The sequence below is a fragment of the Cnephaeus nilssonii genome (assembly GCF_951640355.1).
Source record: "Cnephaeus nilssonii genome assembly, chromosome: 1".
Taxonomy (NCBI): domain Eukaryota; kingdom Metazoa; phylum Chordata; class Mammalia; order Chiroptera; family Vespertilionidae; genus Cnephaeus; species Cnephaeus nilssonii.
In genome coordinates, this window is record NC_137072.1 from 69,127,292 (window position 1) to 69,263,221 (window position 135,930).

Genomic DNA, 135,930 nt, shown 5'->3' on the forward strand with positions numbered 1-135,930 from the left:
ACCTGCCTTTTTTCTCCCACTGAACAAAATAGCTAGGCCATACGTTTCTAAGCCAAGTCATAATGCTCTACCTCATTCTTAAGTGCTGCTTGGGTTTACACTGTATAGATATGTCTTTACCTATTTAGCCAAACTCTTTTGAAGAACATTTACGTTGTTTCCAGTTTTTTGCTGTTATAAATTATACAGCACTAAAACATCTTTATAAAAGTTCTTTATGCACTTACCTAATTATCTCCCTAGGATAAACTTTATAGGTGAAATTGCTGGGTGAGAAGCAGGCATATTTTTCATTTTCATACAATCATTTAATCTTTGCAAATTCAAAAGGTAAAATAGCATTTTGCTTAATACCACTTTGCTTAATACCACTTTGTTACCTCAGACATATTAACCTCCCTGAACCTCCCATTCCCTGTCTATGAAATAGACATTGTAATAGTGCCGACCTTACAGGACTTTTTCTTTTTTTTTTTTTTTGCATTAAATAAGATAAAAGCACCATACCTGACACAAGTTAGCCACTTCACAGATGTTAGACAAGTGAAATACAGGTATTTTTTAAATTTGCATTTCTTTGCTCTTTAGTAAGGTAAAACTTTTTCTTATACTTACTGTATTTCTTTGTGTGTGTGTAAATAGGGTTTTTTTTACTTTATGTAGAATTATAAGGTTTTTTTATATATATTCAGGATACTAATCCTTTTTTATGAATGTGGACATTGTTTTGCAGAAAGGGATTGGTCACTGACCATTTATTTTTGTGGAAAATGATAGATCCCCCAGTAGTGTTCCTGGAAGGACATGTAAGACCAAAACCAAGAGAGAGGGGGAAAAAAAAGGCTTTTTATATAAAACTTTTTTCCTGGGATAAAATAAACAAAAACCCCATTTGGAACAGCCACCCAATCCTTACACACTGGTTCAGTCTTTTCCACTGGTCAATACCCTCGCTTCATCAGTGGTTAATAATTTTAATATAACCCCTTGCCTACCACAACAACATAGCAGAAAGCCAAACATCAGAGACCACTAAAAATGACAAATGGTCACAGCAGCCAATAAAGGAAAGTTGCTAGGTCATCTCAGCACATTTAATCAATTTTTTTTTCTGCACAGATTACACTGGCTTTGTTTTACAAATAAAAGTCCTATAGTTCTGGGCCTGATTCATCCTGCACTTCACCATTGCATACTAACTTCTAAATTTTTTTAAAAAAACTTTGTTGTTCTCTGTATCACCAATTATCTTCTAGTTACACCTCAACCACCTTGAATAACCTAACTAGCTAATCAACGCCGGTAATAAATACAACATAGCCATGGCAATTAGAAAAAAATACTGAGCCCAGCTGGTGTGGATCAGTGGCTGAGTGTTGATCTATGAACCAGGAGGTCACAGTTCAATTCCCGGTCAGGGCACATGCCCAGGTTGTGGGCTCCATCCCCAGTGTGAGGAGTGTGGGGAGGCAGACGATCAGTGATTCTCTCTCATCATTGATGTTTCTATCTCTCTCTCTCTCTCTCCCTTCCTCTCTGAAATCAATAAAATATATATTTTTTAAAAAACTGACAAGGATGTAGAACAACTGGAACTCTCATATGTTTTGCTGGTATTAATGCAAAAGGGTGCAGACACATTAGAAAAGTTTGGCAGTTTCTTATGAAGTTACCATATGGCATAGCCAACCCACACCTAAATATTTACCCAAGGGAAATGAAGATTCATGTTTCCACAAAACATGAGTGTTTACTTTGGCTTTATTAGTCACCAAAACGAGGAACAATCCAAACGCCCCTCATCTGGGAAATGAATAAACAAATGGTGGTATACTTATACAATGGAATACTAGTCAGCAACGAAAAAGAACAAACTACTGATACACACCACAGCACAGATGAATCTCAAATACATTAGGATAAATGAAAGAAGCCAGACTCAAAAAACTATAAACTCTGATTCCATTTATGTGACATCCTTGAATGGTAAAACCATAGGGTCAGAAAACAGATCAGAGGTTCCCAGAGGCAGAGGGTAAGTGGGGGGGTTGACTATAAAGGGCACAGGGTAATTTTGGAGAGAGATGGAACTGTTCAAAAACTTGCTTGAAATGGTAATTACGTGACTGTAATGTTTGTTGAAACCCACAGAACTGTACACTAAAGAGGGTAAACTTTACTGTCTATAAATTATGCCCTAATTTAAAGCATGGAAAACAAACAAATCTTAGCAAACAAGCATTACTCCCAAATTTGATAAAAAGAACAACAATAATAGAGTTAGTCGAAATACTTGCACATATGGATCACATTTTATTTTTATTAGAGAGCACTGTTTTATGTAATGGGCTATGGCATTTTGAGGCCAAAACGATTACAGCAAAGCTCCCTTCCCCTGCCTCAGTGAAGTCCAAAGCTTATGATTGCAGCATTGTAAGATGGTGAACCCTCAATAAGCCCAAGTCCCTGAGTGACTTATTTGAAAAAAAGCCCCTGCCAACATTCATTGGACAGATAATGTGAGAAATAAACTTTATTTTGGTAAGTAACAAAGATTTGGGGGTTGTTTGTTACTTCCGCATGCCCTAGTCCATCCTGAAGAATGCTGCCTTTCACTGTGTCAGCTCCACTTTCCACTGGGATCCCCCTTAGGCCTGGGGAGGAGGGTGGGGAGGAGTAAGGTGGAGGTGGGTCAATGTGGGGAAAAGGGGCACATCTGTAATACTTTCAACAATAAAGATAAATTTTAAAAAATAAATTTTAAAAATAAAAATAACTGCCAGCAATTCTCAGAGCAGCATGCATTTATTTGGCCAGTCTATAGAGGTTGATGCCAAGTTATCTAAGAAAAGCAAGGAACCTATTTTCTTGTGCACCCGCAGCAAACATTTCTTTGTTTCATTGGCCCACGTTCTTTCCCATGCTCATCCCTGATTCAACACGTTGGACAGAGTATGAAATTTCATGAACTAGCTAAGACCTGGGTCATCAAATATGCCCTACCCCTACAGTCAGAAGTAAAGTTAACTTCCCCCACATTAAGGTGCTTAGTTAGCCAAACCAAGATGCTTTAGAAAGTAATAGATAATCCTATATAATAAAAGGGTAATATGCAAATTACCGGGAACAACCAGTCCCTATGATGCATACTGACCACCAGGGGGCAGATGCTCAGTGCAGGAGCTGCCCCCTGGGGGTCAGTGCGCTCCCACAGGGGGAGCTCCGCTCAGCCACAAGCCAGGCTGATGGCTGAGAGCGCACCGGCAGTGGCAGAAGCCACTCCCACCTCTGCAGCAGCGCTAAGGATGTCGGTGGAGAGCGGGCCTAAGCCATCAGTTGGACATCCCCCAAGGGCTCCTGGGCTGCCAGAGAGATATCTGACTGACATCTTAGGCCTGATCTCCAGGGGAGCGGGCCTAAGCTGGCAGGTGGACATCCCCCGAGGGCTCCTGGACTGCGAGAGGGTGCAGACCAGGCTGATGGACCCCCCCCGAGTGCACGGATTAATACACTAGAGGGCTTGTGCACAGGGCCTCTAGTGTATTAATAATCACACTAGCAAACCAGGGCTACCAAAGTGTATGGCTTCCTAAGGAAGATGTGGATACCTGAATGAAAAGTTGGTAGCTAGTAAGAGAAAGTGGATTGGATATTGGGGAGATAATCACAATGGCCATTTAAAAAATTATTTTAAACCATATCCATACCTACCTGTCTTACTCCATTCGGGCTGCTATACTGAAATACTGTAGACTGGGTGGCTTATAAACAACAGAAATTATTCTCAATTCTGGAGGCTGAGAAGTCAGAGATGAAGACATAGGCAGATTCAGTATCTGGTGAGAACATGCTCCCTGATCACAGATGGCTGCCTTTTTGCTAAGTCTTCACAAGGCAAAAGGGGTGAGGGAGGGCTCTGGGGTCTCTTTTATAAGGGCACTAATCCCATTCATGAGGGCTTCAACCTCATGATTTAATTACCTCACAAAGGCTTCACCTCCAAATGCCATCACATTGGGGATTAGGTTTAAACATAGGAATTTTTTTGGGGGTGGGGAGGATATAAGCATTCAGTCCATACCACCTACAAAGAAAAAAAAAAGAGTCCCTGAGGTCATAATTACCATATACTCTCTATGAGGGAAAACTCAGTAAACTGAAAAGCTTGCTTCTGAATCCAGCCTGTTTTCCAGAAATTCTTTCCAAGGTAACATAAGGAAATCCGCATTAGTGAGCTCAAGTCTGCTGATGTGTCCTGGGCTCCCCGTCCACAGCCCACGCCCCCCAAGACGTTTTAAGGACCTCAGTGTAGAAGCGACAAAGAACAACACCTTCTCAGAAGTAAAAATCATGGCTTTGAGATTATTTTCACTGCAACCCAAAGATATTGGCCTCCACAAATCAAGGAACGGGAGACTGGATCGTCTCACTGAGCCCAGGAAGTGACACCTATGATGCAGTCTAAGTTCTAAGACTAACTAGTTGACTGACTTTAGACAAGCCCTTAATAGATAAGATGTCCTTCTAAGTCCTCATCTGTAGAAGGGAGATAATAATACTTGGAATCCACTTATTCAACTGGGTTGTTTTTGAGGCTCGAATTAAGAAAATGGATATGTAAATCTTTTGAAATATTAAGAGCACTACACAGTGTAAAGAATTATTATTAAGAACTTTCAGCTAGGTCAGGCATTTTTATGTGCAAGGCAGTTTTAAGGCTGTGAATAATCATTCTGTGGTAATTGGATATGTAAATGCTCTCGGAGGTCTATTTCAGCAGGCTATTCAGATAAATCAAAACTGATGATGATGATGTTGATGATGACATGATGATATTTCTCTAATCATGAATGAGAGGCAGAGAGCAAAGATAATGATCTCACACCTTGATCCATGGAAAAAGACTAAGTACCTTTTAGCATCTTTACTTTTTAATAGATTTTCAGTAATGATATAATCAGAGCTGCAACTTTTACTAGCAATGGGAGTCTAATATGTTTGCTCATACTAATCCATTAGCTTTTAATTGTGCTGTTTTTCTCCTTTATCCTGTGAGTACCTAGTAGCAGCTGAGCTGCTATATGTCTGGCTTTGATGCCTCTGGAGTGATTCAATCTTAAAATGATGGTGGATTTTGAAAAGACCGGGAAGAACTGGCCTTAGGTTCTCAGGGGAGTCCCCTGGCGGACAGGCAGTCCTGGACCTGCTGTCATTTTTAGGAGGTTACAGAGTTGAGAAATATTTCCCTTGTGGGTACAGGACAAAAAGAAGGTGGGAAAGCAAATAGCGAAGAGCCATGTCCCTGTGTCCCTTCACACCTTGCTTAGAACCAAAAGGTATACAGGATTCGAAAGTGCCTTGGAGATGGGAGAAATTTTTGTATCTCCCGTAGATGGCCCCTTCTTATCAACTCCATCATGATCCTCAGAACCACCATTATGCTTCTTCTCACCAAATCGTATCAACATGGATCTGAATCAATGATGCATCAAATGTAGTGTCGGCATAGAAAATCTAACTTGCAATGAATATGGCCAAAGCTTTTTATTAAAATGTAAAGATATATACTGTCTTACTTTACATAAGATGCCATAAAGAGATGCCACTCTAATAAGTAAAGGGGAAGAATTGCAAACAATGCAATCAATTTCCTAGATATCTGAGAACAGAACAAAGTTTATACCTATATGTACTTAGGTGATCTAGCATGGCCAGAATATCATGATATTTTTGTGTGCTCTTCCCTTCATAGAAAAAAAAATTACAAATAAAAGCTTTCTTCTCTGATTTTCTCAAATTTATTTGAAAAGTAGGACAATTGTTTTCATCCACCATTGTCCTTATAAATCCTCTTTTAATCTGAATATATTAAAAAGCTTACAATAAGCTTTGAATTGAACTGGAAAGTTGTTAACATGATGGTATTTTACATACATCATCAAAAATAACCTCAGTCATTTTAATTTTCATTATAAATGTGGGGATTCCATAAGTGTCTACCTACATCAATTAGAAATAAAACGACGCTCCGATGAATAGACAAATCAATTAGTATTATTCATGGCATAGAGTCCACCCAGAATAATTCCTCTCAACGGGAGCAGTTATAGAGGTTCCCAGCTAGCCTGCCTGCTAGGGGCTATGTGATTGGAAGGAATCTTACCTGTGGGCAATTATCCACAGAGCTCCTTAGCTAACCTACCTTCTGGCATCCCCAAACATGCATGCTTATTCAGGAAGGAAGCAACTAAAGTTTGCTGAAAAAATACATATCAGCTACCTGTGCTAGTCAACCTAGTCCTGCCGTAAATAGAAAGAAACGACCAAAATCAAAACACCTCTGAGAAAGGAGCTACAGCTTGAAGTAGGAATATAAAAATGAACCAAAAATAATAAGAAGAAACATCATGCAAGAAACACAAGAAAACTTTCAAAAAAATGAATTTATATCTACAGAGTTATTGGAAAGGACAGTATTTCTGAAAAACAAGCACTAGCCACTATGCAAAATAACACAAAAGAGTTTTTGGAAAACAAAGATATAATTTCCAAAATAAGAACAACTTAATAGAAGTTCTGTATAATAAAACATACATTGCTGCAAACTTTAATCAACCTGAAGGATTAAAACAGGATATTTTCAAAACTTAGAGCAATAAAACATAATATAGCTCCAGGAGACACTGTATATATCTAATAAGAGTTCTCAGTGGAGGAAACAGAGAAAACATAAGGAAAATAGTAGTAAAAGGAACAATAGTTATTCATGCAGAGACAATGGAAGGCTGAACACATATCCCCCTCTCTCCTGACCAATAGTGAGGTAAACAGCTGATGTGGAGAGGGCGTTGGGCCTTGGGAGATAGTGTGGCCCTCTCAGGATTGAATGTCTCCATCAGAATCCAGTGGTTCAGCTGGAGTTGTTTTTCAAAAAACACCAGTACCTTCCACGAGGGCATAGTCTAGCTATCGAATGCTGAGGGCCTACAGTAGTTTGTCATGAACATCATGCAGCATCATTCCCACCATTTATACTTCAATATAATGGTCTGCTGGGTCCTTTGGGCCACGCAGCTGGGCTGCTTACATTACCACAGGTCTTGCTGTAGAACTCTCTCTTGCTCCGCACCCTACTTTATGATGGCAGTCTTCTGTGTTGCTCAGGATAGAGGTTGGAGCAGTATTCCCAGGTGCAGAATATGCTGCCTCCCAACTCCAAAGAGGCCTACCAGGCATTGTATTTCCGTCCTCATGGTGGAGTTGCAAGATGCAATAATTTGTCTTTCATTTTAAAGGGATATGTTGGCACACCTATGACTCTTGAATCTTTGTAGGGTTTATCTTCCACCATCAGGCACAGAGGTGACTTTCCAAGGCCTCTAGTGTGCTAACCACTTTTTGCACCTCTGATCCTATTAGAATAATATCTTTGATGTAGCAGATCCGTTTCTGGGGGGGTGTCCACATGGTCTGGATCTCTTCAGACTATCTTATATAATAAAGAGGTAATATGCAAATTAACCCTCATGCCCTCACAAGATGGCTGCCTATGACCAGGCCGGCAGGGGGGTTAGTGAGGGATGACCAAATGACTGAACAAGCAAGCAGGCTGCATGGGGCGACCAGGCCGGCAGAGGGTTAGTGAGGGATAACCAAACGACTGAACAGCAGGCTGCGTGGGGTGACCAGGCTGGTAGGGGGGGCAGTTGGAGGCAACCAGGCCGGCAGAGGGGGCAGTTGGGGGCGATTAGGCTGGCGGGGGGGGCAGTGAGTGGCGACTAGGCTGGAGGGAGGGCAATTGGGGTGACCAGGCCGGCGGGGGGGGGGGGGGCAGTTAGGGGTGACCAGGCTGGCAGGGGGGCAGTAAGGGGTGACCAGGCTGGCGGTGGAGGGCAGTTAGGGGCAATCAGACCAGCATGCAGAGGCAGTGAGGGGCGATCAGGCTGGTAAGGGGGGCAGTTAGGGGTGACCAGGCAGGCAGGCAGGTGAGCGATTAGGAGCCAGCAGTCCAGGATTGTGAGACGGATATCCGACTGCCTGGACATTTAGGGACTAAACTGGCAATCGGACATCTGCTGAGGAGTCCCGTATTGGAGAGGGTGCAGGCTGGGCTGAGAAGAACCCCCCCCCCCTGCCCGCCCCATGCACAAATTTTGTGCACCGAGCCTCTAGTATTATGATAAAAGATAGATTTAACATAGCCCTGGGGAAAACTGCAAATATGTCTTATTGCCCATTCCATGTGAATGTTTTTTCTGATTGGAATAGAAAAGAATGTGTTTGCCAACTCAGGGACTACATTCCATGTACCTGAGGCCATGTTAATCTGCTAGCAAATTTACATTTGAGACAGCAGCTGCTTGGTTAAGTTTTTGGTCTGCGGGGATTTTATATGATTCATCGGGCTCCTTTTGTGGCCAGACTTGTAAATAAAATGGATGAGTATTAGTGTGTATTCTATTGCTTGTATGTTTCCTATTGCTTCTGTAACAAATTACTACAAACTTGGTGGCTTAAATAACTGATTATCATACATTTCTGGAAGTTGAAATCTAAAATGAATCTCACTGGACTAAAATCAAGGTTAGCATTTCTCCTGAAATCCATTTCCTTGTCTTTTCCAGCTTTGCTCATACTCTCCTGGCTCATGGTCTCCCTCCATCTTCAAAGCTAGCAACAGCAGATTCAGTCATTCTCACATTGCATCACCCACCCCAACGCCCTGTCTCTTCTCACTCTTCCACATTTGAAGTGAACTGATTAGCAACCTTAATTCCATCTGCAACCTTAATTCTCCCTGGCATATTACATAACACAGTCACAGGTTCCAGGGATCAGGACCTGGACATTCTTGGGGAGACTGTTATTATGACCACAAGAACTCTTTCCTGAGAGTGCAGTTACTTGAATACGTGGCCACATCCTTTGGAGAAGAACTGAGAGAATTATTATAAGTAATAACTGTCAATGGTGTTGCCAGGTTCTTCTTCCTGTGGATCCAGCCTCCTCTTTAGTCAATATGCTCCAGATTTAAAAACTGGTTCAGATCTGGATTCAGGCAAAATATCATGGCTTTTTATTGTGCCAATTGTTCTCAGCCTACTGGTCTTTTGTCCTCAATTTTTTATGATGATGCACACTGAGTAGTATCTATGTTGGCTCTAATCTATTTTGCCCCTAGGGTCACTTGTTTGATTAATCATCTATTAGTCTACAACCCTCTTCTGGTCGTATCCCTTTGGCTATATCATTCCTGAGGATTATTACAATAATTGCATCCACCTGACTTCTATTGTTTGGGGTTCCTATCAGCCTAGTTCTATAATAGTCTCCACCCATAAGTCCTGGGAGACAGCACTGAACATTTTTAGTGAAACTGGTACTCTGTCTCCAGAACATTCTCTATGACCTTGATGGGTGGTATATCCCCTGAGTGCGCCTGTGGAATATGATACTCCAGTGGGTCTTCACATGTTACACCTACTTCAGCATGCCCACTTCCTTGGGTCTTTTGCACCTTTCCTCTATTGTCGCCCACACAAATTCTGGCACTTCAAATTCATATGTATTAGCCATCATTTTTTTCCATGCTTCTAGAAGCATCCTAGTGGCAAGTCCATACCATCTCCTGGGGACTGTGCCAGGGCATTAAATTCTGTATCTCAGGTGCATGCTCTCAATACAATAAACTCTCTACCGTTTAATCTTATGTCCCTGCCCACTAATCAAGCACCCGCAATTCAGACTAGCAGTCTCAGACTAGCAGCTTCTGGCTAGATTTACAGCTCCTCTGGGATATATTCTCTTTCCTCCCTTATCAGGCCCAACTGTGGATGATGTATGTCACTCAGGATACAGACCTCGTGTCTAAGGAAGGATGTGGAAGTAGATTCTGAGGGAACCGCGTGTTGTCTTGCCTGGAAGAGGCATCTGAATTTTCTTCAGGCAAGGAGAAAATGCTAACTTTTAATATGGTGGGGTAATCTGCTGCAAAATCAGATAATTCTAGGGGCTCAAAATCTGTTCAGATGTCCCTATCCCAAGGCCCTGACCTTGGCATAATAGACATGCCTTAGTTGGGAGTTAAACATTCTCTGGAGCTCAGCCTCTTATCTCTCCCTGGGTCTGGTCCACAGCTTACTCTGCAAGAGATAGGAGCCTCTTTGTAAGCTGAGAGAGAGAGAGACCCTCTGGCTTTCACACTTGGCTTCCAATTGCCTGCTAATGCCAGCAGCTTTTCCTTATCTTTTTTTATGAGAGTGGTTATAAAACTTTAACATGGTAGGCTTGTTAAAATTCAGATTGTTGGATCCAATCTCCACAGTTTCTGATTCCGTAGGTCTGTGATGGGACCCAACAATTTGTATTTTACACAAGTTCCCAGTAGATACTTTGAGAATCATTAATCTAAGGTTAATCAAGAACTTTTAGCATCCAATCCCATTGCCTTTAGAGTTACTATTTCTCGTATGCTACTGAAATACCTGATAAATTATACCATCTAGTATATCCCATTTCACCAATATACCATTGCAATTCACCATCAGTGAGAGTTTTAGAATTGTACCTTGTGCCAAGGGCTGTGCTCCACCTCCCACCAATAATGGGGTCTTTACTGCCAGGTGACCAACAAATTACCCATTTCTAAAATGCTGGCATATCACCTGCTTTTTCACAAAACTTCTGCCACCAACTCTTCTAAGTTAGGTTCTCTTCCAGCAGATGCTAAGCCCGAGTTTGATAGACATGATATGCTTTAGGCATCACCTCAGAGAGAGAAAACTGGACTGGGCAGAAGTTAAACTATGATGAGGGCTGGACAAAGCCTTGGCCAATGCCATTGGAACTTCTGCAGAATATAGACTTCCAGACATGACAAATCACACTGGGCAGACATTGCTGGGCCCTTATACCCCCGACTTAGCAACTCATTGAATGTAAGTCCTCTTAGGAAGCCATGCTCTCTGCCACTGAGCCAAACCTCGAAGCAAGAGGCTGCTTGTTGACTACTTGGACAAGAAGCTCCTCCTGAAGGTGGATAAGGGTGGCACGTGTCCAGATGACCGCAGGGAAAGTAAAGGGATTATGAAGGACTCAAAGCTTTTACTCTGTGTACTACTATAATTGAACACATTAAGTCTGCATTCATATGTAATTTGAATTATTTTAAAACACTTTCTAAAATAATATTAAAAGAAATTTTCTTTGAGTCAGGGAGAAACAGAATGTTTAGATTTAGTCCCAAGCAGGAATACTGAAAAAGGAAACACTTAAGATCATTCAAGTAAGACTTCTCAGCTTTAGGAATAAACTTATTTTTTGAAAAATAGTCCTACATGATTAAGACTCAGATGGATTTATACTTTCATCTTCTACATGGAGTGCAAAAAGACAATGGAATAATTTCTGTGAAGTTGTAAAAGAAAGGGACTTTGAACCTAAAATTTTATACAAAGGCAAATAAGTCATTATTGATATATGAAAACAAATGAGAAATTTTTACTCAACTACTAAATAGTTCTGGCTCACTCAATCTTTCTGAAAAACTTCAAGACATATTTCTACAAATAAATTATCTAAAGAGGTAAGAAAACATAAAAAAAGAAATAGCATTGAGCAAAGAAACTAATAAACTTATAGATAGGTACAAAGAAGTGTTATTATGGATATAAATCTTGATAAAGAATTGTTTAAATATCATGAAAATGAAATAGCTATAATATAAAAACCTCAAAAATATATTAAAATTGAAAATGATTTCAACAAAACAGGTCACTTTAGTGAAAGAGGAAGGAGGTTATAGTCATTTTTATTTCAGGGTAGATTTTTATCAGGGATGAGTTCATTCTTGATTCAATTTTTATGGCTAGGCAAGTGAGTTGCTCTGACTAGCCAGCTAGAGTCACCTGCTTTTTTCTGTAATGGTAGAGAGGTGGACACATGGATTTCACTATGGCAATATAGACTCCTCTAATAGTTGATAGGGGCAGAAATAGAATATTAGAGTCCAACTATAATTGTAAGAAATATTAATCATGCTCTGTTAACCATGGTTGCTCTATTCTGATGAAAGAAGGCACATTTTAACCTGGCTGGCAATTGCACCAGGACCTGGGAGCTCACATGGAAATGCAGCCCATCCTCGCCATCAGGGAACTGCCCATTATCACGGAAAGATTAGCAATCTTGTTGCAGAAACCAGAGCCAGAAATCAGAGCCCCCAGCCCTTTGAAGATCCGGCCTTTGCACATTGCTAGCCCTTTGAAGATCTCCAGCCTTTGCATACCCGCAGGCCCATTGCAAATCTCCAGTCCCCATTACCTGTAAATGCCCATTTGGCATACCCTTCCCCATGTAGCCTATGTCCTTCTACCCAAGATAAGTATCTGGCTTATGATGGGAGGAGGGAGGGGCACTGGAGGGAGCAGAGCAGACTTTTGTGGATGATCTGCTCCTCTCCCATGCTGCTGGCAGTATTGGAATAAATATTCATATATGATTCAACCCTATCTCTGCTTAATTGGCTTAAGTAGTGACAGGCAGCATGGACTCAATAGTGACATATCTAGAAGCTATTTTAAAACCATGAAACACATTAGCAGAATGGTATAAAAATATATTCTGTATTTCAAGTAGTATTGACATCATGAGTATTATGAATTTACAGACCAAATAACAAAGAATTGAATTATGCCTTGCTATTTTTTTATGGCAGTCTGATCAAGGGTACCTTAACAAAGACCTCAACAGTTTACTCTTCCATCATAGCAGTGGACTTGCAATCTAAACTTCTCCCATATCAGTGACCCCTTTCACAGACTGTTCAAAGTCAGCATCCTGCTGCTCAGCAGCAAAACACAAAATGATACAGAAGCAGGAGTTCCTCTTCAGAAAGTTGCCTTACAAACATAACACCAAGCTTTGCTCCTATTTCACAGATGAGGAGTTTGATACAATGAGGGATAAGTGATTTGCCCTGACCAGACTAGGCAGTGGATAGGTAAAAACGAGATTTTGTCAGAAGCAATTCACAGCACAGAAACCAAGCGTGGAAGGAAGGTGGGAACTAGACAATATCTCAAGTAGATGAGAATGTAATGATGGAACTATGCATGGAAATTCTAGTGATGCCCATTGCACACATACTAAAATGTATTTGAATGAACATTTAGGAAACCTTTTCCTCAAAATATAATTTTTCTTTATTTACAGTTATCTACACTAATAAAAGAAAACCATGCAAATTGACCGTACCTCTGCTACGCCCACAAGCCACGCCCACAAGCCAATCAGGAGCGAGTATGCAAATTAACCCAACCAAGATGGCTGCGGCCACAGAGAAAGCAGGAGGCTTGAGTTTCCCCGGCAATGGAGGAAGCCAAGCTTCCCACCCTGGCCTGCCCTGGCCTCTGCTCAAGTCTACAAAGTTTCAATTATAGAAGATAAATAAATCCCAGATACCAGGGCCTCCGCTTGGGTCGCCGGGGGCGTGGCCGGCCTGCAAACCACCAGAGGCCCCTCGCCCAGGCCACCCTACACCCCAAGGGAACCCCCACCCTGATCCAGGACACCCTTCAGGGCAAACGAGCTGGCCCTACCCATGCACCAGGGCTCTATCCTATCTAATAAAAGAGTAATATGCAAATTGACCATCACTCCAACACACAAGATGGCTGCCCCCATGTGGTCAAAGATGGCTGCCCCCATGTGGACATAAGATGGCCGCCACAAGATGGCCAGCAGGGGAGGGCATTTGGGAGGGACCAGTCCTGCAAGGGAGGGCAGTTGGGGGTGACCAGGCCTGCAGGGGAGGGCAGTTAGGGGCAATCAGGCTGGCAGGGGAGCAGTTAGGCATCAATCAGGCTGGCAGGGGAGTGGTTAGGGGGTGATCAGGCTGGCAGGCAGAAGTGGTTAGGGGCAATCAGGAAGGCAGGCAGGCGAGCAGTTGGGAGCCAGCAGGCCTGGATTGTGAGAGGGATGTCCCAGATTGGAGAGGGTGCAGGCTGGGTTGAGGGACACACCATCCCATGCACAAATTTCGTGCACTGGGCCTCTAGTTGGTTATAATATTCTATAAATGTTAATCAGATTAAATTAGTTGTCAAATTTTTCTATATTCTTATTGATTTTTTTTTGTTAAGTCCTATCAATTACTAAAAGTTAGGTGTTAAAATCTCCAAATATTGTGGATTAAACGAGATTGTTGATTTGTCTATTTCTCCTTTTATTTCTTTTTTCCTCCCTTTTATTTCTTATAGTCTTTGCATCATATATTTAGAATGATGGCTGCATATATATTTAAATTTTTATTATTTCCTAATGAATTGACCCTTTTATGATTACACAATGCCCGCTTTGTCTCCAGTTATAATCTTTGTTTGTTTTAAAATCTAGTTTTCTGATGTTAATATAGTTACACAAATTTTCTAATATGAGGGCTTACATAATAGGCTTTTCCATCCTTTTTCTTTCAACCAATCTTTGTCCTTGTATTTAAAGTGTGTTTCTTGTACATATCAAATAATTGTCAATATCTGTCTCTTAATTGTTGTGTTTAATTCATTTACATTTACAGTAATTACTGATATAGCTGCATTTAGGTCTACCATCTTTTTTTTAAGTTTTTTTTTTAATATTTCTTTTTTATTTCAGAGAGAAAGGGAGAGGGAGAGAGAGAGAGAAACATCAATGATGAGAATCATTGATCGGCTGCCTCAAGGACATCCCCTACTGGGGATCGAGCCCGCAATCCAGGCATGTGCCCTTGACCAGGAATCAAACCTGGGACCCTTCAGCCCACAGGCCAACACTCTATCCACTGAGCCAAACCAGCTAGGGCTAGGTTTACCATCTTATTTGTTTTTTATTTTCCCCATTTTTTGTTTCTATATTCTTTCTTTCCTACCCACTTTTGGATTAAAAATATTTTTATTCTACAATTAATTATATTTATACTTGCTTTGTACAGTTAATAGTCTTTTAAAGATACTTTTAAAAATAGTTTTTAAGTATATACTTACATACATCTCTTCTGTCTAGTGCTCTTCATTTCTTCCTGTATATCTGAGTTTCCCTCTTAGGATCATTTCCTCTCAACTAAAGAATCTCCTAGTGTTATTCTGATGTTAAATCCTTAATTCTATTTGTTTGGAAATGTCTCATCTTTTTCTTTCCTCTCAAGAATACTTTCACTGAGCATAGAATTCTAGGTTGGCAGTTTTTCTTTTAACACTTTAAAGATTTCTAATTGTCTTCGGATTTCCCTCATTTTGATGGGAAGTCTGAAGTCATTCTATGTTACTCTGCATATAATAATGTAATATGTTTTCCCCTCTGACTGCTAAGATTTTCTCTTTACCATTGGTTTCTAGCAGTTAGACTTGTGTCTCTTTTCTTTTTATGTACATTTCTTGTTTGGGTGTCACTGAGTTTCTTGAATCTTTGAGTTGATGTCATTTAGCAATTTTTGAAAATTCTTGGCTTGCATTATCTCTGATGAGAGCTCTATATGGCTATCTTACTTTTCCCCTTGTATGTAATGTGCTTTTTTTGCTATAGCTGCTTTTAAGATTTTATCCTATCTTTGGTTATTCAGCAATCCTATATAATAAAAACCTAATATGCAAATCAACCAAACAGTGGAACGACCGGTGGAACAACCAGTCACTATGATGTGCACTGACCACCAGGGGGCAGACGCTCAACACAGGAGCTGCCCCCAGCCCGCAGGCCCCAGGCCAGTCAAGGTGGGTGCCAGTGGGGGCCCCAATCGCCCCACCAGGCACCCCACAGATCGGCCCTGATCACCAGCCAGGCATAGGGACCCTACTTGTGCAAGAATTTTGTGCACCAAGCCTCTAGTTTGATTATAACATCCCTTGGTGTTATCAACTTTTTCATCTTTTAGGGGGGCTCCTTGTGTTTACTGTACATGCAGATTTTTAGATTACTTCAAAGGTGGGAAAATTTTGGACATTATTTCTTGAAATAATTTTTTTTCCTCCTACTCCTAGGACTCAAATTAGATATTTGTTAGACTTCTTGTTTCAGCCTTCTTTCAATGAGGCTTTGTTAATTTTTTACCTTCCAGATTTCCATTCAATCTTTATATATATATTCAACTTCCTTCCTCATTATATTTATGCTTTCCTTTAAATCCTTGAATGTATTGTTAATGCTTGTGTTAAAGCTCTTATCTGCAAACTCCATTATCTCTATCACTTTTTCTCCTATTACCATTGATTGATTTTTCTTCTGGTTATAGGTTACATTTCATTGTTTCCTTGTATATGTAACTACTTTTATTGGATTTGGGACTCTGAATATTATATTAATTGTCTCAACTTTTTCATCTAGTGTTGAAATTTGTTATGTCATTTCATTAAATTACTTACATTACTGCAAATTAAGTTACTTGAAGATCAACTAGATCATTTTAAGGCTTCTCTTTAAACTTTGTTAGGATAGGTCTAGAGTAACCTTTATTCTAGAGGTGGCTTAGCCATACTACTAATGCATGATCCTCTGGATTCTCTATGAATGTCTCAGGAATTCAAAGTCTCTTCATTCTGGCTGATGAGAATTTAAATTTCTTCTCCCAATGTTAATTCTGGAAATGGTTGCATTTATAGCACCCTTCTTGTTCTTTACTTGAATTAATGAGGGTTTACCAAAATGCATAGTCTAGTATTCAGCAACCAATTCACTGGGGGTCCTATTCATATTTGTTTGAGGTTTTTTTGTTGTTGTTGTTAGGTAACTTTCTTTCTTCTACTATTCTCCCCACAAGTCCCAGCCACCTCAGTGTTCCCCAAACTCCAAACACTATCCCTTCAATTCAGTGGGAGCCTCATGCATGCTCTACATGGGTTCTCCCTCCCTACAGCATGGTCTAGAAAATGCTTCCAAGTGAAACTCGGGGTGATTTGGGGGCTCATTTTCTTTGTCCCTTCTCTCAGGGATCATATTCTTGCACTGCCTGTTGCCCAATATATAACAGCTATTCCATTTGTTTTGTTGAGATTTTTAGCTCTTCTTTGTAGGAAGAAAAGTCTGGTACCAGTTCCTCCACCAAGTCCAGAAATGGAAGTCTATATTAGTTTTTATAAAGGAACACTTCCAGTGTTTAAAAGTAATATAAATAAATTTTTCTATTTTTTTATAAATGTTATTTTATTGTTTAAAGTATTACAAATAGTAGTACATATGTCTCCTTTTTTTCCCATTGACCTCCCCTACCTGTCCCCCTGGCACATGCCCTCAACCCCCCGCCCCCACCACCACCACCACCGTCAGTGTCTTTCGTACATTGGTTATGCTTATATGCATGCCTACAAGTCCTTCGATTGATCTCTTACTCCTCCCCTCCCCCCAACCCTCCCAAGCCTTCCCACTGTAGTTTGACAGTCTGTTCTATGTAAAATTTTGTTAATAATTCTTTGGGATCTGAAATTTTAATTTAATTTTATTTTTTGCTTGCTTTTCTTGCTAAGTTACTTTGTTTAGTTATCGAGATTTTTATAATCACTGAGAATCCACTGTTTCTTATCTCTTGTCTGAAATATCTCTATTTATTTCACTTCTATTTATCTTAAAATCCTCTGGGTAGAATTAGGCCATTTTAAAAAAAACTATAACATTGATTTACAGTGATAGGTTCATGATCATCTCTTGGAAAATTGTCCACTAGAGATGATGGCTTTGTTTATCTTAGAACACCAAATGATAGGGTTATAAGAGGTCTTTCAGAACATCTGTCCCAATATTCTAGTTTTACTCACAAGGAAATTATGTTCTAGGAAAGCTCAGTAACTAACCCAAAATTCTCTAGCCTGTGGTTGGCCAGATGAGGGCCAGAACTCCTATTTCCCTGTCTTGATTCAGTTTTTGTTTTGTGTGTGTTTATGTGTATGTTTCTTTTACTTCATCACACTGCCTTCCTCACCAGAAGTGGAATTTGTATAATAAAGTTTCCCATTCAATTCATTTGCTTAATAAGATTATGTCAATAAAAGCAAAATTGCTTTTTCCAATGTTTAATCATTTACAACTTCTGACATCATTTTATTGTTGTTAAAGTCCCTTTTGTGTTTAATAAGTCAAAGAAGGAAGCCTGATACCAGCATAATCATCATACTCCTCCTGCTGGAAAGAATAACTAACTACAGGCAGTAAGAAGGCATTCAGTCAAGACATAGACAGGAAAGGTTGTGCTAGACACTCAGGTGGCAGAAAGGTAGATACTAAAGAGATTGGAAAGATAAGGCTACATATAGAAGCTCTACTCTTCGTCTCTGAAGCCAGAAATCTTTGCTGCTGTCCTGTAGTATGTGTAAGGTATGTGATTCTGAGACAAAAAATATTAGTAGAATATTATTGAAGATGAGAAATCTGTGTGGCACTTGTTGAAGACAGAGCTTACCTAGATATGCGAGCAATGTTTTCATACTACAGATCAAGAAAATGAGAGCAATTGTGCTGACTGCCACATTACAGCAAGTGATATTTGACAACACCTTTGCGGAAGTTCCCCTCTGAATGATGCTTCCTACTGTGCATATTGTTAACAGACTACCCAGTTCCTTCTACTGGTTATTACACCAAGTCCATCTGCAACTATGTGGATTTTTTTCTTAGTTTTCTGTGCAGATTGCGCTAGCTATTTTCAAGTCACTTATAAAGAGGAAAAAAAATTCCTTAAGAATTCAAAGTGCACTAATTTCCATTATGTTGATAATTAGGTTTTTTTAATCAATAACTTTCAAGAAATGATTAAAGGCCTCCCCACACACAAATTTATCATCTTCAGTGCAACGTAGCTATTAACAAGACTTAAAAATTGGGTTTTTTCCCCACTAGTTTACAAGGTTGGGAGGCAAAGAGTAAATATTTTATTAAACTTTCCAATTACTTATTGACTACATTTCCTCCCTCCCCTCACAATGCATGGCATTTCTTATAAAATAAATAAAATAATATATATTTATTTCTAGTAATATGTCCCAGACTTTCTTAGCTCAACACAAAGGCAAAAATATAGCCCCTTATTTTGTGTGGTTATGATGTAACTAGACTTTAAGAGGCAGGGGAAAAGGAACCCTTTTAGAATAGCAGATAATATGTGCTGATATTATTGAGCATTTACTGTAAGTCAGACACTGTGCTAAACACTTCTATTTACATTATTTTCTTTAATCCTCACAACAACCCCATGACTTAGGTACTACTATTACCCCCATTTCTTTAATGAGGAAACTGAGGCTTGGAGAGGGTAAATAGTGGCCTACTGTCACAGAGGTGGTAAGTGCTGGAAGGCTGGCATCAGCCCTGCAATCCGTGCTTTTAACCACCCAGTTCCTTACTCGATGCTTTCAGCAAGAACTTACTGCACTTGCTACATGTAAGGAAGGACTTGTGTCAAGCCCTTTAGGTGGACAGTCTTCATACAGCTTTCGAAGAACCAAGACAGGAAATAGATAAAGCAGCACAATGGATACCAGACAGGGTTATGTTTAGTTTCCTGAATATTGCTGCAATTACACATATTTCTCTAATACAAAAGAAAATATATTTGAATGCAAACAGTAGCAGATGATGGTATTCAAGGGAAATCCTTGAATGTTCTCTAGTTTACAAAGAGAAAGGTCAACTATTTGCAAATTTTAGTATTTTATCTATTTTGATTATAAATTACTCAGAATGTTTGAAAATTACAATACATTAGAGTGTCAAGATACTTGAAAACACTAAAGAATTACCAAATTATGAACAATTCTACTCTCTGTTCTACCAATAAGTTGTGAATGACCTTAACCTTATTTGTAATATGATGATGATACTGACAATAGTACTAAACTCGTAGATGTGTTGATTGATAAGATAATCTATGCAAAATGCCTCAGACCTGGAAAGGACTCAGAGTTGGAGATTGTTAAATTCTTCAGCCCACTATGTAAAAAAACTCAAATGGAAGTGTGCATGTAACTAATCCCACCAGAGTTCCAAGTACTAGGGTTAAAAGTAATATGTGTGCTTGATTTGACTTTGATGATAATGAAGATGCTTTGGAGTTCTCCAACCTGATTTGTCTCTTTTACTCCCACCAGTTAGATGGCATGGCACTAAAGAACTTGTGAATATTCAGTAGATTCAGTCTGCTGCAAAGAAAGAACATTCGCTTCCAAGTGACACTCCAACCATTAATTCTGAATGAAAAGCAGCATAAAAATTGGAGAGAGAGTGATTGTGATGGAATTTGTTTTTTGGAGCCCAAGAAGCTCCTACTGGAATCTTGAAATCCACCATGTATCCATTTGTAATCCTTGGGCAAATGACTTAAACTCTATATCCTCAGGTATTAAATGAAACTAACAATACTTATTTACTTTGCAGGATTATTGTAAGAAATAGAGATTTTTTAAATAGGCCCAAAACAGTGCCTCAGACATAACAGTAACTAAATAAAATAGGCAGGAACTCTATATAATAGATAAATAACTCTATTATGCCATTGATTTTGCCAATATTAATGAAAACAATAGTTATAATGATCTGATTCACAATTTCTGAAACAGAAAGTTTCCATAACTATAAAATAATCCTGATAAGCGCTTATGAAACATTTTTATTAGACTTACACAGTATGAAAATTTCACTGACAGAGGGAATATAATCCACCTGATAGTAAAATAAGCTATCCTCTATATTCTTGGTTATAAGCCTTAAGAATATATATCCATGACTGGGAGAATTGGCTGCTAACAAGAAAAGCTTTTAGTTAAATCTACCCATCCCAACTGTTATTCAAACCCAAGTTATAGTCGTTCTGCCTTATTTGGTTTTTCTTAGAACACAGGAGTCTCATCTTTGCCATCTGACTTCCTGTTGCATCATTGTTCTTTCTTTAGCTAAGTGAGATGGTCTGTCTCCAAGTTTAATATAACGGAATGGACTTGTGGCTATCAAGTAAGCACATTAAAAATATAGCTAAGGCCTTTTGGGAATATCTGAGGCTGGTCATTAAATAACCATCCTGCAGCTCACAGTGCCCAGAAATAGCACTTTGTATCCTATTACCTGAAGGGATTAAAAGAAAATCATATATCAGAACACAGTTCTGAGTTACAAAGACAGAAGGTTTCTGCAGGCTTAAATGACCCAAAACTCCCTCAAACCAAACTGAAGGAGATCAAAGTTTTAGCCCAGCAACTTTGAATATCAGATGAAATGCCCCACTTGGGTTAGTCTGATTATTCTTCTTTAGCCTAATTGTTTCTCTCTATCACCTTGTGCCATTAATGGAGAAAATTAATCTTTGAAGTTTTAATGGATCAGCATTTTCAATTATTCATTCCAGCCAAGGAATTTTTTTTAAGAAAAGCTCAGTGTTCTCAGTTACGATAAGCCTACCAGCAGACACTGATATCCAGTTTGAACTCCTACCCCCCAAAAAGGCGTCTCTTCCATAGACATTTTTCTGAGGATTTAAAAAAAAATCCATCCTGCTGTTTTCCTTTTTAAAAGTCCAAACTCATAATCAGCTTAAAGCATAAAAATTGTTTAATAAGCATTTTAACAATTTTTTCCTAACGAGTATTTTCAGAAAGGAGTAGGAGTAGCAACAGGGGAGGAATGTGGAAGAACAAATACTACAGTCTTTTTAGGATGGATTCTCTTACGAGCACTGTCATCTAAAATAGACTGTTGACACTCTGGTCCTAATTTATTACCAGGCTAGACCTTAGGAACAGATCAACCTCTTCTAATCTAAAAACAAAACAAAAAACCCTCTTGTTCCCAGCATCTCCTTCCCCGCTCCAGTGTGGCCCTTCTGTGTTTCCTATTGAATAATTTATTTTGCTAATTGTCACCCACCTTGAGGAGAAGGCAGGGAGGTGCTGTAACCCCTTGTCACTGTTTACGTAACAGGCTCTCAAGGTTTAAGAGGCGTTTTGGTGAAGACATTACTTCTGATGACCCCAGAGAAGCTCTGCTGACTTTGGCAAGATGGGCGTGTTTTGTTTTTTCCCCCCTGGAAACTGCACGCTCAGTCTTCACTGTAAGGGAGGTACGTTTGCTAAGTGAAGAAAGGGAGACTGCAGCTTCCTTTATGCTCTTCTTCAGTCATTCAAGATTTGTAATGCTTCTAAGCAGTCTCATGCTAAAATGAGACCACTCAAACACATGAAAATTTTTTCAAAAACCCTTATTTTGGTGAATAATTATACATGCAAGGTGTTTTATTACTGCTTCACAAATTTAGGAAAAAGTCTCTGAAAACTGACGTTTCATCAATTTTCCCCTTAAAAAAAATCTCCATTTTTGCAAACTTGCCCAGTTTCTTCCAGACTCCAAAAATGTGAACATACTCTAGGTTATCATTCATGTGAGTTGGGAGCATGATGCCAAGGAATTCCAGAAATGGAGTGTCTTAATCTCAGGTCTGGGAAGAAATAAATTGCCAGAAATTTTTTTCTTTCCCCCACGGTTTCGTTTTACACTTGAATTAATAATGTTTATAATGGCACTTTTCTTTCAGTCCCAAATCAAATGTCACCAATCTACAGAGGCCTTCCCTAACCCTCCTCTCTAGAGTATCGCCATCCCATTGCTCTCTATTACATCACCCTGGTTCTTTTTTTCCTAGAATTCATCACAATGTGTAAGTATTGTCATTGCTCACTGAATGCCTGAGCCTACTAGAGCGTAAATTCCTGAGAGCAAGTGACTTGTCACCATCTCCATTCCTGTCTCCCCAGGGCCTAGTATTGGATCGAATGAATGAGAAAATGAACTAATAGCTCCTGCTACTTGTTTTCAATCCTTCTGATCTGGGTCGTTTTATTGGATGCTTCTCCTCTATTCCCGATCTCTTCTCAACCAAAATACAGCCAACATGCTTCCTCTTCTTCTCCCAAGAATTTCTTTATTTTTCCTAATTACCCAGTTAATAGATGTTCATTTTAGAAAATTTGGGTGGAAAACCTAAGTCATATAAAAAGATAATTAATATCACTAAGATCGACCAATCATTCTAGTTTGTCCAAGAGGAGAAGAAATTCCCAGGACATAGGAAAAAACAGAAAAGCCAGGATGAGTTGATTACCCCATACCTCACCTCTCACTCAGTAGTCACTATTAATAATGTATGCTATTTTCACCCAGTACTCTATGCACATTATAATTAATTGAGATTTCATTAGGTAGCTAATTTAGAATTTCACTCGTTGCAATTAATTTTATATCATATGCATTTTCCCACATGACTAAAATTTTTTTCTTAACATCATTTTTAAAACTATTTAATATTGCATGCTATACTTAAGAGGCAGTGCAATATAAAACCAAGACCAAAGACTCTGGAGCCAGATTACCTGGATTCAAGTTCCAACTCTGCCCTGGGCATTTTATTTATCCTCTCTGTGCATTAGCTTCTTCATTCTAATATACTGGTCGGGATCCAAAAAAGGTGTGCCTTATAGAGTACATTCAAGTGAATATTGAATGGGTTTGTATTTGAGTGTTATTAGCACTAATTGCCTCTATTTTTCTTGATAGGTCATCATGTAGTGTGATGGAATATTTATACTCTATGAATGTCAGACCCTGCTTCCTCCCATTTTTGTCTTCAGAGAACTGACTCACAAACCTTTGTATTCCTAACCCCACCTTGCATCTGCTTGCCAGAGGACCCAACCATATAGAAACTTTGCTAATTGATAAGAGCATAAACGACATTTCATTCGTTTAGTTGCATTTCTTTGATTACAGATTTGAATGAATATTTATTTATCTTTATTAGGCTCTGACATCGCCTCTTTTGTGAACTTACTATTCATGTTCTTTGTCCATTTTTCCTCTTGGGGTCTAAGCGTTTTTCTTGAGAAAAGATATTAGCCCTTTGTGTCATAATTGGTTTTTGCTCTACAGAAGTTCTACATTGTCATCTAGTCAAATGTACAAATTACTTTATAATTTTTATCTTTGCTCTAATGCCAAGAGAACACACTCCCTTCCAGACATCAGTCACTTATAGTTTCTCCCTACTTATTAATAATTTATATTTAGTCCACCTGGAATAAATTTTCACACACAGTGTAAAATGAAATTGATCTTTTTTTTCTGACTATCAAACCTTGTCTTTTAAGATCATTTAATGGACAACTTTACCCTTTTTGATTGATTTGTCATGCCTTCCAATATCATTTATTAAGATTTTATACATGCTGGTTCTTTTCCTACTACCTACATTTATTTGTCTCTTTTTAAATACATTACACTTGCTAAATTACTGCAGTTTTATATTTTGATATCTGCTACGTTGAATATGAATGAACAAACCTTCTAGGCTTCTGTACTTGCTCCAGAGTGGAGTTATGGCACTCTTTCTGGACAGGGTCACTTTCTCTTTCTCCTACTGGCCCAACGTTGGAAAATGTGTCTTTGCTGAGGCCAGTGGAAATGATGGCAATAATACTGAAAATTCTCAGAAAGCCTCTGCATAAAGGAGGAAAAAACTAACTTGTGAAGCAGAGTTGTTTAAAAAGAATACGAAAAAGAATCCCCTCTTTAGCTTGTGTAGGAGCCTGTCAGCTTCATCCTGTTTCCCAGTGCAGAGCAACCTCAGAGCCTGAAGTCCAGAATGTGACGGTGGCATCACAGGACCTATCCAACAGAAGTGTGTACTTTATGGTGACATGAAGCAAAGTTAAGAGAAACATGTTTGCCCAGCTGCTGTGTGACCAGCAGTGCCACCTATCCTTGGATGCAGGAGGTGGCCAGTAACTATAAACAGAAAGCAAATGGAAAGGGGGATCATAAACAAGACCCATGAGTCGCTTGTTGCCTCTACCACCATCTTTTCAACAATCCTGTCCAACTGAGTTCAGAGGAGGGAGAGGAAATCACAGGGAAGCAGTGGGCAGTGGCAGACCAGCCAGCAGCAGCTAGAGGATTCCTATGTGGTCACCCCAGGATAAATACTACTAAGTGGGGGAAAACAGCCCTAGCTGCTTTGGCTCAGTGGATAGAGTGTTGGCCTACAGACTGAAGGGTCCCCGGTTTGATTCCGATCAAGGGCACATGCCTAGGTTGTGGGCTCGATCCCTAGTGGGGAGCAAGCAGGAGGCTGCTGATCAATGATTCTCTCTCATCATTGATGTTTCTATCTCTCTCTCCCTCTCCCTTCCTCTCTGAAATCAATAAAAATATAAATATTTTAAAAATGGATGTAACTTGAAAGGACTACAGAATTCCTTTGTAACAACAATCACCTGACGGCTAACTGCAATGGTGTGAATATGTTTTAATTGTCATGATTTCACCTAGGGTATAATTATGCTTTTGTGTTACTGTAGGGATCTGCTGCAACCAGATATCTCTTTACCTCCATGCAAGAGAGAAAAGACATTTTATCTTTCATTCTCTTCCTTTCCCTTTCCTTCCCTCCCCTTCCCTTTCCTTTCCTTCCTTCCTTCCTTCCTTCCTTCCTTCCTTCCTTCCTTCCTTCCTTCCTTCCTTCCTTCCTTCCTTCATCTTCCTAATGTTCTTGTGTCTTTCAAGTGGTTTTAAATAAGTGTGTTACCTTTCAATTCACTCAGATATATACATAGGAAAAGGACAAACAACTCTAATGAACAATAAAGCCAAAAAGAGCAAGAATAAACATACAACTGAGGCTGGTAGAGTACAATAGAATCCATCTGAAGAGTCTGTGGGATGAAGGTTTTTCTTTAACCAGCAATCTTTTACCCTACATGAGGCAGCCACACTGGAAAAGACGAATGGGAAGAGTGTCCTCACCAGGAAGAAATGCTCACCTGCTCTGGTTGGCAATCTGCCAGCACTCCCTGGCCTGTTAAGGGTTGGCAGGCTGCCCTGGGGATGGGACTGCCCTGGGGATGGGGCTGCCCTGGGGGTGAGGCTGCCCTGGGGGTGGGGCTGCCCTGGGGTGGGGCAGGAAGCCATTTCCTGAACCAGTCCATTCAGGGCAGCGGCTAAGCTCCACACTGGAGGAGGGATTTTGCTAATCTTCTGTGTAGATAGGGAAAAGTAATCTGATGTGAAAGACAGCTTGCAGGTGGCACGTTTTTATAAGACTGGAAAACTAGTTCAAGTCCCAGAAATAAGGAGGCATCATTGCACTCTGACAGGATGGTAAAATGCAGAACAAAGAACAAATCCCCTAAAAGCAACTACAATTACAAATCTCACTCAGAACAGTGAAGGCGTAGTGGGTGGTCCTCAGGAAAGGCATTGTTTTGAAAATGGAAATCATGGTATCCCAGAAGAGAGGAATTAGTGTGGCGATTCAAAGCAAGGATCTTGTGGTGGAACAGACCCAGATCCGAATCTGTGTTACTTTAAGGATCTGGGACAATGACTTCTTCATTTGTGAAGTGGAAATGTTACTATTTCCCACCTCGCAGGCTTATTGTAGAAATTAAATGAGATTGGCATGTGAAGTTCTTAGCCCAGAAGTTGGCATACTGTAAGCACTCAATACATGATAGCTATCATCATTTTTGTTGTTATTTCTCAGCATCATCCTAGCAGGAGAAGGAGCTAGATTAGTCTTCTAGTCCATCGCTCTGTTTCTAATTTGGATCACATTTAAATACTTACAGAAAACAAAATGAGTCCCTCTCCTATTTTTAAGGGTAGTTAAGAAAAAGAAAGTATATGATTTCCCTACGGGAACTCTGGTTCACTCAGAAATGTTTTCTAGGGTTCCTAAAAACCTCTCATGTTGCAACTAAAGCCTGTTTCTCCTTGCTATCTTTACTGTGGATGGAGAACACTTTATCACTCTATTTAGTGATTTTGTAGATGCTGTGCTTGAAGAAAATTATGACCCGGTCTTCCTCGTCCCTTCTCACACCCCTGGGCCCCACCCAAAACACACAGCTATTTACTCCAACACTTTCACTTCTCTGAAAGAAAATAAAGGAGATAATAATCTTTCTACACTTGGGTTATAATTCACAGTATGAAAATCAGTAGTCTTCAACATTAGACAGTGATTCTCAGACCTGTTTTGTAATATATCAAGGAAATTCTCTGTACCAAGAAGAATAATGAGCAATTAAGTCAAGACAATGGATCATGTAGAGCCAAATTATGTGATCTGAAGGAAGAAGAAGTAATTAATGATAAGGATCTGGGCAGAGCAATTGCAGACAGTGTCAGATTAAGAGCTTGATTTGTTAGATGGTCAATATGGGGAAACAATCACATACATTTATCTCCTCTTCCTCTTGAGGTGCTATTAAAATGACAGAAACAGACTAAAAAAAAGAATAATTTTTAATGCCCCCCTCGCCCCCCAAAAAAACAAAAAAAAACAGAGGAAGGGCTCCATTGGTGAACAATAGTTGAGACCAATTTCTGGAAGAACGAGTGCTGACAGAGAAGTGTTCACTGGTGAAGCAAGAAGGAAGAAGCCTCAATCTAAAGAGAGAGGAGAGGGTGTGTACATGCAGGTATTGGGGATGGGGCAGGGAACACAAATAAAGAGAAAAGTAATCTGAAGAATACAAGAGTGGCATAGGACACAGATGTACCAGGTACAACAAATGGTGGCATTGACTTATAGGGGTAAAAACAGAGGGATTAATTAAAGTGTGTTTTTAGAAAAGTTCACCTCTCCAACTCTCAAATTCTTTTGTAGTGTCTATCTTAGAGAAAATATAGAGTGTTCTTTTCTAAAGAAATTGAACATGATCAATACAAGAGATTCAACATCAATTAATAGGAGTCCTAGAACAGAAAAATACAGAAATAAGGGCATTTTCAAATAAATAAGAAAATTTGCTAGAGAAAAAGAATGTAAGTCTGCATATTAAAGAAGCCCTCACCTGCCCAGCACAATGAATGAAAAAAGAACCATATCCATATAGATAATTGTGAATACAAAGAATAAAGACAAGATCATAAAATTTTCCCTGAAATAAAATTGCTTATCTAAAAAAGAGTGTTACTCAGAATAGTGTTCAGCGTCTCAATGACAATGAGGGTTGCATGAAAATAGTAGAATAATATTTTTATAATTCTAGTAGGAAAGAATTTTGAAACTGGAATTCTATACCCACCCAAACTGTCAATCAAGTGAGATGTAGATTAACCCTTTGCACTCGCTTGCTTTTTTCTCGATTCCTTTATTCTACTCGGGATTTAATTTTTTAAATACCCTAGATTTTATAAAGTGTGGCAGTAGAATAAAAAACTGGAGTTTCTTTTCATACAAACTTATTTATTTGGATTTTTTTATATTTCAAATTATTGATACATTCAACGAGTAATTTTAATCTCGACATCCGAGTGCAAAAGGTTAAACCCATTTTCAAATGTGCAGCAGCTGAGAAAATTTATATTCCACACCATTTCTTAGAAAATTTCATGAGAGTGTGTTCCATTAAAACATGAGAATAAATCAATAAAGTGAAAGGAAGTCCCTTCTGTAATGACTTGAGAGGAGTTCAAATCCTATATAATAAAAGGTTAATATGCAAATTGTCCCTTCAATGGGTAGTTTGACTGGGAGTTTGACCAGGAGTTCCACCAGGGGACAGGGCCAGGCCGCCAACTGCACGAAGCCCCTCCTGCTGGCCGGCCCAGCCCAATCCGCCCCGATTAAGGCACACCAGCCGGACCCTACCCATGGACGAATTCATGCACCAGGCCTCTAGTTGAATATAATGATGAAACATCTTAGTTGGGGAGAGGTGGGAAGGAGGCTCCAGGGAAAGGGTGCACTCAATAGCATATCTGATGTTATGTAGAATATGGAGATAATAAGACTATTATAAAGAAAAAGTGCAAAAAAAAGGGGGACTTTTAGAAACTTCACAGTGAGAAAAGTTATACAAGAAAAATGTATTAATCATAGTATAATGTAGCAATTTAGATTTTTACAAAGTCAAAATAATAACATTTTGTTGCTTTTTAACTTTTGGATCAACTTACAGGTAACATATGAAAGACTAAATTTTGGTTACAGAATAGACTATAAATGTTACAATTTTAACAATGCAAATGAAAAAGTATAGCTGTTAGAAGTTAGGAAGGGGAAGGAATGGAGAAACACTAAATGGAAGGATGGAGGCCCTAGTGTTTTCATCTGATAAGATGGGCGATCAACAACACCTATAGTTGATAAAATAAAAAAACTAAGGAACTAAGGTATGGTAATATCTCTTAATGTTACTACTGGATATAGAGTTCAAAATCACGGTTATAAGGTTACTCAATAATCTTTTAGAAACATCCAAAAAATGGAAAAGGACCAGTCAGAAATTAAGTACACACTGACTGAAATAAAGAATAATATACAGGGAAGCAGAAACACCCAGACTGAAGAACAAAAAGGAAAAAGAATCCAAAAATATGAAGATAGTGTAAGGAGTTTCTGGGACAACTTCAAGCGTACCAAAATTACCATCGTGGGGGTGCCAGAAGAAGAGAGAGAGCAAGATATTGAAAACCTATTTGAAGAAATGACAGAAAACTTCCCCTACCTGGTAAAAGAAAAAACTTACAAATTTAGGAAGCATAGAGGGACCCAAACAAGAGGAATCCAAAGAGGACCACACCAAGACACATCATAATTAAAATGCCATGGGCTAACGACAAAGAGAAAATCTTAAAAGCAGCAAGAGAAAAGGGAATGCCCATACGAGTGTCAACTGATTTCTCAACCTAAACTATGCAGGCCAGAGGGAATGGCAAGAAATATTCAAAGTGATGAATACCAAGGACATATAACCAAGAATACTCTACCCAGCAAAGCTATCGTTTAGAATTGAAGGTCAGATAAAGAGCTTCACAGACAAGAAAAAGCTAAAGGAGTTCATCACTGCCAAACCAATATTATATGAAATGTTGAAGTGTATTCTTTAAGAAGAGGAAGAAGAAGAAAAAGGTAAAAAATATGAACAACAAATTACCGCAAATACATTTTCTATCAACAATTGAATATAAAAATCAAAATAAATGAATAAGAAATCTAATGATCAGAATAAACTGGTGAATAAAATAGAATCAGAGGCATGGAAATGGAACAGACTGATGATTCTCAGAGGTAAGAGGGGGTGGGGGGATGGGAAGAGATTAAACAAACATCATATACGTATATATGTATTACCTATGGACACAGAAAATAGGGTGGTGAAGGCCTAGGGTGGGACAGGAACCGGGTGGAGAAGGGCAATGGAGGGGGGAAAGAGGGACATCTGTAATAATCTCAACAATAAAGATTTTTCAAAAGAATAAAAATATTAGCTAAATAATATAGTATGTATGTAATGTGTGATTTTTTTAAAGTATAGAATAATGAAGGAAATAAGGAGGAAGAAATAATTTCAAAATTAACCATGATTGGTTATAGCCACTCCAAATGGCTTAGAAACTATTATTCTAATCTGGCCACTAGGAGAAAATAGGATAATATCCAAAAAAAGTGGCATGGAAAGGAAAAGAACAAAACCAAACCTGAAGAAATGTTCTTTTAAGCTAGTTTTCCTTTCATTAAAAAAGTAAGTTCTGAGCAATAGAATGGAGCCAGAAAAACCCTGCCTTTCTTTAATATAAAGAGGCTACTTTTAAAATGCTGAGTTTGGGACCTGGAATGCAAAACATCTCAACGTGGCATTTGGATGCCTTCTCCTCCCAAGCCCCTCACATTATTTTCTCTATCTTCATGTTCAGGCTGGGTGCAAGGTTCAGCAATGCCTGGATACGATCCAGAGAAAACTATGATCTTAGTGGGACTTGGCTTATATCTAGTTCTCAGGACTTCATGCTTATCATTATAACAATATGACAACAAAACCCTGGCAGTTTTAAGGTGTCATTTATTCCTTCGTATTACAGATGTTAGAATGTTATTCCCTTTTCAGAAAAGTTTTTTGAGGGCAAAGTTTACATAAATCAAAGATATTATTGTTATAACTTGAAATAGAGTAAATATCCATCTACCCACAATGATTTAAGTCTGTAGAGATAGGATGTAAAGGCCACCTAAGACTCCAGCTCTTTCCAGGAAGGTCAAATTACCATGTTGTTTTAGATACTCTTTTGCTTGTTCTCTGTTTTCTTCAAAAACTGAAGCTCAGAGAGGTTAGGTAAACTGGTCAAGGTAACACAGTAATGAGTGGACAAAGTTAAAACTTCAATTTTTCACTCTGAATTCATTGTGTTGTCTTGACATCTCCCAATTGCTTATATTATTTCAGCTTCTTCTCTGGGACTCCTTGAATTCACTCTAAGAAACATCTCCCTTGACAAAAAAAAATATTAACAAAATATGCTCTCTTAACAGGCAAAAGAGGGATATCATTTTTGCACATAACTTTAAAAGGGGGGTTCATACAGTTATGTGAAAAGAACAAATGCAACTATGTTAGCTTTAATGGAAAATAAATGATTAAATGATGTAATTGGACCGCTTGATAGGAACAGATATGGGAGTTTCTCTTGGGTGATTTATTTTGGTCTTTTATTTAAAGCAGTCCTTATTTTTAGATTATTTTATTAAATAGCCAAATTAAAAGCTTAGCAAATTTCTCAGGGGCAATTTTAACTTTCCAGATTTGGAAATGCCCTTGCATGTCCACTACCCTATTTAAAAATGAAAACAACCCCTCTTCGGGACACTGATTCGAAGCAGATCCTCCAGCAGCAGCCTCAGACCTCCAAATTTCTCAGAACCTATTTAACCATATTGGGGAGCGGGGGAGAGGGGGGAACACAAACCTATGCATCATGTTGGATAGCTCCAATGTACTCTCCCTGATCTCTGAGGTTAATTATTTTCTATTAATTAAAATTAGCCAGCTGCCTCAGAACCTATCAGGCAGAATATTCCTTCTCTACCTAGCCACTATTGGTACTCATCAATCACACTGTGAGGCTAACACAAATAGCTTTAAAGGAAAGGGCAAAGAGCCAATGGATTTAACAGTTCCTTTATAACCATGAACTTGGTGTGATGAAGTAAGAATTGACCTCACCCAGAAATCAGTGCTCAGACGGGACCCAAATTGGGCCAGAAGGAAAGGCAAAGAAGTGCCACCAAAAGGCCACATGGTTACTTTCTGGGAACCTGATGTGAAAAGCCTTAGTAAGTGTTCAAGGCCTCAGCTAGACCTCCGTAAGTTCCCTGCAGGCCAAAGGCAAGAGTGGGATATGCCTTACTTTGTGATGGTTCATCGTCATTTCACGTCCCACCCCCTTTTGAGATAAGAACATACAATATATACATAGTTAGGATTGTCCTCACTTTCAGTAGGTGTGGATATGGCTCAAGTGAACTTCCTCTTCCACTGAATGCAGAGGTTGAGACTATGCACTATTCTAAGCCAATCCATGAGTTCTATCTCTTGGTCACTTACTATAATTGGTTCAGGCCAATCAATACCTACAACTTAAATTCTGGGGCCTCTCTAAGTTTTGTGGGGAGAATATTGTCACTTCTGTTGGGCTAAGAGATCTGAGGGAACTGGAGCTGCCAGAGGACACGGAGTAGAGCCTCAGGACAGAGCCAATGCAGCTGAGAGTAGAGCTCGGACAGAGATGGAGACAGAGAAGAGCTGAGTTCTGAGAGCACCGTTTGAACCACAAATCCTTCCCTCCCGAAAGCCCCCCGGGCCCACCAATCCCCCTTCTTATTAAACCAACTAAAGTTGGGTCCTTCATTGCTGGCAACAGAAAGAGTCCAAGCGGATAGACATTACATTTACACAAACGTCTTTGCGTGAACTATAACATAAAAATGCATTCATATTTTCAGCCATTTCTATTGGGAGACAATTTGCAGAATCTGTTGAAATAAACATTGTTAGCTGTATAAGTAGGACAAATGGAAGCAATTATGTACTTTGTAAAATATGAAACTATGCAGCATTACTTGGTTGCACCAGAGCATTATTACAATCGGAAGTCCTACACATGCACATCATCGATCACCATGGGAACCAATCTGAGGTCAGCAATGCCTAGGCTGTCACATGCAAAGAGTTGCTTATTTATGTCAGCAATCAGAACTCAATAATTAAACTGAGTAGCAGACGGTGTTTCACTTTATAAGCAACGCAAACCAATTTAGAAGTGAATTGCCAGTGATTAGGGACTGATAATAAAATAATAAGGTTATACCAAAAAAAAAAAAGTTTGAGTGAAAAAATACCAGTACATTTGATTTGGGTCATGAAAAAAACACACAGTCTTCTACAGGCTTCAAGTATAACTTTCTGGTTTGAAGTCCTGATTGCTTTGAAGACACCGCTGGTGGAAGGGAGGGGATGGGACATTTATTTCTAAGTGTCTGCTATCAGTTCGGAAGCTTTCTGTAGCACAAATGCCACTTAAACTGGCTGAGAATAAGGGCATCTACTGACTCAGAACCAGAGAGACTAGAGAGCAAACTTCAGGGTCAGTTTGAGCCAAGGGTTTGTAACATCATCAGGGCCAGTGCTTCTCATTTTTTGCAATTCCCTTGGCTGTGCCCACCTTCTTGTATTAGCTTCTTAGACTGGCGTTCCTTATGGTAGCAAGGTGATTGCCAGCAGCTCCCAGGACTAAATGCTTTCTCATCATTTACATGCGGGGGTGGAGGGGGGTGGGGAGGGGGAAGGGGGAAGGAGTGGTTACGAGGGGCTATCCTTCCTTCCAATCATAAACCCAAATTCTTGGGCTTTACACCGCCTTGACTTTCCCACCTCTGAAAAAATCACTGTGGCCAGGGAAGTCATGCACCACACTAATTTCAGGCCTGAGCCAATAACATAGCCAGAGCTAGACTAATGACAACCCACCTCTAGAGCTACTGAAGGAGTTGGTCCTGCCCAGCACCTTGGTTTCTAACCCAGGCAAGAGGGTGAAATGGATATTATAGAGGAAACCAAGATTTTTTATCACCAGGATTTACTACCAGACTGAAGCTGACCAGTAGGGTGAGCTAGCTGGGCAGTTGCCAAGGGTGTCAGTCTATAGGGAGCCTTCACTGGAAATGTGTCTGGACGGAGAACGTTGTTCAGGGCTACCCCATGTGAGGGTCACCATGTTCCTTAAGCCTCCCGTTCATAATTCAGATTAATATTTCCAAAGGGAAAAAACGGAAACTAGGAAGAGATGAAATCCCACAGCATATGCATCTATCATCATTGTTGCCTATTTTTGCCTTAAGTTTTCTCAAGATTACCCTAATATATCATTATGTGCTTTCTCCACAAGTAATAGCCTAGTGCATTAGGGTGTTTCATCTTATTTTAGCAACATCTAACTTCCATTCCAAAGACATTGATTTTCAGGCCGAGTTTTTCAGCACTATCATTTGGACCACATTTACTGGAGCGCCTTGATGGCATTTCTATTGGGTACTAAAAACATTTTAAGTTATATCCGCAAATGTTAAAATAAAGGCAAAATGTTACAGCTACAAAGTGTCTATAGCAGGTACTTTTGATGTCTATGGTCACATCCCCTCAGCCCCCTCCTGATCGCCAGGGACCATTGACCGTCTCACCTCAAACACCACCACCAGTCTTCCCATTTCCTATTCGAGCTCCATCATTGAAGTCTGAATCCAGGCGGCCCAGAGGCAAGCAAAGCCAGAAAAAGTAACAGGTGCTCAATAAACATTTTTTGAATGAGTGAATGTTCGAGTAGAACAGAATGCCACTAAACTGCTTTGTCAGTAGACAAACGGTAGGGCTCTTGCTATGCTGTGAGGAGCACACACATCTGGAACCTAAATAACTTGGACATAACAATGGTGCCCAGAGCACTTTCCTTCGTGCAGTGATGCGAAGATTCTGTATCAGTGCCATCCCGTACAATAGCCACTACCCACAGAGGGCTACTGAGCCCTTGAAACATGCCTAGCGTGAATAAATAACTAAAATTTTAATTTAGTTTAATTAATTTGAATTTAAAATTAAAGAGCCACATGTGTCTAATAGCTACCATATTGGCCAGCACGGGATAGATAACGTCAGGTGTGGCCACAAAGTTCTCTTCCTCCTTGCTACACTCAGTTGAAGACGTATTTATTCAGTAACGGTTGGTAGATGCACAGAATTATTAGCCACATGGCTTAGGTCTGCCCCATGCCGGGCTCTGTTACAAGGCTTTTCTCTTATTTGGCTCCAAGTAAAGGCCCAACAAAAACAGGTAGAGCCAGAAGCCTTGTGTGGTCACCTTGACGTGGTGAGCTTTTTAAATTGGTTTGTGATGCGCTTGGAGCGCAGGCTTTCACTGCCGGTTTTCTCTGTGTAGGCTCGGGTGGAAAACAATGTGATTTAGAAACGCATTTGTCCGTTAAATCCAGCCCTTTCATTTGCATTTCAATTTGTTAACGTGCTGCTTTAAGACAACCGTTCATGTCTAGGAAAACATCTTCGAGTCTTTTAACTTATTATTCGAAACAGCCCTTTTTCCTAAGAAGAAAAAGGTATATATGTTTGGGGTAGGTATATGTCAGTATTCAGGTTGTCAAGACTGAACCTCTGGTTTCAAAGAAGTCTCTAAACTTGGCAAGGCCTGTTTCCCACCACTAATAATAAAAAATGCTTTGTGTGCACACACCTTGCTCCGTGTGGTTTAACAGATAGGTCACCGGCAGGCATTGCTCAGGGGTTCTATTCTTAGCTCTCTCACTGACTCAGTCTGTGACCTCAGAAAAGTTGGGGTAGATTTAGACCCAGGGCTCCTGGGTGTACAGTCAGAATGTTCACTCAAAACTCTTAACAGCAGCGCTTTTCACTCTGCTTTGATGGAGCAGGTCTGGGTACAGCCACTTACCATCTTACCCAGTCCCTTTTCCCTTTCATTCTCGTCCTCATCCCTCCCTCTCCCCCGCTCTACATTTCCACAATGGTTGCTTAAAATTCCACTTGAACAACCAGTAATGGCAAGAATGACTATGGCATAATTTCAGATCTTGGAGATACAAATTAATAAAATATAGGCAACTAAGTCTTTTTAAATACACAGTCTCATGACTTAAAACTGCTTGAAGCCGATGAGCACTTTGGTGACATTGTTCGAACTAGAGAATTCCACCTCTGCACAAAAGCAATTACCCCGAGGGGGACACTGATACTCCAGACCCAAATCATCAGTTTCGCTGAGCACCCCGCCCCAGGCCCAGCCCCAGAATCCAACTTGCACCTATTACTCAAGGTTTCCCTCTGGGCTGTCTTCTGGATTAGATGTGCTCTAGGCTCTGAGGTCCCGGGTTTAGTAGTTGTGGCTCTTTGAGGGTTCGGGAGTCTGCCATCCTCACCCAGACCAAGAACCTCGGGGAGGAAGGCAATGTGATGCCTCAAGCCGATTTCAAGGACACCTTTTAAAATGTAGCTGCTCTGACTATGGCTTTTCCTCAGAGTGAACCGAGTTGCTACTGAAGGGCTCCGAGCAGAGGAATGACCAAGGACCCTGAACTTCCCAAGGCTCCTCCTGCTGCATCTGGGCCTCCAGATATTCCTCAGTCCCGTGTTTCTCATTGCTGGGTTGTGCCAATCTGGTGAGGAATCTTACTCCTGCTCTGCCTGCTGGCTCCCTTCTCCCTGTCCACTTATAACAACCTCTGTCCCTTCATCTCTACTTCCAGACTCTTCCTTGGCCAGGCGGGCTGCTGCATGCTAAGTTTCTTCCTTCTTGCACCCCCAGCTGCAGTCAGCAGAGCCAGACTTGGCTGTCTCCCTACAAACATCAATGGTATGTTAATGGTTCATCTGAAAGCGGTGGTCATCTCTGTATGTATTTGACTTGACATGGGATTTTCCCCTTTTCCTCAGAGATTCCCAGGCCAGAGTGACCCCAACCTGTGAGCGGTCCCTCTCTCACACTGGTACCTTGACCCTACTGAGCTTGCCACCCCTGTTTCTCACCTCGGCAGTCTCTGCTTTATAGACAGTTCCCATACTTTCTGTATGCGAATCACTGCCTTTGGGTTATCACTCAGGAAAAAAAAAAGTAGCTGAAATAATTTATTGTTAATAAATTAACTCATTTTGATAAAATTATAGAAAATTGGGAAAATACAGATAGACTTAAATAGGAATAATATTCCCAGACGTCTATAATCTCACCAAATATACATTTTTTTAAAAATTATATACATGCACAACTTGTTTTACACAATTATGTCTATATCTAACTACATTTGTAGTCTGCTCTTTTCACTTCATATTATATAATAAGCATTTTCCCATCTTGTTAAATAAATAATTATTAGTAGCTACATAGGAGTCTACTGTGTGATTATATATCATTTAATCAATCTTCTACTTAAGCATTTTGATTGTTTCCAGGTTTTTTATATTATAAACATGTTAAAACAAATGAACTATACATGGATCTCTGACTATTTTGTTCTATTAAATTCCAAGAAGGGGAATTACTGGGTCAAAGGGTAAAAGCATATTTAAGGCAGGCTGAGACTTTAAATAATGACTCCAAATCCCAACTGGAGTGGAAAGAGTCACAAAGGATGGTTCAGTCCCCTCAGGATCCCCTGACCATGGGCAGAAAGTGAAGTTGGGATGTACATTCTAGGAACCCCCTGGTGAATAAAGTGTTTAATCATTTAAACTCATTTCCAAAGACCTGCACCTGCCAGAGCATATTAATCAATGTTGATGAAGTAGCTTCAGCTATCAGGGACAGCAGATGGGAACACACCTGGCCTCACACTGTTGCTGGCTTAACTTTTCTTTAAAATGAGCATGGGCACCAGGCAAAAATGTAATCACCTTCAACCACCCCTCAGCCCAAACAGTGAGACTCCAATTGACCTTTGCTCTGATTCTTAATTAAATTCTCAGATTATACTAAATCTGAAGAGCTGCTATTCAATGGAAATGAGAACCCTGTAAAGCATGAATACTATATGGATCCAGGGATAGGTGGGAACAGCAAATTGCTCAGGTACTTGCAACATCAGCAGAACAAGGAGAGGAGGATTTCATATAGACATATCAAGCAGAGACCCAGAGGAAAATTTTTTCCCCTTGTATTTTGTATGACAACCATCTTCTGAGCAATTACTCTCTTACCACTATATATTGATCCTTAAAATACATATACCTATGATGTAAATCAAGCTAATTGCCTCTTTTTTCAGATAAAGCAATGAAGTCAAACAGATTAATTCATTTGTCTGAAATCATCCATTTGGGCTAGATTCATTTTCTTAAACTTTATGTAAACTAGAGGCCTGGTGCACAAATTCGTGCACCAGTGTGGTCCCTCAGCCTGGCCTGCGGGATCAGGCCGAAAACGGCTCTCTGGCATCCCCCAAGGGATCTTGGATTTCAAGAGGGTGCAGGCCAGACTGAGGGATCCCACTCGTGCACGATTGGGTGGGGGAGAGATGTGGGAGGTTGGCCAGCCAGGGAGAGACCGCGGGAGGGCTCCAGGGCATGTCCTAATCGACCAGACCCCAGCAGCAAGCTCACCTACTGGTGATCAGTGCACGTCATAGCGAGCAGTTGAGCAGCTTTAGTATATCATTAGCATATTATGCTTTGATTGGTTGAACGGATGACTGGATGACTGGACACTTAGCATATTAGGCTTTTATTATATAGGATGCCTCCTATGAGCCAGACATTGTGTTTCGTAGGGAGATTCGCAAAGCTGGTTAAGATGGGATCTCTGACCTTGATGAAGGCAACATCTAGTCATGGAAGTTAAAGTTCTGATGTGTCCAAGCATACTTAGGGAGCAATATATTGAAAAGGAAGTAACCTAAACAAAGCCTTGATATCAACACGTATGAATAGGTAAAAACTACAAATGCACCAGGAATCTGATAACTAAAAAAAAAAAAGATATGTAAATGTGGATGTAACGAACAAATTCATCTTTACTATTAAACTTAGAGATCAGACACGTTTACAGCCAAATCAGAGACTGTAAAGATGAATGACTACTCTCTGGATCCTTTTCCAATGCAATAATTACTCTTCATAAAAGCTCATAGTAAACATCAATTTCCATGTGATTAAAATCAGTGCCTTTATTCACATAACAGGATAAAACCACATCATACAAGATGCTGGTTCAAGAAAGACAGATTGAAATGGGTAGATTGGTTTACAATCACAGATTCCTTAAGGAAAGTCAGTGCTAGTTAATTCAGCGGTAGACTCCAGATTATGGGTGATCTAGAAACCTTTTTTTCCTCCTCCCTTTTCTCTTCCTCGTGCTACTTGTGCCTTCCCTATTTGCCATTTCCTCCTTTTACCCAGGGCTGGTAGAGAGGCAGAAAGGTGAGGTCAAACATCAGTGTTGTTACTCCACAACAGTTCTAATGAAAGGGTTTGCTAGAAGATAATGCTGAGGTATACCCAATAGTATAAATAATGTTTTGAAAATTTCAGGGACCTTTCATTGTTTTTGATATCTCCAGGTCTTACAAATGGAAAATTAACTATTGCTATTACTGAATATGAATAAACTTGAGTTTTCCAAATTTTAAAAGTGTCCAATGACTATTCAAATGTAAGCTGCTTGTGTTATAGTTTTAGAGGGACCCAGAGTCCATGCTTAGCTTTAGAAAATTTAATGAATGTCACTGTCATGGAACATTTTCATGCAATAATGGTCTCCCTGCTGCTGGATAACTGCTGGCGCAAATCCACTGATGAGAAATAAAAGGGGAAGGAAAACAGGGTGTGTTGCCAGAGCTAGAAACACTGACCCTTTCTAGTCACTCGATTATTCTGGCTTTGTTTCTATTTATCAGGAAGTGAGTGATGAAGAATGAACCGTGTTAGAGCAGTCGATGCTGCTGGGATCCATAGACACTTTTGCATCATACACTTACTGGATGGCTGCTGTCAAGCAGGCTGCCTTTTACAGCAGAACCACAGCAGAGCAGGAGCGCTGCCAGTGAGAAGGCGGTCTGCTCTGGCTGGATCGTCTGTCCTACATTATAGATCAATTTTTATTCATCTTCATTTCTGATGCTCTCTCTGGTTGAAGAAACAAGGCTCAGCAATTTGGGATCACATCGCCTCTCTGAATCAACTGTCACAATACTGGTATGAGAGTGTCATCTATCATCTGACACTTTACTTCTTCAAGGGAATGGTTCTTATTGTTACAGATCAAAGAGTGAGTTAGTGTTTCTCACGCATTGATTGCTAGGACTTGACGCTTTATGACTCACGTGTTCATCTCCATCCCCTGGAGCCATTCACTTCATGCTAGTTGGAGGTCCCTCTAAGAAAATGAAATGCCTGCCTCAGCGTTATCCAGTAAAGTAAAACCTGGAGTGTGTGCTTCCAGTTTCCACTTTCACACTGTAATCTTAGCAAAAAGGAAGGGAATACATTTCCTTTCCCCTACATGGTTGACCTCTGACTTCATAATAAACTTACAAAATTGTCATATAATTCAGGTATCTCAAGCACACAAAGTAAAAAACACTCTCCAAATCTTTGGGGTTGAGGAGAAATAAAACTTCAAAAGAAGTACTTACAGCAAACTGTTATGTTTAACTCACTCACCGGCTGTTCCCATCATCTTTGTCCCTTTGCTCATTTTAATATGGAAATCTGACCATTGCAGTCCCTTGCTTGAGACTCTTCATGAATTCCCATTGTACACAAGATGAAATTGAAATCCCTGGTCCTGGTATACAAAGCCCTCACAATCTGGCTCCTGCTTGCCTACTTGGTCTTATCAACAATTATTCTTTCTGCCCCATCTCTCCCAACAAACACATACAAGAACACAGAACATTCTTGAAATTCTGAATTATATGTAGTTCTTAAACATACATGTCTCTCTTCTGTTTTGGTATCTGCTCATCTGCCATTCCCTCTGTTGGTATTCTAGAACTTTCCCCCATCATGTCCAATGGGTAAATTAATGTTTATCCTAGCCCAATCTCTTCTATGAAGCTTACTCCAATTTCTCCATATTACCCATCCATGACTATTTTCATACAAGACTAAGTTCTTTGAAGAGGGGGACTACATTTAATTCATCTTTACAACCCAGTTGCTTAGCAGTATCTGGCATGATAGGTCCTCTATGTTCAAATAAATGAATGAATGCAAATCATAAATTAATGTATCAGATATAAAGATTGAAATATTTTTTACAATATGTTTTTATTGATTTCAGAGAGAAGAAGGGAGAGGAAAAGATAGAAACATCAACGATGATAGAGAATGATGAGGATAATCAGGTCATGTTGACAGTTGGATGAAAAGAAAAAATGAGTGGCAAGATAACTGAGTGGATACTCTTAATCTTTAATGAGCTAGGAACAAAAGAAGCAGATTTAAGAGGAAAATTTTGAGTTCCATCTTGGATACATGAATTTGAGGGCCTCAATATCCAGTTGGAAAAGGCAGGTGTACATATGGATGTGGAGCTCAGGAGACAGAGGTGGTGGCTTTACATATTTGAGCATCATCAGCCTACAAATCACTTTGAATGGCTTGGGTACAATTAAGAGTGCCCAGAGAGCAGAGGTCTGAGGAGCAAACTGTAACACACAGACTTCTTAGGCTATTATGCAAATGTATACTCTAAGGTAGTGATCTCCAAATTACGTTTTGTAGAACATTAGTCCTACAAGATACTCCTAAAAAATTGTTCTGTGGCAAAATGTTGAGAAAAATAATGACCACTAGAGATTATAATAGTACACAATAACATATCAACATAAAGGCTCTGAGAAGTCTGAGAATGAAGAAACCTCTAGCATTTTCATTATATTTGGCTACAGACACCTTTCTTCTCCCTCAATAATCATTGTTACTATCTTAAGAAACACACCCAAGGAACACATTTTGAAAAGTGTTTTTCTATGGTAATCCAATCCTTCAAAAGAATAAAAGGTCAAATAGAATTATATCAAAGGTAAGGTTTTTAGAGTAGATTTATGAAGAAATTACTTTGTCATTTCTGTCAAATAGATATATTTTCTATATCTAGGTTCTTCTATGTAAGTTTATGCATATGTTGGGGCATTTTAATGCTTTTAGAATTTGAAGTGCTCAAGTCAAAATAACTACCAAATTTTCCATGAGTATCTTTCTCTCAAACCTAAAGAATGGTTGTAAGTTCATAACAAAGAAGAATTCTTGTTTAAATTTGAATATGGGATCTCTGATGGCTAATAAAAGTTATCTTATGAAAACAAAGTTTGAAGGACAAAAGTAATTTTTCAAGGCATCCATTAAAATTGAGAAGAGGCACAAAATTGGTGGGGGGTTTTCTTATAAACTGCTTATTTAGTTGAGAAGTGTGCAAGCTACTATAATTTACTTCACTTATGGTGCTTTCAGTATGTTGATTCAGAAAATGAGTTGGGTAATAACACACCTTATAAGAGGCAGCAGATGGCATAATAATTTCCCTTGCTTAGCAACTAATACCTTATCCACTATAAGCACTGTCTAGATTTCCATACTAATGTGCAGTGTTAGAACATTTAACAATAGGAAGCCCCAACTCCTGTAGTCACGGGTCTAGGTATGAGTCAGATGTTACATAACAGCCGGCTGCATCTAAACAAAGGAGTTCAGATTTAAATTCTAAATTTTCTTTGGTTTTAAGGTTGAAATGCCATAGTTTTAAAAACCTGAATTATGATTGGAAGTTAACTAGACTTGTGGTGCTCATTTCACAACATATACAAATATAGAATCATTATGTTGTACACCTGTATGTCAATTATGCCTCAATCAAAAAAACAATAACAACCTGAATCATGCCATCACTTTGTATTTATGTCATATATTTCAGAGAAGATGTTGAGTAAATTGGATCTTACTTTTCCCCAAGAAACTCCTACATGATAGATGAGGAGTTAGGGGAGGAAGGAAAAACAATGGCTAAAGGAGCTGTACTAGCTGATTGATCTTGAGTAAATACTTAACTGCACCAAGTCTCTATTTCCACATTAGTAAATTATTAATAACATCAGTCTTACCACTTCACAGGGTTGTTGTGAAGACCAAAACCAAACAACAGCCTTCACTAGAATGTAAGCTTCATAAAGGCACACATTTTTCTCTATTTGGCTCACTTTTTGGCTTAATGCCTAGAATTGTATCTGGCATATACAATCATTCAGTGAGTGCTATGAAATGTTTTCAATGTTAAAGACATGTAATGTATTATATATAAGGTTTCATTATTATTCACTAAACTACAGAAGGCAGAAAAGGCAAAAAGAGGGGAAGTGACCAGCTTAAATTATTTCTTAAATCAGAAAGAGTTAAGACTAGATTTTGAGGTCTAGACATTTTATCTATTTGATTATTCACCAAATTTTTTAGTGTACATACTATACACCAGTCATGGTACTAGAAACTAGATATATAATGGTAAAAATGTATATGATACATAATAGTAAGATATGGGAGATAGCTGTATGTTAAACCAATGAATACACAAAGTTTATTAAGTGCTATAAATGAAGAACAGCATCTGATGAGAGGAAAACAGGAAGTGAAGGTGCCATAAGGTACATCTAGGCTAAGTGTCTAAAATTTATCAACAAAAACAGCTCACTCTTTTGACAAGACATGTATTTTTAGAGAATGCTCATTCATTTTTATACATATCACTGTTTCTAGCTATCACCCAATCAGGAGAAACTTACCAATATCATTTAGAACGAACCATCCAAGACAAATTTATTAATATAGAAATTTGGAAAAACAATGACAACATTATTCACTCACCCCTGCATTTTTGTTCTGACAACTATAAGCTCAATGATGTTTGTTGACCTTGATATTAAAAACTTGGCTATAAATCTTAAAACTTGTTTTCAAAATTACATCCGGTCATTAAACCAAACTCACACCATGCCCTACTTTAAGTAGGCACTCAAAGGATTTTGTTGTGTTGAATTTTATTCTTTTAGAATGGTGAGAGTTATCATGGGGATAGCCAAACTTCAGTTTCCCATGGGAACACATATTTGTTAAATGATTAGCTTTCTCATTAAAAAAATATTTTTTTCCAAACTAAAGACATGTAATGAAGGCTCTGACTTATTATTCCTTTGAATTCTCAATGAAGCCATTGAGATCACTTGACAAGTCCTCCTGCTTTTAATGGTTAATTTAGGCTTTTAATCTATGTGAAATTACTATCTAACTTGCAGGCAATGCTGGGAGAAGAGCAATAGTTGAAATCAACCCTTTCTTTTTAAATGGACATAAAGAAAGAGAACATTGTATCCTGTATTAAAGAGCAACTGTTGGTAGGTATACTCTCTTAGCCTGACATGGTTGACAGCTAAAATTTTAAGGTCAGATATTTCTAATTACCAGTAGTTTTTTGAAACTTTAAAAAAATAATAATAAAAGCAGAAGTATTTCACTAAATAATTTAAGAGGAAAAAATAATCAAGCCTTTGTGAAAAAAATATGGATTTTTATGACAAGATTAGTGGAAGTAGAAAAATGGATTTAAATATCCATTAGGAAAGGTGTGATCGATTTTTAAAAATCTTTTTTAAGGGGTAAGTTTTCAAAAATCTTTCTGTTCAATACAATAACTTGTTACTCTAAAAAACTGCAATTTATAGTTTTAAATAATTCTTCCCCAGAATTAGTTTATTTTAAAAATCAACTATATTGAGGTATAATGTATATAAAATAAAATACACCATTTTAAGCATATGGTCACTTCTTCTATAACTCAGCATAAGTATTCCTAAAAAATTTAGTGCTATACAAATTCCCACAATAAGAAAACAAAGGGGCCAGGGGGGAAATGGGATTAGGAGAACAATAGTCAAAGACTATGTCATTGATACACTAAACAAACAAACAAATAAAAACAACCTAATAAAAAGATAACACACTTGAACAACTTTAAAACAACAGACATTTATAAAACACTTTACCCAACACGAGTAGAACATATAGTCTTCTCCAGTGCACACAGAACATTCTATAGGATAGACTATATCCCAGGCCATAAAACAAAACTTAATAAATTTAAAAGGCTTGAAATCATGCAAAGTATGTTCTCCAACTATCAGATTGAGTAAAATGATAAATTAATAACAAGTAAATTTGAAAAATTAACGAACATATAGAAATTAACACAATACTAAATAACCAATGGATCAAAGAAGAAATCGCAAGGAAAACTGGAAAATAATTTGAGATGATGAAATATAACATATCAAAACTCATGGGATTTAACTAAATCAGCACTTACAGGAACATTGATAGCTTTAAATGCCTACATTAAAAGAGAAAATGATATCAAATCAATAACCTAAACTTCCACCCGAAGACATTAGAAAAAGCAAGGGGAAGGATGAACATAATAGAATAGGGTGGTAATAAATCAAATAAGAAATAGAAAAATAATAGAAACAACTACTAAAACCAAAACTTAATTCTTTGAAAGGATCAATAAAATTCAAACTTTAGACTATTCAAGCAAAGAAAAGAGTCAAGTAACTAAAACCAGGAAAGAAAAAGAAAACATTCCTATCAACCATGCAGAAAAGCATAGTAAGAACAGATTAGTGATTGCCAGAGGTGGGGGTGGGGAGTGAGGAGCAGGGAAAATGTGTGAAGGTGGTCAAAGGATAAAAACTTCCAGTTATGAAATGAGTATGTCCAGGGCATGTAATGTACAACATGGTGACTATAGTTAAGAATACTGTATTGTACATTTGAAAGTTGCTAAGTGAGTAGATCTTAAAAGTTCTCATCATAAGAAAAAAATTGTAACTATGTGTGGTGATGGATGTTCACTAAACTTAGTGTTATTACATTTTCTTTTAAAAGGTAATTTTTTAATAGAAATGATAAAATGAGAAAAACATCTTTTGTATTTTCCACATATTTCTAGCATTCTTCATCATTTGTACAGAACTGATTTTATATCTGGCATCATTTTCTTTCCCTACAACTTCCTTTAATATTTCTAATAATTCATGTCTGCTGGAAAAAAAAATGTTTGTGCTTTTGTAAAAGAAAGTGTTTATGATGCTTTTATTATTGAAGGATATTTTCACTTAGAATCCTAAGTTAACTTAAAAAAACACAAAACATGCTAAAATTATCATTCCATTCCTTTTGGCTTGCATGATTGCTGACAAGAAATCTGTAGTAATTCTTATCTTGGTACCCCTGGTGTGTTTTTTCTCTGACTGCTCTTAGAGTTTCATTTTATCACTGGTTCTCACCAATTTCAATATGATATGCCTATCAATAGGGACTGTAACACATATCTGCTAATATACTATATACCATGGTATGTTCATATTATGGAGTACTATAAAGCATTCTTTAAAATGCAGTAGTCATGGAATACTCCTCTATATAATGTTGAGTAAAAAAATTAATTGCATCCGCATCAGCAGTGTTCTAGGGTTCCTTTTTCTCAACAGCCTCGCCAGAGGCAGCCATTCTGGTACAGCCACTATGGAAATCAGTGTGGAGTTTCCTCAAAAAAATTAAAAATGGAGCTGCCATTTGAACCAGTGATTCCACTTCTAGGAATATATCCTAAGAAGCCTGAAACACCAATCAGAAAGAACATATGCACCCCTATGTTCATAGCAGCGCTATTTACAATAGCTAAGATCTGGAAACAGCCCAAGTGCCCATCAGTAGATGAATGGATAAAAAAGCTGTGGTACATTTACATCATGGAATACTATGCAGCAATAAAAATGAAGGATCTCTTACCCTTTGAGACAGCATGGAGGGACCTGGAGAGTATTATGCTAAGCAAAATAAGCCAGTCAGAGAAAGACAAGTATCACATGATATCACTCACATGTGGAATTAAATGAACAAAATAAACTGATGAACAACATAGATCCAGAAACATAGAAGCATGGAACAGTCTGTCAAATCTCAAAGGGGAGGCCTGGGTGGGTGGGTGGTTGGGAAGAGATCAACCAAATAACTTGTATCCATATTTGCGTAACCCATGAACACAGATAATAGTGTGGTGAAGGCCGTGGGCGGGGGCCGGGGGGCATGAGCAGGGGGGCGGGGGTAAGGGGGCGGGGGTGGGCTAGAAAGGATCAATGGCGGGGGAGGAACATATGTAATATTTTCAACAATAAAGATTTTTTTAAAAATTAAATTTTAAATTGCAAAAGGATGTATATGGTATAATACTATCTAATTATAAATATGGAAACCCTCCATATGCCAAAAGGCAATAAACTGTATAGATCAAGGGACATAATTTGTACAAGTATAGAAGATCCACATGAAGCCACAGGGAGGCTGGGTAGGGAAATCACACAAATGTTGCTCTGATTGATCATTTACCATGGAATCTGTTCATGTGTGTATGTTTAATAAAATGAAATTGGCATTTCTCTCCTCCAAAAAAGGCAACATTTCTTTTACATTCAAATATTTTCTATTGTTTGAATGTAAAAACACCTTTAGAGTAACAAAGTTAATATAGTTATTGATTTCATAGACATCCTAGGAGACATTGAATAAATATTCAATGAATGAATGGGCCTTAGAGATTTGTGGAGCCTCCTGTCATCGTCACTAATGCTTCCTAAATATTCATCAGAGATAGTGGCCTGGTATAGTGGGCATTTATTGGTTTTGCCAGCCCAGCATCCAATAGCCCTTTCTTTTGGTAAAGGTACTTCAATACCCCCCTAGCATTTCTTCTACCCTACTGCATGTACTTTTGGTGAGATTATCAATTCTGCCTTCTCCTGAACAAAGAGTGGACATGTAAACTAAACCAGGCCAAGCAGACTCTCTCCCCTTAGAATCCTGAGTGGAGGGACAGGAGGTCAGAAAACAGAGCTGATTTGCCTTGACAGCATCTCTCTGGGGACACTGCCAATTGATTCCTATTTAGATTCCTTGAGCTGAGCTGCTTCCGATTCTGTGAATTACCCCAGGTCCTTACAATACAGTCCTCTCTGGTTTAGTCAGTCAGTCATTGATGTTGATTGTAACTGAAGAACACTGACAGAGCTGCATGTAAATACATAAAATAAAAAGGTCACCACTAGCTTGCAAGAGTCCACAGCATTTTGTTTAACTTTGCACCAGAATTTGCTTCTCTATTGTCTACATTAGTCCCAGCTCTACTTCTGGAAGCTCATAGCATAAATGTACTCTACCTTCCAAATGGCACACATTTAAAAACTACTCTCATTTATCCCTAAATACTTTCTCAGCAAAATAACTTATTTTCTTATTAAAACATGTATGACCACCACACACTCACTAGAATGCCTACAATATAAAGGACAGACCATTCCAAGTGTTGACAAGGATGTGGAGAAAGTGGAACTCTTATGCATTGCTGGAGAGAATGTAAAATGATGCAGCCACTTCTGAAAAACAGTTTATATAATTTACACATAGATATAATTTACTTAATATTTTTAAATGGACTACAAAGAATCGCCTACTGTAATGTTATCCTAAGCAGTAATACGCATGAAATCATGATCCTATACACATTAACTATTAATTTAAAATAGTGGATCACTTACTATTAAAATTACTTAACTATTAATTTAAAATGTGGATCACTTACTATTAAAATTAATTTCTTGTGCCACTAATGGCATACATAGTGCCCTTTGGGAAATATTAGGTTATTCTATTTAACTTAAATATTTATATAAATTAATTTTCATTAAAGCAGTTACCAACTTAGAAAAGAATAATATAAAGTTTATGTAGCACATACTGAAATACAAAAAGAATTAGATCTTTCAATTAGTAGTTACTTGGAAAGGACTTGGGTTGGCTTTTCTCAATTGAAAGTGACTAAAGAGCTGGAGATATGACCGATCTCCAGAGCCAAGACGTCTTCTTTCCTACAGGGCACCCAACATGATCTCAGCCTGTAATGTGGGAAAGACCTCCACATAGGAAGAGAGAAAAAGGAAGTATTAAAAAAATGTTATTACATAAAGAATTGTAAGGTCATTCTTTTCTTTAGATTATTCAGTGTTCTTCCTTTCTCTACTTGCCAAATTTATTTAATGTACATCAATTTTTTAAAATAAAATACAGTAAAAATTTCATTCTTTTGGATACCTTCAGATGAAAATTTAATATTTTTAATTATAATCATAGTTAAATTTCTAATCTTATTTCCAATCTTGTATTTTGATTCAAAAATAAAAATTTAAGTGGAAATATAAATTTCTTTTTTTTAAGTACTGACACTCATACCACCTTTTGTGGCTAATTGTATTACTATGTTCTTTAAGTTCTCAGAACACTAAAAACCTATTTTTTCATTATTACACAAAAAATATAAACCAAAAGAACGAAATGCTCTCAAAGGCCAGAATAGAATACAAACACAATAGGTTCTGTAAAATGGACCTAAAATCTTCTTGTAATTATGGTTTGATTATTCTTAAAACTCTATAGGTTAAGGGATATGATATACAGAATTTCCTTTAATTACTCCAGCAGGACTGAGGACAAGCTAGGGATGGTGGGTAGATGAAATGGATAGATGTAACCAGAACAACATAATATTGATAATTGTGAAAGCTTGGTAGTGACTAAATAGGTATTATTTTATTTTTTTAATTTTCTGAATATTTGATTCTACAATAAAAGTTAAAACAAAAACAGATAAAACCCTTAATATGCAGTTACAGAGACAACTAAAGCAACCACTGTAGTGCCCAAAATAGAAAATAAACAAAAAAATTATTCCAAAACAAAACACCAAAAGGTCTATAAGTATTTTTGCTATTTAATTTGTATAGTAAAATGAAAAAACAATCCTTTACCATTAAGTCCACTATTTTCAAGTTGCATGAAAGGTTATTATCGCCACCTACTGGACATTGTGATTAACTACTTCTATTTTAAAAATCACTATTGAATAGATCCTCCTATCCTATCCCAAGCCTTTGGTCTTTAAGATAATGCCAATACTATTGAATTTATGTTGATGTGTGTGTTTTTACACTCATAATGTTAATTAATAATGTTATATTACACAACTTCTAACAGCATGAAATGCCACCTACAAAAGGTGTATCAAAATTTTTGTTAGAAAGTACACTGGTGATCATCGAATGATGTCCTTCTTTAATAGAAAATCCCTTATTTTAAATAGTTTTCCAGAGGGTTGGAACACAGAATTTAAATTATTTACACATAGAAATAAACCATAAAGCTATAAACTAGTCCTGGCTCTTAAATATAGTACTGCTTTATTTTTATCTCAGTCTTTTAAAATCTTGATTTTTATCACAACTTTACATTCTTTGTAAGTTGGCTAATTGCATATATCAGTGATTCTCAGCCCTGGTGTATAGAATTACCTGTGGAACTTTTTTTAAAAAAAATATATTTTATTGATATTTTACAGAGAGGAAGGGAGAGGGACAGAAAGCTAGAAACATCAATGAGAGAGAAACATCGACCAGCTGCCCCCTGCACATCCCCCACCAGGACATGCCCACAACCAATGTACATGCCCTTGACCGGAATCGAACCTGGGACCCTTCAGTCCGCAGACCGACGCTCTATCCACTGAGCCAAACCGGTTTCAGCCCTGTGGAACTTTTTAATAAACTGATGCTTGTACCAAAGCCAGAGATCTTTTTATCCAGCCACAGTTAGAAGAGCCATTATTAGATACCAGTGGTTCTCAAAGAGTGGTCCCTGGACCAGCATAATCATCACCTGGGAACTCGTCAGAAATGTCAGTTTTCAGGGTCCACCCAATTGTTGAGTGTAGTCCAGCAATTTGTACTCACAAACCCTCCAAGTGATTTGGATGCAGGCTTAAGTTTGAGAATCTTTAGCATTTACAATTAAAATGGAAAGTTTTTACTCCTTTTAAATATAAGATTTAATTTACTGCTAAGAAAATAGTAATAATTTTTAAAAGAAATCTAGTACAATTCTACAGTTTTTCCAGAAGCATCTACACTAATAAAAGAGAAACATGCAAACTGACCATCACTCTGCTACACCCACCAGCCAATCAGGAGCGAGTATGCAAATTAACCCAACAAAAATGGTAGCAGCCACGGAGCTGGAGCAAGCAGGAGGCTTGGGTTGCCCCTGGCGATGGAGGAAGCCAAGCTTCCCGTCTGCCCTGGCCTCCACTCTAGGCTATAAAGTTTCAATTATAGAAGATAAATAAATCCCAGACATCTGCTTCCAGCCAGCCCTGGCCTCTGCTCAGGAGGTGCTGGAAAAAAAAAAAGAGAGAAAAGAAAAAAAGGAGGGGCTGGGAGCTTGGATCACTGGGGGGCATGGCCAGCCTGAAAACGGCCATCAGCCCCTCATCCAGGCTGGCCAGGCACCCCAGTGGGGACCCCAACCCTGAAGGGGGTGTGGCCAGCCTGAAAACAGCCCTCAGCCCCTCACCCAGGCTGGCCACACCCTCATGGGGTGAGGGTCCCACTGGGGGGGCTTGACCAGTCTGCAAACAGCCATCAGCCCCTCACCCAGGCTGGCCAGGCACCCCAGTGGGGAACCCATCCTGAAGGGGGTGTGGCCAGCCTGAAAACGGCCCTCAGCCCCTCACCCAGGCTGGCCAGGCACCCCAACAGGACCCCCACCCTGATCTGAGACACCCTTCAGGGCAAACCAGCCGGCCCCCAGCCATGCACCAGGCCTCTATCTATACTAATAAAAGGGTAATATGCTAATTAGATTGGGAGACCTTTCAGGAGACCTTCTGGACATTCTTCTGGACAAAGCCATGGTGGCGGGGCCAAGGGAGAAGCGGTTAGAGGCCAAGAGGGAGGGCAGTTGTGGATGATCAGGCCAGGATGGGACGGCAGTTGTGAGTGATCAGGCTGGTGGGGGGTAGGGCTGTTGGGGGTAAGCAGACCAGAAGGGGGGCCAGTTGGGGGCGAGCAGGACATCAGTGGGGGTCAGTTGGAGGTGATCAGGACAGCAGGGGGGGCAGTTGGGGGCGAGCAGGCCAGTGGGGAGGGAAGGTGGGGCCGAGCAGGCCAGCAGGGGGGGTAGTTGGGGGTGAGCAGGCCAGCAGGTGGGAGCATTTGGGGGCAGGCGAGCACACTGGCATGGGGGGCAGTTGGGGGTGATCAGGCTGGCAGGGGGGGCTCTTGGGGGCAAGCAGGCCAGCAGGCAGAGTCGTTAGGGGCAATCAGGCAGGCAAGCAGGCGAGCGGTTAGGAGCCAGCAGTCCCGGATTGCGAGAGGGATGTCCGACTGCTAGTTTAGGTCTGATCCCTATAAACCGGCAGTCGGACATCCTTTGAGGGGTCTCAGATTGGAGAGGGTGCAGACCGGGCTGAGGGACACCCCCCCCCATGTACAAATTTTGTGCACCAGGCCACTAGTCTATAATAATAAAAGCATAATATACTAATTAGACTGAACAGTTGAACTACCATCTGCAGGAAGCTGGGGCTGCAAGGGCCGAGGCAAGCCGCTGCTACTGTGAGGGCCAAGCCCCTTGCACGAATTTCGTGCATCAGGCCTCTAGTATTATTATAAACACTCAACATCAGTTCTAGTTAGCCAGTAGGGAAATTGCTGTAATGGAAGGGTAGGGAATTATTTATTCACTAGAAATAATTCCTTACCCTTCCATTAGAGCAATTCATGCATGGGGGTGTGTTCCTCAGCCCAGCCTGCACCCTCTCCAATCTGGGAACCCTCAAGAGATGTCCGACTGCCCATTTAGGCCCGATCCCACCAGGATCGGGCCTAAACGGGCAGTCGGACATCCCTCTCACAATCCAGGACTGCTGGCTCCCAACTGCTCGCCTGCTTGCCTTCCTGATTGCCCCTAACCGCTTCTGCTTGCCAGCCTGATCACCCCCTAACCACTCCCCTGCCAACCTGATTGATGCCTAACTGCTCCCCTGCCAGCCCGATTGCCCCTAACTGTCCTCCCTTGCCAGCCTGGTCACCCATAACTGCCCTCCCCTGCCAGCCTGGACCCCCCAACTGCCCTCCCCTGCAGGCCTGGTCCCCCCCCAACTGTCCTCCCCTGCAGGCCTGGTCCCCCCCAGCTGCTCTCCCCTGAAGGCCTGGGTCCCCCCCAACTTCCCTCCCCTGCAGGCCTGGTAGCCCCCAACTTCCCTCTCCTGCAGGCCTGGTCCCCCCAAACTGCCCTCCCCTGCAGGCTTGATTGCCCCCAACTGCCCTCCCTTGCAGGCCTGGTACCCCCCAACTGCTCTCCCCTGAAGCCGGGTAGCCCCAACTTTCCTTTCCTGCAGGCCTGGTCCCCCCAACTACTCTCCTCTACAGGCCTGCCCCCCCCCCCCCAACTGCCCTCCTCTGCTGGCCTGATTGCCCACAACTGCCCTCCCTTGAAGGCATGGTCCCTCCCAACTGCCCTCCCCTGCTGGCCATCTTGTGTCCACATGGGGGCAGCCATCTTTGTTTGGAGTGATGGTCAATTTGCATATTACTTTTATTAGATAGGATAGGCCAGTTAGTAAAACCCTGGAATGTTCTTGCCCAGAGAAAGTTTTCCAACCATATTCCCTTGTCCTGATCAAAAGGCACCTTTTTAAAACATAAGACCTTTAGCCATGTCATACCTTTTAATCCAGGAATGTCACTTCTAGAAATAGAGAAAATAAATTTTACACAAAGAGTTTCTCTAAAGCATTAAAAATAAGAGGGGAAGGGTGACCCAAGCACATTAAATGCCCCCAAATTGGGAAATGACTCCATAAATTAAAGCATCAACAGGATGGAATATTTTTAACCACTAAAAGGATGTTTTTCATATGAAATTTTACATAATATGGAGAATTGTTTGATAACAACATGTGTCTTAATGTTCTGTCAGTTGAAAAAGACAATGGAAAACAGCAAAATTTTAATACTCCTGGCTGGCGTGGCTCAGTGGTTGAGCATGAACCTATGAACCCAAAGGTCATGGTTGGATTCCCTCCCCATCAGGGCACATGCCTGGGTTACTGGCTCGATCCTCAGTAGGGGGCATGCAGGAGGCAGCCTATCAATGATTCTTTCTCATCATTGATGTTTCCCTTCCTCTCCCCCTTTCCCTTTCTCTCTGAAATCAATAAAAATATATTAAAAATATATTAATGCTGGTTACCTATGAGTGGTAGGATTATGTGATTTTGAAAATATTAGTTTTTAAAATTGTCGATTTTCTTGAGATTAACAGAGTAAATACAATAGAGCTTCTACTCTGTGAACCTGAATCTTCAAATAATGATTAATTAGTAAGCTTTCAAAAGATGGTAATTGTGGGAAATAAGATCTTTTCTCTCTCCATCCTGCATTACTCTTATCTCATTCATCCCACTCCTTCCACCCCTTTTATTTCTACTCTCTTCCCATCAACCGTCATTACCCCATAATCTCAGATACTAAGAAACTGAGGTATAATTATTCAATATTTTTAAATTTTAAGTGCTCAGTTAAATAGTTTAATTTACCTTAAAATATACAAACAGAAAGTAAAATAGCCTAATGGTTAAAAGAACATGCTGCAAAATCAGACAGACCTAGTTTAGAATCTTAGCTTGCCACGTATGGGACCTCCTACAAATTTAAACTTCCTTATCTATAAAATGGGAGCAACACTCTCCTCCTCCCTGGACTGCTGTGAGGATGAAATGAGAGGACGCAGGGAAAGCATAAGATGGAAGGCGATTGCCATTATTGTTTTATAGTTAATGTAGTTAGCTGTTTTTTTGTAAACAGCCTTTAAATTTTCTCTGTAGGAAAAAAAGCTTACCGAGGTTCAGTGCTTGCACAGTTATTTGGACTTTTCAAAATACTAAAATTCAAAAACAACTTGGGAGACTTACATGGAGCTGTCAAAATATTCTTCATAAACTGGCTGTTACTAAAACCCACCAACAAATTTATCAGTACTGTTATTTCATAAAGAGCATTTGAACATTCCTAAAAAAAGTGAAAGACAGCCTCAGAATATGAGAAATCGTTCCCAAGAAAGGACAGTTGGCAACTGTATGACAAAATTATCTACCTTTTTTAAAATTATTATTCCTGTGTTGTCATCTACCAGTAAACACTTTAGGACCAATACCAGTTTGCAAACTGACACTTGATGAAAGACATATAACTTCTTAGCCTGATTCTTCATCCATAAAGGAGGTTGTTCTCGCTACCTCCTGGGATGTTCATTCAACAAACACTGAACGGTACCTCATTTCTGGAAAATAACTTATACCAGCCCTTCTGTTGTAGGGAAATAAGTCTAGCAGTTCAAAGTTTAAGAGGAGTATCAGATTATGTAAAATTAAATTTGTGAAGGATGTATAGTCTCAAACACTGATCACAAATAAACTGCTTTGTTGTACCCCAGAGTACTGCCTGGTTCCTGACATAGCCACTGATTCTAGCTGATTGACATGTATCTGCCCCAGGGCCCTTTAAGTTGGGCTGTAGTAATTTTTTTTAATACAATAGACTTTTCATTTTACTTTGTAAATATTGAAGTGTGTAATTAAAGCCAATAAAATATGGGTTTGAATATAAAAAAAAAGTAAGCAAGTGATTACTTCCTATTAAGCAGAGAAATTCAGAATCAAACGAGGTTAAGTATATGAAAACACTATACACAGTGCTTGTATATCGCAAAGCACCATAAAAATAGAGTATTGTTATTATAAAAATAAAAATATTATATATTGATTCCTAAGAGGAAAAATAAAGATTTTACACTTACATTAAAATGGCTTAGTCATTTTCTATATTCATGTTACATCAAATAACATTCAGAATTTTTTAGTATGAACACTTTCCAACATTTTCCATATTTTTTCTTTAGAAAATAGTCATATTTGTGATGTACTTCACTAGTCTGCCATTCTCTCTCTTATGGGAATTGAGGATGTTTCTTTTCCCTCAGATGGTATAGTTCTCAAGGGAAAGTTATTAAGCTAAAAATTGCTGCTATAATAACATAATAATTCAGCATGTAAAAGCTGAATTCTAAGGAAGATTTAAAGGGATCTAAAGGCAGGCTCAGACACAGAGAAAATTTTATTTTCTTATTTTTGAAAGTGTTGTAAGATTTTCCAGTGTTAAAATCCACTTCTAAGTATGATGATCAAAAAATAACAAGACAGCCCAGTCCAGCCAGTGTTGCTCAGTGGTTGAGCATCCACCTAACGATGTACAAAGAGGTCATGATTCGATTCCCAGTCAGGGCACACGTCCAGGTTTCCAGTTCTATCCCCAGTAGGGGGTGTGCAGGAGGTGGCATATCAATGATTCTCTCTCATCATTGATGTTTCTCTCTCTCCCCCTCTCCCTTCCTCTCTGAAATTAATACTAGTAAATAAAAAAAGAGCGCTAGGTAGTCTGGCTCAGTGGATGGAGCATCAGCCCACAGACTGAAGGGTCACGGGTTCAATTCCGGTCAAGGGCATGTACCTGGGTTGCAGGGTTGATCCCCGGCCCTGGTCAGGGCCTGTGCTGAAGGCAACCAATTGATGGGTCTCTCTCACATCTATGTTTCTCTCTCTGTTTCTCTCCCTCCTTTCCATTCTCTCTAAAAATCAATGGAAAAATGTCCTCAGGTGAGGATTAACAAAATAAATACATACATACATCCTATATCATAAAAGGCTAATATGCAAATAGATCAAACAGTGGAACAACCAAACAACCGGTCGCTATGACGTATGCTGACCACCAGAGGCATGTGCAGAACATGGCGGGCGTCGGCCGCAGCGGGATGGTGGAGCAGGTGAGCCGGGGTGCCAGACCAAGGCGGGGCACTGGTTGCCATTATCGGAGTGAGCCTCTGGTGGTTACTGAAAATTCTTTGCTCCTGTGCACCGCAGTCCCATCCAGCTCTCAAACCTTCTGCTGGCACTGGCCCCACTTGTACCCAGCGCCAGAGCCACCACTTGCACCCACTGCCAGTGCCCAGCGCCAGTCCCAATCACTCGGTGCCATCAGCGGGTGCGAGCTGCGGCTGCCAGCCCTGATTGCCCCTGAGGGCTTCTCCACCTTCCTCTGCTCATGAGGGGCGATTGGGGCAGCAGCCGTCACTTGCACCCACTGCTGGTGCCAGCTCCAATCACTCCGCACTGTCAGCAGGTGCGAGCAGGGCTGGCGCTGTCGGCATGTGGGAGCGGAGGCGGGAGCAGAGCTGCTGGCAAACAGGGGACTGGGGGCCACAGCAGGAGGGGCCGGGCGAGAGCATGGAGGATGGGCTGAGACCCGCCCCTGTGCCTACCACAGCCTTGCAGCCCACAGTTCCTTCCAATGTGCACAAATTCGTGCAATGGGTCCCTAGTACATAAATAAATAACAAGAGACCAAACGTAGAAATTATACAGTTTTATGATTTTTCTGTTGCTTCTTCATCCGCTATGAGTAATTTCATAATACAACACTTTCAGGCAGCTTCTCTGCTACTTTCTTTGGTTTCCACTTCTTTAGGCAAAAATGGCTCCATCTTTAGTAACAAACCTTCACTTGTCGAACTACGAAGGAAAGCTCGTACCACAAAGGGTCCTGGAAACAAAGAGAAGAATCAACTTTCATTTTATTCGAGATACCTAATAAGCAAATATAAACATAAAACAATAAACCTTATAGAACTCATGAGATAGCTTGTAAGTACTGACATTACTGAACTAATATTTTGAAGTATAAGAAAGGAAAAATCATTTTATTTCTAGAGTAGAAGACAAACTAGCTACACTCTAGAATATCAGAGACTTATCCTTTAAACTACACATAATCACGAATAATGCATTTCTCTCTTCCAGAATATGGTCACTTACAATTTATTTTATTGCAAAGTCAACAATGAAAGAGCAGGTGGGTAATATTTACATTTGATGAAAATAGTCTAAATATTTATTTAAAGTAGTCAACACAGATTTAATAAAATTCCTTAAAAAGTAAAAGGCTTTTCCTATGACTAATGTTAAGGGACTTTGTCCAAAGTGGCAAAACCAGATAACTACATTGTTTTTAGAGACTTACTAACTATCATTCTACTCCGCTATAGTCTCAGAGGAGCCTATACTCAAATCAAAGTTATCCATGGAATACAAGAATCCATATATATACCATTACTAAGCCCTATGGTCAAATCTAGGACAACAGATTTAGCAAATAAGGTAGTTATCACCAGTGTGTTTTAACTCTCAAAGGAAGTGAAAAGTAGTGAAATATTGTGATGTAGTTAGACACTTGGTTATGAAACTCAAAGTGACAGATTCCTCTAATGATAGAATTATATGTGGATAGTCCATTGAAGATAAAGACACTTGCTTGGCTTCAAACAGCTGCGAGTGAAACTTGCCTCAGGAAGGAATGAGTAGCACATATGCAATGATAGGGACACTGGACGTGCGCCTAGTCTACTACACAGCCTCGATCACGTTTCACTGTTCTCATGACATGATTCAAACCTTGTCTCTTCTCTGAAATAAATAAGATTCAGAAAGCTAGTGCCAGTGGCAAAGTGAATGGTGAGGCTTCATACCATTTCTATGTTTTATTTTAGTTTCTATTTAATGCCATTGTAAGTTTAAGGCAATTAGTTACCATTTTCCTTCAAATTTTATTTACTACATGTAATGGAAGAAATCATGTGGGAATTTAGGAAGGTTTCAGGATGTAGAGTATTCCCACTAATGTTAAAGAGGTCTTCTCTCTAAACAACTACACTTGTTAATAAGGCAATTAAGAATCCTTTGAAGAGGAGAGAAACCAAGATGGCGGCATAGGTAAACACCTAACCTGCAGCCTCGCACAACAATTTCAAAAATACAACTAAAAGTCAGAACAGACATCATCCAGAACCACAGGAAAGCTGGCTGACTGAAACGCCCACAACTAGAAGGAAAGAGAAAACGACAAGGAAAATCAGAGGAGCTGTAAAAGCCTGAGGTGCAGAGACACAGGCACGCGCACATGTGGGGAGGACGGAGCCGGAGAGGACGGGGCGGCTGAGTGCCTGGCTGGCGTTCTCTAGTGGGAAGGAGATAAAAGCTCCAGATTGCGCTGAACCCTAGCTCCGACTGCACTGAACCCCAGTTCCAGGTGAGACCCTGGGAAGCCAGGCTCATACTGGGGGAATCTGGGCTGTAAGGCGGAAACTCAGGGGAGCGGCAAAAGGCAGAGCTCCGGAGGCGCGCATGTGAATGCGCGCGGAGGACGGACTGTTGACTGTGCCACTGAATTACCCTAGCGGGAAGGAGACAAAAGCTCTGGACTGCACTGAACCCCAGCTCTGACTGCACTGAACCCCAGTTCCGGGCGAGACCCTGGGGACCCAGGCTCATACTGGGGGAATCTGGGCTGTAAGGCGGAAACTCAGGGGAGCGGCGAAAGGCAGAGCTCCAGAGGTGCGCACGGGAATGCGCACAGAGGATGGACTGTTGACTGTGCCACTGAATTGCCCTGGTGGGAAGGAGACAAAAGCGCCAGACTGCGGTGAGCCCCAGTTCCGACTGCACTGAAACCCAGTTCCGGGCGAGAATCTGGGAATCCAGATTCATTGGGGAAGTGACTAGAATGTCTGGCAGCGGGCGAAACTCCAGGGCGCCTTTCTCTTAGAGGTGCCTGCAGGGAGTACAGAGGGACACTGAGGGACACTGAGACCCAGGAACCTCATAGGGCGGGGATGATGGGAAGCCAAGGCTGTAGGCTCCACCCTGAAACTCCGCCCCATCCAAGCTGAGCACAGAGGCTTTTACAATTTTACAAGTCTAGTTGAATAAGGCTGTCTCCCAGCATAGACACAGCTGATCCTCACAGCCAATTGGACTGGAGGTCAAATCCTCCCAGTGTACCAACAGCAATCAAGGCTTAACAACACCAAGACTTTGCACTCAGCCCACAAAGGGGGGTACCAAGAGCGACCACCTAGGGAAATTGGGGAAGCTGAGCTACCGGCCCCTATAGGTCACTGACCACACAAAGCCACTCCATCAACACAGGGAGGCAGCCAAAATGTGGAAACACCGAAGCAGGTCACAAATAGAAGAGATGGAGGAAAGTAAACTAATGGACGACACAGTGTTCAGAACCACATTTATAAGGTTACTCAAGAATCTTCTAAAAACCGCTGATAAACTTGAAGAGACCTTCAAGGACCTTAATGAGAATACCAAAAAAATGGAAAAGGACCAGTCAGAAATTATGCATACACTGTCTGAAATAAAGAATATACAGAAACTCAACTGTAGATCACTGCACCCCAAGAGTCAAACCAAAGATCTGGAACATGAGGAAGCAAAAAACACCCAACCAGAGAGGTGGAAAGTAAGAAGAATCCAAAAGTGTGAGGATAGCGTAAGGAGCCTCTGGGACGGCTTTAAGCATACCAACATCCGAATTTTTGGGGTGCCAGAAGAAGAGAGAGAGCAAGATACTGAAAACCTATTGGAAGAAATAATGACAGAAAACTTCCCCCACCTGATGAAAGAAATAGACTTACAAGTCCAGGAAGCGCACAGAACCCCAAACAAGAGGAATCCAAAGAGGACCACACCAAGACACATCATAATTACAATGCCAAGGGCAAAAGACAAAGAGAGCATCTTAAAAGCAGCAAAAGAAAAACAGTTAGTTACCTACAAGGGAGTACCCATACGACTGTCAGCTGATTTCTCAACAGAAACTATGCAGGCCAGACGGAAGTGGCAAGAAATATTCAAAGTGATGAACAGCAAGAACCTACAACCAAGATTACTCTACCCAGCAAAGCTATCATTCAGAATTGAAGGTCAGACGAAGAGCTTCACAGACAAGAAAAAGCTAAAGGAGTTCATCACCACCAAACCAGGATTACATGAAATGCTGAAGGGTATTCTTTAAGAAGAGGAAGAAGAAAAAAAAGGTAAAAGTAAAAATTATGAACAACAAAAAGACATCAAATACATACCTACCAACAAGTGAATCTAAAAATCAAGTGAATAAAAAAATCTGAAGAACAGAATGGACTGGTGAATATAATAGAATCAGGGACATAGAAAGGGAGGCGACAGACAATTCTCAGGGGGAAGGGGGTCTGAGGGGTGCAGGAAGAGATTGGACAAAAATCTTACACCTATGGATGAAGACAGTGGCGGGGGGGGGGGGTAAGGGTATGGGGTGGGGTGGGGAATCAGGTGGAGGGGAGCTATGGAGGGGGGAAAAAAGAGGAACACCTGTAATAATCATCTGAACAATAAAGATTTATTAAAAAAAAAAAGAATCCTTTGAAGAATTAAATGTTATTTATTTAATCCCTGAAAATACTGTTGCTATTGTAGTTGCATATGACTTAATTGTCTTCTTAATACTTTACATTTTTAAAGTATCACAGGGCTATAGGGAAGTCTAACCCTGCTACCCACTCACCCAAATTCAGCGGTCTGTGCCTACAAACGTCATCGATAACAGCTTGCAGATTGGCAGTTATCTGGTCACTTGACATATCCAGCTTTAAAAAAAAAGTGTAGCATTAATGACGTGAAAGTGAAAAAAATAATACAAATTTTGGTAACTGTATCAGTGTTTATTCTAGACAGTATTTTTCAAATATTCAACTAATGTAAATTATCTATCAAAAGTCCCTACTGTAAAAGAAAAGCCTCTAACTCTTCTTTTAGAATGCTACATTTACATGTCTTTATATGTCAAGACTTAACTGCCTTACAGAACATATTACAGCAAAGTGTTTTGAAGTTATTCCATTTGAGATTCCTTGATTTCCAAGTAATTTCCCCAAAACTTATCCTCGGGCACACCTCTTACCCCTAACTCTCAAGAAATAAGTAATATTTTCTTTTGAGGTCATTGACTTACTTTTGAAGGAAACAAAGACAATGTTTAGAAATTAATGCTTTCACAAGGTCAAAATAAAATGACTTGACTACATACATTCAGACAAGCACAAATCTCACACAGAGACATTTTCAGGATGCTATGCTAACACTCTATGCCATAATAATTATCCTGCTATTTAACAAAAAATACAGCAAGTAAATAAATACAGGGAACAAGATCTATTCATAAACCCCTAAACCTTGGGAAAATCACACCTTCGGAAAGTCCTTACGTTTATTATTCAGATTCAATGCATGTTATTCTTAAGTATCCCAGTTAAAACCAGTTATATTATATTTCAATATTTAGAGGATTTTGCACTTTACAAAATGAATCCATTTTTTAAAAATTAATTTAAAACTTATAATAAGGTAACCAGCAAAAGCCACATAGTAAGAGTTCAAGTTCAAACAAGATTTCTATTTTCCAATGACCCTGAGAAATGTGTCACATAACCATAAAGATAATTCCTCAGGGGGAAAAATATATCCTCATCCTCATTAGACAACATTTACCCGACACTCTCTTGGGCAAGATGCAGTACCAAACCCTAAATAAGAGGGTATGGACATTACTAGAGGAATTTTCACTTTTATGCCAATCTGGGAAGAAAAATATCAAGCAATGCTTAGTTCACCTTACCAAGTCCACGGACCTGATAGTCTTTACTTTGCATTGTAGCAAGTAGTACACTGGCAGACAAGGCACCTGATATTTGTTATGTTAGAAAAGAAAACAAAACAAAATGCCAAAGGTATCAACATGTGTCCTTATCTCCTTTCATTCCCCCCTTAATTCTCCACCTTACGTCAAATCGGCCTTCCTTCTATATCAACTGAAGCAATCACCACAGATCTAATAAGTTCTCTTACCCTTTGCTAAAGATCTACCTTAAATTTAGGATAGCAATAGACACAAGGAAAAGCAAGATGTGCAGCATAATTTTTTAAATAGTTTGTTATGCTACATAGACTAAACTTATCAGATTTTTGTAACTACTATATAATTTCTGCTGACCTATATTGCCATTCCTATAGTAAACTAATAATGACATGGCTTTAGAAATGAAAAACAAAATACTTCCCTTAGAATTTTCATCAGTAGGATGATTTCAATGATTTCAATAAGTTTTGAAATAGTTTATACTTTTATCCAAATTATATTACCCTATCTTTACTGCGTACTATGTCTCTAGTGAACTAAAAATATATTTGTAGCCATAATACTTCATTTTATTTTTTCTTTTAGGTACTTTGCAATCTTATTAAAAATTTATATAGTTTATGAGCATAACTGTGGTTATTCAATTGGCTATTGATGACAAGATAGCTATGTACAATTATAAAATGTATGCATGCATGAGAAATTTATTTGGACTGATAACAATCTAGAGATAACTCACGAAAGCAACATCAGTTACTATGCACTTCCAATGGTGTTTTCCCATGCAATTACATTTTGTGGTCTTACGAAGGAAGTCAAGGATGACCATTATGAGGAAACAATACCTGTTCTATTCTCAACAGCAGAGCATGAGACTTGGTACAGCAGCTTAAAACAACAACAAAACAGGACTGGGTTGACCTTGAAGGGTAACTGAACTATGTTAAGCACCATATCTGGCAATATAGGTCACCATATTGTATGTGCATAATGTATGTACTTGAATATATAATAGTTACAATACTAACTATCTTTAGCTAAGATAATTATACACTGCAGGAAAAAATAGTTATTCCTCACCTGCAGCATAGTTTTCAAAAAAAGACTGCTTCACTGAATCCTACCTTCTGCTTAACATTTCTTATTATGTCAGAAATAATTTCCTAAGCAGACTAGATGGAAGACTGACCACAGAAATCAGAAGGTTCGTGCAGCTCTACCTGTTGCTTTAACTCTCAGATTTTCCTCTTTCTGTAAAATTCCTAAACTTTGTCTTCAATCACTTTCTACCATTATGAGAAAATTAAAAAACATTTTCTGTCCCTTTGAGATACAAATGTATGCAGGAAAAATTGTAGTCGTGAGCATGTCTAAAGCAGTGATTCTTAAATGTTCTTCAGGTTATCAAACCTCATTCCAGAAAAATGCACACAGGCACAAACAAAAAATTTAGGGTATATCTTCATGGATTAAAAGAAGGGGGAAGAGAGAAGTAGGCGTCCTGAGAAAAGTTTGTCAGTTAAGCAAGATCTTGGGGCCACACTTTGAGAATCACCAGAATAGAATTAAGTCTGTTCAAATAGTCTGAATGACTAAGGACTACAGTGTGAAAAAGGATTAAATTTAATTTTTTACATTTTACAGAGGCTAGAAAAAAAAAGGCAAATGATGTATACATGATTGTTAGACAATCACATGACCCTCCCGAAGTGGCCAGCTCTGTCACTGTAAGTGCTCTGACAGCCTCAGATGACTGATCATCTCTAAATGGAACTGCAGGGAGGGCTGCTACTTTACGTTGTAGAACATCTGACCTCCAAAATCCCTTCCAAGTGCAATGTTCTAAGATTAAATGACTGTGGCCTGGCATATGGTTGCTGCAGATGGGCCAATACTCTTAATCCCCATGACTCCTAACAATCTAAACCAAGAAAAGGAAGATAATCTGTGTTTCCTATACAACACTAAGAAAAATAATAATTGATTTATTAACTAGCTGTTTATTAGGTCTTACTCTTATACAAGCTCCGTTCTAAGCATTACAGAGATATTATCATTCATGTCTCTTAAGACATAAATAACTTTATGAGGTCCTTTTCCCAAGTTCCCATCTCTCCCTGATCTCCCTAGTACTTTCTGGTTCCCTGGGGCTCTCCCTTTTGGCAGTCTGCCCAGAAAGCTGGAGCTTTATTTACGCCCCATTTTGCCACTATCTGCAACTGTTCCTGCAGTGGGGGCCAACTGGTAGGCAGACAGAAAGAGAGAGAAAAAAAAAAAAAAAAAAAAAGCAAAGGCAGTGTGCCCCATCCTCTGGTGACCACAGATCCTCTAGTCACAAAGGAAGGCTCCCCTACCTCAACATACCTGGATCCTCCTCTGCATCCACGGCTACTACTAAGAGCCATACCTCTACTTCTCAAGCCTGGCGCGCTCTGCCTGCACTGCTGTCTGCTGCCTGGTTTCAGTCTAAGTTGAGACCAGGCCATGTGACAACACAAGGGAAAAATGGCAAACTCACAGCCAGTTTGGTGTTACTTCAAATTCTGGTCTTCCCTAATTTTCCTGCCACTATTTACTTTTCAGCATCTTCGAACAGCTGCTCCATGCGTTCTGTGCAGGTTTATAATAGTGGCATTCCTGAGAGAGATGGGGGTCATGTCATTACACCTCCTCACCTGGAACTGGAACTTCCCAAGCTTATGAGTTATGTATTTATATTCTAGGGTTGGCAAACTTTTTCTGTAAAGGATCAGATATTTATCCTATCTAATAATAGAGTAACATGTAAATTACCATCACTCCGCTACGCCCACGATTGGGTGGCGGGAGGCTGGGGGGCAGGACTCGGGGTGGCCTACCGGCCATTGAGAGGCACGGATCCGCTGCCACTGAGGGGGGCTACCCTGCTGTTGAGAGGCGCAGGGGGCGGGACTCCCGCCCCCTGTGCCTCTCAACGGCCAGATCCACGGCCGCTGAGGGGGCCTGCCGCGGACACCCAGCTGTGCCTCTCAACGGCAGGGTAGCCAGGTGTCCGCGGCAGCCCCCCTCAGCAAGGTAGCCCCCCTCAGCAGCTGCGGACCATCAAAAGTGGGGGAGCTGGGTGCCTGTCTGCTCCGGCACCAGGCCTTTCAGAAGCCTCCGCCGAGCCGGAGGCTTCTGAAAGGCCTGGTGCACCAGAGGACAGGCACCCAGCTCCACCGCGAAAAGCGAAAGCATGTAGGGGACCCTACACGTGCATGACTCAATCATGCACTGGGCCTCTAGTATTTGATATAAATATTTTAGGCTTTGAGGGCCACATATGATTTCTGCTGCATATTCTTTTTTTTCTACAACCATTTAAAAGACCATTCTAAGTTCATATATGATTTAAAAAATGATCATTGTGCCATGATTTGCCAACTCTTGTATTAATATACACTATTTGTCTACAAATATATAAAAATGCATGCAAAGACAAGTTGTGGTATGAGTTATGTTTTATGTCACTTTAACAAATAATTTACCAAAATCTAAAGGAACAAACTGCTTTCACCATTGCTTATGATAAAGCTGTTTAAAACAAAATTCTGTAAAAGCTACCATACTCATCACTGGTTTTTTAAATAAAGTTTACAAAAGAAAGCTGTGTGGGCAGGATACTGACAACTACTTATTTAAAAACTAGAGGCCCGGTGCACAAAATTTGTGCACTTGGGGGGGGGGGAGAGGGATGTCCCTCAGCCCAGCCTGCACCCTCTCCAATCTGGGACCCCTTGGGGGATGTTCGACTGCCGGTTTAGGCCCGATCCCAAACAGGGATCGGGCCTAAACTGGCAGTCAGACATCCCTCTCACAATCCGGGGCTGCTGGCTCCCAACCGTTCACCTGCCTGTCTGCCTGGTTGTCCCTAACCACTCTGCCTGCAAGCCTGATCACCCCCTAACCACTCCCCTGCCAGCCTGATTGATGCCTAACTGCTCCCCTGCCGGCCCGATTGCCCCCAACTGCCCTTCCTTGCCGGCCCGATCACCCCCACTGCCCTCCCCTGCCGGCCCGGTTGCCCCCAACTGCCCTCCTCTGCAGGCCTGGTCCCCCCCAACTTCCCTCCTTCCCCTGCAGGCCCGGTCGCACCCAACTGCCCTCCCCTGCCAGCCTGGTCACCCCCAACTGCTCTCCCCTGCTGGTCTAGTTGCCCCTAACTGCCCTCCCCTGCTGGCCTGATCACCCACAACTGCCCTCCCCTGCCAGCCTGATCACCCACAACTGCCCTCCCCTGCTGGCCTGGTCGCCCCTAACTGCCCTCCCCTGCTGGCCTGGTCGCCCCTAACTGCCCTCCCCTGATGGCCTGATCGCCCACAACTGCCCTCCCCTGCCAGCCATCTTGTGGCGGTCATCTTGTGACCACATGGGGGTGGCCATCTTGTGCGAGGGAGTGACGGTCAATTTGCATATTACCTCTTTATTATATAGGGTGGACTGGCAAAGAAAGGAAAGCATGTCAGTTCACTTTCCTTTTATACATTATGCCACATTTGTATTTGTCATCTGTGCTATTCTACTGATTGGTGATCACTACATTGTTGAGTGAATGCAATGAATTAAAGAGAAAAGTTAGCTGTTCTCCCAAATACTATGGTTTTTCTTATGCTATTATTTATCTAAAGAAGGGGAGAGACACACTTTCAATTCCCCCAAATTCTGGGAAATTATCATCTGATTTCACAACAGTATAGGTAAGAAAACTGGAAATAATAAACTATTTTTCATTCTAATATTCCTACTGGTAAGAATACTGATAAATATCTATCCAACAAATGCAACCTAAAATACTACAAGGATTACTCATCCCAGTTAAATATACATCTTTCACAACAAAGCAGCAAGCAAAATGCTGGCACATATTGAGTTCTAGATAAATCTTAGTTTCCCCTTGTTCTTAGTCCCATATTATTGGAGGTCTAAGATCTATTGCTAATATACTTCCTTTAATTTTAATGAGAACAAGTACAGAATTTGACTTCTACATTCTACAATTTACCTTCTTCTCTTGATAAGCCTCTTATCCATGGCACAGCACACTATAGTACACCAAAAATAATGCAACCAAAAAAAAGTTAATCATCAACTAGAAGGAATGGAGGGAAAAGAAGGGAAATAACAGTGAGCCCTGAGCCAATGGGCTGCCACCTTTTAGCTAATTATTATTTCTAATTGATTTAAGCAATATTCCTTGTTTGCCAGTTTTTCAACTTATGGACCTAGATGCTTCAAAATAAGTCTTCAATTTCCATGCACTATATACTATCCACATTTTGTTTAACTGAACTCCAACACATTCACTTTTCCTGTTCTAACATGTTCACTGAAACTAAAGACTCTGATTTCAACACAAGATTTATGATGCTTATCCCCTTACCCTGAACTTGTTTATTTTTGTTAGAATATACTTCATCTTTTATCAGCTTCCAGGTTGATAATATTCTTGCCACAAAATAATCACTATTACTCAAGCGAAGTATAGTGATACATGCCTATGAATGGACCATGTCTACAACTTTAAAAAACAAGGGAGAGAAAAGCATATCAAAGACACTGCCTTTATATTAAGTATGTAAAAGATCCAAGTATATTTGAAACCCAGACAAGAAACACTAGTTAAATCAGGTCTTGGCATAATCTGGTATAAACATATGAGTTGTCCTACCTCTGTTTTTTCTTTTTAGAAAATGAGCTTACGTTTGATTTGTCAATAGCATTATTACTTGTAAGTCCTCCAAGTCTGGATATTTACATGGTTTTAAAGGGGGCTACAATTGTTTTTCCTTTAATGCTATGATAACTGTTCATGTCAAAGCTAGGCTATTACATAATGTATTTTAAAAACATGTTCTTCAAAATTTCAGTCATATTTAGTGACGTTTTTACAAGTCTTCCCCTTTCCCCTTTCTTCTACATAAGTAGTAATTTCCCATGAAAACTACATTCTTCTACATAAGTGAGATTCTATTTAACTAAATTCACACACAAAAGTTAGCTAATTGCTGCTTGAAAACATATACAGAAACATGGGTCTGATATTATAGACTCTCTCAGGAGTATATATAATAGGCCATGAGAGTCATGTAATTTATTCTGGTATTAAATATTATGATACTTAAATACACCACATAAGCACATTCCAAATTTTCCTTTAAACTACAGTTCATGTCCTCTCTTCTGAATAAATGCTTCCTATCACATGTCTTAATGTGCCATATTTTACTACAACGTTATCACATCTGTTTGTTTTTGAAATATGTGAGACAGTTAACATTAGGAGAGAGAACATTTTTAGTTTTTGACAAAAATAAAGGTATTATATGTGCTTCATGTAAAACGGTAAAGTCAATACTAATAGAAAATCAGAAAGAACTTTTACTTTATAATAAAGGCCAAGTTAAGAAAGCCAATCAACAATGCAAATGGCTTAAAATTACACTTAACAAGTCTTCTGAAAAAGTAGGTTGGAGGCCAAGTATCTTAAATCACACAAGGAATCCATTAGTGAGGAAAAAACAAAGCAGGTTCTGAGAGCCTCAAAGGTAACATAAAATGGACTTGTGGTATGTTGTAAAATACTAACAGGCACCCTTTGAAAAGTACTTCAAAATCTTTATTCTGGCAGGTGTATGCTATAATATCTGGAGACTGCTTAATTTTCCTGTGTAATATCAAAATATACACCTAAGTATTTCCATAATAAATAGAGGATAGGATAATTCTGACTCTCATTTTGTGAAATTCCAGAAATTAAAATTTTCACTTTCTATATTACTCCATAAGGATTGCTTGAAAAGTTTAATGTAAATCAGTCAAATTTTTAGAAAACAAAACACTGATTCACTATATATTATGTATAACAGTATCTTCAGTAATTTCTAACTGATCTTCCATTGGCAGTAGCTTTTGATTATTTGTACCTTCATTCATTCAACAATTATTGATTGAGCACCTACTATTTGCCAGGCACTATTCTAGGAACTGGGGGTACAGCAATAAACAAATGAACAAAAATTCCTACCTTTTATTTTTTTATTCTTTTAGGTTTCTTGGCTCCTCCTCAATTGTGGCAAAACCTTAATTGTCTCCCAAATCTATCCCCTCATCTTTTATTTTTTTAATTTACTGATTTTGAGAGAGGAAGGCGGGGGGAGGGAGGGAAGAGAGAGAGAAACATCCATTTGTTGTTCTGGTTATTCATGCATTCATGTGCCCTGATGGGAATCAAACCCATAACCAAATGAGCCACCTGGCCAGTGCCTCCCCTCTTCGTTTATAATTTTCTTAAATATATTTGCATTGATTTCAGAAAGGGAGAAATAGAAACATCAATGATGAGAGAGAATCATTGATCAGCTACCTCCTGCACACCTCCTATTGGGGATGGAGCCTGTAACCCGGGCATGTGCCCTTGACCGAAATCAAACCCAGGACCCTTCGTCCACAGGCCAACACTCTATCCACTGAGCCAAACCTGCTAGGGCTCCCCTCTTCTATTAAATAAAGTTTTAACTGGGCACATGAGCATCTAGATAGATACTAGATAGCACAGACTTTCAGCTAAGCTACATGACTAACTCTGGACCATGGGATGGGAGCAGAAGTGATGAAGCCAATGACTCATATGCTTGAAAGAAAGCTGGTTGCTGTCTACCTTTTCTTGCCTCCTCCACACTGGCTACAAGTCAGACTTGGTAGGAGCAAGACTCATCTATAAAGAATAAAATACCCTAGAAAACGGCAAAGAGAGAAAAAGAGAAAGAGAGAGAGAGAGAGAGAGAGAGAGAGAGAGAGAGAACGAGAACCTTGATCCCTGTTTAACTCTGTGAAGAACAGCTCCGAGCTGCTCACCAGCTCAAACTTTGTCATAATTAAGCCACTGTTATTTGGTCCCTTTAAAACACCTGAACCAATATAAATGTATAGTAGCCCATTTATTATCTTACATATTATTTTAAAATATGAATAATGACCCTTAATTTACCTGGTGTATATTTTCAAACTCTTCCAGGAAATAGTCCTTGACCTACTCCATGGCATAATTACACATCAATCATTGCTTCTTTTCTGCAATTTCCTTCTATCTTATATATATTTCTATTATCATGCTTTTCTATAATTTATTTCCATATGTAGCTCCTCTACCACATATATCTTTCTTAAGAAAAAAGGTCTTCAGAGAACCAAGATGGCGGCAAAGGTAAACAACTAAACTGCCGCCTCGCACAACAATTTCAAAACTACAACTAAAAGACAAAACGTCTACCACCCAGAACCACAGGAAAGCTGGCTGAGTGGAAGATTTACAACTAAGAAGAGAAAGGAGCACAAACGCTGAAAAGCTGAGGTACGGAGGCGTGTGAATCGGGCTGGTGGCGGTTGACTGGGCACACGGTTTTTCAACTTGAAGGGAGACAAGCTCCCGATCACTCTGAAATCCAGTTTTTGGGACACACGGGGAACCCAGACGCCTACGGGGAGAAGCTGGACTCTCAGCCATTGGGTCAAAAAGTGAAAGTGACTTTTTTGCAGAGGTGCGCCCAGCAATCATTTTTTACTGCGCTGGAGCGCAGGACGCAGGGACTTGGAAACGCGGAATAGCAGAGAAGGCTGATGACAGCCATCACCATTTGCCACGCCCTAGCCTAGTGCACCATTTGCCACGCCCTAGCCTAGTGACACCCTGAGACCCCGCCCCGCACATTCTACAAACCCGCCCAGGCTCCACACAGAGGCTTTTGCATATAAATGGCCTGTTCTGTGGAAGCTTAACCAAATAAACTGCAGCTCCAGTCAGACTGCTCCAAAACCACCAAACCCCAAGCAAAGAGGAGAAAACTGTAGTTCTTGCTGTAGCTCCTGCTGGGAGGCCTCAGACAGTAGCTGACCTGCACCCCATTGGAGATCCAGTAACTAGTGTATCTAGTGGTCGGTATGAGACGACACCAGATTTCAACCACTCTCATATGGGACACATTCAAGAGGCAGACTCAGTGAGCACCAAAGACCTACTGGAACAAGTCCTGCCCCATAAACGTGTCTCCAGCACAGCAATTCTTCTGTTATAGACACAGCGGGTCCTCACAGCCAATTGGCCTGGAGGTCAATTCCTCCCAGTGACACCAACAACAATCAAGACTTAACTACAACAAGGCTGTACACACAGTCCACAAAGGGGTACACCAAGAGTGTCCACCTCAGGTAACTGGGAGGCTGACCCGTTGAATCAATAGGACACCTAGTACACAAAGCTACCCTACCAACTCAGGGAAGCAGCGAAAATGAGGAGGCAAGGAAAGAGATCACAAATGAAAGAAATGGAGGAGAACAAACGAATGGACATAGAATTCAAAACCACGGTTATAAGGTTTTTCAAGAATTTCATGGGAAAGGCCGATAAACTTAATGCGACCCTCGAGGATATGAAAAAGGACCAACTAGAAATTAAACATACACTGACTGAAATAAAAATTATTATACAGAGACACAACAGCAGCCTAGAGGAACGCAAGAATCAAGTCAAAGATATGGAATACAAAGAGGCAAAGGACACTCCTCCAGAGAAGGAAGAAGAGAAGAGAACTCAGAAAGTTGAAGATAGTGTAAGAACCCTCGGGGACAACTTCAAGCATACCAACATCAGAACTATGGGGGTGCCAGAAGAAGAGAGAGAGCAAGACGCTGAAAACCTATTTGAAGAAATAATGACTGAAAACTTCCCCCACCAAGTGAAAGAAATAGACTTACAAGTTCAGGAAGCACACAGAACCCCAAACAAAAGGAATCCAAAGAGGACCACACCAAGACACATCATAATTAAAATGCCAAGGGCAAAAGACAAAGGGAGAATCTTATAAGCAGCAAGAGAAAAACAGTTAGTTACCTACAAGGGAGCACCCATACGATTATCAGCTGATTTCTCAACAGAAACTATGCAGGCCAGACGGGAGTGGCAAGAAATATTCAAAGTGATGAATAGCAAGAAACTACAACCAATATTACTCTACCCAGCAAAGTTATCATTCAGAATTGAAGGGAAGATAAAGAGATTCACAGATAAGAAAAAGCTAAAGGAGTTCATCACCACTAAACCAGTATTATATGAAATGCTGAAAGGTATTCTTTAAAAAGAGGAAAAAGAAGAAAAAAGTAAAGATAAAAATTATGAACAACAAATACATATCTATCAACAAGTGAATCTAAAAGTCAAGTGAATTAAAAATCTGAGGAAAAGAATAAACTGGTGAACATAATAGAATCACAGGCATAGAATGGGAGTGGATTGATAATTCTCAGGGGGAAAGGGGTGTCTGTGTGGGGTGTGCGGGAAGAGACTGGACAAAAATCATACACCTATGGATAAGGACAGCGGGGGGGGGGTAAAGGCAGAGGAGGGGTGGGAACCGGGTGGAGGGAAGATTTGGGGGGGGAGGGGAAAGGAGAAACAATTATAATAATCTGAACAATAAAGATTTATTAAATTACAAAAAAAAAAAGGTCTTATTCTATTTTGCATTACATTGTGCCTGGCACAAATTCAGAACTTGAACATTAATTTGGTTGTTTTTGTTTTTCTTTTTTAGGCTATACTAGGTGTACTGGTTAATAATGCGGAATTTTTTCAATAGATGGAGTTACACATATGTTGATATATATGTGATTTGATATGTATGCTATTTTGTTGTATTGACAAGCTTCAAAACTTCATATGTCAAATTTGCTGAAGGTGTTAACATCATAAATATTTTTACACTTAAAAATGTCGAATTTCGTGCCAAAAAAAGAGCATTTGCGGGAAGTTATAATTCATTACTTTATTTTGAAGAAAAGTGCTGCTGAATACTTCGGGAAGCTTATAGTGAACATGCTCCATCTCAAGATACTTGTGAACGCTGGTTTAAATGCTTTAAAAGTGATGATTTTGATGTGAAAGACAAAGAACATCCAGGTCAACCGAAAAAGTTTGAAGGCCAACAATTACAAGCATTATTGGATGAAGATGTGTGTCAAACTCAAAAACAACTTGCAGAAAGATTAAACACTGCTGAGCAAACAATTTCCAATTGTTTACAAGCAATGGGAAAGATTTTAAAGGAAGAAAATGGGTGCCACATCAACTGAACCAAAGACAAATGGAAAACCGAAAAGTCATCAGTAAAATGTTGCTTCAACAGCTAGAAAGAAAGTCTTTTTTGCATTAAATTGTGACTGGCAATGAAAAGTGGATTTATTTTGAGAATCCCAAATGCACAAAATCATGGGTTGATCCAGGTCAACCATCAACATCAACTGCAAGGCCAAATCGCTTCGGAAAGAAGACAATGATGTATTTGGTGGGATCAGGAAGGTGTGGTGTATTATGAGCTTCTAAAACCAGGTGAAACCGTTAATACTGATTGCTACCGACAACAAATAATCAATTTGAACCAAGCTTTGATCATGAAACAACCAGAATGTGCCAGAAGACATGGCAAAGTAATTTTGCTTCATGATGACGCACCATCACACACTTCAAAACCAGTTAAAGACACGCTAAAAGATCTTGCCTGGGAAGTATTAACCCACCCGCTGTATTCACCAGAACTTGCTCCTTCAGATTACCACTTGTTCTGATCGATGGCACACACACTTTCTGAGCAGCACTTCAAAACATAGAAAGAAGTGGAAAATTGGGTCTCTGAATGGTTTGCCTCAAAGCAAGAAAAGTTCTATTGGGATGGTACCCACAAATTACCTGAAAGATGGGGAAATGTGTAGCTAGCTATGGACATTACTTTGACTAAAATACTTTTGATGTTTCTCTTGAGATTACTGTGTTTTCTTTGATTACAAAATCCACTATTATTAACCGGTACACCTAGTATTATAAATGAGCTAATAATTTTTCCTATTCAGAGAATAAAATTTAAGCAAAGTCAATAAATAAGAATAAATTTTTAAAATATATAGGATACATTAAAAATCTCTAGAGATCATGGGTTAGAAAAAATATCAGTCCCAAACACTGTGTAGAAAGGCTTTATTTTCCAGTTAGCAGATGCCAGGCAATCTGTTTGTGAACACTTCAATTTTACAAGCAGTCCACCTTCTATGAACATGGCTCTTGTCAATTCCATTTAGTAGGCACTAGTAAACAGTGAATCATGGCAGAGGCAAATCAGCAGGGGTGCACAGTAAACGGAGTCACAGGACCCCACACAGAAAAAAAGAGAGAGGTAGAGAATCAGGTCAGGCCTAAGAATATTTGAAAAGAAAGTATTAAGAATGGATGACAGATGAAGAAACTTAAAATTTTAAGAAGTAGAAGAGAAGAAGATTTTATCCTAAGAAAACAATAGTAATGTTCACCTTAGAATTTTTAAGCTACTAATTTAACCAAGTACATATATCAATTTGAAAAATTTTAAATGCCAATAGAGTTATCTAGGCAGCAAAATTATGACTGTTATGTTGTTTTCTATATTATAAACTCAGATAAATCACTTTAAAGTTATTTAATTACTATCTGAAATGAAACTGCTACTTAGAATATATGTACTGGACAGGTTCATATTATATTTCAGCTTCTTTTTTTAAAAAAAAAAAAAAAAGAATCTGCCTTAGTTCATTTCTATTTCATGGAAAGAGTCATAAATTAAAAAAAAAAAAAAAAAAAAAAAAGTTAGGGCCCTAGCCAGTTTGGCTCAATGGATAGAGTGGACTGAAGGGTCCAGGGTTCGATTCTGGTCAAGGGCACGTACCTCAGTTGCAGGCTCCTCCCCGGCTCAGGCTCAGGCCCTGGTCCTCTGCGTGCAGGAGGCAACCAATCCATGTTTTTCTCTCATATCCATAGTTCTGTCTTTCCCTCTCTCTTCCACTCTCTATACTCAGGTGAGGATTAAAAAAAAAAAAAAAGGTTAGGGTCCAGTTGTAAAAATGTGTTTCTACTCCCCTGTAAACCTTTATTTTTAGTTTTATGCTTTAAGATCTTTCCCTTAAATCTGGCCATTTAGCAACTTATTTTATCCCAACCAATTCATTTTTCATGATGAGAAATATTGATTACATGATAGCAATATAATTGACTAAAAAATAAAATATTCCAAAAACAAACTGTTCTGTCTGCACGATGTCCAAGATTATCCTCTGAATGACATTCTCGCTGACATAAGCATTTGCATGTACACGTAACCAATTTCATGAACATGTAAAGTATAGGTACAAATGGTAGGAAAGAAAAACGAAACCCATTTACCCACAAGTACTACTCACAAATATTGGATAGTTACTCTAACACATTAGTACAGTTCTGATAGACAAAGGCATCACAAGTGGCTTGGTTCTCATACTCAAGATGCTAATCCTAAAATCAGATAACTATATAAGATCATTCAACTGATTGTATTTATCACTTTGATACAGAAGAAAAACCAGCTTAAACTACTCAACATCAGTTTCACATTACATCAAAAGTAGATATGAATCATGAAGCAATGTGGCAGTGCAGACTCTAGAACAGGCGTCCTCAAACTACGGCCCGCAGGCCACATGCGGGTATTTTTGCCATTTTGTTTTTTTACTTCAAAATAAGATATGTGCAGTGTGCATAGGAATTTGTTCATAGTTTTTTTTAAACTATAGTCCGGCCCTCCAACGGTCTGAAGGACAGTGAACTGGGCCCCTGTTTAAAAAGTTTGAGGACCACTGCTCTAGAACCATAACAAGGGACACCAAGATGATTTAAGTAAAGTTAAGACAGTCTCTCTTGTACAGGCAAATGAAAACACAAAATTAAAACATTTTGGAGAAACCAAGATGGCGGCATAGGTAAACACCTAAACTGCTGCCTCGCACAACAATATCAAAACTACAACTAAAAGACAAAACGGACATCATCCAGAACCACAGGAAGGCTGGCTAAGTGGAAATTCTACAACTAGAAGGGAAGAGAAAAGCACACTGAGACTCACAGGAGCTGCAGAGGCAGAGGCACTGAGACACGCGCGGAGAGGACTGGCAACTGAGTGTGCAGCTGGCTTTCTCAATCGGGAGGGAGACAAAAGCTCCCAACTGTGCTGAACTCCAGTTCTGGGCGAGACTCTGGGGACCCAGACTCATTCGGGGAGAAACTGGACTGTCAGGAAAGAGAAAAGCACACTGAGACTCAGAGGACCTGCGGAAGGCAGAGGTACCGAGGCGTGCGCGCTGAGAAGGCGGGCAACTGAGTACGCGGCTGGCTTTCTCAAGCGGGAGGGAGACAAAAGCTCCCGACAGCACTGAACTCCAGTTCCAGGTGAGACTCTGGGCACCCAGACTCATTCGGGGAGAAATGGACTGTCTGGCAGCGGGAGGAACTCGAGGGTGGCTTTCTCTCAGAGGTGCTTGCAGCGATTACCACAGGACACTGAGACACAGGGGCCTATTAGGGCAGGGCTGACGGGAAACCAATGCTGTCTGCTCCGCCCCATCCAAGCTGAGCACAGAGGCTTTTGCAAGTCTTGTCTCATAAGGGTGTCTCCAGCACAGAAGTTCTCCCAGTAGACACAGCTGATCCTCACAGCCAATTGGCCTGGAGGTCAATTCCTCCCAGTGATACCAACAACAATCAAGGCTTAACTACAACAAGACTGTGCACACAGCACACAGAGGGCTGCACCAAGAGTGTCCACCTCAGGTAACTGGGGAGGCTGAGCCACTGGGCCCTATAGGACACCTAGCACACAAAGCCACTCTATCAACTCAGGGAAGCAGCCAAAATGCGGAGACAAAGAAACAGATCACAAATGAAAGAAATGGAGGAAAGCAAATGACTGGATATAGAGTTCAAAATCACGGTTATCAGGTTTTTCAAGAATTTTCTAGAAAAGGCCAATAAATTTAGCGAGACCCTTGAGGATATGAAAAAGGACCAACTAGAAATTAAACATACACTGACTGAAATAAAAAATATTATACAGAGACCCAACAGCAGCCTAGAGGAACGCAAGAATCAAGTCAAAGTTTGGAATACAAAGAGGCAAAGGACACTCCTCCAGAGAAGCAAGAAGAGAAGAGAACTCAGAAAGTTGAAGATAGTGTAAGGAGCCTCTGGGACAACTTCAAGCGTACCAACATCAGAATTATGGGGGTGCCAGAAGAAGAGAGAGAGCAAGATACTGAAAACCTATTTGAAGAAATAATGACTGAAAACTTCCCCCACCTAGTGAAAGAAATAGACTTAAAGTCCAGGAAGCACACAGAACCCCAAACAAAAGGAATCCAAAGAGGACCACACCAAGACACATCATAATTAAAATGCCAAGAGCAAAAGACAAAGAGAGAATATTAAAAGCAGCAAGAGAAAAACAGTTAGTTACCTACAAGGGAGCACCCATACGACTGTCAGCTGATTTCTCAACAGAAACTATGCAGGCCAGACGGGAGTGGCAAGAAATATTCAAAGTGATGAATAGCAAGAACCTACAACCAAGATTACTCTACCCAGCAAAGTTATCATTCAGAATTGAAGGGCAGATAAAGAGATTCACAGATAAGAAAAAGCTAAAGGAGTTCATCACCACCAAACCAGTATTATATGAAATGCTGAAAGATATTCTTTAAGAATAGGAAGAAGAAGAAAAAAGGTAAAGATAAAAATTATGAACAACAAATACATATCTATCAACAAGTGAATCTAAAAGTCAAGTGAATAAAAAAATCTGATGAACAGAGTAAACTGGTGAATAGAATAGAATCAGGGGCATAGAAAGGGAGTGGACTGACAATTCTCGGGGGGAAAGGGGTGTGGGGTGTGCGGGAAGAGACTGGACAAAAATCGTACACCTATGGATGAGGACAGTGGGAGGGTTAAGGGCAGAGGGTGGAGTGGGAACCCAGGTGGAGGGGAGCTATGGGAGAAAAGAGGAAAACTATAATAATCTGAACTATAAAGATTTATTAAATTAAAAAAAAATACATTTTGCTCTCCCAAAACCCATCTTTCTAGATTAGGGGTCAACAAACCTTTTTCCCTAAAGAGTCACATATTAAACTAGTAGCCCGTTTGCAGGAAGATTCATGCAATAGACCTTCATTCACCTGGCTGCCTGCACCAGTTTTCTGCCGGCACCAGGGACCCAGGCCTTGGCTGTGGCCACCGCCTTCTGCCTTTTTCAGGGTCGGGGCTTGGCCCCGGGCGGTGGCCTTGGGCTCGGCGGCACCCAACATCCTTGCTAAGGATCGCAGGAGCCGACCCCCAGTGGTTTCCTGAGATCCGTGCAGGCTGCCCACTGGTGCCCAAGGCCGGGAAAGCCTCCGCCCCAGGCTTTCCTGGCCTAGGGCTCGCCGCACCCAGCGTCCCTGCTATCGATCACAGGAGCCAACCCCCAGTGGTTTCCTGCGATCGGTGCAGGCTCCCCGCTGCTGCCCAAGGCCCGGAAAGCCTCGGCCCCTGGGACCCCCGGGAGCGGCGGGAGGGGCCGGGCCACGCCCCCCCAGGTGGCCGATCGACCCCCGGACCCACGGGAGGGGCGGGAGGGGCAGGACCATGCCCTCCCAGGTGGACGATCAACCCCGGGACCCCCGGGAGGGGCAGGAGGGGCGGGAGGGGCCGGACACGCCCCCGCAGGTGGCCAATCGCCCCAGCCATCCCCGGGAGCGGCGGCATGGGCCCGGCCACGCCCCCCCGGGGTGCCGATCTCTTCAGGCACCCCCGGGAGCGGCGGCATGGGCCCGGCCACTTGGCACCGCCATCTTGAACTTCTCAACGGCGGATATGCCACCCGGAGTCCCGCCCCCAGCCTCCTGCTGGCCCAATCGTGGGCATAGCGGAGGTGCGGTCAATTTGCATGTTTCTCTATTATAAGGTAAGATACTTTAGGCTTTGTGTGCCTCATATGATCTCTGTAGAAAATTCTTTGTTTTGTTTTGCTGTTTACAACCATTTAAACGGTAAAGGCCATTTTTAGTTCACAGACTGTAAGAAAATGAGCCACAATTGGATTTGGGCTATCGTTTCTTGACCCTGATCTTGATACCCTCTTTGTATCCAAAATGAGGAGGAACTCTCCCTAAACGAGGACTGTGATGCTGTCAATGGCCTTTCATCTGCATATTTATGCACAATCCAATTCTAATAATACACAGGTGGCAACAACAAACATCTTCAGTATTTCCAACTATATTATAAGAGTAACATCACTCTTGGAAATATGAAACTTTTAAGAAAACTATGTTACTTTGCTTTGAAATCTTTTTTAAAAAAATCTGTTATCTCTGATAATTAAAACCAGTATTTCTATGGAATAGTTATACTGTATTCTATACAATGGTAAACAGATTTTTATTCCTTTTTAAACAACTTTATTGAGGTATTCCTTACTGCATATTTTTAACAGTTTTATTGAGGCATATTTTGCATTTCATATTATTCGCCATTTTCTAATTCACAATTCAATTATTTTTTAATAAGTTTACCAAGTTGGGCAACCATCACCAGCAAGCAGTTTTAAAACATCTTCATCAACCCAATATGACTTATGCACATTTACTGTTATGCCTGTTTCTTCCTGCTGCCACCCCAGGTAACCACTAATCTACTTTTTGTCTTTAAAAAAACACACACATCTTTTTTGAATATTTCATATAAATAGTAGCACACAGTAAGTGATTTCTGTGTCTGGTGTCTTTCACTAAGCATAATGTTTTTGAGGTTCATCCACAACATAGCATGTATCTATAGTTTGTTCCTATTTATTGCTAAATAGTATTCCATGGGATCTGTTGCACATCTTTAAAGTGTTAATATATTGCCACAGCCAGTTTGGCTCAGTGGATAGAGTGTCAGCCTGTGGACTGAAGTGTCCTGGGTTCGATTCTGGTCAAGGGCACATGCCTGGGTTGTGGGATCGATACCCAGTAAGGGGCGTGCAGGAGGCAGCCGATCAATGATTCTGTCTCTCTCTCCCTTGCTTTTCCTCTCCGAAGTCCATAAAAAATATATATATATATGTGTGTGTATATATATATATATATATATATATATATATATATATATATATGTGTGTGTGTGTGTATATATATATGTATATATGTATATATGTATATATGTATATATACATATTAAAGTGTTAATATGTTAACTATGTACACACTCATGAAACCATTACCAGTCAGGATAACAAACATGTCACTGATCCTCAAAATTCCTACCCTCTTCTTCCTAATCTCTCCTTCCCACCTTTGTCCCCAAGGCAACTATTAATCTGCTTTCTGTCTGTCACTATACATTATTTTGCATTTGCCAGAATTTTATATAAATAGAATCATACAATATGCAATCCTTTTTGTCTGGCTTCTTTCACTCTGCATAATTATTTTTAAGTTCATCCATGTTAAAGCATGCATCAGTAGTTTCTTTTAATTTCTGAAGAATATTCTATTATAGAGATACTAGAGGCCTGGTGCACGGATTCATGCACCGGTGGGGTCCCTCAGCCTGGCCTGTGCCCACTTGCAATTCAGGACCCCTTGGGGGATGTTGGACTGCTGGTTTTGGCCCAACATCCTCCGAAGGATATAGTAGTGTGTGAAGTGGCAGGCAGCCGGGGAGGAGCCTGAGCCTGGGCCAAGCGCCACGCTGCTCCCACTCATCCTGGCCCTGCTGTGCCTGCCGCCACCTGGTAGGTGCTGCTCGTGCCACCGCAGCTGCACTTGCCAGCCATGAGCCCAGCATCTGGCACCCATCGGTCAGCTGAGCGGGAGTGCACTGACCACCAGGGGGCAGCCCTGTGTTGAGCATCTGCCCTCTGGTGGTCAGTGCACATCATAGCGACCAGTCAACCGGTCGTTCGGTCGCTTAGGCTTTTATATATATAGATAGCCCTGGCCAGTTTGGCTCAGTGGTTAAGAGCATTGGCCCATGGACTGAAGGGTCCAGGTTCAATTCTCGGTCAGGGGCATGTACTTAGGTTGCAGGCTCAGTCAGGGAGTATGCAGGAGGCAACCAATCGATGTGTCTCTTTCACATCTCTCTACCTCTCTTTCCTCCCACCTCCCTCCTCCCTCCCTTTCACTCTGTCTAAAAATCAATGGAAAAACATCCTTGGGTGAGGATTTAAAAAAATAATAATAATTTTATAGAAATCTAACAAAGTTTATTTATACATTCATATTTCACTAGATATGTAGAATGTTTCCATTTTTAGCTATTACAAATAACTCTTGATATAAGCATTTGTTTACAAGTTTTTTTATGGAGATATGTTTTCATCTCTCCTAAGTAACTATCTAAAAGTGGAATAGTGGAATCATATAAGAGGTGGATGTTAAACTTCTTAAACTGCCAAAACTGTTTGCCAAACAGATGGCAGCATCATTTTACATTCCCACAGTAGTGTTATGAGCATTCCAGTCCCTCCATGTCCTCATCAACACTTGTCATAGTCAGTCTTTTTAATTTTGGTTATTCCAGTGAATATATAATGATATGTCACTGTGATTTTAATTTGTATTTCCTTAACGACTAATAATGTTGAGCATCTTCCAATGTGTCTGTCATGTGTTTGTCACACTGTGGTGAGGTGTGTTCAAATCTTTTGCTGATTTTTAAAAGGGAATTGTTTTATTATTGATTTTATAATTTTAACATCTATGTTCATGAATGATATTGGACTACCCTTTTCTCATTTTGGTCTGGTTTTGATATCAAGGTAATGTTAATTGCTTTAGAAGGAGGACAAATCAGGTTCCTATGAACTCCATTTCAACCTAGAAAGTCTTTGATAGTTACCATGTCATTTTATCTACCCCTTCCTCACCTAGAAAGTCCGTATCACTATTAACTTCATTTTCCATATACAGGGCATGGGGGGAAACTGAAACTCAGAGAGCAAGGTGGCAGAGTTCTAATCTGGAACTAGGATTTGAAGCAGACAGTATGAATCTAAAACCCATTATTATACTACAATATTTAAGTAGTATTCAAAAAGGTTCACTTTAAACACACAGAATAAGTTGTTTTTCATTATAAAAATTACTAGAGGCCCAGTGCACGAAATTCGTGCACGGGTAGGGTCCCTAGGCCTGGCCAGTGATCAGGGTCGATCGTTGGGGAGACCGGTGGGGTGATCGAGGGGCTCCCTTGGCCGGCCTGGCACCGCTCACTTGCTGGACCCGCGCTCCCCCTTCCCCCCCCACTGCCGCCACCTGTCACCTCCCTCTGCGGACTGGGAGCAGCTCCTGCATTGAGCGTCTGTCCCCTGGTGGTCAGTGTGCATCATAGCGACCGGTTGTTCCTCTGGCGGTTCTGCTGTTCGGTCAATTTGCATATTAGGCTTTTATTATATAGGATTATATCTCTAAAAGATCCAGGGAGTCTGATTTGAAGCCCCTGTCTTTTTTTTTTTTTAAGTATATTTTTATTGATTTCAGAGAGAAAGGGTGAGGGAAAGAGAGACAGAAACATCAATGATGAGAGAGAATCATTGATCAGCTGCCTCCTGCATGCCCCATACTGGGTATCGAGCTGCAACTGGGCATGTGCCCTGACCGGGAATCGAACTCTGACCTCCTGGTTCATAGGTCAATGCTCAACCACTGTGCCACACTGGCTGAGCTGAAGCCCATGTCTTAATCATTATAGTATTTGTTGAAAAGAATGAATAAGATGCCATGGCTTAGTATACTCTAAGTCTGGATCTATATAAACTACTAATTATTGAATATACTGAAAACATTACTTAAAAAGAAAAAAATCTAGCTGTAAAGAGTTTTATAAAGATATTCTATAGCCCCCAAAAGTCCAACCAAAAGAGTAACGACAATAGCTGCTACCATTTTAAAATTTTACTTAATCTTTAAAACCACATTGTGAAACAGGTATTACCATATAAGTTTTATGGATGAGGAAATGTGAGACACAACAACATTAAGACACTTGTTTAAAGTCTGCCATTCCTTAAAGTAGCAGTACTGGTATTCAAACCCATGTCACTATAGCTCCAGAATATTCTCTTAAAATTTGTATTTCTTTTTTTTTTACATTACAATGTTGTCATCCCTAAGAAACAAGAAGCACTGCCAAGGGCCTTTGGGGAATAAGGAAATTCCTACATCAGGTTCTAGCAGAGTTCAAAGCCAAATGAACTGGAGCTGAGCTTTGATGGTAATGATGGCAATGAGCGGTTTCCCAATCCCTGATTGGATTAAACCTGCTTTGCCCCTTTCTAAAGCAAGTTTTCCTTCCATAAAACTATCTGAGCACTTTTTCTATATCTCTGATTATCTACAGTGGACACAGTTCAATTAGCTTGGACTACTACCTGTTGGCTATAATGCATAATTCCTCTTAGGAGTAGGATGGGAGGAAGAATAACAGCTATTCAAGTAATTCCAGCCATGAGGCTGGATGGTACAGGGGTAAAGAGCCTGCACTCTGGAGGAGACGGCCAAGATTCAAATACCTATTCTGCCTTATACTAGCTATGGGACCTTGGAAAAAGTATTGAACCTCCCTGGGCTTCCATGCCTTCATCTATAAAATGGGGATAATTTACCTCTCACAGGTTTAAGGATTAAAAGATACAATATATTAAAAATGTTTAGAATGGTGCCTGGCACTTGGTAGGCAATTTAAAATTTGCTATCAATATTACTATTATCCCTATAGTTATTGCACAAAATAAAATTACATTACATAGATATTTTAGAGATTCTTTAATATAAAAAAGATATCAGCGGCCCTAGCTGGTTTGGCTCAGGAGACAGAGTGTTAGCCTGCGGACTGAAGGGTCCTGGGTTTGATTCTAGTCAAGGGGACATGCCCGAGTTGTGGGCTCGATCCCCTGTGGGGGGCGTGCAGGAGGTAGCCGATCAATGATTCTCTCTCATCATTGATGGTTCTATCTTTCTCTCCCTCTCCCTTCCTCTCTGAAATTAATAAAAATATATTTTTTTTAAAAAAGATATTACCAAATAGCTGTGTATTTAAAAACATAATCCTATAAAAATTTGACAGATCTATAGTAGTTTCCTAAAAGTAGCTTTGGAAATTGATTTCTAGCATCTTCTGTAAATAGACAAAAAAGTTTTAAAACCCATTCAGAGATAATCAGAAATAATTCATAAAAATAAAGGAAATTACTCAATTCCATTAAAGTAGTATAAAATACCTATTATGGGCTCAGCATTATGCAAAGTCTTATAGGGCATACATAAGATCTAGACCCTACTTCATTAGGGGACAGAAATAACATATAGAATAGATAATGAAATAAGGCAAAGTACAAGTAAATATCAGTGGGTAGCACGTAACTCAGAAGGAAGAAATTCTATAGTACCATTAAAATTTATGTGTTCAATCAATAAAAAAATTATCTATGTGCCACTCCTAATGCTAGTGACAAGAACAAGTTCAAAGGACTGATATGTTATAAATAATTAATGAATCAGTTAAGCAAAAAAATATAAAAGGGTTATTGAATAATTTCCACTGTTAACTTACTGTTGCTATTTTGGTCGAGAGAAAGTTCTCCCTTTCTTCATCTACATTAATTTCAATTCCAGTTTTAAATAATTCAAGCATTTTGGGGATGTCACGGCCAATGGAATCTGGTTAGAAAAATAAAATATCCAAAGTTAATCATTCCATCTAAGCAAGTAGCAAAAATTAATGAATAAGAAAAGCATTAATCTCATGTTAATATATACTAAATAAGTTGTGGCAGAGATACTCCAGAGTGGCCCCAGTTCCTGGAGTTTATGCCCTTGTGTAATCCCCCCTTGAGTGTGGATGGGACCTGCAACTGGCTCTCACCAACAGGATGATTATGTGTACATGATTACATTACATAGAACTGCAATGCCTATTTTAGAGGAGACTCTCCTCCTACTGGCTGTGAAGAAGCAAGCTGCAATGTTATGAGGTGCATATGAAGATGGCCACAGGGTAAGAAACCGAGACCCTCAGGCCAGCAGCCTGAAAGGAACTGAATTCTGCCAAAAAGTCACATGAATATAGAAGCGAATCCTTCCCCAGTCACGTCTCAGATGAGACCACAGCTCTACTCTACACCTTGACTGAAGCCCAAGACCCTGAAGCTGAGATAATAAATGTGTGTTGTTATAAGCCACTAATTTTGTGGTAATATTGCTACACAGTAATAGATAACTAATAAAAAAGTATGTGTAATTATGCTGCTTATCTACTTTAGAAACACTAATGACAAATTAAAACAAAATCTGTAAAACAATCCTATATAATAAAAGGCTAATATACAAAGTGTCCCCTCGGGAGTTTGACCCACCAGGAGTTCAACTGCTCACTATGATGTACACTGACCACCAGGGGGCAGCACGGAACAAAGGAAGACCCTGGCCGGCAGCCGGGGAAGGAAGACTCCAATAGTCCCTGGTCACTGGCCAGGCCTAGGGACCCTACCCGTGCACGAATTTCGTGCACCAGGCCTCTAGTCCATAATAAAAGGTAACAGTGGAGTCTTGAAATCTTTTAAGAACATTTTACCTACCTTTGTGTAAAATTCACCTGACCTGCCTTATCATAAAGCAAGGTAGAAACTAGGAAAAGTAGCAAGATTTAGCAGCAGAAATAATATCACAGTGAATGATACAGCTCATTACTGTACAAAGCTGGCATAAAAAATAAGTTAAGAATTAAAACTTAATTTATTGGATTCTAATGTCACTTTGTCATCCCTTAACATGAAAAAAAAAAAAAGGATGCAATTGAATATAGAAAGGAGAAAAACAGAATCAAGGTAAAAGAAATAAGAATTTTCAAAGGATCATAGTGGAAACTCCAAACATAAACTAATTTTCCTAATCATTAGTCATTAAAATTTTAACTTGAATTTACTACATAAAAATACATATTTTTAATATTCTACAATACTATAATTAACTTGAAAATTTTTTGATTTTGTACATAGAAAATGTGAATTATTTGAAGGGTAAGAAGTAAAATAAGCAATGTGCTATTAAAGACACACTACTACCACTGTGACTCCAGCAATTCTTCCCATGATAAGTCAATATTTAAAATTTATAAACAACTTATATAACTCAACACCAAAAAAACCCAAACAATCCAATTACTATAAGAAAATGGACAAAGGACCTGAATAGACATTTCTTCAAAGAGGACATTCTGATGGCCTACAGGCATGTGAAAAGATGCTCAATGTCACTAATCATCAGAGAAATGCAAATAAAAACCACGAGATACCACGTCACACCTGCCAGAATAGCTACCATCAATAAATCAACAAACAAGTATTGGCAAGGATGCAGAGAAGAGGGAACCCTTGTACACTGTTGGTGGGAATACAGATGGTGCAGCCACTGTGGAAAGCAAAAAATTAAAAATGGAATAGCTTTATGACCCAGCAATTCCACTTCTGGGGATATATCCAAAGAAAACTGAAACATTGATTCCAAAGAATATATGCACCCCTATATTCATTGCAGTGTCATTTACAATAGCTAAGATTTGGAAGCAGCCCAAGTGGCCATCAGTAGATGAGTGGATAAAAAAGCTGTGATAGTGGATAGTGTTGGCCTGAAGACTGAAGGGTCCTGGGTTCAATTCCGGTCAAGAGCACAAGCCCAGGTTGTGGGCTGGACCTCCAGTAGGGGCCGTGCAGGAAGCAGCCAATCAATGATTCTCATCATTGATGTTTCTCTCTCTCCCTCAGTAAAAAGATATTTAAAAAAAAGAAGAAGAAGAAAGTTGTGGTACATTTACCTAATGGAATACTACTTGGCCATAAAAAAAGTAAGTCTTACATTTTGCAACAGCATGGATGGACCTGGAGAGTATTATGCTAACTGCAACAAGCCAGTCAGAGAAAGACAAGTACCATATGATTTCACTTATATGTGGAATCTAATGAACAAAACAGAAACAGACTCACAGATACAGAAAACAAACTGACAGCTGTTAGAGAGGAGGGGGCGGGGCTGGGTGGAAAAATGAAGGGATTAAACAAAAAACAAAACTCATACACACAGATACCAGTATGGTGATTATCAGAGGAAAAGGGGGTGGGAGGGACGGAGAAGGTAAAGGGTGGATAAATGGTGATGAAAGGAGACTTGACTTTGGGTAGTAAACACACAATACAATATACAGATGATGTATTATAAAATTGAACACCTGAAACCTATATAACTTTATTAACCAATGTCACCCCAATATAATTTTTTTTTAAAGCCTTATTCTATAGAAAGCACAATATAAACTCAGCATATATTACTTCTAAGGATCATCTGAGTCATTCTATATGGCTCAGGAGCACTTTACTCACAAGGAGCTTTAAATCTAATTAGGAGAAAAGGGATGTGCAGAAGCAACAACTACTGAAAAATAGGTTTTTCTTAGTATCACATTCTGATATAATTGAGTACTAAATAGTATGATAGATATTATAATAATGAACAGTAAGATGCTAATGCAGTAGTCCCCCATTATCAACCATTTAACTTTCCATGCTTTCAGTTATCCATGGTTAACTGCAGTTCAAAAATATTAAATGAAAAATTCCAAAAATAAAAAATTCATGTTTTAAATTGCATGCTGTACTAAGGAGCATGATGAAACCTCACACCATCATCCCACTGGGACATGAGTGATCCTTTTGTCCAGCGCACCCCCGCTGTATATGCTACCTGCCTGTCAGACAGTTAATAGCTGTCTCCATTATCAGAGAGACTACATTCACATAACTTTTAATACAACATATTGTTATAAATATTCTATATCATTAGTTACTGTTGTTAACCTCTTACTGTGCCAAATATATAAATTCCATTTTATTATAGATACATATAGAAAAAGTAAGGAATACAATATAACAAATGTATGCTGAAAGAATGAGCAAATAAATTACTTCATAATTTTGAGTCTGATATCACAGTGATATTATAGTGATAATGAAATGGGGAAAATAGGGCTTAATGAGGAAAGGAACCACTGTAGTTCTGTATTAAAATATAATGAAGTGAAGGTGCTGATGGGATACTGTATACAGTTAGAAGAACTAGAAAACAAGTGAGAGATTGGGGATAATGATACGTATTTGAGTTGTTAAGCCAGTTCTATCCTAAAACAAACACAACCTTCCTTTGACCTAAAATATTTCCTTTTCTATCTCTCTCTTTCTCTGGATGTGAATTTGCATTTGCCTAATGACCAACATGTTGAGAGCATCATTTCATGTTCTTAATGGCCAACTGCATATATTCTTTTGTATAGTGTCTAATTCTTTAGCCTCCTCTCTTTAAAATTCTATTAGACAGTCTTCTTACTGAGTTATAAGAGTTCTTTATATATTCTGGATACAAGTCCTTTGTTAGATATGTGTGTGCAAAGTATTTTTCCCCCAATCTGTGGCTTGTCTTTCCATTTTTAGTGATGTCTTTCCATGAGTAAAGATTTTACGTTTGATAAAGTCCAATTTAGCAACTTTTTCTTCTGTGGCTTGTGCTTTTTGTGTCCTAAGAAATCCTTACCTAATCCAAGGTCATAAAGATTTTCTCCTAGAAATTTTTATTTTACAATTTCATGGCTTTAGCCCTTAGAATTAGGACTATGATCCATTTTGAATTAATTTTTGTGTTTGATTTGAGGGAAGGGATACCCAGTAATTTCAGCATCATTCATTGATAAACCCATTCTTTTCTATGTAACTTTGGTACCTCTGTCAAACACCAGTTGACCCTAACCTGGCTGGTGTGGCTCAGTTGGTTAGAGTGTCTTCCCATGTACCGAAGGGTCTCAGGTTCGATTCCCAGTTAGGGCACATACCCAGGTTGTGGGTTAAATCCCGGTAGGGGCATGAGGGGGAGGCAATCGATTGATGTTTGATGTTTCTCTTTCTCCCTTCCTCTCTCTGTAGAATCAATGGATACAAGTCCTAGGGAGAGGATACAAAAAAGTTGACCAAGTTGACCTTTAGGGTTGGGTCATTTCTGAACTCTCAATGCTTATCCTCCTATATAATAAAGAGCTAATATGCAAATGGTTGTCACTACCTCATGCAGACCCTCAACACTGGGGAGAGAGGTGTGGGGGCCAGCCAGGCACAAAGGAGCTCGCGAGAGAGGAATGGGGACCAGCCAGGCTACGGCCCGGGAGAGGGACAAGCCACCCGCCCCGCAGTCCCGGGCGCCAGTGCCTGCGGCTGCGGCCTGGGAAAGGGACAAGCCACCCGCCCTGCGGTCATGGAAGGCGTTTTGTTTAGGTCAGTGGTCGGCAAACGGCAGCTTGCGAGCCACATGCGGCTCTTTGGCCCCTTGAGTGTGGCTCTTCCACAAAATACCACGTGCGGGCGCACACGTACATTGCGATTGAAACTTCGTGGCCCATGCGCAGAAGTCGGTTTTCGGCTCTCAAAAGAAATTTCAATCGTTGTACTGTTGATATTTGGCTCTGTTGACTAATGAGTTTGCCGACCACTGGTTTAGGTGATATTTGAATGAGAAAGTGAGCCAGGAAAATAAGCAAAGAGCATTATACACAGATGAGACAATAAGTCCAAAGACCTGAGAAGAGAGAACATTTAGTGTGTATGAGGAAGGGCAGCTGTAGTAAAGGAAATGAAGGAAAGAATAACAGAACCAGATGTAATACATCAATAATTCATCTATAATAATTATAACCGTACTTAATCATCATTGGAATCTTTCACACATAAATACTTTTTAAACTAATACACAAGTGGGGGAAATTCAGAAAAATTTCAAATTGATTATTCTGCAAAAAGTCCTTTTTCAGTATTCCTTAATATAATCAAAAAGAGTTCTAATTGTTTAAATAATGCAAGCAATACCATGTTTAGTCTATGTGTTAAAAATATTTCACATTAGATTTCAACAATTTTACATCCATTACTCTCAAATACGACACAACACCACTTCCTTACAAAAGGCAGTAGATGTGAATACTCTTTGAACAAGTCTGCTGGAATATCCTTTTGGTAAGACTCCAAATAGAGCACTAACATTCAATTCTAAAAGCTACATATTAAGAGAAATACACATTAGAGCAGGGGTCCTCAAACTACGGCCCGCGGGCCACATGCGGCCCGCCGAGGACATTTATCCGGCCCGCCGGGTGTTTTTGCCGTCGCTGCCTGTCCTGCTTAGCAGCCAACTTAGCAGTGTGCATAGGAATTTGTTCATAGTTTTTTTTTTTAAACTATAGCCCGGCCCTCCAACAGTCTGAGAGACAGTGAACTGGCCCCCTGTTTAAAAAGTTTCAGGACCCCTGCATTAGAGGGTCCAATTTTTAAATCATGTTCCTATTCCCACCTATCAATAACTGAGTATGGTTTAACCCTTTGCACTCGCTTGCTTTTTCTCAATTCCTTTATTCTACTCGGGATTTAATTTTTTAAATACCCCAGATTTTACAAAGCGCGGCAGTGGAATAAAAAACTGGAGTTTCTTTTCATACAAACTTATTTATTTGGATTTTTTTATATTTCAAATTATTGATACATTCAAAGAGTAATTTTAATCTCTAACCGTGTCGAGTCACACTCGACATCCGAGTGCAAAAGGTTAAAAGAATTCAACTATTTTCATATACTACTAGAGGCCTGGTGCACAAAATTCATGCATAGGTAGGGTCCCTAGGCCTGGCCAGTGATCAGGGCCATCTTTCCCGGCTGCCAGCAGCTGGCCCTGCCACCGGTCGCCCTGTGTGTGTGGGGCGACCGGCGGGGTGATCGTGCCCCAGCGCCGCTCACGTCAGCTGCCACCCACCCCCAGTTTCTGGTTCCCCATCGGGCGATCGGAGCCTGCCGGCCAGGGGGAAGAACCAAGAGGTTGGCCGTTCCTGCCTGCTCGCCAGCCCCACCCCCCACCACTGGTTACCTTCTATGTGTGGGGCAACCAGTAGGGTGATCGGGGCCCCGGTGCTTGCCCGCATCCACTGCCACCCACCCCTGGTTCCCCCGTTCCCCATTGGGCGATCGGGGCCTGCGGGCTGGGGGCAGCTCCTGTGTTGAGCGTTTGCCCCCTGGTGGTCAGTGCGCATCATTGCCGACCAGTCGATTTGCATATTACGCTTTTATATATACAGATAACACCTACCATGGTTCAATATGCATAACAGAAGACTGACTCAATTAAATCAAGATATTTTTCATACTAGTATTTTTTGTTTAACCCTTTGCACTCGCTTGCTTTTTTCTCGATTCCTTTATTCTACTTGGAATTTAATTTTTTAAATACCCCAGATTTTACAAAGCGCGGCAGTAGAATAAAAAACTGGCCTTTCTTTTCATACAAACTTATTTATTTGGATTTTTTTATATTTCAAATTATTGATACATTCAAAGAGTATAAAAAAAGCTGCTACCGATGCTATCCGTGTCGAGTCACACTCGACATCCAAGTGCAAAAGGTTAAGTAAATTCTAAATAATATATAAAATTAGGAATAAAAATGTCAAAAATATCAACGAAACATATCGATATTAGAGATAAAAGAATTTCAGAGGGCAATGATGTTACGGGGTTAGGAGGAAGCTAGTTTACAAGCAAAAGGAAACCCACTTTCTTCCAAGAAATTTTAAAAAGCAAGTTTTAAATGTCTTTTTTTCTGAAATAAAAAAAGAAATACTAAAAAACAAGCCAAATGTGCATTTAAAAACAGAGAACTTGCCTACAGTTATGTGAGCAATTAAGATAATAAATAAAACAAATAAAGCTGCAGCACTAAACATGCTGCAAAATGTGAACATTTAATCCAGCCAAGATGGTTACACCCACTCCCATTAGTAAAACAAAATGTAGGACAAAATGGGAAACTAATGAGCTTAGCTGTAGGGGCTTGTTTGTTTTTTAATTTCATCCATTTGCTCAAAATGTAATTTCTATTTTACCCTAAAGTCTTTTGTTGGCTATAAGGAGAATCAAATGTTCCTAAACAAGAATCAGAACAAGCTCTGAAAATGCATAATACAAGCTTCATTTGTTCTAATGCACATCTGGTGTATTTTGTTTTAACATTTTTGACAGGTTAATCATTTGTCTTCATGTTTAAAGAACACGAATGTTTTGCCAGTGCTGTTACACAGATCATGTGGGGGTGAATAGAAAAAGCTAGAGAAGGAGAAAGGTCTCTCTGTTTTTTCAAGATGTTTTGTTAAACAAAGGTGGGGGGAGGGGGGGAGTACACCTAGGTAACTTGACCTTGGTGTACAGAAACTATGACTCATTATGAAAGTAAAAATAAAGCCCATTAATAAAAATTAGCAATTTGAAGGGAAACTTTTCTTATTTGAAATGAAGTTATTTGAAAACCTTTCAGACTAAAAACAACAGTGCCTAATTTTGTGATGAAAATCTAATTTAAAAAAAAATCCTCCTTGCCAAAACCGGTTTGGCTCAGTGGATAGAGCGTCGGCCTGTGGACTAAAAGGTCCCAGGTTCGATTCCGGTCAAGGGCATGTACCTTGGTTGTGGGCACATCCCCAGTAGGGGGTGTGCAGGAGGCAGCTGATCGATGTTTCTCTCTCATTGATGTTTCTATCTCTCTATCCCTCTCTCTTCCTCTCTGTAAAAAAATCAATAAAATATATATAAAAAAAAAAAATCCTCAAGGCTAAAAATCATAAAGGCCTAAAGGGTTGTTCAGAAAATAGAAAAAGTAGCAAAGGTGACAAAATTAACTTCTGTGTAAAGCCAGTTCACCATGCAAAGAAAGGCGATAGCTAAATACAGATATATTTAGCATTTAGTTTCAGTTTTAATTGACTATATTTAGTATTGTTTGGTTTTGTTGAGCTTGAATTTAATTTGAAAAAAGTATGAGAAATATTTTTATCAAATTGAACTGTAATTCACATTTAATTTTTAAAATAATGTTCAATTTCAGGTCTTACTTAGAAAAATTACATCTGATTCCATGACAACAAACACTATTGTAATGGAAATCCCTAATAAAAAGTGCCAAACCTCAATTCAATATCTAATAAGGATGCGTTACTCAAAGCAGGCTATCAAAATAAACAAATAAAACTCTAGTACAACAAAATAATTGGAGAGTACATATGAAATTGTTTAAAGTACAAAACACAATCTATAATCCATGGTGTTAGTGGCTACCATGTCTGAAGAATTTTGGTAGGAATTTTCAGCTCAAGTAGAGTTAAAATGTGAAGCCCAATCTACTAAAACAATATTAAAACACTTGTTCTGTTTACACTATGAAATTTTATTTGAAATAATACCTATCTACAGCAGATATACAGTAAAAAAAATACCAGCACCATTTGACTCTTCCCTTTGTCTTTCCTGTCCATTTTTAATTACTTAGTGCAGTCCTAATATATTTGACATTTGTCTTCTTCATTCCAGTCTCATTATGAAGACTTTAGTTTAAACATTAACTTTATTAGTCTCTGGTGATTGTGTCCAACCTGGTCTCCCTGCTTCTAGTTTTGATTGATGCCAATATGTCTTATGAACTCTTGCTAGATTAAACCTGTAAAGAATTCCCCACCTTAAAAACTTCTAAGGGATTCTGCTGAATACAGAAAAAAATAAAAGTCCAAGCTTACTAGGATCTTATTCCAGATCCTTTTCAATATGACATCAATCTACCTTTCCAACACAATTTCCCATTATTCTCTTTCATATCAATGTAGGGATATCTTTCAATACAGCTGAAGAGAATTAACTGATATTTCTTGTATATGGACTATAATTTCTGACTTACTTCAATGTCTATGATTAATAGATTCTTTCTTCTTGTTACTGCCAAACTAACCTTGAAATTCTAGCAAAAGCTAACTAATAATAAAGTAGAGATTTATATGCTTGTGAAATCACATATTTTTACCTAAGTATCTTAGCAGAGCACACTGTTCCTGTTCATTGTCACCACCAGATGTGCAGACACACCGGCCAACCACAAGAGAGCAAAATTAGTATCAGGAACAGGATGACTAGCTGAGTCAAACTGCACATCCGGTCCACAGAAAAATCCCTGCTACTCCCCTCAACTCAATTCCCACTTCCCTTTTACCTTATATAATTATCTGGTTTGACAAGAACTAGTAAGATGGGCTTTGGGACAGGAGTCCCTCATCTCAAGTTGCTGGCACTTGAATAAACCACTTTCCTTCTTGCCAGCACCTGTCTCACAAGTCTGGCTTTCATTGCAGCAGGCAGCAGAACTACAGTTCGGTTTCATACTTAAAAAGTATTTCCCTTAATCTACGCATCCAATTATTCAAGATCAGTTTAAATACTAACTTCCTCACCTATATGTAAATTCTTCTTCTACTGAAAATCTTCAGCACTTTGTGAGTTTATCATTTATGTTATACTTTAAAACATAGCTATTTACGTAGCAACTAGAAGCCCGGTGCAAGAAATTCGTCCCTAGGCCTGGCTGGCAATTGAAGTACGAGCATCTGGCGTGGAAGGGCAGGTCCCAGCTGACCTCTGAGCCCTGGGCAGCACCTGGGCCCCTGGGCCACCATGTGCCCCCCTCCACCTGAGTCATCGGGCCCCCACCTGGCTCCCTCAGCACCTGGAGCCAGGCGGTAGCCCCACCCCCCACTGCTGCTGCTGATGGTCGCTGTCTGCAGAGCAATTGGCAGGGCGATCGGGCCCTGCTCGCACCCACCTTGGCCTGGCGCCACCCGATCACCTGTTCCACCATCCCGTCACGGTCCCACTCTCATCAGGGCCCACAGGGCCGGCAGCACCTCCACTGCCGCCCACTGCCAGCACCGCGTCGCTGACGCCCGTCATGTTCCATGCCACTCCCTGGTGGTCAGTGCACATCATAGCAAATGGTGGAACTCCCGGTTGAATGGACAATTTGCATATTAGGCTTTTATTATATAGGATGTTACTTTTCTTACTAGATTTCATAAGGGAGAAATATCGATAAGGGAAAAGTTCCTTAACACGTTAAGCGCCAAGCCTATTTTGTCTTCCTTTCCGTTTAGCCCACAATATCCAATTTCACCGATATGCTGGTGCCCAGAGACTGATGAGGTCCAAATGGACAGTATAGTGTCAGTCACCGGTGACTGACATAGCGCTTAACATGTTAAGGCAAAAATCTGCAGAGCCATGCACACTGTAAGTATTCATATATGAGTTGAATGCTGACATAAATTAGCATACCTATTACATTGATAAAGAGGTCAAAAACAGTATGATTATAACATGTCTAGTGGGTAATACTTTCACTTAGTTTCAAGTTAAAATATGGTTTAAATTTAAAGTATTACATAGTAATTAGGTTTGCAAATTACAATAGATTACCAACATCAATGTCAAGAGGGAAAAAATTAAATCTGCATGTTCTCACATAACATAAAACTCAAATAGCAGGACATATTACTTATTCTACATATATATTAGCAATTTTGTTTTCTAACAAAATATATAAATTAGAAAGTTGTTCATAGCATATTGAAATAATGAAAAAGAATTCTCCCTTACTTCGATTAAGCTTTGGAAATCTTTTTTTCAGTTTCTTCTTTAATGGATTAAGCTCGGGCATAATTTCTGGAACAGCTACATAAAAGTCTGGTTCAATTTCATCATCCAAAATCTAAAAATCAAGATAAAAGATAACCTTCTGAAAATAAAGTATAATGTAGTAATTCCCCTTATAATTTAGAAAACACACATTAAACACAATGTTTTTCCTTTAAACAAGGATCATATGAACACATTTACCAATTATGAAAACTATTAGAAGCAAAACATTTTCTGATCTTTTCTCTTAAAAATAGTCACATCCATTTAAAAGATATGTATTTAATGGGTTTAATTCTTCCATTTAAAAATTTAGTTGATTATAAAATGAAGCAACTTTTTAGAATAGTACTTCCTAGGCAACAAATATTTTACCAATGATTCCTTTTGCTTCAATCTTACCACAATATGTCATTCAAAGCTGTGGTTTGGGATTACAGTGAACCCTAAAGACTTGAACCCTGGCAAAATTAAGCTGTGACTCTGAAATTTTATCTCCCTGTTACTATTCTTTATTTTTATAAATTCTTTATTCCCTAAATAACATTCTGTATTCCTCTTAACAATAACTTACATTAAGCAAACACTTATCACATGCCAAGCATTCAGTTCAATATTTAACGTGGTTTAATAAATCCAGTCTTCACAATAATCCTATGAGGCAAGTACTAATATTGACCACACATTCCTGATGCGGAAATTGAAGACTTAGGGAGGATGAGTCAGTCTGTGTACTTAAAAGGGACAGACCCAGAATTCAAACAAAGGCAGTGTGGATCCAGAAGGCTCTCATCGCTAGAAATATTAAGCAGAGGCAATTTTGAAATGTCAAAGAACGGTATGTGAAATTTCTACTCCAAGACTTTCCAATACTAGTTCTAAAACATGTAATAAATAAATGGATGGCAAAGATAACAAAACAATTCATATAACTAATGAACGTGAAAATAACACTGTACCTTCTGAATCAGATTAGTTCCTCCTGCAAAAGCAGCTCCATGTTCTTCTGCTATTTTAATCTCTGATGCATTCTACCAAAATACAATAGTTTAAACATCAATTCAGTCTGCTTTCAAGTATTTTGTCAGAAATAATATTACAGCTCAAAATAAAAACTGTGGCTTTTATTTTTAATTGGAAATGCATCAATTTTCAATGAGATGCATCAGAAATATTACATCCAGAACAAGATTAGTTTTTAGGTAATTGAGATATTTCTTGTAACATGAGCAAATACCTAAAAAATGCATGCGGCCCTAGCCGGTTTGGCTCAGTGGATAGAGAGTTGGCCTGTGGACTGAAGGGTCCCAGGTTCAATTCCAGTCAAGGGCACATGCCCAGGTTGCGGGCTCGATCCCCAGTATAGAGCATGGAGGAGGCAGCTAATCAATGATTCTCTCTCATCATTAATGTTTCTCTCTCTCCCTTTCTCTCTGAAATCAATAAAAATATATTTTTTAAATGCATGAGGAACTACCAAGTAGTTCAGCCTAAGTCTCTAATACCATAAATATATCATCTTATAAAAGTAAAAAGTAAAATATATTTAATTTTGTTCCTTAAATGGAGATATTTTATCAAATCAATATAGAGAGAAAAATTTATTTTTAAAGATTTTTTATACTGATTTTTAGAGAGAGGGAGAGAAAAACATGGATGTGAGAGGGAAACATAGATCACCTGCCTCATGCACGCCCCCTACCAAGGATTAAGCCCACAACATGGGCTTGTGCCCTGACCAGGAATCTAAGCAGCAACCCTTCAGTGCATGAGATGAAGCCCAACCAACTGCGCCACACTGGTCAGGAAGAGAAAAATATTTTTAATAAATTATAGAACCAAAATTTAGCCTGCTGTCTGAAAATTCAAAGAAAAATACACAGCATTAGTTATTTTCTTTCTCTATATTCCATTTATACCATTTGGTTTTACTGTGAAATGTATCACTCCCTTAGTTACTCAAGTTTTATGGCATTCCAACAGCTATATGCTCCACTTTTCTGGAAAAAAAAAGTAAAGAATTTCTTCCTTGAAAGAGAGACAGATGGTGAAGAATCAAAATACCTTACAAAATAAAATCATAAACACATTATAAACAAATGTATATAAATACAAAAAGTTTGACCAAAAAAACTGTTATTACTGTATTTGTTATAGCCTTGACGTTCTTCACTTTCCACACTAGATATTTTTTAAAGTGTGGTTTCTGTGTCTTCAAAGCACTACATGGGCCCCAAATAATTTTATTGTTTGAAGAGTTTGAGTCAGAAGCAGGAGCTAGTAGAATAAATTCTGTACTTCCCTTCAGCTTATTTTGTGAGTAATAGAATATGGTAGAATAAATAATGATGAAGTTAATGTTCTAGTTTAGCTTTTTCTTACTTTAATGACATAACCTCAAATGAGTCATCTTACTGCTTTGAGGTTCAAATGGGGAAAATAAGACTTGATGAATGCTAGAATTTTCTCTAACTCTACTCATTCAGTTATTCTAATCACTTACTAATGTTATATTAAACAAGTTAAACGATATAAAAAGTTGATAAAGGTTACTCACCGCTGTAAATACAGCAACTTTATTGATTTCTGAAGCGAATGGGTATGGCAAACTAACAACACTGGCAAATGGCTCCACTTTTTTCTAAATACACAACAATGGAAAAATAATTGTGAAAAATTCATTCATCTTTTCTGTGCCTCTCACATCTGTAAAAAACAGAACTAACATGTTTTGTTTTTTAATGTTTCAATTCTATCACATATCCTCTCATTAATCCAGAACTATTCACTGATTATAATTTAAAGAATAAGAGATTTTATTTCTTTTGTAAGAAACCATCATAAAAATCTAAATCTCTCTTCCTAGCTCCATTCTCCCATGGTATTTGGCTTCTATCTCTACATCATTCATCAGTGTCTCATATATTGAAAGATGTATTTGCATATCCATATCTTCCCCAGCACCTAGTACAATGCTTTCTACATGGATGCCAATAATTTTTGCCACCTTGAATTAAATTTAAAAGAACATGTAATCTTTTGACACCATCAACGAGGACATGAATGCAACTGTGCATACTGAACAATAGACAACATCCAGCTGATCTGCTCAGTAGGACACACTAATCTCCATCATTGGCTCTAAACTATCTGGTGATATTAACTCTAAATCCAAGACAGAATGCCAAGCCTGAAAGGCTCTTCTGAGTGGGTCTATTTGGAAAAAACCTAAACCACCTACCACTTTCAGACAGCTGTGGGAAGAAAATGGGAACATCTAAAATAAACAGTAGCATGCACTTGAGGCACCCTAATATGGGCGGAGATTCCACAGGGCCTCAGAACTAATTTGTTCAGTCATTTGGTCAAAGTCCTGCCTGTCTAGGCTTGTGGCTCAGATCTCTTAGGGCAGTGGTCGGCAAACTCATTAGTCAACAGAGCCAAATATCAACAGTACAACGATTGAAATTTCTTTTGAGAGCCGAAAACCGACTTCTGTGCATGGGCCACCAAGTTTCAATCGCACTGTACGTGTGCGCCCGCACGTGGTATTTTGTGGAAGAGCCACACTCAAGGGGCTCGCGAGCCACAGTTTGCTGACCACTGTCTTAGGGAAACTTTACATGGAAACAAGTTCTAAGTTCATAGTTTTGATGCAGTCTTAAGGTCTGGAAAAAAGAGAAAAGGGGTGTTCCTTAATTAAAACTGAAAGATTGTATTTTTAGTTTATTTTGAGTAGAGATAACCTTCTGAGGGTTTTTCAGACAAGAAAGCACCAACTCTTAAGTACGCATTCTATCAGACATGCAACTCAATTTTATTCACTGGCATTCCTTTGCCATTAACATGTAACAACTGGTTTCAGTAAATTTTTCAATGGCAAGCAATCATAATAGCATTCCCTGGAGAATACTGACTTGTTACAAGCAGTCTATCAAGATTAAGAAAATGTCTTAGTAAGACAACAGTATCCTTTCAATGTGTCTAGTTCACAAGTGGCTTCCACTTATGAAATATATTAACAGTTGACTGAGAAAGTGATCATCTTGGACACAACATTTTTAAAATAAACTAACAGTAACACTGTGATATAAAATAAAATTATAACATGGCTAGTATAAACTGTTTCTAAGAAATGAGACAGACTTTAATTCAAATTCTAACCCTACCCCTACTCTCTGACCTTGAGCAAGTTACTTTACTTTTTGTGTCTTGGCTTCTTCTGAAATTATTAAAGGATTAAATGAGAAAATGCATGCAAAGCATTAGTATGGTGGTTGGTACATAAAAACTTTCCAGTAAATGTTGACTGTTATTATTAAACACCTACCAAGTCCTTACATGCATGACCACATTCAATCTTTGCTATAACCATATGAACAAAGCTTTTTATCTCCCTTTTTAAAGAGATGGAAAAAGTGAGATTGGAAGAGGTAAAACCAGAAACTCAAGTTCAAAGAGTTAATAAGTGGTGACAACAAGATGCTGGCCTGTACTGTAATATGACTCTATCCTGCCTCCTCTTACATGCTCAATCATTATTGTTATTATTGAGGTTGTTCAATTGTATTCCAAAACTTACACCTTCTAGTTTGACCAAAAAAGACCGAGAATAAAAATTTAAATATCATTTCCAAGAAAATTAAATTTCTTAAGTGAGAAGCTTACAAAATTAAGAGCTATAATGGACATCAATTCTAATCAAGTGTTTTTCCTACTTTTAGAGTTTTATAAACAAAAGTCTTTCACAGAACTGCAATATACAAACAGATAAAGCAGAGAAGTTCAGATTGAAGCAAGTGAGGGGTCTGGCACCCCACTCATGCAAACTTCGTCTCAATCCAGGACTCTAAGGAAATATCTGAAGGGCAATGATCTAATCCAAAACTCTCATTTACAGAGAAGGAACAGGACACACAGGCAGTTTAAGTAATTTTTCAAAGTTATAGTAATACCTCAATTAATTTTAATATTATTTTTGTTGAACTTTATACCAATGATTTTATGCTGAATAGGAGATATATGTTCATCAACTACGAGAGTATGCTTAACATTCTATTTTATATTTGGAAGTTAAAAAACAAACATACATATTTTTCATGCTAAAGTATAGAAAGAGCATAAGTTTTTCTAAAAATTATTATTAAAAGGCAAGAATTAAAACATTAAGAAATGTCAATTCATACAACTACTGTTCACAAATAAATTTATTTTGGGTCTATATACCTTCTTCCCCAGTGCCATGTCCAGTGTCAAATCAAGATAAACACCTTGCTTTGGATATGTAAAGTCCAGAATTTGAAATTTCTTAAGTAAATGAATAGCTTTCTCCACCTCATATATCTGTCTTGGATATAAGCGTTTTAAGTAAACATCATCCTCAGGTTCACCTTCCATAAAGGGGATTGACTTTATTTTTTCTATGTCATCTTCTTTTTTTTCATTTGACGCTTTTTCTTTGGTTGTACCTTTTTTTGTTTTCTTTTCAGACCTTGAAAAAAGATAAATTCAAGATCAGTTATCTCAATATGTATTCCAAGAGACTGAAAAAAGAAAAAAAAAAACCATGTATATAAGACCAAAAAAAAAATAACAAAATATAAAGTTTGTTTTAATTTAAAAGCATAGACTGCTTTACAGTTTTTCTAGTTCAACAAATATTAAGTGAATTTTTGTACTGTTTGCAGTTGATACAAAGTCGAAAAAGGCATTGATGCTGCTCTCCAGAAACTTAGAGGAACAGAGGAACATGCAAACAGATAATGTCACTATCATGTGTCAAGTACTACAAGTGTTATTTGAGCAATAGGGAATGAACATTTAATCCAGCTTAGGAGGCTAGGAAAGGGATCTGGAAGAGAAGATCCCAAAGTCAATTCTTAAAGAATAAAGAAGAATTTGCCCAGACTTTAATTCAAATTCTAACCCTACCCCTGAGAGAAATGAAAAATTATGACCACACAAAAACTTGTACACAAATATTCACAACAGCATTATTACTCATTATCGTCAAAAAGTAAAAACAAAATGGATGTCCATCATATCACAAACGGGTACATGTTACATACATACAATGGTATATTAATCAGCAATGAAAAGGAATGAAATACTGATATCTGCTACAATATGTATAAACTTTAAAAACATTATGTAAGTGAAGATGACAGCCACAAAACCCCACATATTGTATGACTCCATTTACATGAAATATCAAGAATGGGCAAATCTATGAAGATGAAAGTAGATTTAGTGATTGTCTAAGCCTCTAAGGCTTGGGGGAAAGGATTAGGGAAATGAGGAGTGACTGCTAATGAACATGGGGTTTTTTTTGAAAGGTAATGAAATGTTCTAAAATTACAGTGATGCACAACTCTATTAATATACTACAAAGCACTGAAATGTACATTTTAAATGGATGAACTTCATAATATGTTAGTTGTATCTCAATAAAGCTATTATTTAATAAAATAGTTAGCCAGGCAAAGAAACAACATAATAAACATGTTGAGGGTGAAATAGAATAGAACAGAAAGTTCTCCTTGACTAGAGCAAGGGCTGGCAACCTTTTTCTGAAAATGACGAGATAGCAAGTATTTTATGGTCTCTTGTTTCAGTGACTCAACTTTGCCATTATAATATGAAAGCAGCCATATACAAAAATGAACAAACATAGTTGTATTCCAATAAAATTTTATTTATGAACACTGGTTTAGATTTTATAATTTTCATGTGTCACAAAAATGTTACATTTTTAAATGACTGTTCTTTTCATTTTTTCCAGTCATTTAAAAACGTAAAATCATTCTTAGTTCATGAACCATACAAACAGAGATTGTGGACTAGATTTTTTGACCCACTGGCCTTATTTTATTGACTCTTGAACTGAAGAGTAAAGCAAAAGACAGGAAACAGCAGAAGATAAAAGTTGGTGACTCTCATCCCTGAGGGCATCCTCTAGAGGCAATGTATTGCAAGTAGAGTATTCCAGCTGAAATACAAAGAATGGATTTAAAGGAAACTAGATTGGGAACAAGTAAGAGACTATTCCCTCCTTTTCTTCTCAAGGAGATATGACAGCCTGAACCAGAACAGTGAGGGTAATAGGAGAGAGTTTAGAAAGATATTTACAAGGTAGATACTGAATATAGGAAAAGGGGAAAGAGAAGATTCTAAAATACTTCTTAGGTTTCTGGCTTAAATGACTAGGCATAGAGTAGTATCATTAACTAAGACCAGAAATAAAGTAAAACAGAGGTGAGTGTGGGGTTAATTACATCACTGGCCCCAATTCTTTATCCCCTGTTAACCAAAAAATAAAAGGCCAGAGAGAGAGAGAGGCAGCAAGCATTTATTTGAGATACAAACTAATAGTGATTCTGGAAAAACTGACCCAGGCAGAAACTCAAATAGTTATAGCTATATTATCTGCTTTCTTGTTATCTCTGCAAACATTGTTTGGGATATAAGATTGCTTTAGGCCCAGTCTAAAGGTTATTTTGCCCAGTTTTAACATTCCAAAGTTCTGAGGAATAGACCTGCAAGGCAAGTTCCTCTGGGATGGCAGCTCCAACTCTACTTAAAAGTGGCTCTGTTTATATTATTGTTTACACCCCTTCATCCATTCAAGTTTCTTTGCTAAATTCCTCCCATTTAAAAAGATAAAAGTATCTTTCCCAGCACCTTGACTTGGCCATGTGACTAGTTTGGACAACAGAATAAGCAAAAGTGACCGTTTCTCTGCTCTAAGCTTAGGTTACAAGAGGCTTCATGTGTTTCCACTTACATGTTTGTATTTCTGCCATTTTCATAAGAACATGCCTGGGCTAACCCAAAGGTAGGAAGATGAGACATGTGAAACACAGCTGCCCCCAGAGAGCCCCAGGCTAAGTTAGACAATTCTCACTTGACCTGCCTACTCACAGATGCACAGCGTGCTCAGCCAACGTCATCAGAGACACCCATCCAAACCTAGCTTACATCAGCTGACCCACAGATATGTGGGCAATGACAAATAATTGTGGGGTGGTTTGTTATATAGCAAAAGCTAACAAGGTGCTTACAAAATATCTAAGAAAATATGTTCAACAGGTAATTGCAGGTAAGAGTTTGAAGCTAAGAAGAAAAGACAGAACTAGAGGTGATATATTTTCTCAGCATTAAGTCAAATCACACCTATAATCTCTTAACCATAAGCACTTTAAAACACGTTAAGCACCCAGCCTGTTTTGTCTTCCGGATGGAAAGTATAGTGTCAGTCACCGGTGACTGACAGGGCACTTAATGTGTTAAATCAGTGAAATAATACTAACTAATAAAAGGACAATATGCAAACTGACCATCACTCCATGACAAAGATGGTGGCACCCACAGCCAATAAGAAGGGAATATACAAATTGACGCAACAAAGATGGAGGCGGCCAGGCCAGGACGCTTGTGTTGTCGCCATGGGGACGACGCAGGCTTTCCGCCCCGCCCTGGCTGCTCCAGGCCTCTGGACAGCGCACACGCACAGGCACGGAGTGGGCGGGACAGGACGGCTGCTATGATGGGGGGAGGGGCGGGAGGTGGAGGGAGCTACAGGAGGGCAGCAGGGCCAGAGCAAAGGCAGAAGGCAGCTCCGGTTGGAGCGAAGGCGGAAGGTGACGGCCAGAGCAAAGGCGGAAGGCGACGGCCAAAGCGAAGGCCCGGGTCCCGGGTGCCAGAGGGAAGCTGGTGCCAGCAGGCAGGGGAAGGAAGGCCTATTCTTGCATGAATCTTAGTGCATCGGGCCTCTAGTATTCTATAAAGATGTTTGGGTTCTGTGGTAGACAGAATAATGGCTTCCCAAAGATGTCCATCTCTACATGGCAAAAAGGACTCTGCAGATGTGATTAAGGTTAAAGATCTGAAAATGGGAGAGTGTCCTGAATTATCCAGGTGGGCCCAATCTAATCATACCGAATCCTTAAAAGCAGAGAAACTTTCCCCTTTCCCACCTGCATCTGACCGAGATGGTAAGAGATAAGAGAAATTCAAGCATGAAAAGAGAATCAATTTGCCATTCCTGGCTTTGAAGGTGGAGAACCTGGGGTAAGGAGCCAAGGAATGTAGGTGGCCTCTCAACGCTGGGAATGGAAAGGAAGCAAATTCTTCCACAGAGCCGCTAGAACTTCCGGAATGAAGCCCTGCTGACACCCTGACCTTAGCCTAGTGAAATCCATGTTAGGCTTCGGACCTACAAAACTGCAAGATAATAAGCTTGTGTTGTTTTAAGCCACAATATATGAGGTAATTGGTTATAGAAGAAAAAAAATTAATACAAGATTCTATAAAATTTATGTGAAAGAAGTGGATGCAGTAAAATAACTTCTTAAAAAGTACCCCAAAAGCCATTCCAAAGTTAATTCCATTCTCACTTTTAGACTCAATGAAACCTCATTACCACAACTAATAATAATATTCTCTCAGCTAACGAGCAATTTAACAGAATAGGAGATAATGCCAATGCTCATTGTCTAAGTCTAAGCAGGAGCCCAAGTGAATGGAGGCAACATGCCTCAGCTACCTGGGAAGTATATTCCACAAAACCCTGAAACCTTCCAAACTGGAGAAATCACATTGTTATTTTATATTTAGTAAAAGAGCAGTGGAGCCAATAGAAGAAGCTTAGAGAACCTGTTTTAGTAATAAACCCTCTACCTAAAATAAACAAAATGAGTAAGAGTCCTAGCTGTAAGGAGAAAATAAACAAATGGGACGACATCAAAATAAAAAGACTTTTGCACAGCAAAAGAAACCATCAACAAAACAAAAAAGCCCACTGCATGGGAGAACATATTTGCCAATGTTATATCCGATAAGGGTTTAATCTCCAACATTTATAAGGGAACTCATACAACTTAACAAAAGGAAGATAAACAACCCAATCAAAAAATAGGCAAAGGACCTAAATAGACCCCTTACAAAAAAGGACATACAGAAAGCCAAGAGACATATGAAAACATGCTCAAAGTCACTAATCATCTGAGAGATGCAAGTCAAAATGGCAATGAGATACCATCTCACACCTGTCAGAATGGCAATCATCAACAAATAAACTAACGATAAGTGATGGCGAGGATGCAGAGAAAAAGCAACCCTCATGCACTGCTGGTGGGAATGCAGACTGGTGCAGCCACTGTGGAAAACAGTATGGAGTTTCCTCAAAAAAACTAAAAATGGATCTCCCATTTGACCCAGTGATCCCACTTCTAGGAATATATCCCAAGAAACCAGAAATACCAATCAGAAAGGACATATGCACCCTTATGTTCACAGCAGCAAAATTTACCATAGCTAAGATTTGGAAACAGCCTAAGTGCCCATCAGCAGATGAGTGGATTAACGAACTGTGGTACATATACACAATGGAATACTAAGCTGCTGTATAAAAGTAGGAAATCTTACCATTTGCAACAGCATGGATGGCACTGGAGAGCATTATGCTAAGCAAAATAAGCCAGTAGGAGAAAGATAAACATCACATGCTCTCACTCATATGAGGAATATGATGAACAACATAAACTGGTGAACTAAAATAGATCCAGAGACATAGAAGCATCGAACAGACCATCCAACCTCAGGGGGAAAGGGGAAGGACTGAGGGGGAGAAGGGAGAGAAGAGATCAACCAAAGGACTAGTATGCATGCATATAAGCATAACCCATGGACACAGTCAGTAGGGGGCGGGGGTGAGGGCATGTACGGGGTGAGGGTGGGGGTGGGAATGAGTGGGGAGAGGTCAATGGGGGAAAAGGATTCATATGTAATACTTTATTTTTTTATTAAGGTATTATATGTGTACATATCTTACCATTGCCTCCCCCACCCCACTCCCATACATGACTTCACCCCCCAGAGTTTTGTGTCCATTGGTTATGCTTATATGTATGCATACAAGTCCTTCGGTTGATCTCTTATCTCGTCCACCTCTCTCTAACCTTCCCGCTGTAATCTGACAGTCTGTTTGATGCTTTACTGTCTCTGTACCTATCTTTTTGTTCAACAGTTTATAATTTTCTTTATTATCCATAAATGAGTGAGATCATGTGGTATTTTTCTTTCATTGACTGGCTTATTTCACTTAGCATAATGTTCTCCAATTCATATGTAATACTTTAAATAATAAAGAATTTTTTTAAAAATGAGTCCTAGCTGTAACCTACAGATTTACTTTACATAAATGCTGATTTCACCACTAAATTTTCATTCATGACTGAACCTGTCCATTAATTTGCAATTAATATGAAATTCCCAGGGGCTGAAATATGATTTTTAAATTAACAAATATTTGCAAAACGTAATGAAAGAAAAAAAGAAAGGAAGGAAGAAACTAAGAAACTGAGTTGGGTATACAACAATTTACTTATTTATGCTTTGAACCTTGTTTCACAAAATACATATTTGAGGTGATTCAGTGAATATATATTTTTTTAAATACTCATTGATTTTTTTTTTTTAGAGAGAGGGAGAGGGAGAGGGAGAGAAAAAGAAATGTTGATATGAAAACAGAACATCAATCGGCTGTCTACTGTACAACCCCTATTGGGGATGCAGCTAGCAACCGAGACATGTGCCTTGACAGGGAATTGAACCAGCAACCTTTCAGTGCATGGGATGCCCAACCAACTGAGCCACACTGGCCAGGGCCAGTGAAAATATTTTTAAGTTACAAATGGAACACTGCTTTAAGGTATAAATCATTACAACACAGACTGAATAGGACTCTAAGGAAAATACTTTCTTACAAAAAAAAAACCTGCAACTGAGCAAAATCCATTAATAATAATTTCATAGACCATCTGCCTATTTTCCATGACTCTCCAAAAAGTGTCTATCTTTATTCACAAGAATCATGTCCAGAAGAACTTTGTTGTTGTTCATGTTCATGTAATTATGCAAGGCCCTTTCAGGAGAGCTTAAAAAGTATAATTCTCAGAGCCTAAAATAAATCATACTAGAAAGGCTTTTTTTGGAAAATGAGGGAGAAACACCTGGCAGCCTGAATCAAAGAGAACAGAATTTAGCTGCAGTTACCTGGGTAACTAAACCACAAAGATTAAATGAGTAAAAGGGACTGTGCTCAGGTAATAACTTTCTGCCTGCCTCATCTGTCTTCTAATTCCAAAAGCATGAAAAGAAAAATAATTCCATGGTTACACCCCAATAAAGAATTATAAGAAAAAAAATCAGCGCTATAATAAAGCTCACTTCAAGACCTTTGAAGATCTATGACTCCAGAGATCCAAGTTCTTTGAAGGAAAGAAACCTCTGACATTGAAGAATTGAAGGGTTGGGATGGGGGAGGAGGGAGGAAAGCATACAACTTCTGTCAAAGTAAACTGAATTAAACAGCACTAAAGAGAAAATGCCTAGGGCATGTAATTATTAATGGAATGCAAATGTCTGGAATTTGTATTTCTCAGTGTACATCACATAAATAAATTCACTAACATTTCTGATGCTGGTTTATTCATTAAACTAAATGCAGAAGTTCTGCTTCTACTTACAATGTAAAAGCTGACAGAATAAAACCCAGTCATTAATAATACAAATAAATGAAAGTTTAAAAAAAAAAAAAGGCTGGAAAGAGCTTTAACAGTAAGAAAGAGTGAAATAAAAATCACCACTTTTCTTGAATCCATCACAGAGCTGAGATCACAGGGCAAATGAGTAGCCTGAAATCCAAGGAGTCCATCCACACTCTCACCCCGCCCCCATGCATACCACCAGGGCAAGTTTCACCCCTAGCAGAGTATGAGAGAAAGGAAAGCAGGTAAGGAAAAGAAATCAGCTAAAATATTAGGGCAAGGGTGACAGTGTAAACCCCCTTGGAAGATCCAAACACAAGGGAAGTTCACACTCCATTCGTAGGGCCTTTTCACAGACCTCCATTGATACTCTTAGGAAATACTAGAGCAGTCCAAGAGACTAGAAATCCTCCCTCGAGGGTGCAGACAAGGAGGAGATCAGCCACTGCTGCCAGAAAAGCATGTAACTCTGAAACCCAGGGCATAGGTAAACATCCATTCTGTGCAGGAAAAAGAAAGAAGAAAAAAGTACTAAAACTTCTACCCTTGAGGGTAGGGAAGGAAACAGTCCTGCAAGCAGTATTCTCTATCAATAAAGATGGGCAAGGTCCCGGACATTCTCACACAAGGTCTGTGGCAGATACATACCATGGGAACAAGGAACAAAAATATTAAGAAGACCCATCCCCAAGGTCTAGCCACACTGTGCCTACTTAAGATAAATGCTGGACTTGAAAAAACAGAGACTCCCTCACATACCTATCCCCAGCCTAACAAGCACTGAGCAATAAGCAACAGCAGTCTACTACTAGGGGAGAGGCAAGAGTATGGAGAAACACCCCCGCATCCCAAACCCCCTCAACCTCTGCACTGTACTCCCCACTCTCCCCCAAAAACTGCAAGACAGAAAACTGATCCGGACCTAGAACACTGAAGAGAAACCTTCCACCGCCCAGCCCCCACTCAAAGCACAAAGTGACAGTACAGAAATATGAAGCCAATGGTAACCATAGCAACAATAAAACCAAAACCTAGATCAACTGACTGGATTGATTCAAGGCTATGACAGAAGGGGCATGCACATTTCCAGACATAAATGCCACGTACTTCAGTCTCGACCGTTCTACACAAAATGTCTGGCAGTCCACAAAATTTTTGAAATACTTGAAGAAAAATAACCTCAGGAGAGGAAAAGAACCAGAGTCAGAGATGATACAGTGGCCTTTTTTACCACAATCTGCCACTGGCAAACCATGGTTTATATGCATGGAGGAGCGGGGAGATTCAGAATGATAAGAGGTAAGAGAAAAAAAGCAAGCCCCTCTGTCTCAGATCCTAATTAAAAAAAAAAAAAAATAGCCGTGAAAAATCTATTTTTAGTATATTATAAAGTCAGTATATTTAATTTAAAAATTAAAACCACAACTAGAATTATGAATACTATGATCCTCTTTAAGCTACTGAGTAACTCATTGTCAGGCATAAAAATATTGCTAATAATTTTTCATTTTTTTAAGTATGCAAACTTCTTATACTATGTTTTTTAGGTTAGTGAAATTGTTTTAAAAGTTGTACTAGAATACAAATTTAAAGAAAATATAAAATGAAAAATTTCTGTAGGACAAAAAACACACATTTGAACATAAAATATTCTCAAAATAATTGCTATCCCTAATAAACAAATACTTTAAGAAAGCAGAAAAATGAACAACCCAATGGAAACATGGGAAAATTATATAAATTAGAAACACTGAAGAAACACAAAGATTGATGATATCCAGGGTTGTTAGGAATATGGAAAACTGGACACTCTCACTCATTGCTGGTTAGGGATGTAAACTGGCACAACCAATAGTTCTCGAACTTCTCAACAAGAAAAGATAATGCAGGTACTATTCACACTCAAAGGAAGCCTCCTTTCTAGTTATATTTCCACCATCTCTCTCTTTTTTTATAATCTTTATTATTGAAAGTTTTACATATGTCTCCTTTTCCCCCTCATCGACCCCCTCCAGTCCACCCCCACCATCTCTCTCTTTATCCTATATTCAAGTCATATCAGACTGTATTACATCCATATCATTTACTTTCATGCCTCTATCCCACTGAAACACCATTCTCAAATTGCCCTGCAAAACTCTATCTTTCAAGACCCAGCTCAAATACCAATACTTCTTGCACTACTCTCCTCCAGGTAGAATTAACTGACCTTTCATTTGTGATCCCATAGCACTTGATCCATTCCTCTACCATAACAGTTAAAACATGTTAAAAGTTATGGTGCAGATATTTGATAATTTATAATATACAGAGAGCTTCTGTTAATCAACAAGCAAAAAAAAATGAGAATAGGACATGAGGAGAAAATTCACAGTAAAAAAAAAATTGTTCTTAAACATATGAAAGATATACAACCTCAATAATAAAAGAAATATAAATTAAAACCATGATGAAACCATTTATTACCTATCAAATTGGCAACAATAAAAATTTTGACTACATACTGTATATGGGAAAGTAGGCATTCTAATAATACTTGCTGGTAAGGACATAAACTGACAAGATCTCTATAAAGGCAAATTGCTATTACCTATCAAAATTATAAATGCACACATCTTTTTTTGTATATCAAAGAGAAGAGTTTTTTTGTTCTTAATTAAAATTGTTCGTTTTTTTATATTTTATTGATTTCAGAGAGGAAGAGAGAAGGAGAGAGAGATAGAAACATCAATGATAAGAATTACTGATCAGCTGCCTCCTGCACACAACCGGGGCATGTGCCCTGACTGGGAATCAAACCGTGACCCTGGTTCATATGTCAACATTCACCGCCGGCTAGGACACATCTTTTTATTCAACAATTCTATTTCTCAGAATTTATACTACAAACATATTCATAATATTTGACAAGATCTATGTACATGACTAGTCATTGCAGGATCATTTGTAATAGCAAAAGATTGAAATAAATGTATAGCAATAGGAAAATGGTTAAATTATGGTAAAGTCACACAATGAAATAAACCCATGTTCACTGCAGCATTACTTCCAATAGCCAAAACATGCAAGCAACCTAAATATGAATTGATGGATGGATGGACAAAGAAAATGTGGTATATACAGGGTAGAGCAAAAGTAGGTTTACAGTTGCTCATGTGGAAAATAAGACAATAAACTCTGTGTTTCGTGTCCTCATAACTGTGGAATATTATTAAGCCACAAAATCTTGTCATTCGCAACATGGATGGATCTTGAAGATATGCTAAGTGAAATAAGTCAGAGAAAGACAAATACTATATGATTTCACTTATATGTGGAATAAGGGGGAAAAAAGAGAATAGATTAGTGGTTGTCAGAGGCAGAAGGTGAGGGGTAGGCAAAATGGTCAAAAGGTACAAACCTTACAACAAATAATGGGAATGTTATGTACAGCATGGTGACTGTAGTAAATAATACTGTACTTTATTTTTGAAAATTGTGGAGAAAAATCTTAAAAGTTCTCATTACAAGAAAAAAAAGTTGTAACTCCATGATAATAGATGTTAACTAGCCTTATTGTGGTGAACATTTCACAATATACATAAATATCAAATCATTATGCTGTACACCTGAAACTAATATGTTATATGTCAATTATAACTCAATAAAAAAAGAATGACTAGACAGTTCTATCTGAAACAATCTCTAAGATATGTGGAGATATAGCTGGAGATTATTCAAAGTAAGCAAGAACAGAACAGAGTATCTGGTTAAATAGAAACTATTTTCCTCTACTCACAAGAATTCTGACACCAAATGCACAGGCTTTTTTCCCACACCATCTAATTCTCTGACATCAGCTAGGTGTCCTACAATTCAATACAATTCTGCCGGTAGCTACCTGGTTTAGCATTAGATCCCACAAGTTACAGGCTCGGTCTCACAAGACTGCCTTCACTGCAGATGCCAATCACAAGTCCAGGCCTCCAGTACTTCTGACCAACAAGCTATAAATCAGGGTGTAGTATAATCCCCTCCTCCGACTTCATAATTTGCTAGAATGCCTCACAGGACTCAGAGAAACCCTTAAATATTTACTGGTTTCTTATATAATAAAGAATACGATAAAGGATACAGATGAACAGCTAGATAAGTCGGTATAGAGGACGAGATCCAGAAGGGTCTGTCCCCATCGGGTTGGGAGCACTACTCTCTGACACATAAATTGTGTGCACCAACCTAGAACCTCTCTGAACCCCAGAGTTCAGAGATTTTAATGGATGCTTCATCATGTAGACCTTCTCCCCTCCCTGGAGGATGGAGAGCGAGGCTGAAAGTTCTAAGCTTCTAACCATGTTTTGGTCTTTCTGGTGACCAGCCCCAATCCAGGAGCCCACCAAGAGTTGCTTTGTTAGTAAAAAGGTGCTCCTATCACCCAGGAAATTACGAGGGTTTTAGAAACTCCGTAACAGGAAATGGGTCAAAGACCCGATATAAGAACAAAAGATGCTCCTAGCATCCCTATAACTCAGGAGATTCACAAGGGTTTTAGAAGCTCTGTGTCAGGAACTGGGCAGAGACCAATGTACCAGTAAATACGTATTATGTCACAAAATCCTAGCCTCAACACTCATTAGCTCTGTGATGTTGCACAAGTTACATAATCTATCCGTGCCTTGCTTTTTGGTTCTAAAAGAGAATATAATAACAATAGCTTCCACATAAGGTTGCTGTAGGGATTAAACTCATAATTGAATGTCAGTATTCAATAAATATTAAGTATTGTTTTAAGTTATATACTTTATTCAGGACTACAAAGTCAAAAAAGCAAAGATGATAGGCTTTTACAACTATATGTCCCTGTATCTGTTTATGGAACTGAGCATAATTTTTTAAATCAAAATTTAGGATGATAGCAAATGAAATAACTAAAAAAAAAATACTTACTTCCTAGCAGCAGCAGCAAAATGTCTATTAGGCACATGAACACATGCAGAACAAGGGTAAAGAGGTGTCTGATAAGCCATCTTGGAAAGATTATGCCTTTGATGTATCACGACTTGAAAGAAAAAAACATGTAAAATATTAATATTAAATAATAATTACATCCACAATTTTTATATTCTTAATCAGCGTTTTCCAAAACAAAAACATTCAATATTTTGTGATTCTTAACCATTCTTTAAAAAGTGTAATAATGGACACTCCACTTCTTAAAACTAAAGCCAAGTAAACACAACTAATTGAACAATTTTTGTCTTCACTTATTTTTAACTTAATCCAGTTCAGGCTCAAAGTATGTTACAGAATATGTATGTCTGTCCTGAATATGTAAAATAATTTAAATTTTACTCATTTTTAAAAATAGATAATACATTCACAGAGTTGCTGCAAGTACTTCTGAAAGATACGAAAAAAGTGAAGGAATTGCCTCACCAGAGATCAAGACTTGTTATAAAGCCATGGTAATTAAGGCTGTGGTATTGGCACAGCTATAGAAAGACAAAGTAATAAAACAACAAACAGCCCAACAACAGATTCGTGCACATAATGGATATCTGACATATGTGAAATGGGGGTGATGCTAGGTGATGCTTCCACCAAAAGATCTATCTTAATTAAATAACAATACACATCACTGTGCTTCAAAAACACAACACAAAACAAAAATTAAAAAGCAATGTACCAAAAAAGGGCTGTCATCCTAGCCCTTAACTGGATCTTCTGAAATGCTGAGGGAAGAGTGGCTACCAAGAAGTATGCTTGAATTAGCCACCAAATGACAGCTGCTGATCCAAATTAGACAACGTCTTCGGAAGTTTAAGAACTGAAATCACCTGCAACCATGCAGAGCCCTGAACGCACCAACAAGCATTTTGTAAACGTTCAAGTTTACGGTGGTGAGCCACACACACGCATATGCAGAACCTTTTCCTCATCAGAACTCACTTCGCGTAGCCAACTCCTTTCTCTCCCGGCACCTGCACCTGCACCACCGGTATCGGGAACAGCCTCGGTCGCTACGAGCGGCCGGAGGGGTGTGGAGGCACATCCTCCTCCCCTCCCACTCCCACGGCGGACGGCTCCAGAGGGAGCGAGACCGCTGAGAAGGTCGCTTTTCCACAGTAATGACCCTCTGGAGAACTTTGAGCCCAAAAGAGCAGGAGGCTTTTCCGGCCCCCAGTGCAGACCCGGGCGTAGGAGTCTGGCTTGCACTCTGGACAACAGGAGACCCCCACGGCGCCACTGGTCTTTTCCCCCAAGCCCACACAACGCCTGGCTTTACCTCTCCCCAGGCATCTGACGGCCGCCGCCATGTTGGCCATTCCGGATTGTGCTGATGAAATGGGTCCTACGCTTCCACGTGGAAGAAATCTTGAAAGGGTTCCCTTCCGGAATTGGCGGAGGGGGGGAAGAGATTAGAAGGAGCAAGAAAAGGGGCAGGAACCAAGTCGGCTTCGGTGCCGAGTGGGAAGGGCGCTGGACGGCGTGCCCCGTGGCGGTGTTCCCCTCAGCCCTCCGTGCTGCCCGGGACGCCGCGTTTCAAGGTTCCGGGAGGAGAGCGTAAACGCTTTCAGGGAAATCGGCTCTTCCTGCAGAACGCGGTCCTGCTGGCCAGGTCCTGACCATCTTAATTTTTGATTCTGCCAGTGTACTAGGGACGATCGTTTTTAATAGATTGTGAGAGTACCCAGCAAAGTATGAAAAATAGAAAATCTGAAGAATCTCACCAGCTTCCACCGCCACTTGGCCAGTCTTGTAAAGACTTTAAAAATTCGGGAGGCTTTCCACTACACCCGAGGTGGGGGCCCCAATCACTGACAAACCTTTTCACTCAGCGCAAGGTCAGAGGGGGGTTAAGGTAATATTTATCAGCTCTCCATTTCGCCCCTGCTGGCTAACTATGGCATTAGGATCAACTGAATAACAAGACTTAACAAATTTATATAACACTATTAGTTTTAATATGGCAGATGTAAGACCTACGCACAGGTGATTCTGACTGGGGGTGGCGTGGGGCGGGGGGGGGGGGGGGGGGAGAGAACCAGTATTCTTCCCATTACATTACAGCTGACCGTGTGGTTTATCTAAAGCAAATCTGGTCACAGATTGTGTCACTTCCCAGTTTAAATAAAACCCTCCAGGGACTACCTCTGAAGCTGCTTCTGCCTCCACTTACCTCCCCAGCCTCAATCTTCCTGCCAACATCCTCCCGCTCCCACACCCAGGGTTTCTCATCACCACGATGCTCAGCTGCTCGTTCTGTCCCCTCCGTTTGGAATATCTTGTACCACATCACCCAGGTAACTGTTTTTAAAGATTTCAGCGCAGACTTTAATCACTGATGAAGCCGCCCTTCTCTCTTCCCCGGCTGAGTTATGACCATCTCTTCATGACTTTGCACAGTCCCCAGGGCTTATATCTGGTTTTGTTTTCAAAGAGTTTTATTGATATTTCATTTACATACCAAACGATCCACCAATCTAAATTGTACAATTCAAATATTCACAGAGTCGTGCGACCATTCCCACAATATTGCTGTTTTCCCCATCAATCTGAGCTCAGTGTGGGCAGAAATCATGTTTTGTTTATTTTTTTAACCTCTGTTTAAAAATGAACTTTACTTGTGGACAAATGCCAGAATAGGAGCAAATTTACCAAATCCATTCAGACAAAACAAACACCCAGATTACAGGTGCTGGTCCTTAGACTCTACACCCCTCCCTTTCCGTAGCCAGAGTGAGCTGGCCCCCATCTGTGTACTTCTTTATGTCTCCTTTCAAAACAGGAGAATTTAAATAGTCAATGTGGAACTCACGTAGTATGCTTATAAGCCCTATTAAAACAATATCCTATAGAGGTGCAGCTTCTTTACCTAATTGCTCACTTTGAGCACTAGAATTTGATGACTTTAGTCAGTGGGATTCAGAGTCCAGTTATCTATATATAACATAGAAAGAGGTTAATTTAGTTTGAAACTTACAATAACTACAGAAATCCACTCTCTGAAATGGGGAACTCCAAGACTCTAAATGTTTAATACATATGAGGTTCTCGTTGAAGAGAGGCAGTAGAACATTCTGGTTAAGCAGTGGTGTTCTGAAGCTAAATTTCCTGGGTTTCGAATCCCAGTATCACCACTTACTAGCCATATGACCCAGGGCAAGTTACTACATCTCTCTGAGCTCAGATTCCTCATCTGGGACTAATAATGAGATAATTTACTAAGGTACTTACTACAGTACCTGACACAGAATCAACACTCATTTAATGTTAAATGTTGTCATTAGTAAGGAACCAGTGAGCGTTCTTAACCAGAGAGGCAAAATGAATATGCTGTTCTAATATCCCTTCTTCCAATATCTGCTTATTTCTTAATATGATACCTGCTATTCTTATCCCTACATGTGCTAGGTCCTAGACTCTAGCAGCTAGGAGGTCATTTACTTTATATCAGAACTTTTATTCATATTTGAAGAAAATCTTTAGGCTGCGTTTATGCACTTCCTCAAAGTTCACTTTAAAACAAATTTTTCCAGTTGATTTCTAGAGAGGCTTATACTCTCTAGGAGTCTTGGCAACATGCCAGTTGCCTGCCTGCTTGGCTAAGCAAAGCTTTTAAATATTTGCTTAGCCCTGTGATTCTCCTGATCTGTGTTTTCTGCCTCCCACAACCATCTTCCAGTTGAGCTGAAGACTTCATTGCAAGAAGAGTCACTTCTCATTTGGGGTTCAAATGGAAAATGGGTCTTATTGGACCAAAAAAAAAGGAACTCCATGATACTTCCTACTTCCGTGTGTGCATCAGAATTACCCAGAAGACCTGTTTAAACTCAGATTGCCAGGCTCCGCCCCACTGAGTTTCTGATCCAGTAGGCCTAGGGTGGGCCTGTGAATTTGCATGTACTAGGGTATAATAAGTATTCAGGTGATGCTGATGTACTGGTCCAGTACCACTCCCACTGTAATACTATGAAACATTTGCATCCTACCTGTCATTATCTTGGGGAGGAGTTGTTGTTTTGTTTAATAATTTAATGCTCCATGTAATATAGGCAATAAAAACACGAATTTCCCCATATGGTGTCTTTAGGACCAGAATCTACCCACTCTTATCTTTTTCTCCTCTATACAGAAACTGCTACTGCACACCTGATTGCAGCTCCTAAACTAGCCAGCTGTCAGCTGGGCAAATTTCCAGTGTTTGCCTATCTGCCTATTTGGATTTTAAGTATTACCAACTCCTAGATTCCCTTCCTTCCTTGGGCTTACTTCAGACTCAGATTATTTTTTCATAAAGAAATTACTATCTCGAATAATGATTTCTTAGTCATAAAGTTGAAAGTTTGGAAGGAATTGGAACTCATTTTGTCTGTCTTCCCTCCCCCATTTATGGGTGCTTCTCTTCAAAAATCCCTAGGAGACTAAATCCTAGATTGCCCAGTGGAATTGCTGGTAAGTGTTTAACAACTGGCTCCTGGTACAAAGGAAATGAATTTGTAACATTTGCCTATCTCCATGGTGTAAATGTTCACACAATAGCTGATTTCAAGCTACCAAACATGAAATCAACTAACTCACAAAATTTCTGACAACTTCACACTTGGTTCTCATGTGTCTATAGATCACTACTGGAAGTTTGCTGGTAAAAAGTCTTTGGTAACTTTCAGAAAGACTAAATCAAATCAGTTCATCTTAGAGCTGCACTTCTCAAACTGAACCGTGAATGCAAATCACCTGGAAATCTTATTAAAACGTAGATTCTAAATTAGTAGGTCTGGGGTAGAACCTTAGATTCTGATTTCTAACAGGCTCCTAAGTGGTGTTGATGTTGCTGCTCTATGGACTACACTTTGAGTAGCAGGATCCTACAACACATCCTACTGCAAAATTCATATTTTTATCATTAGCCCCAAACCAGAATTTTTTGAATAAGTTCTCTCTTCCTATACAGAGAATAACTTAAGTAGATCCCCAAATTTCTAGTATAACTCCATGATCTCCAACAGTGGAGATTACAGAAATATCAGTAATTTCCTGCCCAGCCCACATCTACTTCTTGTAGAAACCTCCTTCTCCTAAGTAAAATTCCCCAGTCCCGGCTCTTTGGATCAGTGGAAGCCATCTGACCCAAGAAAAGTCTATCCGTTCTGTAGCCAGTGATCTGGGCTTGAAAAGAAAAGCTGGGCCATTTGTTCTCATGAAACTAAAATTGGGAAAATGAAAGACTAGAGAAAAACGAGAAAGACAACATTTTCTTTGCTGTGGGAGGACTCATGCTATACGGTCATGGAGTAGATTCAAGGCTAGAGAAGCCTTGAAAGGCCAGCTGAAATTAATTAACAAGCAGAAATGATGCCTGAGTAGAGTTACAGGAAGCCAGTCAGTATCAAGAATAGAATGGAGGGAGAATGCTGAGAACGGCAGACACCATGAAGAAGAAAGAGATCGACCAGCCTGAGAGGAAGACAGCAGATGCTGCTTCAGTTCCTGTTACAGTTTCCGTCAAGTCCGCTGTATCACTGTCCCTCTCCCTGCGTCTTGTGAGATCCCTATCTACCATATATTTTCCTACAATAATCCCTGGTTCCTTGAACTTAATCAAGTGAATTATTATATATTTTAAACAAGAAACTAATTTAAATCATGGAACTGTAGTTTTTCTGGTCATAATGCATGAATTGGCAGCTCTCTGCCAGAATTAGGTGTAAATAAAGACTTAATCATGGAATTTCACAGTTTGAAAAACTATGGAAGGTCTGTCTACCTGATGTATAACCCTTGGCATAATTCCCTGCTTGAATTGTTGTTGACAAACTCTCATAAGGTAGTTCCTTCTATTTTTGGACAACCCTAATTGTTAAAATTGTTCCATATAGTATTAAAGCTAGAATCATCTTCTCTAGTAGTAACTTGGACCTAATTGAACCTTTTGGGTCAATTCCATTTTCACAGGGCAAACTTCCTGCTAATGACAACAGCTATCATGCCTCTTGAGTCTTCTCACTTGGCTGAATATGTTCATGTCTTTACCCCCCAATAGTTGCTGCCTTCCATGGTGTGGTGATGAGACCTTCTCTTCTTCATAGGAGCTTTACCAAGGATACACTCTAGATTGCCTATATCTTTCTTAAAATATGAGTCTAAAACAAATGAACAAACAAAAACACATTAGAAGAGAAAGGAATAGTTAATTTTTCCTGGAAAAATAAATGCAACCTAAAATTGCACTGACTTGTTTGGCAATTCTATGGCTTCCCTTAGTGCTTTGATTCCCTTGCTTTTCTGCAATATTTCTTATTTATGATGAAAAGCATACCAAAAGTATCCCAAACTTTAAACTAAAAGGTAAGGAAGGTTCTTTTTGATAAATTTCTTGCTTTAAGATTTCTATATTCTAGAATAATCCTGTCCAATACAAATACAATGCAAGTCACATAAGTAATTTAAAAAACTTTTTTTAATTTTATTTTTTATTGTTGACACTATTTCTTTGTCCACCTCCACAGAGCCCAGCCCCCCTCCCAGGGCCTTCACCACACTATTGTCTGTGTTAATGGGCTATGCATATCACATATGCACTTTTAAGTTGTCTAGTAGCTACATTAAAAAAGCAAAGAGAAACAAGTAAATCTAATTTTAATAATTTAACCCAGTATATTCACAATATTATTAGTTTAACATCCTATCTAATAAAAGAGTAATATGCAAATTGACCATCACTCCAACACACAAGATGGCCGCCACAAGATGGCCAACAGGGGAGGGCAGTTGGGGGGAACCCAGGCCTGCAAGGGAGGGCAGTTAGGGGTGACTAGGCCAGCAGGGGAGGGCAGTTTGGGGTGACCAGGCCTGCAGCGGAGGACAGTTAGGAGCGACCAGGCCTGCAGGAGAGGGAAGTTGGGGGCAACCAGACTGGAAGGGGAGGGCAGTTAGGGGACCAGGCTGGCAAGGGAGGGCAGTTTGGGGTTACCAGGCCCACAGGGGAGGGCAGTTAGGGGCAATCGGGCTGGCAGGGGAGCAGTTAGGCGTTGATCAGTCTGGCAAGGGAGTGGTTAGAGGATGATCAGGCTGGCAGGCAGAAGCAGTTAGGGGCAATCAGGCAGGCAGGCAGGCAAGCGGTTGGGAGCCAGTAGTCCTGGATTGTGAGAGGGATGTCCGACTGACCTTTTATGGGCAGTCAGACATCCCTCGAGGGGTCCCAGATTGGAGAGGGTGCAGGCTGGGCTGAGGGACACACCCCCTCCCCCCGATGAATGAATTTCGTGCACCAGGCCTCTAGTGTAATATAAAAATCATCGAGATATTATATATTTTTATAGTAAGTTTTGAAATTTGATATGTATTTTACACTTACAGCATGTCACAATTAGGAATCAATGCTCAATAGCCATATTTGGCTACCATATTAGCACAATTTTACAATAATGCTTATCGAACACACTGTATGCCAGATGCTTTTATAAAGCTTGCATATTTTAAATTTTTAAATATTTAAAGTAACACTATGAGATAAACACTATAATTATTTTCATTTTATAGATGAAGAAATAGAGGTACTTAGAAGTTAAATAACTTGCCCAATTAATAAGTAGTTGAGTTGGGATTTATATTTTTTTGTTTTTACTCTATTTTAAAAATTGATGTTTTAGAGAGAGAGGAAGGGAGAGAAAGAAAAACATCGATGTGAGAGTGAAACATCGATTGACTGACTCCTGCATGCTCCCTATCGGTCATCAAGCCCGCAATTCAGGCATATGCCCTGACTGGAATCAAACAGGCAACTTTTCAGTGCACGGAATGATGCCCAATCAACTGAACCACACTGTCCAGGGCCAGAGACTTGTTATTAATCACTGTTATATGTGTATCACATACATATTTTATGCTGGATGCTGTGAAAGCACTGAACATATAATATCTTGCTTAATTCTCATTTTATAGATGAAGAAACTGAAGATCCAAAAAGTTAGTCACTTGCCCAAGGCCACATGACTAGTGTTAGAGCCTAAGAGCAGAGGCAGTGCATCTCATCACTGCACCTCCTCCTGCTTGACTGCCACCCTGAAACGCTGCTGCTTACCTACAGACACTCATGACTCAATATTTTCTTTTTTAGGATTTAATAAATCTTTATTGTTCAGATTATTACAGTTGTTCCTCTTTTTTCCCCCCATAGCTCCCCTCCACCTGGTTCCCACCCCACCCCATGCCCTTACCCCGTCCCCCACTGTCCTCGTCCATAGGTGTAAGATTTTTGTCCAATCTCTTCCCACACCCCCCACACCCCCTTCCCCCTGAGAATTGTCAGTCCACTCCCTTTCTATGCCCCTGGTTCTATTAAATTCACTGGTTTATTCTGTTCATCAGATATTTTATTCACTTGATTTTTAGATTCACTTGTTAATAGATATGTATTTGTTGTCACTTTGTTGTTCATAATTTTTATCTTTACCTTTTTCTTCTTCTTCCTCTTCTTAATGAATACCCTTCAGCATTTCATATAATACTGGTTTGGTGGTGATGACTCAATATTTTTGATGCCAATGTTTTAAATTTGAAAATGGCCAGATAATATCAGTGGGTGTGGGAGAAAGTAAATAACATGGAAGCACATGTACATTATTTTTGATCTTCAAAGCCAAGCATATAAATCACAAGCACCAACAAAACACTAATTAGAGTTAATTTTTTTAAATCTCTAATGCAGGCAGGAGTAAAACTTGTTTGAAATGTTTATCTAAAATATGGAAATGCATTTTTTAAAATGTATAGATCTGAGAAAAATAAAAATATTAACAAAGGAAATTCCCAGGAAGGCGTTTTATTTTTATATAAGAGTGTGCACCGCTCACAAGAGGAGGCTGTTAGCAACTGAAAGGATGTGACTCTCTTCCTCCCTTTTGTACTGTGTGGCTTTCTTGTTTTGTAGACTTAGAAGTGAACTTGACCTTTTGTGGTTGTACTCCTTTTAGGTCCTGTCTTTCTTTTAGATGAGCTCAAACTGAGGCTGAGCTCCTCACCAAGCCCCAGGGGCCGGAGGGGTTAATAAGCTCTGTCTCTGTCTCCAGATGCTCCTTTGGCTGCTTCAGGACAGGAGCCTACGGTTTTTAGGGAATCTTGGAAACTGTTTCTTAGTCATTTTTATCTGAAAAATATTGAGTCCAAATACTCCAATATTCTCCCATGTATAGTAGCATCTTATCTTTGTCTAAATTATTTTATTCCATTTAACAATTTCCCTATTGTTGTTATCGTTAGCATTTTTCTGCTTCCCATAGTTACCAAGTGGTAAAGGTAGAACAGTTGCAGTGTTGGAGGGAATGAGAGGAGAGATGGGGAGAAGACACTCAGAGTGGAGGGCCCTTTAATAATCAAGGAGGTTCATGTCAGGCTTTCTGCATGGCTAATCCAGGCGAGTTATGTCCTCACTTGGTGCCTCCGTTTCCCACCTGAAGACAGGAATGACAACATTTTTGTGGCTCAGGATTCTCCACTGCAGTTCCTCAGCTCCGGTGACATTAATTTATGATAAACAACTATGGATAATTGTTAAGGGTTACTTTTTAAAATATATATATTTTATTGAGTTTTTACAGAGAGGAAGAGAGAGGGATAGAGAGCTAGAAACATCAATGAGAGAGAAACATCGATCAGCTGCCTCCTGCACACCCCCCACTGGGGATGTGCCCACAACCAAGGTACATGCCCTTGACCGGAATCAAACCCGGGACCCTTCAGTCCGTAGGCCGACACTCTATCCACTGAGCCAAACCGGTTTCAGCAAGGGTTACTTTTTAATAGAGAAATAAAAGTTGCTTTGGGGGGGCTCCTCTGGGAGAGATGACAGAGCTCTAACCCAAGAAAAAAAAAGAAAAGAAAAAAAGATCAAAGGAATACACAGGCACCTAAGAAGAGGGGGTAACTAGCATCCTGATCCATCAGGAAAAATAGATTGTATTTAGGAAAATTAATGGCTTTCTCCATGGGTCAAAGGAAAATAACAATGGCTAGGCATAGAGATAAGGATAGATGGGTCACTCACTAAAATTTCTATTCAGCTATAATAATCTAAAGGTTCTAAAATATGTACTGTAATTGCTTATCTTTCCTTTGAAGCATCGTAAATGGTATCCTTAAAGAATGATGAAAGAAGATAACTTTCATCATTGAGGTGATACAAACAAAAACTTTAACACTACATGAAGGGACAGACTCCTGCGGAGAACTGCAAAACGGGACAAAAGGCAGGAAGCTTTTACAGGATAAAGAACAGGAAGGGGCTGCCCGTCTGCATGGCTCAGTGGTTGAGCATGGACCTATGAACCAGGAGGTCACGTGTGGGTTGTGAGCTCGATCCCAGTGCGGGGGGCATGCAGGAGGCAGTTGATCAATGGTTGTCTCTCATCATTGATGTTTCTATCTCTCTCTGCCTCTCCCTTCGCCTCTGGAATCAATAAAAATATATTAGAGAACAGGAGGGGAAAAATAGAAAATATCTGATTTACTGGGGCCTTACTTGGGGTGAGAAGGCCCAGAGTTGACTTAGAGATGGGGATTAGCTGACTGGGTATACATACTGCGTTTCTAGTCCAGGTGAGCATTTACTGGGACAGGAACGTTATCTAACCTTCGTTTTGCTGACGTGGCACCCCCGGCTGGAGCAGCTCCATCTTGAGCCTAGAAATATATTTCAGTCATAAAAAAGCATGTAATTCTTCAAGAAAACACAGAATGCATTGCTCTCCTGAACCCTCTCCAGAAGGAAGGCTACAGAAGATTAGGGCGAGTAAGATGCCCTGGTTCCCACAGCTCTGCTCCAGGAACAGGCCCGACGCCTTCTGCCTTCTGTGGTGGTTGACAGTGAGGGTGGGGACTTTTGCAGTGTTACCACAACTCGCCATTTAAACAGCTCACAGACCAGATTCAGGAAGTGGCAGCAATGTAGTAGGAAGGCTCTGCTTAAGCCAAGCTGTGTGCAGCCTGAGATTCAGATATGCATTAGACACACAGAGGACCTGCCTGATGTCTTTGCATGGCTCTGAGGAGCAGTTTATCCGAAGAGACACGCGAGAGCATTGGAAGGGCACAGGGCTAGCGTGAAAGGGAAGGCAATGTTGAGGGTGTTCCTCAGGGCCCTGCTTCTGCCCAGTGCCTTCCAGGGCCAAGTGTGACCAGCTGGGCAGCCAGGCAAAAGAAAACGATGTAAAAGAGACACTTCACTGAAACCTCTGAGGGGCCTGTGAGCACAGGACTTCTTGTTTATGGGAACCAGGTAACAAAGAGGAAGGTCATGAGAGAAACTTTCCAATGCAACATGCTGTAGCCTGTGGCACACTTAGCCCCTTTCTTACACACAGGAAGTAACTCAAAGCAGACACCTAGTCAATATATTGCTAGATCAGACTTTAACTGAAGGGGTGAGATAAACAACTGGTGGGAAAAAATGTAATACTCTGCTAATGATAACCATTTCCACAGTTTAAAAGAAATGTAGGCGAGAAGTCAAACCATTCACAGCAGGTCCTCTTAGGGTTGACTTTAGTTCTTAACTCTGTCCTGGGGTCTGTGTCTTCCAATAGGAAAATTATCTTCATAATACCTCCTATGTAAAATGCTACACTTCCAGCCTTTGCTGAAACCCCTTCCATACATAAAATGGATGGCCATCCTTCATAACCACAATATGTATCCAGCATTTGGATCTGTTTAGTCAAGAATAAGGGAATCCAACAAGACAGTTTGTTGTGTCCATTAGTGTGGAGAAGCATGGGACTTGGTCGGACATTCTGTAAGGAGGATTCTCTGAAAGGTCAGGGGCCTCTGAGGGGACCTGGCCGAAGGCAGCAGCCCTGCCTTGACTTTTCCAAACAATTCTGAGCCCCGGGTGTTTTGCTGGAATCTCTATGTTTAGTCTTAAACCCGACCTTGTAGAAGCATGAGCTTTCTCAAGGATACTTAACCCTGCTGATTGTATCTAGAGGTTAATTTTAGTTCAAGCTGTTATAATAAAAGCCTAAGGAGGCAGGCAATCGAGGCTGTTTTGGCTTCTAAAGCCAACCAGCCCCTTAGCCTCTCTTTCACAGAAATATGTGTCGGAGTAATCTATTCATCCGTCGCTCAGGGACTGCTGGTCAGCCCCGGCACATTAGCACTCTACAAAGGACTATAGAAATGTCCAGAGGACATTGACATTGCAGTCAGATCCTCTTTAACGTTTCCCTCAAGTGTGAGTTGCAAAAACCCCTCTTTGTTCTTTCAGTTATCTAGCAGGTAACTATTAAATTACACACACACAAAATCTCCTAAGCAGAAATTGAATTCTCGAAGATGATATACTTTGTTAATACAGTATTGGCCCACAAGTATTTCTTTTTAAATTAAACTGACAACTAAAATCTAAAAATCTAGATTTCCACTCCCCGCCCCCTTCTTTTGTAAGTAATCAGCTGATTTAGCCATACTGGGCCCATATTTCTACATGGCCATGGCCCACTTTTCAGATGGGGCATCTAAATAGTCCCCATGTACAGCAATCATCACCACTTTGTACGCCTCTCTAGGCATGTCACTCTTTTACAGTGTCTGCCTAAACCCTGCAGACACTTGAATTTGCAAACACCACCCTCACTCCTTTTCAAATTATGTCCTCTGGAGTCAGTCAGAATAAGAAATAGGCCTATTGCTGAAGAATAAACCTCGTAATGATGGTTTCATTAGCAAAAACACGAGGCTACAGCTTTGCAATTACCATCTGTAAGTGTCCAACTAAAATCTTTCATATTTTAGGCAATTCACCAAAGGTCTTTCCATCTCAACCTTGCTGTTTAATAAGTATTTATAAAATTTGCTAGTTTTTGTAAGTGGGTGGATGTTTTGCATCCTGATGCTTTCTTTTCCATTTTATATACTGGAACACATTAGAAACTTTAGTCATATTGGTTGAGGTAAACTAGTTATCAGTAAATTAGTCTAAACTCACTCAAGTATGAATGAGTTTTAAATTAATGAATTACTAAAAGAGTTTTTTCATTTGAATCCTGTGTATTTTGTCCATTTTGAATTACATGCTGTGGAATAAATTATAGTGCTAGCTGAGACATTTTTACCCCCAAATCCAGAATTCTTGTTTGAAGCCCTCCACTACCATTCCAACCCATTGTTTAAACTTGACCTCCTGCATTACATATGAAAATATAATGAGGCACTTCATTGAATTGTTTAGATAGGTATTGTAATAAGATTGTTATGCACTAAATGGAATCTCCATTGCCAAGAAAAACTTTATTCATATTTTGAAGGTGCTAAAACTTGTACGACTAGTTTGTGCACTGGTGCATCTCACAGTGCTCATTTAAACTTTGCCATGGTCTAGTCACTCAGTGCTGGCTTAAAAACAATAAAGAAAAGGTGGTCTTGTTGCATTTGCAGTGCACACATTATTAACCAACCTCCATGTAATCAATTAACTAAATTAACTGAACCTTTTCAGTGCTTTGGTAAAAACATTGATTGATTCCCACAGCACCTTGAAATCTTGGCTAGCAATCTATTCTGTAATCTGCCCAGCAATTCTCCCATGAGTAGAGTTTTATACTCAAGACTTCACTGTTTCCCCAAATCTGTTTATGTTTGTTGATGAACTATATGTACAAGAAAGAAAGAAGTTTTTTAAATATGAAAATTAATCTGAGTGTTTTAGAAAGTATTGATAAAGGCATGCTGCTAAAAACCATAGCTGCCAAATTTGGGGTAACAAGCAACTGTAAAAATATGATTTAAAAAAAAGGATAAAAAACAAGAGGAATTCTTCTTCAGCTTACTCTTGCTCAAGTTCTTGTTTCACTTTATGCAAATACATATATTATACTTAGTATGTGCCAGACAAATGTTTTAAGTGATTAACATATATTAACTCACTAGAGGCCCAGTGCACGAAATTCGTGCACAGGAGGGGGGGGCCCTCAGCCCGGCCTGCACCCTCTCCAATCCGGGACCCTTTGGGGGATGTCCAACTGCTGGTTTAGGGCCTAAACCGGCCGTCAGACATCCCTCATGCAATCCAGGACCACTGGCTCCTAACCACTCACCTGCCTGCCTGCCTGATCACCCCTAACTGCCACTGCCTGCCTGCCTGATCACTCCTAACCCCTCCCCTGCCAGCCTGATCACCCCTAACTGCCCTCCCCTGCCAGCCTGATCACCCCTAACTGCCCTCCCCTGCCAGTCTGATTGCCCCTAACTGCCCTCCCCTGCCACCTGATTGCCCCTAACTGCTCCCCTGCTGGCCTGATTGCCCCTAACTACCTCTGCCTTGGCCCCTGCCACCGTGGCTTTGTCCAGAAGGAGGACCAGATGACCAGAAGATATCTGGTCTTTCCGATCTAATTAGCATATTACCCTTTTATTAGTATAAATTGTATTCTCTTATAGGTGGGTACTACTATTACTCTCATTTATAGATGAGAAAATGAAAGTTCAGAGAGGTAAAGTGTTCTAAATAATTACATATTGGGGTCCAGTTTTAAACCTAAGAAGTCTGACTTCTAGCTGAAAACACTGGATAATATAGGCATTGCTTTACATGTGTGTTTTATTCTTTAAAAAGACAATTCTGAACAATAATCATTAGATCCATATTCAAAGAACAGTTTAGAAAATCAATGAGTTATATACATTTTAAATGAAAAATTGTTGAAGGTATATAGTTATCATTTTATATGATTAACGAACCAACTACTGATTCCAATTGAGTTACAAAAGAAGCTTTCTTCTATCAAAAGAACTAAAACACTGAAAATCTTTCCCCTCCCTCCCTCTCTCCCCACCCCTTTTTCCCAGGCATGTAACAAAGGGAAATTATCTTTTGGCACTGGACAAGAAGTGTGAGTTTGCATATTTAAAGACTGCAAAGTCTTGTTAATGATAATCATAATGTTTACTATAGATTGGTTATAAACCAAGATTCTAAACTGTACCTCTAGCAAGCAGACATTTCTTATCTGACTTAGTCTTGCATGATTTCCTGTCAAGCATTTACTATAACAAATGACCCACTTATTTACTGCCACATAAAGAAAGCATTGCAGAGCCTCTTTGTTCTGGGGAGAAAACAGGGCTCAGGGGACCAAACAGTAGTTTGGGGTGACAGGGTCAATGAACACTAACCTGTCTTTGCCATTCCTTGCCTTTGGGACCTTAAGCAAAGCATTTATTTATACGTCCATTCATTCATTTAATCACTTCCTTTGAACTCAAAGGGGACACCACAGTAGTTATAAGGAAAAGCTAACTAAATAATATGAATGAATAATATAAAATGAATAATATGAATAACATAAGATGCTTTATTTAATAATTCTTTTAAACATTGAAATATCATATACAACTTACTTGTTAAATCAGATTTTTTTATTATCTAAACTATTCCCTGAAAATAACTAGGAAATTCAAAATAAACTTTTAGAGATATTGTAAAATCTTTTAGGTTACTATGGAAAAAAAGAAAAAAAACTGTTTCAGAGCCCAAATTGGTATCCTATTTTTAAAATTATTCTGATTTCAAAATAGAATAGGACTAAGGTTTATTTAATGCTTTCATTCAGCAAACATTTAATAATGACCTACTATATGTCAAGAATATAGTCTATCCCTTGAAAAATTAGACATATTGCTCTGGATACAATAAAATAATGAAATGCTGGTGAAGGGAAGGAAGTGAATGAAAATAATTTTCTGCCCAACGCCCATAATTGTAAACCATACTGGTAAAATTTACTTTAGAAAGTAGTGAGTACTTTTTTTTCAGCCAGAGAATGACACCCATTTACTGAAATGTCTTGATAACAAGCCTATTTTCAGTTTTGGACTATTAATATAATACATTAAAGTTTGTGGGGGTTTTGTTGTTGTTGTTAAGCCTAACCTGAGGATATTTTTTATTGACTTTTAGAGAGAGTGGAAGGGATGAGTAGAGACTGAGAGAGAGAAACATTGATGTCCCAGGGCCTGAAACCGAGGTATGTGACCTTGACATGAATCGAACCTGCAACCCCTCAGCCCTGACCACTGAGCCAAACCATCGAGGGCACACTGAAGTTTTTATTTTTTTAATAACAAAAGTAATACAAATAATTCCAAAGAGTGTAAAGTTAAAATGGAACTCTCTCTCCAGTGATCTCATTCCTTTGGAGTAGGAACACTATTAACATGTTTACTCATCCAGATTTTTTTCTATGCAATAAATTATAACAGTTGAAAGAAAATAGATATTTCTAAAGTACTGGGAAATTTGACTGTCAAACCTCTTCTCTGATTGATGAGAGCCAGGACAATCTTTAGTTACCCAAAGATTGCCAACAGTGCAACATTGCATGCCTCTCTTGCTATCAGTGGTCTGTTGTGCTTCTTTGCCACAGTAGTATAAGAGTAGCCAGGTACAGAGAACATATCTATTCAACCCCTTCCTAGTCTTTTTGATAAAAGTGAGAGTTGAGAACTTCAAAACAATCACATTATCAAAATTTGGTCATTACTCTTCATAAGGCTTTAGCATATCCTAGGACTTCATGACACCCCATGTTGGGTATTACCAGCAGGGAGGCCTTCAACATGCCCCATTTCCCAGCTGGTTCTCTCATTCTATTGATGTCTCAGAGACCATGATAACTCTGACCAAACATGCATGTAAAAAAAATAGACTAATACTTATTCCTTCAATGAGTATTTTTGAAAACCTTCTTTATGTCAATGAACATTTAAGAAGGAATACCCTGAGAGGATATCAAGGCCAAAATTCTCATTTCATAGATAAAAAAATTGAGGTCCAAGAAATGAAGGTTTTTTTCAAAATTACACAGTTGACTGGTTCAGAAAAGTTAACTCAGGACCTGGGTCTGTATCCAGATTAGGGGACTACAACATGGAAGGGAGCTTCTAGAAGATGTAAGCTCCCCAAGAAAACAGAACAACATTTGAAAAAAAGACAACATTTTAAGATAAATATTAAAAAATGTAGCATGATTAGGTACTTAACAATCCTTTATGACTTCCAAGAAATTACTACTGAGAGCAGAAAAATAGAGCAACATACAAAAAACACCAAAGGCAGGATTAACAATCTAGTCTCCTTTCTGAGTCTCTTATAAGCCTATGTAAACTGATCATGTTTTAGATCTAAAGACTTTCCAACAGGCAGAACAAAACCCAATGCAAAATTCTAGGAGGACATGAAGGGCCTGCTGCATTTATTAAGCGTCTTGGATCAGGCTCTCTTCTCACTTATATAAAGAAAGGATTAAATTATGCTGACATATTTCTATTCTAATGCTCTCTTTATGGCACATCTTAGTATGCAAATGCATAATCTTTGGGATAAAAATATCATAGAATAAGAGCTAATGGAGCATACATATAAGCATAACCAATGGACGCAAGACACTGCGGCGGGGGTGGGGGGGCAGTGAGGGCATGTGCCAGGGGATAGGGGAGGCCAGGGGAAGGTCAATGGGGGGAAAAAAGGAGACATATGTACTACTATTTGTAATACTTTAAACAATAACACACACACACACACACACAAAGAGCTAATGGAGATTTTAATCCACATCATAAGTGACCTTACTGAATTTTCTTACCTGATTTTGACATTGTCATACTTCCTGGTTAACAAATATTCAATTCACAAATACCCAAGATATAAAAATAGACTGTTAGACAACTATTTAAAAAAAAAACTTTTGGAAAGAATTTCTTTTTTTGTTAGTTGGGATCTGGTCTTATGTGAAAGGCATGAGAAAGAGATTTTTAATTTTCAGTTTGCCTTTCAGTACAGCAGGCTTATGAGATGTGAGACTTAGTCTTTTTTGTTGTTGTTAATTCTCACCCAAGGATATTTTTCCATTGGTCTTTAGAGAGAGTGGAAGGGAGAGGGAGAGACCAAGAGAGAGAAACTTCGATCACATCAATTGGTTGCCTCCTGCGCGTGGGGATCGAGCCTGCAACCTAGGTACATGTCCTTGATTGGAACTGAACCCAAGACTCTTCAGTCCCCAGGTGGACACTCTATCCACTGAGCCAAACCAGCTAGGGTAAGAGTCTTATATGACTTGTACATATGTAACACTAGTGAAGACTTTTGGAGAAAATACATTATAAAGTCTCTAATTTTTTTTTCAATTTTAGTTTGTCATTTCCATTTAATCCTTCTATTAGCAAACACTTTCTGATAAGGGATTAGTATCCAAAGTATATAAAGAACTCATACAACTCAAAAGAAAAAACGAACAATTTGATTTAAAACTGGGCAGAGGATCCAAATAGACTTTTTTTTTCCCCCAAAGAAAACATAACAGACGGCCAACAGGTACACAAAAAGGGGCTCAACATCACAACTCATCAGGGAAATGCAAATCAAATGCACAAAGAGATATCACCCCATATCTGTTAGAATGGTTATTACCAAAAAGATGAGAAATAACAAGTGTTGGTGAGGATGTGGAGAAAAGAAAACCTTTCTACACTGTTAGTGGAAATGTAAATTGGTGCAGTCACTAGGGGAAACAATATGGAGGTTCCTCAAAACATGAAAAATAAAACTACCACATGATCCAGCAATCCCATTTCTGGGTATTTATCCATAGGAAATGACACACTAGCTTGAAAAGATATCTGCACACCCATGTTGTTGCAGCACTATTTATAATATCCAAGATATAGAAACAACCTGTGTGTCCATCAATGGGTAAATGGATAAAGAAATGGTGGTACATGTATAATGAGATATTACTCAGCCATAAAAAAGAAGGAAATCTTACCATTTGTAACAACATGGATGGACCACGAAGGTTTTATACTAAGTGAAATAAGTCAGACAGAGAAAGGCGAATACCATATGATCTCACTTATATGTGGAATCTAATTTAAAAATACACACAAAAACAAGATCATAGATACAGATAACAGATTCGTGATTGCCAGAGGCAGGGACCTGGGGAGAGCCAAATGGGTGAAGGTGGTTACTTACAAACTTCCAGTTATAAAATAAATAAGTCCTGGAGATGTAATGTACAGTATGTTGACTATCTATCTATCTATATGTATATATAAAGAGGTAATATGCAAATTTGTCTGGGATGCAGTAACATCATGACCGTTCAACAGGCTGCACGCGCAGCAGGGGGACTTGTGTGAGGCTCGCTTCCCTGCGCCAGGCCGGGGAAGTGAGGCTGCATCCCCCACCCGGTGCTGGAGTCCTCTTTTTCTCCTGGTGCACGCACCCGACAAACACCCCCACAACACCATGCCCCGTCCGAGAGCACTCTGCCCGGGGACACCACCAACCCCCTCCCTGAGGTGGGGGGGGGGGTGCTGAGGGGAGATACCCATACGTCAGAAGGCCAGTTCTTGGGGTCCAGTCATCAGACAGCAACCGGGGGGTGTGAGCGTTGGCGGTGACCCCCAGGAGGAGTTGCGCACACAAATTGAGAGGGTGTGGACCCAACATAAAGGAAGGGCCCAGGCGTGACGACAGAGAGTGGACGTCGAGGTAAGGCACCGGACCTGGATGGGCCACCGGGTAAACAACGTGGGGATCCCACTGCCACAGACACACAGGGCGGCCCCACGATGCCCGGGACGCCAGTTGATCCTCCCAAGCGCACAACCTCGAAGCCTCCTCCTGCGGCACAGACCTGGCCCTGCCACTGTGGAGACCACAGGCGACCCTCACACCACAGGGAAGCCGCCGTGGCTTTCTCCAGCCGTCCATCCATTCATCTGCCCAGTCTGACCCGGACGGGGGCTCGCATCCTGAGCGGAACCCCCCTCCCCGCCGAGGACAAGCCAGGCCCCGACCATGCCTGCACAAGCACGCCCATCAACTGTGAATTCGGGATGGGAGTGGACAGAGAGCCGCTTGAGGCATGGGAGCAGGCACACAAGATGGCCAGCAGGGGAGGCAGTTGTGGGCGATCAGGCCAGCAGGGGAGGGCAGTTGAGAGGGACCAGGCCTGCAAAGGAGGGCAGTTGGGGACAACCAGGCCTGAAGGGAGGGCAGTTGGGGGTAAACAGGCTGGCAGGGGAGGGCAGTTAGGGGTGACTGGGCCAGCAGGGGAGGGCAGTTGGGAGCAATTGGGCTGGCAGGGGAGCAGTTAGGTGTCAATCAGGTTGGAGGGGAGTGGTTAGGGGGTGATCAGGCTGGCAGGCAGAAGCAGTTAGGGGCAATCAGGCAGGCAGACAGGCGAGCGGTTGGGAGCCAGCAGTCCCGGATTTTTAGAGAGATGTCCAACTGCCGGTTTAGGCCTGATCTCACAGGGATCGGGCCTAAACCGGCAGTCGGACATCCCCCAAGGGATTCCAGATTGGAGAGGGTGCAGGCTGGGCTGAGGGACAACCCCCCCCCCCCCAATGCACAAATTTCGTGCACCAGGCCTCTACTTAAAACAATAAGAATTGTTGATATGAAAGATTATAAGAATGGTGTCAAGGGAATAAATCAGGCAAGCAAGATAAAGCGTTCTTAAGGGAGAGAGAAATTGAAAATGCTTACAAAAAAAGAGAAAGGTAATGAGCTAGGGAATTTCAGACATCCCTGAGGTTACATGTTAAAGAAAGAGATATTTATGTTGGTGTCTATCTCTGCTACCAGATTTTTAGCTCTTTAAAGCAAGATGCCATATCTTACTCATACTTGCGTCTCCCAGAGCAACTAGCTAAGTTCCTTGTTCACAGAAGGTACTCAATGGGTATTGAGTTGAACTTCAATAAAAGTTACCTGCACTATACCACCAGGCTATGAAACACAATGGTAGAACAAAACAAGACAAATCTCAATTAAGTGTATATGTACTGGCTTATTATTTATTCATTCTACAAATTCTTGGTGAGCACCATGTGCTGGGAAGGCTCTGAGGAGACAGCAATGAATCATATGTGTTAGGATCCTCTTTTTCTTTACAAAAATATAAGCCAGATCTTCCAAGTGTGGCATTAGAAAATTTTCTTGATAATCAGGAGACAGTTGGATCATATGGCACTGCCTTTTTCCCTGGCTTTCCCCAGCTGTTGGGATCTTTACATTTAAACTGACATTGAGACAACCACACTGGGGTGGGGTTGGGGGGGCCTGGAGGGAGGTGCAGATCCTTCTTTTGGTACTTCCCCTGCTTCCTGGAATACAGCCAAAATAGTTTATTTAAGATTGGGGATAACCAAAGGTAAATAAACCTAAATATTAGCATGCATTTGGATAATCTGGGTTGAAATTATAGATTGTCTCCAAAGCTCATGTGCTGGAGGGGAACAAAAAATTAAAAACCAAAGAGATCTTATTTATGTCTTTCCTTCTTGGCTCCCTATTTGCTACCATATGGTGGATCATGGGGTCATCTAGTCATCTTTAATAGTCATTATTCAAGAGTACATTTTCAAACATTCTGACCTTTCGAGATCAAATCTCATTTTATATCTATTTTGGGCCCACCCACTCAGTAAAACTTTCCTGTGTGAGGACTAGCCTCTTTCCTTGACAGTTATCAACAAGAAAGACCTAGTCCTTTAGACTGCTTAAGATGAATGCTCTCTGAATACATACACACATACAGTAACAGAATAGGTGAGAAAGTTAACTTACTAGTATACCATGAGGTTACTATACTCCCTAGTTTCTTCTTTTATTCCTAATTAGGGAGATTGGTTCTGTCTCTATTACAATGATCAGAACAACATAAAATAAAGTTTGTTAATTGTGTCCAGCTCTCCTACCAAATTCCATATACATGTCATGGAGGGAAGAAACCCTTTATGTACACAAGTTCAAAATTTGAATCTTCAACACTTTGGCTCAAAGCACTCTGTGATGGAAAGGAGGTTGTGGGGAAAAGACAGTAGAAAGAGAAGCTACTCTTTTTAAATGTCTCCTATGTGCTAGTATAGTTCTAGCAACACACAAATATCTCAGTGGGTCTTCACAACAACCCTATGAATTCAGCTCATTTTATAGATGTGGAAACAAAACACGAAGGGTCTAAGTGAGGAAGTCTGTTCATGTTTAGCTTATAATTATTGTGCTGAATTAGATTGAACTCAGCTTAATGTAGTTAATAGATATTTACTGTGAATTTACTATGTACAAGCATTACAATATACCATAGAGGAAACAAATTACTTCCACTCTAGTAATGGAGAAAAAAACACTCCACTAATGAGGAGATCATTCATATCCACTGAAATAATATTTTCAGATGACTATAGTAGAGGTGAAGGCAACCATTCAGTGGTTTAAAAAGTGAATGTCTCTGAGGAAACAGAGGTAATAAACATGTAATAGTATACTCCCTGAAGATGTTGGTTCAGGTTAAAAATTCTCAAGCTCCTTTAAAAATTGAATTTGCTCAGTCATATTGAGTTATTCATTCAGAGACAGCCCAAGGCCTGGGACGTTAATTAGAACCATTTGTAGCAGATCCAAATC

At 39.6% G+C, this 135,930-nt stretch overlaps 1 protein-coding gene across 4 annotated transcripts; it reads right to left on the reverse strand.

Moving 5' to 3' along the window:
• Nucleotides 1–54,551: 54,551 nt before the first annotated feature.
• On the reverse strand, nucleotides 54,552–114,930 carry MRPL1 (mitochondrial ribosomal protein L1). 4 transcript variants are annotated; one of them, XM_079769703.1, is made up of 9 exons: nucleotides 114,745–114,930; nucleotides 113,406–113,517; nucleotides 101,158–101,422; nucleotides 98,489–98,572; nucleotides 96,891–96,962; nucleotides 95,893–96,004; nucleotides 84,906–85,012; nucleotides 61,295–61,376; nucleotides 54,552–57,448 (listed from the first exon to the last, which is right to left on the reverse strand). In XM_079769703.1, the coding sequence occupies exons 1-9, from the start codon at nucleotides 114,782–114,784 to the stop codon at nucleotides 57,330–57,332; spliced, it is 993 nt and encodes a 330-aa protein (XP_079625829.1). In that variant the 5' UTR covers nucleotides 114,785–114,930; the 3' UTR covers nucleotides 54,552–57,329. The 4 variants fall into 4 exon arrangements, with proteins under 4 accessions (XP_079625829.1, XP_079625830.1, XP_079625828.1 ...); XM_079769704.1 differs by lacking the exon at nucleotides 114,745–114,930 and adding an exon at nucleotides 114,408–114,620 and having other exon boundaries at nucleotides 101,266–101,422; XM_079769702.1 differs by lacking the exon at nucleotides 114,745–114,930 and adding an exon at nucleotides 114,408–114,617.
• Nucleotides 114,931–135,930: the final 21,000 nt, after the last annotated feature.

What these genes read in the sequence shown, in the direction of transcription:
- MRPL1 (XM_079769702.1), bottom strand. Translation starts at nt 114,510, where the DNA reads ATGTGCCTCCACACCCCTCCGGCCGCTCGTAGCGACCGAGGCTGTTCC. An exon ending in TTTGCTGCTGCTGCTAGGAA is followed by an intron (nt 101,423 to 113,405) that starts GTAAGTATTTTT and finishes TCTTTTTTCAAG; the next exon opens with GTCTGAAAAGAAAACAAAAA. An exon ending in ACATGGCACTGGGGAAGAAG is followed by an intron (nt 98,573 to 101,157) that starts GTATATAGACCC and finishes TTGTGTATTTAG; the next exon opens with AAAAAAGTGGAGCCATTTGC.